The sequence below is a fragment of the Elaeis guineensis genome, chromosome 7 (assembly GCF_000442705.2).
Source record: "Elaeis guineensis isolate ETL-2024a chromosome 7, EG11, whole genome shotgun sequence".
In the NCBI taxonomy this organism is placed as follows: Eukaryota; Viridiplantae; Streptophyta; class Magnoliopsida; order Arecales; family Arecaceae; genus Elaeis; species Elaeis guineensis.
In genome coordinates, this window is record NC_025999.2 from 103,478,978 (window position 1) to 103,619,299 (window position 140,322).

The window sequence follows — 140,322 nt, forward strand, 5'->3', positions numbered from 1 at the left end:
ATCCCGATAAGACGACTGTCCTGATCTCGAGTGCATCTCCAGAAGGTCTCCGAAATCCAACAGTACGAAAGCAAATTCGGTGAAGAAGCACCACAAATCACTTGAACAAGGTTTCCGGCGTCAATCTTTTCCCAATAATTTCTTCGAAATCCTTATAAACTCCCCCCAAATTGACAGATCTGAGGCCAGTCACGCCTCGAAGCGATGCAAGTGGAGATTTCAAGAAAACAGAAACCCTAAATCTGGCTCAACGTCTCGGAGTGAAAGGGAACTAGGATTTTTTGTTTCGACTGCAGCGGTTTCGAGATCCAAAGGGGAAGGAGAAGAGATCGACCGAGGGGAAAACTGCTGCAAGATATGAGAGATGGATGGAGATTATTCGAAAAGGGAAGGACCTTCGGAGAACTTGCGATTAAAAACGAGGGATCCGAAGGGGACGAGATTTTGGCGTACCTCAGAGGTGAAGGAGAAAAGTACCTATATGGAGAATCGAAGACAGCCTGAGGCAGGGGCCAAAAGAGCTGTGGCAGGAATAGCCATGGAATAAATTTATGCTGACGCCCGACGCCTCCTGGCTAAAAGATTTTGCCACATCCCAGAGACGTGTATCGTATTGCAGACGGTTGTGATTTTCCTCGTCAAAGTTTTTTTTTTTTTTTAGTACAAATATTTTTTTAATATAAAAATAAAAAAAAAAATTTGAGTGCAGAAAATTTAATGTAAAGTATACCATTTTATCCGATTGATCTATGTGACCATCATTTTTCAATACATATTTAATGCCAGCAGATCGATTTTTTTATTTTATATTACTCTTATTAAAAATTATGATACTCCTTATAAATTATGACATCCCTTCACAAAAATTATCACATCATATTAAATTGAAATAGAATTTATAATTTTTATGAAAGAATATCATAATTTTTAAAAAAAATATCATAATATTATTTTTACGTATATTCATTATCTTTTTCCTCCATGTAGTATTATGAGGGATGTCATAATTTTTAAGAAGTATCATAATTTTCAAGAAGGATATTTTCATCATACAAAATTTTTAAACGAAAAAGTCGATCTACTGACATTAAATACACGTTGGAAAGCAGTGGCTATATGAATCAATCGGATAAGATGATACGCTGCACATCGAATTTTTCACACCGCCTGCAGTGCACAAAGAATTTCTCTAAAAATAATGCTACCAAGTGGATATTACTATGTAAATTCTTATTTTTAGTGATAGCTGCCATGCAGCTATCCATGAACCATGTAGAAATGTTAAAGAACCCTCACTCTCATTCCTCGTCTTTTTACCTAAATAATATTTATTTTTAAAAAAATTATGAAAATAATGCTCTTTTCAAAATATTTATCAAAGTACTGTTCCAAATAAAATCATCCTATGATAGAATGACTTTGTGTGCTGACTCACCACCTTTCAAGTCATGTGGATTATAGAGTCAGCAATCAGACATCCGTCCTATGATAGGACGACTTATAGAGTCGTTTTATGATAGAGTGACTTTAAGTATTATTCCTACTTTTCCATTACTTCTTACTTCATGTAAATAAATTTTTCAAATGATCCACTGACCATGATCTCATATATAAGAGTTTTTGTAAATATTTTCAAACAAAAGCCTAGTAAGCTCACAATGTTGATATGGTAAGTGCAATATATGCTGATAACCTCAATGAAGAATTCTTTACCATTTCCTTTAGAACTATTCGAGATCTTTACAGCCATTAGATGGCCATTACCAAGCTTCCCTTTATACATTGCAACATGCATTGACCTATTTTGTAACTAAAGGAAAAGGTTTTCTTCACATTGGAGTATCTATATTTTGTTGAGCTAAGTGCCCAAACTTTTCCATGAAAATTTTTAGCTTTGGATCTTTCCTTAACCCATTCTTCCCGCATAAGATTGTGTTAGAATTCGAGTTCTTGAAAGATAATAAGTAGAACAAAAGTCACGCTAATGACAAAAGTTATGAGACGATCCCAAACTTTAAGTATATAACCTGTATCAAGATCGATAATGATTTTTTTGTGCAACCAACAAAAATTGTAGCATGTGCATTTAGATTGAAAAATTTTGTAACATTAATCTCAAATTAATATAAACCAATGATTGATTATTACAAAGTTTTTTATCACAAAAAAAATATACAACTAATATAACTATCGAGATGCGTATATACTAAGATACTGAGGCCTCCTCCGTGTCTGCCTCTCATAGACGCGTGTCACCTCTGGCCATACAGATGATTGCTCAGGCACGATATTGATCAATGGAGAGGAAGGTGCCTGACGTCTGTCTCGAAAAGCACTTAATCTACCTCTACCTCTGGCCCTCCCATGTGCATGATCAATGTGCTGCTCATCGAGTCGGTGTGATGTGTCTCCCAGCTCACTAATCTTCTGTGATATAGACGTATCATCTATGAAGAGATCAAAGTCTGAGAAGTCAGGATATGAGATGTGCTGAGCATATGATGAGGTACTCAAATCATCCATCGACGGCACAGTATGAAGTCACCTATCTTCAAAGACGAGTCACATAGTGTCGATAAGGCCATCCATGACATCGGCAAGTGCTCGGTCCCTATATCCAATGGTGATCGAATGGAAATCACTCTTTGTCCGATGGTACAGTGATGTGATCCTTTGAAACTATCAGTATCAAAGAGAAAATATATATTATTCATAAGTATAATAATAATGATATAACAAAATAAGATAAAAAGCAAAATATACTTACCATAACATCCATCATGCTGCCCGATGGATGGAACCTCATCTCGGATTGGCAATGAGCGAGCCTCCTTCAATACCTTATTGAAACTTTTAGATAAATTCATATTCATTATTCGATACCTATGTCCACCCATGTCATGCGCTAGCGACCATTTACTCGGATCATCAAGTAGATGTCTTTTGAGGTATTGAAAGTAATTGGGCTATATTTTTTTCAATGTGTTGCATGCTTCGATCAAACTTCCAAGGCTGGTTTTGCTCTATAATTTGATGAAAATAAATCAAAAATACCGCATCATGGAATCGGCCATTTAGATTTACCTCAATATGTCTAAGGCACAATCTATGATACCCATATGGTGCTGTCCATCCAATAGATTCATCTGAAACAGTAGCTAATATTCTTTTATGCTGGTCAGAGACTATGCTGAATTCGATTCGATCACGTGCCACATAATAACACAAACACCATAAAGACTACGATCAACTACCATGGTTTTCGTCTTTACAAATGGCAAACGTCAGAGGATAGATACTTCCATTACTATCCCTCTCCACGACTATCATGAGTATACTCTTATATCGATCTTACATATGCGTTGCATCAATACTAGTTAGTGAGCGGCAAAACTGAAAGCCCTGAATGCATGGTCTAAATGCCTAAAAAACTCGATGGAATACCTTGGTATTTGGCTCTATTGTAGAAAATTTTGTAAAATCTACCACAGTTTCTTCGTTGGCATGACAAACTACAGCTAGTCAAGGACCTAATGTGTTGTAGGACCCGATCCAATCTCCAAATAGCTCACTGATAATAAGTTGTTTAGCTATCCATGTCTTCTTGTAAGATGCCTCGCACTGTTATGTATCACGTATATAAGCCTAACAGGCTAATATAGATATGGATGTCTCTGCCCTAACTGATCCTCTAATGATATCGGCAATCATGCGTGCATCAAGCTGTGAATGATCTCGTATCATATCTGTATTCAAGCATGTGTGTGGCCTTTTATATACCATAATCTCTCATCGCTATATCTTGGTCCGACAGTATGCCCGGAGATGCCAGTTGTAACTCTCTGATTGTTTACACAGATGCTTTATTTAATTCTATCTGATTCGATGACTTTGAAAGGATGGTGGGTCCGAATGGCGTATTATTTCACGGTATGTTGGACTTGTTCTTTCGATTCGAATACCATTTCTTTTCTTAACTCTTCATTTCCATAAAAGAATAGATATTCTGGCAATACTTCATGGGATGCGGTCTCATCGTCGTCAAATGCATCAACTAGCTCGAATTCAAAAACAAAGGGTGCCTCATATGATGGGACATCCTCTTCTGCATTAGACTCTCCACTATCACTACCATCAGACTCTACATCATCATCCTTATCTTCATCATCAGTACGATTAGGATCATAACTAACAGCGGCTTTATTTTCAAATAAAGTTGTATCGGCCATTGCGGTTCTCAATCCTCCAAGTCTGGTATGTATTGCATGTGGTTGATTAAGTAGTACAGGATCATAAGATTCATTCTCCACATGCTCCACGATAGCTACCACATAACTAGGACTGACCCCCGTATCATCAAATGCGTTGTTATATGGATATTGATATGCAAACTCTACCCTTACCATGTATCGAGGACCATCAGTTACGGATGTTGCTGGTCCACCAATGGTACATACAGGGATGTGTCCATACTCATACCTAGCTTCATCGACTATTGGAGCTGCATCAGGTAAAGATCCCCCCATCCCTGACTGTGCAAGTGGGGCAGATATAGCCTGAGATACACTCACATGCTGTTCACCATCACTCAAAACTCCTACCACTGCCGGCTCAATAAAAATCTCAACCGCTAGAAAAATCTCCTGTGATGGGAAGCTCAAGACGGTGTTTGTGTTCTGACCATCTTCAATAGGTATAGTCAAATATTGTCCAGTAAAATAAATCAAAAATCTACATACTAGAAAAACTCCACAATGATTGGGATTCCATCTGATGATAGCATAACAGACTCACACAAGTTCTTGGTATATTGTGTTACGATCCACCATGATCATTCGGATCCTTCCACCATCATAATATACACCGTTAGCATCAGGATTGATCTTCCGATCCCAATAGAAGATAATAGTAACAAGACTTGGATCCATTTTATTGGAAATAATTGTGGGAAGTAACTGCATAAATATATAAACATATGTTTATTAGGAGAAAGTACTTAATATTTAAAATAACTTATATAATAAATACATCTTATCATCAACTAATAGGTATAAAAGATTCTATCCCATTCAGAAATTATATTAATTCTATAGATTAATTATAATAATCAAGCGATGTGCAATAGGGATCGAAAGAAATTTCGACAGTATTTTTCTTAGTTCTCCCCATACGGCTGAAAATGTGTTAGGAGAACTAAAGAAAAATGCTGTCTAAAATTTTTCTCAAATCCTCAACATACCATTTGATTACTGTAATTATCTATAGAATTAATTACAACTCTCAAACTTTCCAAACTGGATAATTGATCAATATACATAATTCTCTCGTCTATATAAAAATATATAAATATATGGATGCCGTAGAATATATATATATATATTAATCAAAAAAGGGTCTATGATTCTATGCAATGCATAATTTTTAAAAATAAATGACTGAGTAGAAAATTATTTTGATAACTTATGTATAAATTAATATTATTTAGGTAAAATTACCTTCCTTCTAAACACTCCATCCGTTGTTGGAGAAATCAATTTATAATTTATATAAAAAAATAAAATTATAAAAATAAAAAAATAGAGGTACCTATGATGGCTTCTTTGGATAGGGGGGTGAGGCGGCGCACCGAGGACCACCGAGAAAATGAGGGGGGCCGGGAAAGGCTCCGGGTACCATCGGAAGGGAGGAGCACCGGGGACTGTCGAGAAAAAGAGAGAGGGGCTACGGTACGCTGGGGAGGAGGAGGGGGGGCAGACCGAGAAGAGGAGGAAGGGCCGTCAGGGATCGAGAGGGAGAGGGAGGGGGAGTTCTCGTATCGGGGACCGAGAGAGAACCTGGGGGGGTGCGCGATGAGGAGCAGCTAGGACTGAGAATCAGTTAGAGAGAGAGGGGAGGGTTTAGCTTTTTTTTTTTTTTTTTCTAAGTGACGGAGAGAAGGGAGGGAGGAATCTAGTCGAGAAGGTTAGTGAAGTATAGTCGGTAAAGCCACCTAAGTCGCGCTATGGTAGGGCGACTGTATCAGTCACCTTATGGTAGGGCGACTGTATCAGTCGCCCTATGGTAAGACAGATTTCTGGTTACTGTCTCCATAATCCACATAGCGTGAAAGATGGTGAATCAGCACACAAAGTCATCTTATCATAGGGTAACTTTATTTCGGACAGCATTTTGATAAATATTTTACAAAAAATATTATTTTTATATTTTTTAAAAAATAAATATTATTTAAGTAAAAATACCTCATTCCTCGTTACTCTTGCCAAAAAAAAAAAAAAAAAAAAAAGGGGATCTTACGTGGATTCATGGAGGCATGCAATTTTAGAAATTGTCTATGCTTTTCTACTCTCTATTTTCTTACGGTCTTGCATAGGCTTATCAACAGGATCACTTTTTCTCTCTACCAAAAAAAAAACAGGATCACTTTTTCTTTGCTCATACATCCTTTCTCACTTCCACTCCATCCCGGGAAATATGCCATAGACACAATGTTCAATGTACAAGAGAATTTAACACATGTTCTACATATAAGCCTTATAACTTATGACAATATCATGAGTTTTTAATTGTTCTTTGGCTTTCTTCCAGCATAAGCATAGTTCAAGATAAATTTCTGTCTTTCTTTTTTTGTTTTACTTTGGGTGGGGGAGTGGGGGATAGAAGATAAAGAGCTATCTGGAGAAGGAAGTATAACCCCTTGGCCAAGTCGTAAGAGTCCATATGAATGCTTCGTGATGAAATAATGTGCTCCACAAATTAGTTGGAGTTTATTCTCAAAAAATTGACGAGTGGGAGTTACAACATTTACCTGCAATCACATGTTATATTATATGATTTTCTTCAGAACCAAAATAAAATATCCTCGTAAGGGACACTAAGGTATTTTTATTACACTTTCAATAAGGCAATAGTTACATGAGTTACCTTATGATCCCTTAACCGAGGGGACGCTGATGGAGGTGTACTCGCCCGGACGCCGGCCGAACGTGACATAACCCGGAGGGCCAGCGATGACGAGCCGAGACCAGGTGGGTTTCCGCGTTGCTTCCTTCGATTGGGCTGGTACTGGAAGCCCATCGAGAAAACCTGACACGGGCGAGCCCAGTGAGGAGGCCATGCATGTTGATCTGCAGATCATTGTATGGACTTGACAGCAGCACGATCCACGTGTTTGATGCAACATCTTCTACAATTGTAACGGCTCCGGATGTTGGAATAAAGGGCCTGAGATGAAGGGGATCAGTGGAAGCTCCAGGTAAGAGATAGGTAAGAAAGGTGGAAACCTGCAGATCATTGTATGGACTTGACAGCAGCACGATCCACGTGTTTGATGCAACATCTTCTACAATTGTAACGGCTCCGGATGTTGGAATAAAGGGCCTGAGATGAAGGGGATCAGTGGAAGCTCCAGGTAAGAGATAGGTAAGAAAGGTGGAAACCGGAGCTTTGTCCATGATCTTTTAATCAGAAATTTCATATGTGAACGAAAGTAATGATTGTAAGAGCAGTCCGCATGGGTCATCTGAAGACATCACAAGCCTCGGACGCTCCTGGCGAGCGACATCAATACTTCTGGGAAAGCTCTCGGTCCAAACCACTTCTGAACACTTTATGCTTGCATGATTTGCCAAAAAAAAATCAGCAACATGATTAGCTAGCCTCTTGCAGACTACGATGACAGGAGAAATTCGATCGTGCGGCATATAGAATTCCAACCTAATGGCAGACTTAGGCCCAGGACTGAAGGACCATTGTAAGATAAGATATACTTGCATCCCGAAGAGCATTTGCGCTTAATTAAATTCTTTGTGCACCGATGATGGTGCAGAAATACGTACATCATTCACGGTGATTGGTTCACGTATAGAACTGAAGTGCGGCATGTGAAAAAAAAAAAAATTCATCGATCCAATGTCGGAATCAATCATCACAAGCGGTGCGTATGATTCTGCACCACCCACGATGCAAAAAGAATTTCACTAAGCGCAAATGCTCTCCGAGATGCAGTATATTTTATCTTACAATGATCCTTGGGTCATGGGCCTAAATCTGCCATTAGAGGTTGGAATTCTGTATGCCGCTCGATCGAATTTCTCCGGTCATCATAGTGTGCAAGAGGCTGGCTAACCATGTTGCTGATTTTTTTTTTGATAAATCATGCAAGCATAGAGTATTCAGAAGTAGTTTGGACCGAGAGCTTTCCCAGAAGTATTGATGTCGCTCGCCAGGAGCGTCCGAGGCTTGTGATGTCTTCAAATGACCCATGCAGACTGCTCTTACAATCATTATCTTTGTTCACATATGAAATTTCCGATTAAAAGATTCTGGACAAAGCTCCGGTTTCCACCTTTCTTACGTATCTCTTACCTCGAGCTTCCACTGATCCACTTCATCTCAGGCCCTTCATTCCAACATCCGGAGCCGTTACAAATGTAAAAGATGTTTCATCAAACACGTCGACCGTGCTGCTGTCAAGTCCATACAATGATGTTTCATCTCAGGCTTTTGTTTTTTTTTTCCGCCGGCCCTACGCGAGAACCAATCATCGCGGGCGGTGCACGCGGTGCACAAACAATTCCTCTTTGGGCTTATTGTCCTTATGCTGACATGGGTTCTCTTGCCTTACGTGCCCATTTCAGCCGACAATAATTTGGTGGACTGGGTCGATTATGAACCGTAGGCCAGAGCATGTCCTTGTGACGGGATACCCATTGGGCCATCTAAGGCTACAGCCCCGTTATTTAATAATTATTTACCAGTACTTGGCAGGCGAGATGGCTTGTTGGTTATGATCTTATTTGGCTCACTATTTTCCACCAAAATATGGAAAATATACTTCTTCTTCTTTTTTTTCTGTTGATGCATCGTCGGATATGTGTTTGTGGAATTAGAGGGTACAGACTATACATATAGTCAACACTCCCACGTAAGACGAAGATGAGTATCCCCCATGCCAGCCCTTTCTCAAGCTTATTTTTGACGTGCGTCTAATCCTTCTACAAGCAATGTGAGGCTGGTGATGATCATCTGAAACTATAGAGGAGCAGGCTGTGTTCAACTATATTGCATCTTAGCAGCTGCCCGCTGGGAAGGTGTAAAGATGGACGTCCAACTATTCAATCATATCCTCCATGGAAGCAAGGGAGAGAGAACAGGAAGATTGTAAGAATATGCTTCAAAGTCATGCTAGCCAGGTATAAAAGGCTATTATTGCTATTGAGGTGGTATTCCAGCGGAACGGATCTTTATTTTCAATGATGTAATCTGAATTCGAATCACGATGGATATCGGACTACGATTAAATGTCAGGACACGAATGACTATCGAATATAGTATATCCTAACGGTCCGAACACAACGTCTGAAAATGACATTTGATCCATTGGCTCTTGATGGTATTGAAGTGACGTATTCATCCATTGGATTCGTCTATATGATGGGAAGGAGGCCACCTATTCATCCAAAATCGATCTCAAATCGAATATTCTTCAGTGAGGATTGGGACTCTATAATCACGTACCGGAAAGATAGATGCGTCAGATCGTCCCTCTCTGACTCCCATTTTTGTCTTAGCCAAAAAAAAAAAAAAAAAAAAACTATTATTCATATGATTTAAAAGAAATTGAATAGGACAACTCGTACAAAACACAGGGCTTGACAGGCATCGACTACTTTTTTTTAAAGCTTGAGAGCATTATCTGATTACTAAAACATAAGAAGGACAATTGTTAGGTCAATGAATGGAATTTAGATCTTAGGTCCGGTTTAATCACCCACCCCATGTGCATCAATTAATGATTGATAATTGAACTGGGCGGGCATAGATGGTGGCTGAATAGGAGAGGATAGGACGTATTATGCAAGTGTGTCCATCTTCCATAAGTACAAGGCTACAAGAGGATGATCCATGAACCGATGGCGTCGGGTAATTGAACTGTGTTGGAGGTGATTCAAACTCTGGTAAGTGCCTACGCAAGTGGTTCCGTCCCCTCAGAAAATCCCGACTTGGTCCAATCTGGCACGTAATGTGGATTAATTGTAAAATGTCTTACTAAATGGATCTTTGTCGACGATGAGAACTAATTTGCATGCATTTTCTCCTTTGTTTCTCAGACGATATCTCGCTACCCACTCTAACTTCTAAAGGAAACATACAGTTCTCGTCGCAAGGTTTAACAAGGTTCAGCAGATGGCGAAAACATGTAAAGAAACAAAGCTGAACGTTCGGTGCGGGTGCTAAATCAAGAGCTTCGGTTCACCTTTGCCAGGTCCGCGGAATTGCAAAATTCTTTGTGCACCGTAGGCGGCGTAGAAAATCCAATATGAAGTACACCATCTCATCCGATTAATCTACATAGTCATCATTTTTCAACGAATATTTAATAGCTGCGGATCGATCTTTTCATTTAAAAATTTTGTACGACAAAAATTTCTTCATTTTTTGAAAAAAATTGTAACATTTTATGTTCATATTATGAAATCCTACATCCATAATATGTACAAAATGTCATAATTTTTTCTAAAGAACATGAATATTTTCGTCATTCAAAATTTTCATACGAAAAAACTGGCCTTCAGATATTAAATACGTATTGAAAAATAATTAGACAAAAATATCCCTCTTATGTTATGATATCTCAGATCATATTATGATATCTTTGAATATATTTACGTCACAAGATATAATAATTTTTTTCAAAAGATAAAAATATTTTTATCATATAAAATTTTTAAATCAAAAAATTAATTTATAAATATTAAATATATTTAAAAAATAATAATTATATAGATTAATTGGATGACATCGTGTATTCTATGTCAAATTTTCTAGCCGCCTGCGGTGCACAAAGAATTTCTCCCGCAGAATTATGACATCAAAGGTTAAGCATCTTGGGCCGGTGATGGTGGCGGCGTGGCGCCCAGGAAAATCCACTACGAAGCGTCGGTTTTTTTGGCCTGGCCCAGACTGGTCTGATTGTGGGCTCTGGAAGAACTCTGGCGATCTCTGAACCCGCCCGGACGAGTTGTGCTGCAGCCGAGCCAAAGTCATCAGCCGCGCGTGGTTGAATCTTAGCCTGACCAGAAATCTGCTAAATGTGAATCCTGTGACCTGGGCTTTAAATGGATTTGTTGGGCACAAATCAATGATAACACCACGAATCACAAAGCGTTTTGATTTTTAATTAGAAAAGGAGATGATCCAAATGCGGAACATCGTTAAAAAGGGCAGTACATGGTCAATGGCTTGATACGACCCTTTCTTTAACCTATACAACTAGGAGGCCCGGAAGATATTTAGAGACAGGCCTGAATCATCATGATGGTATCAGTTGGCTGGTGTCTCTTTTAATATAATTAGGATACGGCACCAACTTACCGACAAAAAATTAGGATACGGCACTAACGAACTCTTCTTTTGGGATCACCAAGTGGGCGCTCCAAATAATTGGCGTCTTCGAGGCAACCGCCGGCCGACGCGTCCATGAGCCAAACCCACTAAGGTTGATCGTCATTAGAGTTTGGGTAGGATAGTCCACGTTTTCTAAGATTTATTTATTTATTTTACCAAAAAGGAGATTAGGAGATAGCCACCGGATCTTATTAAGACAAGAGTAATTATATGCAAGGGTGGGGTAATTAGGTAATCTCCTGCTCTCCGGATATCACATTTCCGCTTGATGAGTTTTAATGAGCGGATTGCATGATCATTTTTCTCTGTTAAAGAAAAATTTATTGCACTATAGTTACTAATTTGGCTTCTTTTACTATTGCAATACGACAGTTTACTTAATCTGTTCATATCCTAAAAGTTACATTTAGGGTAGATACACTTCTTTTTTTAAATCAATTTAAATAATAAAATTCTATCTATAATTGATTTGTTACAATATATACACCACATTCATATATTCTCTAGATTGATCTCCTTTGATTTGATTATTCCACTTACATGTAGCTCTCTCTCTCTCTCTCTCTCTCTCTGTCTCTCTCTCTCTCTCTGTGATTGGAGGTGCCAAATAGACTTGCAATATTTAACTTTCACCCTTCTATTCTCGAGTGAAGGTCCAATGTTCAAACAGTGCTTATCTAATTTCCACTATACCATTTGTTTGAAAAAATAGTTGTCGAGTTTTCTCTATAATAAGAAAAAATTCTATTTATGCTACTCTCCAAAAGGTCTTCCATTCTTTTTGGCTGTGGGAACCCATTGGGTTTGCAAAGGTTGCAGCTCGGGTGATTTGGGGTTATTTGTCCGCTTTGATTCCAAATCAAAGCCTCCAATTCCCTGCTCTGGTTTTGGATACGGAGGCAACATGTACCTTTATCTTCTTTCTTTCTCTTACCCACATCGTCTTTACATTTTTTTTTTTAAATGAATAAATTGGGTGAAGTGCCTTGCTTCCTCGTTAATCCCTCAAAAAAAAAAAAAAGAGTTTTCCTGTAAGAAAGTGTTTTTTTTTTTGTTGAAAAAAAAAAACTAATAGCTTCACAAAACTAATGTTGCAAAAAATGTAAAATAAGTTACAAATAGATATTTGCAATACCAATAAATTATTTTTTTAATTTATTTTGAGAAGAGGATGAAGGCTATCTGCTATGCTTCAAAAGAATATTAAATGGTCACAAGTTAAAGATTTTAACAAAATAAAGCAAGCTGGAAAGAGAACTAAAAAATAAAAAAAAAAATTATTAAAAAACAAAATATTCTTTATTAAAGAGATCAAAAGCAGCTCAAAATTCAACCTCTTCAATAGTTTCCCATCATTTTTTGCTCCTTAGGTTGCGTTTGGTGCATTGTCAGATAGTGATAATTGGGATTACATGCAATCTAGATAAATTATCAGTAATATTGATTACTATGTTTGATACACGCAGATAATATTACAATAAAATTATCATAAATTTTGATTGGCATGTTCGATATGACAATCAAATTACTAATAATATAACATCAAAATTTTAAAATATTTTTAACTCAAATTTATTAAAAATCACACCCCATCCACAAAATTTTTAAATTTTCAGAATAAAAAAAATAAAAATATATTATATATTATATTATATATTATTTTTTTATTTTTTTTCTTCCTTCTCCTTCTCTTGCACACCACAACCCCTCCAAGCCCCGGCTGCTCCGTCCCTGATAACTCGGTAGTCACATCTCTGGCACTGCCCTCGGCTCTCTAACCGTCCATGCCACCCCTGCACCATCCCCTGGTCCTCTAACAAACTCGCACCTTGTGCTCTCCGCAGCCATCTCCATCACCGTCTTCATCCACCAGCGCCGCCACCCCCACCCACGCCGTCGATCCCTCGCACCCTACCCCACCCATGCCGCTGATCCCCTGCACCCTACCCCGGCTCTCCTTCATTCGCACTGCCTGCCGACCACTTGTGTTGCCCTCTGGCCAGTCGCACCACCCACCGGCCGCTTGTGTTGCCCCCGCTGTCCCTTTTTCTATGCAAAAATCATCGGATCTCAATAGATTGACAGTTTTTCTTTGATTGTCGGCGACTGTCATCAAGAAGACGATGACGGTCCATCAATCGACTGAATTCCGATCGCTGTCGGTCGGATGTGCAGAGGAGGGCGCCAGTTTTGGCCCTTTCTCTTTTCGTTGTCCATCGTGAGAAAGAAGATCATGAAATTTTTTTAAGGTATTTTTATTCAAAAAAAAAATTACAAGATTGCCAACATAATGATAATCTGAATAACTAATCTTTCTCTTGATAATTTAGATTATTTTATAAAAAATAATTTAAATTATTAATTTTAAAAAAATATATCAAATATAATAATCTGATAAAATTTTTTTAAATTATCAATAATTTAAAAAAATTATCAGCTAACAAACACAACCTTAGTCTGTTGGACGTTTTGTCTGACCAAGGGAAGAGAATGCCCAACATTCTACAAGACGCTAGTCGCTTGGTGCTATTTGTAATTAAAGACTTTGCTTTTCCCCTCCTTCCAGTAGCAAAAACCATTGCCGATGGCTCCCGTCTTATCACCATGCGAGATTTCATGCATTTGAACCGTAGCTTTTTAATTCTTTAACAGCGTGCCCGATGGCTATGAAGGTCATTCATTTCAATGACCTTTTTATCACTAACGAGAGACAGAGAGGGGGAGAGATAGCGCTTGTAATGCGCATTAAATCATGGTATGTCACCAACTCCAGATCCATGATTACCCCTGCCCCGCAATTGAACGGAGATAAGAAATAAGAAGTGATTATCATCGGCCCCCCTTGTGTACTTGGCCACTTCGGCAAATTGACAACCCTTATAAAAGTTATCTTATATAATTGGACTCCCCCGCCACTACGCAACTAGGCTGCCCTTCACGATGTAGTCTATGAGTATGAGGTTCAAAGCATGAGGACGCTCGCGTGTTCACGTCAAGTTCGGTCGGGGATCACTAGCTAGCCCACTGAAGTTGGAAATTGGCACCCATGGAATAGAAAAGTTATATCCTACATCCCATCTACCATATGATGGTACAATTTTGATTTTTATGGACTTCATAAATTCCGTATTCATCTCGTACTTCATTTCAATTTTTACTTTTAATACATTTAATTGATGTGATGCATATAATACAGGATATAATTTCTTCACTGATGGGATAGAATATTGAAAAAAAACATACTTGGCCATTACCTAAGAGTGTATGACGTGTCAAATGACATCTCACCATAAATTTTCTGTAGAATTTGATAGGTTGCATTATTCACCACCAACCGCTTTAAAGCTTTGGTCTTCTCAAAATCTTGACAGATAAGGTAAAGATTGCCTTAAGCTTTCGTGTTGACCGGTCCAATCACATGCGCAATTGTTATTACGTCACGATTCGCTATAAATTGTCACAATAAACGTCCATATGCCTCCCATGCAGATAAAAGGAAATGATTGTATTTGTACAATCCTTCATCCAAACCTGTGATAGTGTTGGGTGGATCCTAGTCGATGCCCATGATCTGAGCCGCAGTCTTGATTTTCAACTGCTTTTTGGAGAAGTCAATTGAAAAGAATATTTTAAAAGAATCCTTTCAAGCTCCAAGCAAGATCTTATCCGACCATTTGGAAAAAAAAGGCAAGAGATTTCGATATATCCTTAACAACCATCTGGTTGGAAATATCTCAGTGTAGTTCAAGTTTGAGGGAAGGGTCCCATCTCTCTCTTTTTGAGGGAAGGTACCGTGTCACGATTGCCCGACTACTTTTTCCGACGTCGAAAACTTCAACTAGCTAACCGTTGAGAAATTTCTCTGGCACATGACCAAATATTATTGCCGATACCATCGACAGCGTGGAAACAAGGCCCCCGTACCAGAAACAAGGGGAAAAAGGAAAAATCAAATAGAACTAATGACAAAAGGGGGTAGGCGTTGGTCGATGGTTGGTGAAGTTAGTGTGCCGAGCACTCCTACTGAAGAGAATTGAATTAGATGGTCTTTACGTAAAACACATCATTGAGGTTTGGACCAAGTGCTTCGTTCGTTCTTATCCGACAAGGATTCCACAAGGGCTTCGTGCAACGCACCTAACTATTGTGTCTTTTTTTTTTTTTTTTTCTAATAATAAGGCGGAGCACCCATATAATTCTGCTATGAATACAAACTGACCTTTTCATCTGGCCCTGCATCCAAAGACGTAAATCTTATTTTCTCTATATTTCTCCGTCAAGGGAACCGGAGAGACTCCACTCTTTCCTTAAACAGAAAAAGGTTTTCTACAAAAAAAAAAAATAATAATAATAATGCATCCAAAACGCACTGAATAAAGAATAATCCGGAGGAATTTTCCTTTTTTGGTTTTCGAAGCGTTGAAGATAAAATGGGCATTTAGGCCTCCGTAATTATTCCCACGTACCCACGAGTCGTACGAAGTAGAATAAGAACCGGCGTTAAATCATTTTGATTAAATGAGTGGCTGTTTCAGGTAGGACTTTTACCGTGTGCCAGAAAAATATATATATTACAAGGATTTTCGCACGAGTTTATACCATGCGTCCTGCGGTGGTTGAACTTTGAGTTTCTAGAAACGGAAACTCTGGGACGAAAAGGCCCATCAAGATTTGTTTTAAGCAATCCATGGGCGGGGGGACCCAATAAACCTGTGGACATTGGGAAAAAGATGAGGAGTTTTTTTTTTTTTTTGGTAACTTAAAAAGTGGAGGAGTTGCTACAACTGCAAGTATCTGAGTGCCACGCGATCGAGCATGCCATTTTCCTTAAAATACTACTAGCTTGCAATACTAGCAATTTTAAATTCTAATATCAACATTTTTTTTTGGTAAGAAAAATTCTAATATCAACATTTAATCTTTCTTTTACCTAAGCTTTAGAATTGAATCATATTTGGAGTTGGGCAATAAAAAGCTAGTCACAAGAAGAATAAATCACAATAATATTCTTCTATTTTTTTGTGATTTATATTTTCATCCTAAATATTATAATTTTTAATGAGATCTCAAAACTTATATTTGTATTACACTATGGCCTAGCAGTCCAACAGGGATCTAATATAGTTAACAACGGTGGTCAAATTGCTAATTTATTTTTTTATTTTAAAATCAAAAAAAAATAACACAAAATTATATAGATATTTCTTCAAAAAATCACGATTTTCATGCACATCCCAAAATTTTGAAAGTTAGACTTAGTTTTTCCCTTGATTGTCATATCTATAACTACTTTTACGATGAATCTTTCATGTTAATCATCCTATCCTATTTTCTTATTCTCCATTTTAGAGCCAACAAACCTCCTGGAATCATATTCGAGAGATTTATGACAGATCTTGCTCGAAAAAATAAATTTTTTTTTTAGAATAAGGTAGGATAAAAGATAGCAGCTATTTATCATTTATTAAAAATCAGGAGAATCAGGGATATGTATAGCGGTCTCAAAGATAGAATAATTATAGATAATAGAGGGGAAAAAATGAGTAAAAACAAAGTTAAAAGGGCTGATATAATGAGGCATTATTTCTCCTAGCTCATGAAAATTCTCCATCCAAGGAAGAAGCATCCAAAGATATTGAGAGCTTTCTTTTCTTATTAGACCACTGTAAGATCTTTCACACTAAAAAATTTTTATCTTTGATATAAATATCTAGTCTCTTCCCCTCCAAAATCTCATTACTTGTTGAATTTTCCACTAGCTTCCCTTCTCCTGATCTTCTTACCATTTCCAATCCTGATGCAAAGAAACACCTGGAGATTTGCCCCCCTAAGAATATATTGATAAGAACATATGGAGTAGTATTCCCTTGCATCCAAACTACTGCTCTCTCTATTCTTTCTTCTTATACTATCTTTAATACTGTCATTACCATCAACATTATTACCACTAGTATCACCATCTGTATTGTCCAAGTTCTTAAATTTTCTAACTTTCATTTGGAACACTCCCATCTCAGAAGCAATGTCCTCTACTTCTATCGGCTTCTAACCTTTGGACATAGTTGCAAAAATGGGAAGGAGCCGATGCAAACTTTGGTTGAAGCTTCAGGAGTTTTGGATCGAGCCCATACTTAAAATCATGGAAATCAGCAAATTCCCTTATTTTTTTTTTGCTTTTTCAGTGGTCCCTTCTCTCTTTGCGCTCTCCTTCTGTCTCTATGCAAATTGAAACTGAAATTCTTGAAGACCCTGTTTATTAGCAAAGGAAAAAGAAGGAGACATATGATCACCATATGATCTCTTTTTGTTCCTGCTAAAACATATTACAGCACTGTAACTTAGCCAATAAGGGCATATTTGGTATTTTTTTTAAAGTTATATCATGTGAGTGTCATGTGTTTATGGATCTTAATACAAATGGACGAATGAGTTATATTATAATAAAATTTAATTTTTAGTATCTAATTAAAAAAAATAAAAATTTTTGAAGATAAGTATAAATCATGAAAACTCGAAAGGATGTTACTATAATTTATAGTAATATAAATTATGTTTTATAAATATAAATATAAAACTGCAAGTTGAGAAGGATGGATGTATCTGCTTATATGCCCAAAAAGAGGAATCAATTGATAAAACCTTTTTTTTTCTCTCTAATTTTGTTCAAATCAACAGATTGATCAACCCACCAGCAGAATACGAAAAGGTGTGAAAGTGGGAGGAGCCTAAAAAACAATAATTAAGACAGCACAGTTGAAAATGACATAAAGAAAATACCCAAATAAAAACAACGGTGCACAAGTATGCAACAGCTAGTGTGGCCTTATGTTTGTCTTATCACAGTTACGAATGTCATCAAACTAATTTTTCAATTAAGTACATAGAGTAAAACAAAACTGTTATCTAATAATACGTGATCATGCAGCTGGAGTTTTGTACATCTGGACATGATTTAGTCCTTACATAAAAAATATAGAGTTTTTGCTGCCTTCTATATGTCTAATATCGTAATCTACGCTGCATTGCAGAATATTTTTTCTTTTAAAAAAATGAGCTTTGTGAAATGCGGCATACGAATTAATTCGAAAGGACGCTGACAGAGGCATTGGCGCAGCAGAACCAAGCGGCACTCGATAGGGTAGTCTCCCTTAGCATTTCATGGAGACCCTTATATTGCTACTTGTTGGTTAGCTATGCTCGACAATATAGCAGATCATGAGACAAGCCTGAACCAGAAAAAAAAAAAAAAAAAAATCAAATTTTACATAAGCGCGCTGGAGATCCGGTCTATGATCACCCCTACTCGACCGCACTGAACCCTTCCTAGTTTCTGTCGGAAAAAAAAAAAAACAAAAAAAAAACCCACTTCGTAGAGTTTTTTTTTTCCTTCGAAATTTACGTGAGAAACGTATACATCACGGACAGCTGGAGCGGGGGCCATCTAGCAACTGTTCACGGTTGAGACATGATGAAATGATATCGGACGCGGCCAGCGCCCAGCTGAGCCGAGACCCACCGCACCCAAGGAAAGAGGACGGAAACAAGCCATACCATATCTCTTTGGAAGTCCAGCCAACCAAGGGCGCGCAGGATTGGTTACCATGGGCTGCCACCATTAACAGTCGGTCCCATGTCGACAGAAAGTGGGCTCTCAAAGGTAAAAACTTCGACGAAGCATCCTGGAGCGGCCTAAAAAAAGAGGAAAAAAAAATAATAAATGAGAAAAAATAGATTGGCAACATATTTAGATTGAATTTGATAGCTGATAATTTATTTAAATTATTGATAATTTAATATAATAATTTAAATTATTATATTTGATATATTTTTTGGATGATCTTAATAATTCAGATTGTTTTGACAATCTAGATTGCTTCATGAAAGATAATTTGAATTGTCTTGGAGAGAGATGGCTATTCAAATTATCACTTCTTTAGTAATATTGTAATAAAAATTTTAAATAAAATTATTTTTTAAAAAAATTATACAAAATCTATTGTCCCTCTCTCCCCCTCCTCTTACCCTCCTCTGTATGTGCCCCCGACCTGCAGCTGTTCTATCTTTCTTTGCCTGCCTGCGGCTCCTCCGTTCTTATCTCCTATCAACCCCCATGGCTCCTTCACGCCCGTTCCAACCACATTCATGACTCCACATGCGCTCTCTCCCTCCCCACACCTCCAATATCTGCAATTTTTCATATCTTTTGACCCATCATTTATTCGTGCCACCACCACATTCACATTACTTTCGTTACTTCTCATCATAAGAAAAAAAAAGTATCAAAAAAAAATATTAGAGATATTTTAAAAATTTGATTTCATATTATCAATAACTTGATTGTTATACTAAATATGTTAATCAAAATTTTTAATAATTTTACTATTATATTGTCTGTGTATATCAAATACAGTAATCAATATCATCAATAATTTAATAACGATAATCTATCATAAAAATAATTTATATTATTTTTTTAGATTATCCAATGGTGCATCAAATATAAATTTAATATTATAAAATATTATAATTTCATTAATGTACGGTACATAATGGCTAAGGTGGTGTCTTTTCGTCCGAAGTGTAGCATCTAAGCGAACAGAATCGATGCTAACACGATAAGTTGACGAACAGTCGCCAGATGACGTAATTATATGCAGCAGGCTCCCAACTTATATGCCAGAAACGACTCATTATACATTTATGATTGCGCGCTCGCGCGCCCAGCCGCCCACCCAATTCATGAAGGACTTACTTATCATATTGTATCCATGGGATCCAATAAGGCGACTGTTGAAGATAAAAATATGTAACTCGTAACGGGTTGCCGTCGAGCAACATTCGCAATCGCACACCGACAAGAATATAAACAAATAAATAAATCAGTATAAAAAAAAACAAAAATATAAATAAAGGCACGCGGTGCGAAGTTTACGCAACTGATCATGTGCTAATCGCGAACAGGCGAACCCGATTTCAAACTGATGTGAAGGAAGAGAAGAGAACGCTAGCTTAAAGCAATCGACTCTATAAATTCTCCTTAACACATCCTGGTTCTCCTATACCAAAAACCCACTTAAGATTTGGGAGGGATACAGTCATCATATTGCCTTCCCAAAGACACCAATACCACCCGTTTTATCGCCATGACGATCTCTGTGAAGAGGATCTCCCAGAAGCTGGTTATCCCCTCTGAGCCCACTCCCACCGGCATTCTCCACCTCTCGTGGCTCGACCGATACCCGACGCAACGAGCCCTGATCGAGTCGCTGCACGTATTCAAGAATGGCCATGAGGTGGCAACGGTCATAAAGCGGGCGCTGGCCAAGGCGTTGGTCCCCTACTACCCTCTCGCCGGCCGGCTCGTGGTGGCGGACCAGGGGGAGCTCCAGGTGTCATGTACCGGAGATGGAGTCTGGTTCATCGAGGCATCGGCCAGCTGCAGTCTGGAGGACGTGGATTATTTGGAGCACCCTTTGATGATATCAAAGGATGAGTTGCTGCCTCATCCCGAGCCAAAATTAGACGCTTCTCACGAGGAGGAATTGCTTTTGCTGGTTCAGGTATTTTCTTCTTCTCCTCCCCCCTCACACCCATCTCTCTCATTCATCAAAATAGCTTTTTTTTTTTTTTTTTTTTTTTTTTTGAGGGAAGGGGAGATTAATGGAAGTGATTAGTCATCAAAATTTTATTAAAGTGAAATAATAACAAGTAGAAATGCGGGGAAGAACGTACCAAAAAAAAAAAAGAGAAAAAAATATAGTTCTTTTTTTCTCTGTGTGAGATTTGATCCTACCTATTCTAAAATTATTTTTAAGTATTTATGAATATAGATCTACTTCAACTTAAAATTTAATAATTATATTGATTCAATTTATGAATCTCATAAGATTTTTAATTTAATAATTAAAACAGATCCTGAGAGAGAGAAATAGGCTATCATGATTCAGGACCATTGGAATTCATCAAATTGAAACCATGCTCATCATCTTATTTGGGTGCTTTCCTTCTATTATTTAGAAATGTGACCTCATATTTTCTAGTTGTTACTAGGTAGGCAACTCCCAATTTGCTTCAAGAATGAACATGCCATGTCTTAAAGTCATCATCGTGACCCATTAAATAATATTTCTAGTCAGGGATGCTTCACTTTGCACTTACGAGTCGAAAATTGGTTTAGTGAATTAAACGGAAGATAACAACTAATGAGTATTTTAGTCAGGTTGGTACAGAAAAGGTATATAGAAAAAGGTAACCACCCAAATATATTATTGAGTTGCACATGGGAGAGTTCTATCTCGAAAATAATTTTTTTTAGATGAAATAAATCCAAATTGGTCTACCAGCTCAGCGATGGACCGGATCCCACCAATAATTTCTCGATCGTCTTGAAAGGCACAAGCAGGCAGGCAATTCACCTTTGACGCGGCCATCTAGGAATGATTTATTTGAGGTAAATTTGGATAATATCCACATACAACCCGGCAATTAGGACCTATGTGCCTAGATTCATCGTTTACATGTCTCAATCGCTCAATTGCGGAGCATGGGAGGATTGGAATAATTTGGAGTACTCCGAGGGAGGGTCCAGCGATTAGCACCTATCTTATTCAACCATCCTTCGTGTATTAGCTTGTCTATATTATTGATCAATGCGCAGGGTGATTGAATTGGACCCTCTAATCTATATAGCAAACAAGAGAAGGATCTCCACTCATGCTGGAATGATGCGGGAATTATGCATACCCCTGTTCCCATCTTTTTCATAGTATATGTTCTTACATTGATCTACCATTTTCAAATGCTCACCTTGGGACTCATATGGGTTGTGCCGCGATGTCCAGCCCATTGTAGTCGTCCCCCCCTACGTTTTATACTCTCTTTCAGCCCTTCAGGACTTTGATGCGCTTAATGCTTTACTATAAAGCTGCTTGTTCTGTTGCTCGAAGTCTGCTGCAATATCCATAAAATATATCAACGTTTTAACCATTGAAAATAACCGAAGAAATGTTACTAATTCTAGCTCAACTTTCCGATGAACCCAGGTCACCGAGTTCGCTTGCGGTGGATTTGTGGTGGGCCTCAGATTCAGTCATGCCATTGCTGACGGCCCAGGAGCAGCACAATTCGTGGCAGCGGTTGCAGACTTTGCCAGAGGTCTCACACAGCCAACGGTCGAGCCCGTCTGGAACAGAGATGTCATTCCAAATCCACCAAAATTCAGATCGGCTCCTCCACCAACCCCGTCCGACATCCACCTACAATATTTCATGATGGATATCTCGTCGGAGTACATCAATCATCTAAAGAACCAATTCATCGAGCAAACGGGTCAGATATGCTCCACTTTCGAAGTCCTCATCGCCAAGGCTTGGCAAAGCCGGGCACGGGCGATTAGGTTCGAGCCCGAGGCTAACGTTCATCTTTATTTCGCCATGAGTGCTCGCCCGTTACTGCACCAACTGTTGCCTTCCAAAGGAGGTTACTATGGAAACTGCTACTACATCATGAAGGTCACCGCAACGAGTGGGAAAATCATGGAGTCTCCCATTGTGGAGATTGTGAGGTTGATTAAAGATGCTAAGAAGAGGCTGCCTGTCGAATATTCCAAGTGGGCTAAAGGAGAGCTCAAGGAGGACCCGTATAAGCTGACAACGGCCTATGATTCATTATTGGTGTCGGATTGGACCCATCTGGGGTTTTCCCAGGTCGACTATGGGTGGGGAACACCGGTGCATGTCGTTCCGTTGACGAATTCTGACAGCATAGCTACGTGCATCCTAGTCAAGCCATCTGCGCCCAAGCGAGGTGCTCGTTTGATGACGCAGTGTGTCACGAAGGAACACCTGATGGCATTCCATGATGGAATGATGAACCTGGTCTAGATTTTTTTTTTTTTTTGCCTTCTCGTTTTTTTTTTTTTTCACCTGTTGAAAGCAACGGGCAGAAGGTTTGCTCGTCTTTCCAATGAATAATTCGAAATGTTTGATTTAAATTTATTTACTGCGGAGTAGTACCCTACTTTAGTATTTCTGGTGGCCTGTTGGTTGTTCGCCTGGTTGTTCTGTTAAAGTTTTTCTATCGTATATCACTCTCTTTTTGCTGTGACCAACCTGAAAGGAAAATGCCTATGAATTATGAAAAAAGAGTTGAGAAGGAAAAAAAAAAAAAATGCCTATTGTAGATGTCCATGTATCGATGTCATTGCGTTAAATGTAAATGAATTTCCTTCAAAAAGAGTGGTCTTTAACAGCTGAAATGTGATTTACGGCAGGATGTGGTATAAAAACACCACTCTTCTTGGGCCGCATTAACATATAGAGCCTCCTTTTGATCCCAGGATTATTAGGGCCTAAAGCATTGTTCCAATAGTATGCCAGTCTCCTAAGATCTCGGTTTACCTCACAAGCCATGACAGATAACATATGCTCAACTCTATATAGGATCCCTAATACATTAAAAACTTTTAGAAACTTCTAATTTTATAATGTAATGATGCTTGAGCTAACAGTATGTTGGTCCCAATATAAATGCACTTCAACAACTAAAATTCTTTTGATGCTCCTTAGTCTGTACAGGTTATAAAGATCAAAAAAAAAAAAAAATGCTGCATGTACCTACTTAGTTCATGATTCATGATGCCTCTGCCCCTTTCTTTCTCGCGAATAAAAGAGCGCTTCTCAACCAGTCTCCCTATTAAGTGCTCCAGGCTTCCACCTCTTGCTCCTGGATAGTTTGACAATCCCATCGTCTTCAAATGGTAACAAGTGATCAAAATGCTGTGAATTTCTTTCCATCAGTATCCTGAACAACATCCTCGAGATTTTCATAAAACCCAAAGGAAAATTAATCCAGTCAAACAAACACAGCCTTAGTGGAATTTGATGACGGAATGACGTATATAGCTTCCAATTTTCTTTTGCAAGCAAAAACACGAATGTTAGGAGCAGGATTCTTCCTTCTGAATAAAAAAAATCAAGCGTTTTTTTCTTCTTTTTTCTTTTCTGGGCAGGTCAGAAGGGTTGGCCCCTCAAGAGCCAACCTATAGAAAAAAACAAATCGAGCATTTAATTTTACAAAGCAAGTTATTTTGGTGGCATGAATTGTTTGTTAGGTCACTACGCGTAGTCCAGATTCTCTTGCATTCCTCTTTTTGGTTGGTCTATCAAACGCAAGGTGGGAAATCATTTTTTGTGTAATTCTTATCCCTCTATTTTAGTGACTGTGGGAGCTGTTCAGGTAACGTGAAGTTTAGTTTAGAACCTTCCTTGGGTGCTGAAACTGACATCCAACTTGCTGGGTGTTGCTTAATGTTTTGTTTGCTAACAAAATCGGCAACTATTCTCTCTCTCACCAGAAAATGATCATGGTCTTATTTCTTGGGTCCCTAGACTTAAGATATTAGAAACCTACCTGGTGGGTTAATTCGTTTTTAGTTCTATTTCTAACTGCATTGCTGTTTCCGTACTTAAGAGGAAAATAGAAAAATCTAGGGTCCACGGTTATGGGTAATTTTATAGTTCTATTTCTATCTGCATTGCTGTTTCCGCACTTCAACAAAGGCAAATAGAGACATCTAGGGTCCATGGTTATGGTTACTCTTATAGTTTTCTAATCCAATTGTCATGGTCAATGGTGGCTGAACGGTGTATGTTGAACTAAACATGTGTCCAAAAAGGTTCATATGATCAACTATATATTTATTCTTAGATGAGAAGTTGGTGTGTTCAAGAACGTACCATTATAGCCTGGAGCCCCGGAGACAGGCTACTGGCCTGATAGGCCATTGGACCAATCCAATATCGTGGAGAGTTTGGTTTGCCTTTGTTGGGCTCCATATAAATAAAAAATAAAAAAAAATGGAGGCACGCCTGTTGCTAGTCTTAATGCATCTTGGTTGGCATGACATACCGAAGGAAAGGGGAAGATGATAGCAGCGGGTGCTGCACTATCAGGGTATTAAGCTGCAACACGAGAATAATAGTTGGCACTTGGCACCTTGATGGTTGGATCCGATCAAGGATGGGCTGCTTACGTGAGGGGACAACAATGATTGGGGTAAGAGCAGGCATGGTGATGTCTTGATCAGAATTAGCAGTTGAACGAAGGTGAAGAGAGATTTGGCAAGCAGAGAAAAGGATGTGAGTGAAGATGGATGGGTATAAAAACAGAAGGTTAAAGTTTTTCTGTAGTACAATTTTGTTTTGTGGTACAGCATCTGGTACAAAGATTTTCGAGTACAACATCTTTTATATATATATATATATATATATATATATATATATATATATATATATATATATATATATATCAGAGTTCAGGTTATACACAGAAATAACGTGGTACACCTGGGTAAACCATCTAAATTCTCCGTAACAAGGCAAAGGTTTTTAGGGGCAGCGTAAATAAAATTGTGTTAGAATTTAACGTCTCAAGATTCGATCCATATTGAGTCCACAGTGAGATTCACACAAAAAATAAAATTCAATAAAATCAAGATCATCTCAAACAAAACTCGGACGGAGAAGATACGTACTTTTGAAATCGGCACGTAATTCGAGACGACGGAGGATCGCAGGCGACCGACAGGCAGGCCGCGGAGCGGCAGTGGCATAGCCGCAGGAGGTGGGACGTTGCCCCGCGTGTGGGCCTGATTCGGGGCATGCGCCCAGGAGTGGGTGTGCGGCACGACCCAGGCGCGTGCATGCGGCACGGCCGGGGCTCAAGCGCCCGGTGCAGGTGCGGCCCAAGCCTAAGCGCCGCGCCTAGGGCCTGTATCCCGGTCCATCGTAGATCGGATGGTCCATGGCCCAGTGCGTGGACCGCATGGGTATTTTTTAGCCGTTTCTCACGGTCCACGAAACTATTTCATGGACCGAAGTACGATCCAACGGCGTGAGTTGATCCCGATCTTGATCCAACGGTTCGAAATGATTTTTTTTTGCCTTGATTAAGAGTCCTAACAGTTTCTAAGAGGGTTTTAAGGCCTTTAAAGGCCTGATGCTCAACAGTGGGCTGTGTGTGGCTCGGTTCTTCATGAGGTTGCACGGAAATTAAAGATCAGAAACCCAAAAAAAGAAGAGAGAGAGCCGTACGTTGGGAGAGAAAGAGCAGGACTCCTAGACAGCGGATAGCAGCAATTTCAGGGGTTCAGAGGGATCTTTCAAGAGAGAGAGCTTTTGTGAGGGAGAAATTAAATGTACGAGGATTGAGGGTAAGATCTTCTCTTGTAAAATTTCTTTTTCATAGTGAAGTTTGCATATCCCATGGAGGCGAGTCTTTTTGTGACTGATCCACGTATTTTGATTGTTTTTGTTTTGTTTCTTTTTTCTTCCTACTGCATCACGCAGTACCGAAAGGTTTTGGGAGGAGGTGTTCTGGCCAGACATCCATCCAACAAGTGGTATCAGAACAAGACGGTACAAGGACGCAGATTGTAGTGGTGGTGAGCAAGACTGAAGATGGAGAAGACAGGAATAATCAAGATGGAGATCAACAAATTTGATGAAAAGAGCAATTTCTCCTTATGGCAGGCAAAGGTGAAGGATGTGCTTATCCAACAGGAGTTGATCGATACTTTCTTGTGCGAAGAGAAGCCAATCACCATGGAGGTACAAAATTGGAGATGGTTACAGATGCAGGCGGTGAGTACCATCCGCATGTACCTGACGGATGAGGTGGTGATCCATATACTAAGCGAGACTTCTCCGATGGTGCTGTGGTCAAAGCTCGAGGAGTAATACATGGTGAAGTCTCTCACCAACACTTTTTTCCTCTGAAGGCAGTTTTACTAGCCGCGGATGGCTGAGGAACAGAGCGTGCAGGAGCATTTAAGCCACTTCTAGAAGATCCTCACCGATCTCCTCAGCGTTGGTGAAAATATTGAGGAGAAGATCAGGACGCTGGTTTTGCTAGCGCCGCTTCTACCTTCGTACGAGTCCTTGGTAACTACTCTTCTAGTGGGGAAGAGCACCATCAAGATGGACGAGATCACCATGGCGATACTCCAGAATGAGGTTCTTAGAAGGAAGAATCCAGCTTCGAGCTCAGGTGGCGGTAGCTCAACTTTGATGATTTTTGGAGAAGCAGGAGGCGGTAGACGGAGTGGCAAGAGATCGCGACGAGGGCGATCTAAGTCCAGGAGGGACTTGAGCAACGTCAGGTGTTACCGAGGTGAGGAGTTGGGGCATCTAACCAGAGATTACCCTCAACTCAAAAATTGGACGGTGACTGCTGTAGCGACGGCTAGCAACGATTCAGATTGAGATGTCCTGAAGATATCTGACGAGGTATTTACTTTTTTCCAGCAGTGGATATTAGATTCTTCATGCATCTATCATGCATGTTGCAGAGAGAAACAGTTTAACTCCCTGGAGAACAGTGAGGGCACATATATCTGCCGGATGGATCGAGCTGTGCGATCAGAGATATTAGGACGGTCAGCTGGAGGATACATGACAGTGCAGTGAGGAGATTGGGGAAGATCTGATACATATCCGATTTCAGACGAAATCTTATCTCACTTAGCAGACTGGATTCGAGAGGCTACAGGACGGTAGCTGGTGAAGAAATCCTGAAGGTGCTACGCGGCGATAGGACTGTATTGGAGGGGAAGAAGGAGAGCAGAGGACATTATTACCTAGCGGGGAGCCCAGTGCAAGGTGGAGCTTCGGGAGTCAGGTAGAGCCCAGAGCGAGGTGGAACTCCAAGTGGAGGCGGATCGGACACGAGATAGAAGACTCGGAAGGACGAGATGCGACGTCACAAGGTTAGATTCCTATTGCCGCAGGATGATACCCCGAGCAGATTTCAGGTCAGGAGGAGCACAGCATACGATGGAGATGGGATCGAACGGCCTGGCTCGACTCCCATGTTTGTCCATCGATGATCAGCAGACGATTACCCCAAGACATGGGGGCGAGGAGATCCAGAAGCTCTCGAAGTTAGGAGGAGGCTGAATATCGAGTCGAGATGAAGATTGTTAGGATTTGACATCTCAAAATTCGATCCACATTGAGCCCACAACAAGGTTCGCGATGAAAAATGAAATCCAATGAGATCAAGATCATCCCAAACGGAGCTCGAACGGAGAAGATACATACTTTTGAAGTCGACACGCAATCCGAGATGACTGAAGACCGTCAGTGGCCGGTGGCGGGCCAGTGGAGCGGCGGCGGTGCGGTCGCAGGAGGCGGGATGCCACCCAGTGCATGGTAGTGTGCGAGCCCGGAGCAGGGTGCACGGCCCGGCCCAGGCGTGCGTGCGGGGCGCGGCCCGGGCCCAAGCGCCGCGCCTGGGGCCTATACCCTGGTCCATCGTGGATCGGGTGGTCCACGGCCTAGCGTGTGGATCGCGTGGGCATTTTTCAACTATTTCTCACGGTCCACGATACTATTCCATAGACCGGAGCGCGATCCAACGGTGTGGGTTGATCCTGATCTTGATCCAACGGTCCGAAATAGTTTTTTGCCTTGATTAAGAGCCCTAATCAGTTTCTAATAGGGTTTTAAGGCCTTTAAAGGCCTGATGCTCAATAGTAGGCTGTGTGTGGCTCGGTTTTTCGTGAGGTCACATGTAAATCGAAAATCAGAAATTCGAAAGAGAAGAGAGAGAGCCGTATGCTGGGAGAGAAGGAGTAGGACTCCTGAACAGTGGATAGCGGTCGCTTTAGGAGTTCAGGAGGGTCTTCCAAGAGAGAGAGCTTTTGTAAGAGAGAACTTCCTGTGAGAGAGAAATTGGGTGTACGAGGGTTGAGAATGAGATCTCCTCTTGTAAATTTTTTTTTTCATAGTGAAATTTGCATGCCCCATGGAGACGAGTCCTATTGTGGTTAATCCACATATTTTGATTATTTTTATTTTGTTTCTTCTTTCTTCCTGCTGTATCGTGCAGTATCGAAAAGATCTTGAGAGATGGTGTCCTGATCAGGCATCCATCTAACAAATTGTAACTCAAGTTTAGAGCTTGATCCAAACCTGAAGCTTATCTTTGCATTTGCCTCAGGCCAAACTTACTAATCCTGGCTCGAATCCAGCTTAGCCCGGTGGATCACTGCACAAATACAGACCCTTTTAGTGGCATTTGGCACAAAATATTGATGGAAATGTTTTCTTCTTTTTTACCATAAAAACAAATATTGCCAACCTGTGGAGCATGATTATAAATTAGTCTAACAGACTGCAAATTGTTAATTTAGAGGATGCTTGATGCACGATCGGAATCAAAATCAAAATGATCAAATTCCTCGAAATACTTGATTCGTGATCGGAATCGGAATCAGAATTGGAATGAAAATTTGAATCCATAGAGAAAAGTAGGGATTGAGTTTTATATAGATTGAGCCATTTTCATTCCACTTTGAAATCGAAATCAAAATGGGACTCGTTCCAATCAAATAATTGGAATGAAAGTCATCTATTTTGATTCCGATTCGAGATCTCTGCTTTTTCCAACCAAGCACCCCTTTAATATTTAGATCATGGCCATGCACACTCGGTGTTCTGTTATTCCAAGGAAACGGCTCCTTCTGGAAGCCAAGACATCCATTAACATAAAAGATGATCGATCGGTTGATTCTTTTTCTTTTTCTAAGGACAGAGAAGCACGAGCACGGCACTAATTAGTTTAAACCGAGTCCAAGAAGCTGATCTCAGATTTTTATTGACTTCCTAACGGGCTGCCATAAAGTCAACAAGCCAGGCCCAGAGCTGCCGGCCTCATTGGCTGCTATTGATCAGAAGAAAACAAAATCAAATTGGCGTCTGCGGTCGACCATGGCCGATTGGTCCCTCTCGGACAAAAGATGATCGAGGTGAGAAAAAGGCGAGCCCAAGGCCGAGGGAGCGAAGTGGGGCAACTGCTGAGTTGTGCTAGTACTGGTATCAGCTCTTTCCTTTGTATGCATTTCTTAAAAAAAAAAAAAATGTAGGATATATTCATTGCTTCTCGGACACAATACGGGTCATCACGTCACTGCTTGTGATCCCTGGCGACCTCATCCACCATTGTGTGGTGTTTCGTAATCCATGTGGAATGCGCGGGTTAACAACTGATCAGTAATCAACCAAGCAAATTTACTAGTGATACCACTACCATTACTATGGCTAATGGTTCTGGTGATGATGGTTAAAAACCCAGTACCGGACTTATGAGTACGGTGAGGGTCTGGATCTGGAACTTCTAGTTTCTTCCATACAGACATTGAATTTGCTCCTATTTGCTATGAATTAATCTACTAATTAGGTCCGCAAACTCCATAGGTTTGAGCTAATTAAATGAATATTCAATCCAACCTAATACCAGACCTGAGGGAGAGTTTGGGTTTTGAATCCAACACCGATCACTTGATCAGTGACGACACAAGTTAGGAGCGGATCAATTTACAACAAGCCAAGTCAAGCTAACATGAGGTAATGCTGAATCTGATTTCAAGCTGGCGCATTTGAAAATCCCTCGATGAGTTCACATACAAAGTGCATCCAAGCGTTCAAACAAACTAGCATTAATGTAACTCAGCAACTGAAAAGAAAATACTCGTGGGACAAGCAGAAACCAATGTGGCACTAACACCTCGCAGGCTGCAGATCGAGAGGAGCAATGGGGGAGTTCCACACGGATGACTAATTTTTTTAAGTGAGACTTCTGCATTACCGAATCATCATTTCTCTTCTGCATCTTCAGTCATGATAAAACAATTAAAAATTAAAAAAAAGAAACTAGTTATGGCATTAAGGTTTGGTTTTGTTAAGAGTTTAACTCCAGTCATGATTTCTGATCTTGGTGAATGCCTTCTTCTTCCCGCATAGCAAAGTAGAAGATAAAGATCTCAGATAATTAACTGGGTGACCTGCAACTCTTCCGCCGACCTGCACACGCAATTAAATCGCCCCAACAGTACCAATCATGGACCATTGAGCCTTGTAATCAGCGGAATCGACAACGACCCTAAGGGTGCAAGACATGACAATGGCAAAACAAGAGCACATAGAAATAATTGGAATATTACTATACTCTTCTTACTTAGTTCAGAAGATTAAAAGTCTCTTCTCAAATCAAATTTCTGTCTCTCCTAGCTAAAACGTCTCACAACCTCCAACCCAAAAATAGTGTGCTTTCTCTTTTTTCCCACCCTTCTGTCCCTGTACAAAGCAGAGCCCAAGCCCAAAAAGATGGGAAAAAAAAAAAGCCTTGCATTTCGGGCCCGAGCCCTTCCTGATTTTTTGATAGAACCCTTGCCGCAGCGTCTCCGCATCCTGGTGATCGAAGCCACGGAGAGCAGACCTGATGGATATCGATCATTTAGCAAGGCCTTGCGCACCCCGCCAACAAGGATCGGCGCATAGGCTCGCCGGGAAACATCACCACCGTCGATCAGTCGGACAACTCGTGGGCGTGCCAGCAAAGGAGCATCGACACGCAGCGGCCCAAAATATAGAAGCGAGTCTTCTGCTGCTTCAACATTGCGAGGCACCTCCGACGGAGCCCGGACTTTTGCGAAGACCGCCGGCGTGATTGGGAGCTTGGAGAATAGGAGTGGTGGTAGGAAGCAGCAGTCATGGCCATGGAACCAAGAATTAATTCTAGCTAAGGCCAAAGGGTCGAGGAGAGAATTCGTGCACAAATGGATGGATCGGGGAATGAGAGGGAAGTCCACGTTGTTAATTAAATAGGCCACTGAGGTGGGCGGAGGTGGTGCTCCACTTGGTGATGTCACGTCAAATTAATGAGCAGCCTTGTTCCTGTGAAATGACTGGAACGCCATTACAATTTTGGAGTCGGTTGCTTGATGGGAGTTGTCTCGTAAACTATTGTTTTATGTTATGGTCCAACCTAATAATGGGGTCTTTTTATATCTAACACATACTCAGCACGCAATGTGGTACATATGACTAGGACAAACTCCTTGGCATATTAGGTGCTGGTTGAGCATGATTTGGATCCAACATGCCCAACTACATTTTCAAATTAAAGACCGATTTTCAGCTGGAAATGCAAATATACACTCCTGCAATCGGGGATTAATGATTTTCTATAATATATTGATGATGGATTTTAATTTTGCATCAAACAAAAAAGATGATGGATTTTATTTCAACTTCATAGGATGGGGATAAGCATACGAATTAATGATCTTGTTGTAAATGGACAACATCCATAAATTTGCAGAATTATTATCTACTATAATAGACCTCTTATGATATTATGTATTGTTACATCTTTTATAGTTATGAAAGTGGCTATAGTTTGATCTCTCTTTCATCAAAAAAAAAAAAAGAAAAAGAAAATGATTGTAGTAAAATACTAGTATATCTGTCATCAAAATTATCTCAAAATATATCTTTTTGCTTTCGAAGTCTTATGATGAGCATTATCAAATATATGAATTTTATCTGATGTTTACTCATTATTGTTATTGGTCTGGGCTTTTGGAAGAAGTAAAATAACTAATTTTTTTTATAAATTTAAATATATAATATTAATATCTAAAAAAATCATCATTTTATTATTTTCATGAAGACCTTTGATCGACTCCAAGATAATTTTTTATTTTTAAAAATTCTATCTCAATTTCTTTTGTATCTTCTTAATTATGTACTTTTATCCTATTTCTTATCGAGTTATACCATTCGTCATCTCTTTCCCTTTTTGTCTTCTCTATTCATGTATGATTTAATCATATATATATATATATATATTACCATTTCTTTATAATTTCAAAATCCCTCTCTCTTTCTCTCCTCAGTGTTCGCTAGCTCTCCAATAAATAATTTTATGGTAATGAATTTCTTATAAAAGATGATGATATAATTGAAATAGCAAAAATTAATACGCCTATACAGTGAAGTAATTAACAAGTGAAAAAAAAAAAGAAAAAAAAAAACCTCAGAATTCCTGCATCTCCAAATCTGCAGCCCTTTCTACCGTATATATGGAGAATCATCGCTGGCTAAAAAAAAAAAAAAAAGATAAACCTACAAGGACAATCTCACATATCTAATTACATTAAGAAAAAAATGAAAAAAAAATTCATCAGGGATAGTTTTGTAACTTCATTCAAAGTGACCATTTCGGTCAAATGTGGGGTTATTTGGTCCCCAAATGCCAATGGAAAAGGACGAAAGAGCGTCCCGTGTGCGCGTAGAGCAACCCGGAGACACCCCACGTGTCGTCCTTATCCCCTCCCACATCGTGTCCCCTCGCCCTCGCTGCTGCCGACCTACGAGATGCGTGCCTCGCTCCTACCTCCACGCTTTCCCGACAGCGACATCCACTTGGGGTCCCACCTCCTCGAAACCTGATTCACAACAATCCGCCTCTCCTCATCTAAGCTTGGCATTTAATTTCTCATGTACCAAATATATATTTGATTGAAAACCAATGCAGCATTTTTATTTCAACAAAGAGATAGAGCTAATTGCCCATCGGGTTACAGTTCAAGTGGAAAGAAACTTTATTTTCATACGATAGACCTAGATTTAAAATATATATATATCAATTAAATAAAAAATTTTTATTTCGATCGATCATATAAAAATACTATCCGATCTATTTGATGATTTGGTTGGCATCAAAATAACATGCTCATATAAAAATACTATCCGATCTTTATAATTTTTCATATAAAAAAAAATTTGAAAAAAAATAATTATTTTGAATAATTGATCATAAAATAAAAATCATTTAAATCGGATATTCCTCGATGCAAAGAAATCCTTGTGATTACATCCAAAGGTAATTGCTTTGCAGATCCCTCTTTTTTTTTTTTTTTATCTAAAAAAGAAAAAAAAAAAAAAAAAAAAAAGGAGAAAAACAAGATAAAGCTAGTTGATCACAGCCCGCTGAAATATATATAAGGGAAGACAGAGTATTCTGCCTGCTGACTCAGTGCACACAAAACAAGAGGGTTGATGCGGAAGAGTGGGCCGGATTTTATGATTGCTAACCACATGATGCCAGATGATTAGGAGAGCGCTAATCATTGTGGAATTATTTGTTAGTCGTATTTGGACGGATCCGGGTGCAGGTGGGGTTAAAAAATAGTCAAGAAACAAAAGGGAGCTGCCTTCGATGACTTTATATGAGCCTGCGAGTCCAGAACCAACACATCCTATCCAGGGAAGATATAGTCAGTCCGGGATAGATTACGGTTGGACTACAAAATATATTTCAGTAATTTATAGTCTAGTTGTAGAGTTTCATTTTGATTAAGCCATTATAGGTCAATGACCCGTGGATTAGGCATGGAATCTTATTGATGATATGGTGGTGTTTTTTAGCCTTTTGGGGTGATTCAAGTTGCTGTCGTTTCTAAATAAAAGATACTGGGTCGGAGCCGGGTCGTGGCCTTCTTCGATAATATCCCGACATAAATCTGCATTATGGTAATCCGGTTCCCCCCCCCCACCCTTTTTTTTTTCTTGGTAGTTTTCCTTATTGCTTATCTGGTTAGTCGAAGTGGTGACAATTTAACACTACAATCTCCACATGAACTCTTTGTCGGATCATGGCATTTTGTTTAAATAAAGATACAACAATCTTCGTTAAATGCCTCCCATTGGCCCAAAGCCACCGCAGATGAGCGCGAATAGGTCACTTCCCAGATGGAGTGCACGCTGTCCGACTCCCAAATAAATAGATACATTTTTTTCAAAAGAGGAGAAAGCCCATGGGTTTAAATTAGCTGGAGTCTTAGATACACGATACAATCAAATGTCTCCGCTATCCATATTTCTCCTCAATAAAAAATTAAATAGAAGATGCAAATGAGTGGAGCAGCTCGTCAGGCATTTGATTATTTTGATTCAAACTCGAGTAATCCGAATAATTTTTTGAATGTAACTTAAACAACAAAATATTACCTACTTAGCTATATATATTTTTAATAATATTATATTTTATATATAATATATTTTATTAATTTTATGTTTTAAAATATAATATTATATAATATTTTGTTTTAACCATATATCTTAATTATCACCAAAACTCGAATTTAGACTAGAACTCGAATCCGAATATGATTCAGTCGATATTCAAGTATCAAGTTAAGTTGATCTAAAATATTATTTTTTTCTAATGAAATCGAGTTCAAACTTAAATTCTAATGCTCCATTCATCTTGAGTCAAATTTTAATATGAATATTTAAATCAAATCAAGCCCAAACCTCTAGCCACGTGCCCGACTTGGCTGCACGCCTAAATCAGGCACCGCATGCCAATGAAGACTGCAGTCGTGGCGAAGCCACTGGGAAGGCTACTGCGTCTTAAAGCAGGTGGTCGCCGTATAGATTCCCCTTATCCTTATGCTTTATTTGCCTTCATGAAGCCAAATTGGTGCAGTGTCCCTTACCATCTCACGGGACACAAGAACAACGCGGCACCATCCGAATCGGCATCAAATCACATGGCATCCTGCAAATGTTGTTTAGGGTTCCATCTCCACTTCCACATGTGTGACTGGGACCTGTGGGGGAGAAAAAAAAAATCCATAACACGCACCATTATCTGTCCCCTCTTCCTGTCTTCTAACAACCGAGTCACGTGGACAAGGAACAGCAATGGTCCCCTCTCAATTCATGAAAGCTGGCAAATGAAGTTTTACCTGCCTTCCACCTCTTACGCTGGATTTGACTTGCCCTTTAACATGACATATACGCCGCCCACGATCTAATTCCAGAATAGTTGAAAACACATACTTCTACTCTTCGAAATCATTCCGCATCCTTGGTGGCCAAAGTCCCTAGTGCATCAATGGTCGAGGACGTGCACTCAGGCTATCCACGAAGGATATCCACTCTCTCAGCAACAGATCTGTTATGAAAGATAAAGCAGATTCATCCCACAAAGCTACATTTTTGTTATTTATCATACAGTGAAACATGTTGCCAGCAGCAAGTATAGTGCTATCACAGCCAATATCTCAGGCTCTAATGCTGAAGAGAAGCTTCATGCGATGTTCGCTCTGAGTTCAAATCTCAAAGACATCGCTCTGCAAGATTCAATAGTTGGATGTGGATTTCTGTGTGGATGCAAGGTGTCTGATGCTGATAGATGCAAATGCATAAGAATTGATGCCTTTTCATTCCAAATGAAGAAAATCAACAATATGGTAACAACCTGGCGTATAAGCAAAGGGTACGCTATCTTTTACTGTCAGTAATTTAGATATTATAGATCATCCTTGCAAGGGTGCCAACTGACTTAGTTGGAAAATTCTCTCGTAAGGATACAACAGACATGAGTTCGATCCCACCCTCACCTAGATTTTTGGCCAGGCTCTCATCCGTCTGCATTCTCAAAGAAAGATATTACAGGTCATCTTCACCAAATGTCAACTTTTCATCTGAGATCATATCTGAATTTGAACTAATCATATATGCTCCTAGATTTTAACAGATGCAGCCATGTCTCTCTTCTCACCCAATCTACATTCAGTTCTGTCTTCTCTCCTCTCCCTCATCTTCCCCCTTCTCCACCTCGTGTAATCAAGTTGAGCTTGATCAAGCTGGGCTTCATATTGTTTTTGAGCCTGAATTTTAGCATCAGGTTCGATTTGCTTACTGTCTTGAGCGAGAGCCTAATTTAACTTAATTTTGTCACTTGAACATTCAATCAGCTTGATAACTTTGAGTTGAGCTGAAATCAATTTGAGCTTGCATCAAGTTTGAATAATATTTGATTCAACCACAGTTCAAATTTGAATTTAGAAAGTGATTAAGATAATTAAATATATATTCAAAATAATTAAATATAAGATGAAATATATTACCATTTTGTAAAACAGCATATTTTAACTAAGCCATCAAAGAAGCTTTTATACAGTAAATGCACATATATATATATATATATATATATATATATATATTACATCATATAAGCTGTCTGGATCAAAGAGTGTTAATATCCAGATCTGCTTGAAATTAACTTCAAGCTTGTGAACCAAGTTCAAGATTGGTTCCATTAATCTCAAATTGTCTGATTCAAGGGAAGCTCAAGCTTCTCAGATCAATTGATAACCCGTCTCCTTGGTCCTTCCCCTTCACCACTCCTCATCTCTGTTGGCCAACCCAACCCTCCAAAACTCAACTCAATGCATGGAATGCCTAACCATATTTGCTACCACCCATTGTTGTCTATCACTCCGGTGTCTCCACCTCAACTTTCCTCCTCCTCCTCTTATTCCCACCTCACCTCCTCTGGAGGGGATAAAGATTGCTCTAACCCAACTACCAACGAGTTTGGTCAAAGAAACCTTGACCTCCTAGCAGCCAAGTTTAGGGCCTCAATGATGAAGGTTGGCCAAACTGAACCGTAACCAACTCAATGCCACTCCCATATTTCAGTATGGTGTAGCCTCACAAATGTCGCTGATAAAGCCATCTCTTGTGCATATACATCTTGCATTTTAGTTGGCACATAAGCAGAAGTGCTAGCAGATGTGTGGTCCATTTGATTCTTTCCCTGAGTGTTAATTTTTGCAAAAGTAGTTTGGATATCAGAGCAATGACGTGGTCATTCACTAATAATATTTTTAAGCCTAGACACTAAAAGACACCTTTAGAAACCAATCTTTGCTTTCTAGCAAGGTTACAAAGATTAAGAACTGCTATGATATACAAATGCCATAAATTTTTGTGCTCAGGTATGCTGTGGGCATCTATACAAGCAACAGAAGAGATTAAGAACAGAGTTGCCACTATATGTATAGGCAACAGTATACAGTATATACACATTGTCAACTGTATATCATGAAAAATATTCTTGTGAAGTTCAATCATAAAATTCATTGAGGCGTCTCATAGAATACTCTCCATAAGTCAGAGTTTCATTTGGTGAGGCCGACTGCAAAGAAGCTTTGCAATGAGTGAAATCAAGGACACAAGTTTAAATGGAGTGAGGAAGAAATATCCAATGGCAAAAAGAATGCGGCTTATGAAACCCATTTCTTTATGAAAGAACAAGAACAACGGTAAACACTTAAAGCAGTTTATCAAAACCGGGAACATGTTAGCGGTCACAGTTCACGTGCTTAAGAAAGTAATCTGGCAAATCCAGAGGGTCCAAATAAAGAAAAATGAGCTTTTCATTACCATATAATATTTGCATCAGAAACATACGACAATATGATATAACATGCTAATTAGCAAGGTATTAAGGTTTTGATCACGCACCTTCAGATGATGAGGTATTTCTTCAGGAAAATTAAGAATCTCATCCCTATAAAATAAATATTGCAAAATGGCAAGCACTTAGTAATCGACCAATTCAATTAAAACGGATCCTAAAATGTACCGGCATAATTTTTTACAAAGTTCAACCTTTGTGTATCGAGAAAAAATCTTTACATCTACATTCAACTAATGTAATAGATGCCATCAACCTCAGCATGGGAAACCTGCGAAAGCTCAGCCTGAACTGAGTGGTTGCTAGCGTAGGTTCAAAACTTAATTTGATAAATAAAAAGGCCACTTTAGGAATAAGAAGCACAAAATTGTAAGATCAGGTACAGGCCAAACTAGGAGAGCAGATCAGAACATGTAGACCACTTAAAAAATTGACAAATTCTATAACTCAGAACTTCCATGAATATACGCATTGCATACAGTTCCAAGCTCACTGTAGAAGGTGCAAGTCTATGCATATTTTATCACATACACAGGGGACTTCTGAAAAGCCATTTGGCAAGTAGGGAAAACATACATTGAGAGAAATTCTGAAAGGCTTTTTGGTATGGGGGGCTCGTATATGTATTTCATATTTCATGAGTTTTCCCATCGGTCAGACATTAGTCTTGAAATCAAGAAAACATTAGCAAGCAATGTCTGGGACACATACATTACATCACAAGACAAATTGCTCTACAGTTTATGAAAAGAACTCACTTTTGGAGAACGCACATACATCACAGACAAATTGCTCGACAGACAGATCACTATACAGTATGCCACAAGAATCCATTATTGGAAAACACACACACATATCACAGACTCAATTGCACATGCACATAACAGACAAACCGCTCTGCAGTCTCATCAAATGAACCCATTAGTGGAAGTTTGGAACACATGTATCATGCATAAATGGCACTACAGTCTATCAAAAGAACCTGCTATTGGGACACACACACATCTTGATAAATCACTATACAGTCTATCAAAAGAACATGCTACTGGAACACACACACACACATGCACACATGCATGCACTAGCATTCAGAACGAATCGGCCCAGGCAAATCTATTTTAGTTGCTCAGTTTCAGGCCAATAGTTTCACCACCGGTCACTCTATAACCCATGACATCATAAACAGAAAAACAAATAAATATCACTAAATATAAAAAATCTAGAAAAAATAAAATAGGGAAAATCAGAAAATTAATATAATAATTCAATCGTCTTATCTTAAAAAATTGTAATATAATATAAGAAAATGTGTGAAACTCATCGATATTTTTATTTATGTGAAAAAAATAAGGCTCTGAAAATATCTAAAAGAATAAACAAATATATTTTTCCACTTTCTACAAAAGGGAAAAGGAATTGATTTTTTTATTGAAAAATGGGATTATTGAAATATCACAACTTATTTAAAATTCATTCATCTAATAACAGAGACAACATAAGTACAATAAATCATGATAATAAAACAAACATCAAGTCCTGGTAGCTGAGAGATTAGTAATTGTGTAAAGGTTCACTGGTTCGAAAATCAACTTGATTATTCCAGATTTTATGGTCATCTGTTGGCCTATGACCCAGACCCCGATATGTGGAATTAGACCATTTTTTTTCTTTTTTAAGGAATTCCCAGTTCCCCTGAGTTGTATCAGGTCAGGTGGGTCGATCAGGTCAACCCGTCTGGGTCACAGAACACTGCAGACTACTTCTAAAAGGCCATTTGATAATTGGGACTCATATACTGCTCTGATTTTCATATTTCATGAGGCTTTCCATGGGTCAGGCATTAGTAGTGCCCTCAAATAAAACAATTAGAAAGTAATGTCTATGACATCACAGACAAATTTCTCTATAATCTATCAGAAGAACATACCAAATTGGAACATACCAGTCAGGTTGCAAAAACAGGACAAAAGTTGAGCGTCCAACCCCATAAGCCTTTTCTCCTGTAGGTGCCTATCCAACAACCAAAAAATTCTAAGATAAAAGCAACAGGGATTTTAAGAAGGAAATAACAAGTACATTTTTCTGATCGGTAAGTATAAAACAATGCAGTAAGAACAAATAATTGAAAGTTTGCCAATGTCATTTAATAAATAACTCAGTTTGTTTATCTCTGAGTTCAATTTTGTCAAATGTTGTAAGTAGAGAGATAATTTTAACAATACAAGGAGAAATATAAACTAATATTCTCAAAAGAGTTCACAAATTTTCTGTGTAGAATAAGGTACAAGCAAGTTGGAAATAAATTGCCAACTCAACAATTTAAGCTGCTAATATGATATAAAACCCATTATTTGTATATTCCTGAAAGAGTTCAGAGATTCTTCTGTATAAAATATAGGCAAGTTGGAAAGGAATTATCAACTCAACAATTTAAGCTGGCAATATGATATAAAACCCATTATTTGTTAGGCATCCAGAGGTTGCATAGAACTTGTACACAGTTGTTAGAAGACAGATGTAGAAAAAGTTTTTTTTTTCCAAAAAAAGTGTGTTGATGAATTGTCTTTCCCGGTCGATGCTGTAGTAAGTTAACTTCCTGCTAGCTATCAAAGATGTTAATTCAGGTACCAATAATTTTTAGACTTGCTGAAGACATTATTGTTTCTCAGTAATATATGCAAAAATATGACTAATCAAATTAAGCACTAAACTTATACTGATATTGGCAGTTGAAAATTTACTTCTATGAAATTAACACATGACACTAGTGGGTGGCTAGAAAATGAAAGCATGTATGAGATTTTAATATGCCAACTTATTTACTCTGAGGCACACAAAGACTCATAATGCAATCAATGGCAATGGATTAGGCTAAAAAGTATGATAACTGATGGGCCTTAGAAGTGTGCAGAAAGATATCTGTTTTTTTCCCTCTTCTGCTAGTTCACAGCCTTACTTGCATTTTACCTGTTATACTTAAAGTTAATCGATGAAAGGGAAGAAACTTGCAGTGGAAAATGATTTCAATGATTAGAGTACCTGAACAGAATGCGGAGTTGCACAGAGACGACCTCTTGATAGTACATCTCCAGTTTCAGCAATTTGATATGCTATTTCATCTTCTCCAAAGACAACCTGATGCATCAAAGGAAAGCAGTGTTACCACGAAGCTAGAAATCATGGATAGCCAACACTTTTGGACTGAATGTAATCTGATTATCCAAGGCACTCCAGAAAGTGTCCTGTGTACATCTACCAAAAGTGTCAGCACGTGGGATATTATGGGAGTCTCCAGTCAATAAAGGACATTTTAGCGCAAGTTATAACATTTTAGCTTTCATCATGTAAGACTAAGTCTTCACAACTCTAGTCAAGTATCAAACCTTTTCGATGTTCTCTTTACAGTGTCATAGCACAATTACAATTTTTATTTTAACAAGGAGTACAATTAGATAACCAACTTATCCTAGCACATTGAAATGTACAGAAGTGGCCTTTGTCAGTCCAAAGGATGGACCACACCAGAAGTCAATATGAACTGAAGAAAAGATAGCATTTCAAGATTGGCTACAGAAAGATTTCAGAAGGATTATGAATACACTCCAACATATCTGGTCTAAAAATGGAAATGAAATACAGCATTTCAAGATTTACTACAGAAATATTTTAAAAGGATTATGAATACACTCCTTTTGTGAAACACAAACTTTGCAGCTGGGGTACCTCCAGAAAAATTGTGCACATTTATAAGCTCCTGCAACTATCAATAAAAGGAGGGCAGGAGAGGTTACTTTGACCTCCACAGGTACAAGTAAAGTGTTGACAATTCAGAAATATATATGATGATTTCATCATTTACATCATATAGCTTAAAGGCCCAGTCTAAAGCAGCAAGATTGCAGCTAGGAAGTGAGAAAAGCAAACAAGTAGAGTGTATCTTAAAACATATGCAGGAACATACATCAGTCCATAGTTTGGTTGTTCACGTAGTTCATGTTGCAATTCATGATGTACAAGTCTCACCTATTCAATGAATTAGATTGACTTGGGAAGTATGAGGCAATGAACTTTTATGTATTTATATTATTTGATATCAATTTTTATCTTAAGTTATAAAAAGTTTGTTGATAACATGGTTCGGGTCTAAAACATATATAAATTAAAAGACATGAAGATTTAGGAGAATTAGAAGAATAAAAGACATGAAGATTTAGCATGTTTAAGAAATTAATATAGCAAACGTTCATACAGGATTCCTAGTTCTGTAATTAATCATCTTTTCCTATTAAGCCCAACTACACAGTGAACCATGTCAGTTTCTATCAACATGCAGTTCACTTGTGATCAAGCAAATTAGAACAACTAAGCATCAAATGCTGCCAAGTTATGATTGGCTGAAAATGAGAATTACCTGAAACAATTGCAGCTACATATTATCATAGGTTAATAAAGTTGTGGCAATGTTAAATGGCTAATAACAAATACTAGAGAAGGCAGGAAAACCAATATACATTTTTCCAAGTGATCAAGAAAATTAGAATAACTAAGCATCAGATGCTGCCAGATTATGGTTGGTTGAAAATAAGAATTATCTGAAACAATTGCAGAAACAGATTATCATAAGGTAATAAACTTGTGGCAAATTTTAAATGGCTAAAAAAACTATGAGTGGATAGGAAAATCAATATGCATTTCCCTAAGTTCCAAAGGCATTCAGCACTCCAAAATTTACATATGCAAGAGGAAGGATAATATTATTGTCACAACTTACAAGACACCTCTCTCCTTCACTATCTCTTAGGACTCATTTGGTTGACGGGAAATGGAAGAGGGAAGAGGTAGTTCCTAGGAAGTGGAGAGAGGGCCTCTTGTTTGGTTGGAGTTTTAAGAGAGAGAGTGGAAAAAGCTCTTCCCACGGAAAGTCACTTTCCATATTTTATAAAAAATGGAAACCCATGAGAGAGGTGAGTATTGGCACTTCTCATGAGATGGAAAGTGGTGTTACTTTTTTCTTTCCCAAAATATCCTTTTAAGATCAACGGTCAAGATTTTTCAAAATATCAATGGATAATTAGGATGAAATATTGAACAGTAATATAATATTATATTAGTATTATCCTAATATTTATATGAATATAATATTAATATCAATATTATAATATTTATTTTATTTTAATATTATTTTAATATTTACACTAATATAATATTTTTATTAATATTAATATAATATTTTTATTAATATTAATATAATATTTATATTAATATATTGATATTGATATTAATATAATATTATATTTATATCTATATTAATAAATTTATTATATTAAATATTAATATATATTAGTATTATATTAATATAATAAATAATTATGGTCTTATGTTATATTATAATATATTTATATTATATTTATATTTATATAAATATAATATTTATATTTATATAAAGTTTAGGAGTAAAAATGTATGGTTTTATATCTACTAGGGGTATAATAGGTATTTTACATAATTTTTTCAAAAAAATGGATGCTCAACCAAACATGCCAAAATCCTATTCCCAGAAAGTAACTTCTTGGGAAGTTACTTCCTATGAAGAAAATTCTTTCCGCATATCAAACGAGTCCTTATAGTCTGAAAGAGTGGGGCAGAAAAGAAAATTCATCGAACTACAACGTAATACCCAGGAACAGGGATAAAAGAAAAAAAAACTTTATTATCATTCACAACTCTATTCAACACATAAAGCAAACCGCACATAGTTATTGTGACAAGGCGTGATGGTTTAGCAGTCAAGGTTGTAACACAGGGCACATTTATTCTACATGGTTAATGGTGCTGTTGAAAATTAAATAAGAAAGGTATACCACATTGAACATCAATTCATAAAGAATAAACGAAGATATTGATCCTATTTTTTTGGTCCATAATGTAAGCATATTATAACAGGGATATTGCGAAGAGTTAATCAGTCCATTCTCCAACGACATCCTCTTTAGAAGAACAAGTAAATAAACATGAGACCTAGTTTGCAATTGCACATCCATTATTTTTGGAGAAAGAAAGAAAGAAAAAGCAAAACCTTACTTTGACAATTTGATCATTCCGCGTTCTAACATAAAGGCCAGAAGCACCATCTGGGCAAGTAACCTTTTCATTATTTCTCATATACATGCCACTAGTAAGACCTGCAATAAAATTCTAATAAGAGAAATTAGAGTTTCAAAGGCTCAATAATAATTGATATACCGGAAATGCTAATATATATCATGAAAGATGAGCTTGAATAACAAAGAAAAGCACAAACAGAGCATATTAAATTTTATGAGTTTGTGATATACCTTTTGACTTTTGCTAGACTAACAGGAAATACCATTATGTTAACCTAATTACATGTATATTTTGAATGGATAATATAGTACACTGAAATCAAATGTATCTCTAAATTCCAAATAAGGCACTAAACATAAAACCACAAAGTTATCAACAAGTGAGCACCAACAAAAAATTGACAATGATAAAGAGCAGTTTTCACCCTCTTTTTCGGAGATCTGGACCAAAAAGCAGTGCTAATTTGGCATGCTTGTACCGGGCATGTGTATTATGGAGAGTTACAGTGTGAGTAAAGAGGCATGCTGATCAGACACATAAAAAATAAGGAGATTTTGAGATGAGAATCTGCCAACCAGCAAACATTTCTTACTTTAATATGGCTTAAGGAAACTTATGATCCTATGGACAACCAAAGTGAGCCTCCTAAGAAGTCTTGCTCCATCAGCCAAACTAATAACATCCCAAGAGCCTGCCTCTTTCATATGAGGAGTATACCTGCTGTCTGTAAGCTCCCATTAAGTGCATTACTTTCTGATCAATTAAATCCCTCTGAAGCCTGATCAGGCCAAATACTTCAAGTAGATTAAACCATCTTGATCCCTCATGGCCCTGCCCATGTTGAAAATTACTGGCTATAGAACTTCAGTCAAGATTGAGGTTGACACTTCTAGAACTTTTTTTTCCCGGAGGCGAGGCAATTAAAAATCCCGCATACAAGTTCAAGAATGTCAATCTATTCACTTTCTAGAAAGGTTTAGAGATTTGCCTCTTGAAAGGAAGCAAAGTACTACAATATCATATTCCTCTAAATCAAATACTAATGAGCAGACCCCCTAGCATCTTTCTATTTTCTATTTTCACCTTCAAAATTCCAAATATCAATGCAGATAGAGCTATATTCACAACTCTCCCAACTTCTCAAGCAAGCCCAAACCACCCTATAAAATTAACCTTGAACCTAAAGACAGTCACTAATGCTTACAAAATCAAAAAAACATGTTCATAGGCACCTGCTCTAAAGAAGAAGTTGATTAGCTTTTCTTTATCAAACAGTAGGGGGTGCCCAACACCTGGGTTCAAATTCTGATTCTCTCCACTCAAGAGAGGGATGCCAACCAGCTGAGATAGGACCGATTGGCTAAGAATTTGAGTAGCTTACTCATCATCCTTCAAACACAAAACTCAGTGGGTCAAACCTTCAAGTTTCAATATTAAGTAAAAGTAGAACTAAGTTCCATGGTGCTCAACTTTATGGACCATGGTGTCAATGAAGCCAATGATACTATAATTTGTGGAAGCTAAGTCTATTCACTTTTACATCCAAAAAAAAACTTGACCAGATTATAGCCATACCAAGATGAAAAACAAGCTGAATTATGTCCCATCATAATTAAAAAAATGAAGAAAATGAAAAACCCGTACACAGACGTATCTCCAATCGAATATTAATGTTCTTTTTTTCCTTAACAAAATCTTTACCAAGCTATGATTCCAAATAGTTGTTGCTACCAATGAAGTAATCAATGGATGTTATTAGAATGTCAATTTACATGATTTTACAAGTTTTCTAAATTTTCAAAATGCCTTTCCAAAAGCTACATATCAAGATAGTGCTTCCATGTTTTCCTCTACATTTGCTTACAAACTTATTGTGATACATAACTGCATCATTTTTAAGAAAAGTTCTGGACATAACAAAAGTACAAACAAATAAGAAAGGTATATGATTCTCTAGAGTGATTATGTTTAAGGAATTGTATGACCTGTGAGACAACAAAAATCAGTGTGCCAGTCAGACCATGATGGCATGGAGCATGCATCTTCCTTGAATTCACTGCACAACAGAGAAATATTCCAGAAATAATGAACCAAAGATAAACTAATCCTATATATGCATCCCTTAGTTTAGTTATGATCAATATATCAAAATATACATATATATACCGTGGAATGTAGTATTGGTGTCTGGAAACAACTTCAGGATTGGTTATTCTGTGTGAACATACTGATAATTGTAGCAATTTCGACATAATCATGCAAATTTATTGTATCTATGAAAAGACAATCACCTCTGTTGAACTGGAAGGTAATATAGCAAACGACCTTTGGGGCATCTTGAACGCTGTATTATGTGCTCAAGGTCTTCATTGCCATACATTTTTGCATCCTCTGATACTAGCCATTGTACATGAAAAGGTTAGATAACATCTAGATAATAATTTATTTTCTTCAGGAGAACTGATCAGCAATAGGTATGTAAAATCTTTAGCAAATGGGATTCATGCAAGCATATAAGGAAGAAGTGAGATATCAGTTTATATGGAATATGTTAACAATATGTTAACAGATTGCTGCCTGAGGTTTTATGGGCATTTTTTAGAGAAAGCTTGACACATGGGTCCTATGATCACAAGAGATGGACACTATGTTATCATCACAATATTTAAGAATGAACTCGTGCATGTGCCCTCATACATAAAGAAGAAAGGGAATAAGCCGCACACAAATGTGTCCACCTGCAAGCAAGGATTAAAATTCTGGTACTGTGCCCTATACCAGTTTTGTCTCAACCCTTGGGATGGTCTTTTTTACTTGTTTCTTTTTCTTTAATTTTGAAACTTTTTTTGTGTTCAATGAAACTTTAGTAAATAGTGATATATTTTCAAGTCTGATGGGGCATATGGTACTGTTACCAATATCCTAGTTTGAAAAAATAAAAATAAAAAAAATTTCCGAGAAAGATAAGTGAAATATCATTTATCACTTATCAATCATATTTATGTACAACAGAATCAGGAGTTTAAGTGAATATAGTGAGGGCAGGTCAGGTCTGCCATCCATCCCTCCTATCTCCTCTCCCTCCCTCTCCCTTTCTCTCTCTCTCTCTCTCTCTCCCCCTCTCTCTATGTGCCTTTTCCCGCACAGTCCTATCACTTAACCCACAAGAAAAGAGAACATAACGCCCCACTGCTCTCTTTTTCCTTTCAATAAACAACCGACCCCAATTAGGTCACACCTGGTGCCATTGGTCCTGACCCGTTTTGGCTGAATGGGCAGGACATCTAAGCCCATGAAGGGACCCGTTAGAGGAAATTTCAAACAGACCGAATTAGTGAAAAAATCCAGAGCCCAAAATGACTGCATCCGATAGGCCCATCAACTAAGGTCATCGCCGACACAAGGTCGGCCACTGCTTTCTCCACCGATTTGAAGTCGGTCGTTGTCCTCTCCGACAACCCAAGACCGACCATTCGTGCATTACGGAGCTGACCTCGACGATGGCTCAAGGTGACCGGCCCCTAGTCATTGCCGACCATTCCTCGCCTTTGCAACGTTCATATTGGCAATTTCATTCAAAACACAGCATCCACCAGGCAATAGCTGTCGATGGGCCAATAAGGCAACCACAATCACGACATCCCGAAAATATCGAGCGACAATCTCGCATCCAACGAGTCACGTCCAGATCGTGCCGGATCATGCCAACTAATTTGCCAACTAAAGCTCCAATTCTCCACTATAAAGGAAATCAAAAGAGGACCCCCAAGAGGTATGCAATCACTCTGCCTCTCACACTCTTCCTTCTGTTGAACCAGATTTTGACTTGAGTGTAGGAGGGTCCTCACCGGAGCTACCTCTGGTTAGGGACTTTTTTGCAGATTGCGTGCCTAGGAGGCCCACCTTGTCATCAGCTCCAGTGTCCAACGTCAGGCGATTTCTCGCACCAACAGATTAACGCTAGAGGAAGAATTTTTGATCCATTTTGGGAGCGCAGATCGAGAACAGACATTATGCCACCAAAGCGAGTCTCATCCCGTCTCACCAATGCCACCGCCTTCCATCAGGTGGAGAGCCAGGCCAACAATCCGATGCAACCATCGACGATGGAGACTCCTTCACTAGTCCAGCCAGCATTGGTCACAGCGGACCAGTTCAACCTACTTTTCCAGCAGGTCCAGACTTTGACGGCCATCATTCAGGCGGTCCAAACATTTCTTGCACCTCCACCGATGATGCCGCAGTCTGATCAGGCTGCTCCTGCAATTCCCTCCAGCGGTGCCACCAGTATTTTCCTCGACGACACCATCGACACCTCCTACGGTGACGCCCCCATCAAATTCGGCTCCACTACCGCCACTACAATTAGAGCGGCCGCAAGCACCTCCACAGAGTCTGAAGAGGAGGCAAACTCACCGTAGCCACCTCAGAATCTGAGAACCAACAAGGCGGTGATCTCCTAGCCCGTGATCGGGGTATGACTCAACCCCTGGTCGCCACTCTCCCCAGCACTCCGAAGCCTACACCATCCGAGATCCTGCCATCAAGAGATGGTTCCAGGCGCTCGATAAGCGGATCGATACAATGAACAACTCCTCCCCGGCGCAGCCCTATGAGGGATTCAGCAACAAGCCATCCTTTGCCCTGAGGATAATGCAGGAGCCACTCTCTCGGCACTTTAAGGTGACCCAGTTCAAGACCTATGATGGGACTGCCGACCCCGTCGATCATTTAAAAACTTTTAAGGCGGCGATGCTCCTTCACAGAGCGACTGATGGCATCCTTTATCGAGTGTTTCCTAATACTCTCAAAGGGACAGCTCGACAATGGTATTCAAGTTTGAAACCAGCCTTGATTCACTCTTTTGAAGAGTTGTGCTGGTCTTTCGTCGATCATTTTGTCAGCAGCCAACGACAACAAAAGCAGTTGACTACCAAGCAGAAGGAGGAGAAGTCGATCCGCGCTTTCGGTAGCCGCTTTAATGTGGCGACACTGAAGGTTCGTAACCTAGATCAATCGATCGCGATGTCCGCAATGATGGGAAGACTTTTGAAAAATGACCTCAAAAAATCGTTGGTGAAGATTTTTCCTCGGGACTATCCCGATATACTTGTCCGTGCAGAGAAATATGCTCGTATGGAGGAGGTTTTCACTGAAGAGGTCCCTGCTAGTTCTAATGTGGTGGGGCAAAATAAAGAGCGCTCCCCGAGTTGGGAGGGGAGAACCCACCAGCACTCCCGATCTCCAATCCAAAAATAGAAAAATGGAGATGCTCCTCAGAACTGTCAACCCTGGAGTCTTCAAAGAAGGGATTGGCAGGCTTCACCACTAAGGAGATACACTAGCTACACTCTGTTGAACGCACCTAAGGCTCAAGTGTTAATGCAAATAAGGGATCAACTCCCAGAAGCAAGAAAACTTCGGACACCCCTACATCTGAAGAATCATAATAAGTACTGTCTGTACTATCATGATTACGACCACGACACAGAAGACTGCATCGATCTTCAGGATGAAATTGAAGACTTCATCAGGCATGGTCATCTTGATCGCTTCATCCTGCGGAGGTGGGCGTGATAAGAGCGACGAGAGCGATGAGGAAAACACCGAAGGTCTCATCCAGACGAGCAACCGTGGCCGGCAGCGCCACAGAAAGACCAACCCCCGGCTGATGTGATCAATGCCATCACTGGGGGGCATGGATCTAAAGGAATCGACAGAGATGGAGAGGCATCGAAGAGGCAGCAGACTAGAGAACTAATAACTTTCACCGAAGAGGATGCCTGAGAAATTCAGTTTCCGCATAATGATGCGGTCGTTGTAACATTAAATATTACAAATTATGATGTACGCCGCATCTTGATAGATAATGGAAGCTCTGTCGATGTATTATTTTATAATGCTTTTTCCAAGATAAGGATACCTACTGACCGGCTGGGAAGAATGGACTCCCCACTCGTCGGATTCATCGGAGATTCTGTTCCTGTCGAGGGAGTCATCACTTTGCCTATGAAGGCCGACCGACCCCCTGCTCAAACTAATGTGCAAGTAGACTTCCTAGTCGTCCAAGCACCTTCAGCCTACAACGCTATTCTCGATCGGTCAGGTCTAAATGCGCTTCGAGCTGTCATATCAACATACCACCTGAAGATGAAGTTTCCGACAGTTGATGGGGTTGGGGATGTCCATGGAGACCAGGACCTGGCACAATACTGTTATAACATCACTCTTCAAGGAGGTCGTCCTGTCGAATTGTACCCGATCAAGGGACTAGATACCCGTGATAAGTTGACGGAGGAGGGAGGAGAGCCCATCGAGGACCTAATCTCAATTCCATTGGTAGATGGAAACCCAGAGCACACGATCCAGATCGAATCGAACCTGGATCAAGTAATGAAAAACCAGCTAACCTCCATTTTGCAGGCGAACTTGGACGTCTTCGCTTGGACACTAGTGGACATGCCAGAAATCAATCCTTCCATGATCATACATCGGTTGAACATGAACCCAAAGCACCATCCCTACAAGCAAAAGAAGAGGAGCTTCACCCCAAAGCGATAGAAGGTAATAGCCGAGGAGGTGGATAAGCTGCTCCAAGCGAGTTTCATTAAACAGAACCTACCTGGAGTGGATAGCCAATGTGGTCATGGTAAAAAAAATGAATAGCAAATGACGAATCTGCATCGACTTCACCTATTTTAACAAGGCCTGCCCAAAAGACAGCTATCCACTATCGAGGATTGATCGGATGGTCAACGCCACGTCAGGCCATGAACTCTTATCCTTAATGGATGCCTTCTCTGGCTATAACTAAATCCGGATGACGCCTAAAGATGAGGACAAGACCTTCTTTATTACTGATCGAGGTCTTTTTTATTACAGGATAATATCCTTCGATCTAAAAATGCATGTGCAACTTATCAGCACCTCGTGAACAAAGTCTTCAAGGACCAGATCGGGCAAAATATGGAGGTATACGTAGACGATATGCTCGTCAAAGGTAAGTCCAGGAGAACCCATATTGACGACCTCGAAGAAGCCTTTGCCACTCTACGAAAGTATAAGATGAAACTGAACCCAGCCAAATATGCTTTCAGAGTAACCTCCAAGAAATTTCTGGACTTTATGGTCTCCAGCCAAAAAATTGAAGTCAATCCGAAGAAAATAAAAGCCATACAGGAGATGACTCCTCCAAGAACAATCAAAAAAATGCAGCGTCTTACTGAAAAAATTGCTGCTCTGAACCGATTTGTCTCAAGGTCGGTAGAACGATGCTTGCCCTTCTTCCAAGTCTTGAAGCAACCGAAAAATTTTCAATGGATTGAAGAGTGCCAGAAAGCATTCATCGACCTCAAAGACTACCTAAGTTCCGCTCCACTCATTGGTAAGCCCGATCCTGATGAAGAATTATATCTGTATCTTGCAGTTTCGCCTATTGCTATGAGCGCAGTGCTGGTCCAAGAGCGAAACAAGATACAGAAGCCGATCTACTATATTAGCTGAATACTGAGAGGCATGGAGATCAGATATTTGAAATTCAAAAAGCTGGCCTACGCACTCCTCATCATAGCAAGGAAGCTCCGATCTTATTTTCAAGCTCACACTGTCATCGTCCTGACCGATCAGTCTACAAAAAACAACCTTTATCGACCAGACACATCCGGATGAATCGTAAAATGGACGGTCAAGCTTTCAGAATTTGACATTCAGTGCCGGCCTCGACCATTCATCAAGGCATAGATCTTAGCCAACTTTGTGATCGAATGCACTATCCCAGATGAGCCGGTTGAGCAGAAAAAGCCGAAACCATAGGTCCCAACTGACGAAGATCCGTTGGAGAATGATGACAACTCCTAGGTGATACATATGGACGGATCGTCCAACTCTTCAGGATCAGGAGTGGATTTAATTCTACTGACCCAGAAGGGGCAGTGGCTGAGTACATCCTACACTTTGAGTTTCCAGCTATGAACAATGAAGCTGAATATGAGGCCTTGGTTGCTGGACTCCGAATAGCCAGGGAGTTGAGGATATGAGACTTGAAGGCCTGCAATGATTCCAGTTGGTCGTCGAACACATTCAAGGTAGTTATAAAGTCCGAGAGAAAAACATGATAAAATATCTTCAAAAGATCAAAGACCTGGCATCTACTTTCAGCAAGTTCGAAATTCAACAGATACCCTGGTCGAAGAACTCAAGGGCGGATTTACTGTCCAAATTGGCGACATCGACACCATCCGAGTTACCAAAGAAAACATTCTTTGAAGTAATGAGCCGGCCAAGCATTGAAGAACCGACGACCGTACTGCAGATTGATGAAGAACCCTCCTGGATTGATCCGTTAGTCAACTATCTCAAAGATGGGATCCTACCTGTGGACCAAAAAGAAGCACAGAAGATCAGATATCATTCAGCCATATACCTCCTTAACGAGGAAAAGTTGTATAAAAAATCTCATTCACTGCCTCTCCTAAAGTGCTTGCGGCCATCAGAAGCCAACTACGCTCTCCGAGAAGTACATGAGGGGATTTGCGAAAATCATATCGGCAAAAGAGCATTAGCCTACAAAATCCTCAAACAAGGCTACTACTGGCCGATCATGCAGAAGGACTCTGAGGACTGTGCGGCGGTGTGACAAGTGCCAAAAGAATTCCAACATACAACGACTATCTGTCGTGTCGATCACTCCTATCTGTGCCCCTTGGTCCTTTGCACAGTGGAGGATGGATATCCTTAGTCCTTTCCCACAGGTGTCGGGCCAGTGCAAGTTTCTACTCGTCGTCGTAGACTACTTCACCAAATAGATAGAGGCTAAACCTCTTACCCGCATCATAGAAGCTAGAACGGTAGATTTTGTTTGAAAGTCGATTATCTGTCGGTTCGATCTACCTCGAATGCTAATAACTGACAATGGGTGTCAGTTCACAGGGGCCAAATTCGAAGGATTTTGCGAAGAACATGGGATAGCACATCACCTTACCTCTGTTTCTCATCCTCAAGCAATGGAGAAGCCGAGATAACGAACCATACTATCTTATGAGGGCTAAAGATCAAGTTGGATAAAGTCAAAGGATCGTGGGCCAACGAGCTCTATCATGTATTATAGACATACCGGACGACCTCAAGAGTCCCAACAGGAGAAACCCCTTTCAGCCTAACCTTCGGAATGAAAGCAGTGATGCCAATTGAAATTGGGATCCCATCGGCAAAAACAACAAATTTTGACGGGCAGACCAACTCACAAAAGCTGTGTGCTAATCTGGATCTGCTCGAGGAAGCCAGAAAAAAGGTGCATATCCGAATGGCAGCTTATCAACAAAAGATTGTCCGGTATTACAATACCAAGATCCGAAACAAGATATTCAGAGTCAGCCACCTAGCGCTACGCAAGGCAGAGGTATCCTAACCAGTCTTGAATTAAAAGTATCGGTAGAGTTAGAACTTTCCTCGAATGTACTATCATCAGTTCTGGTGCTCTGATACCCCCTAGGTAAAGATAGGTTAAATATTCCTAAAGATAGATGATACCCAATCAGACTATTAAAGAGGTACATCGTCAGATTATTAATTCGATCCAATTAGTGGTTAAGTATTAGCCATAAAAATTTTTAGAGTTCTTTTACCCACTCCTCACTTTACTTTTTAAATCCTTTAACTAGATGTGTGCTGGATTTATTGTCTTCTTGCAATTTAGTCCCCCTTATTATCTACTACTATTTTTTTTAAAAAAAATATATTATAATCAATTTCTTGCATCCCCATTTTTTGATAAAAACCGTAATGCTTACTTAGATAAAGAGGTCCGATTACTCAGCGAGACAATAATAAATTTTTTTTTTAATATCAATTAAAAAAAAAATTTTGCATACCTCGACCTTTCCACCCAAACCCCATGAAGCAGATCTTCATTAAAATCGATAAGAAGAGGGTTCTGAAATTATTCTTAAAATTTGATCTAGTCTAAACCCTACCATTCATTGGATTTCTTTAATAATTGCCCCTCAGCATCTCTAAAATTATTTAGACCGTTAATCATTGATTAGGGTGCCTAATTAACTTTTTAATCAAAACAAAGTTTGGGTACATAAAGCTAATTACCTCTAATTATACTTGAGGACTCAATTAAAATTTAAGTTAGTTATCCCTCCCAACTTAATTTCCATTATCCTCAATGGAAGAAAAGAATAACAAAGTAGAATAAAATAGAGAAAGAAATTGCAAGGAAAGATACCACCTAGATTTGATGTGCTCATTCATTGTCAGGTGAGAGGTTATTCCTTTGTGGACGTGATTTGCTTGTGACTCCATCTAGGCCTTAGATGGGATGCTCCCCCTAATTTGGCTGATTGTCCTCCATGAGTTTTTCTAATAAAATGAAAAGAAATTAGATAATTGAAAGAAATGCATAAACTGGGTTGCCTCCCAGAAGTGCTAAGTTTAAAGTCTTCAGCCAGATTGTACTGAGTATCATGACGGTACTGGATCCATTAGATCAATAGATTCAATTAATTCCCCGTCGCTAATGCCATCTATATAAGATTTCAATCACTGGCCATTCACCTTAAAGGTGTTTCCTTGTTTAGGATCTCTAAGTCCTACAGCTCCATGGGAAAATACCTGAGTCACAACAAATAATCCATCCCAGCATGAACGAAGTTTATCAAGGAAAAGACGCAATCTAGAATTGAAAAGCCACACTTTCTGATTGGGCTCGAACATTTTTCATGCAATGAATTTGTCGTGGTATGCTTTAGTTCGAGCCTTATAAATTCTAGCACTCTCATACATTTCATTGCGTAGCTCTTCAAGTTCATTTAGCTAAAGTCTCCTATTGGAACCCGTATTTTTTATGTTAAAGTTAAATTGCCGTATGGCCCAAAATGCACGATGTTCCAATTCAACTGGCAGATGACAAGTTTTGCCGAATACAAGCCGATAAAGAGACATTCCTATGGGTGTTTTAAAAGCAGTATGGTGAGCCTATAGTGCATCATCCAAGCATGTTGACCAATCTTTTCTATCAGGCCTTACCATTTTTTTAATAATATGTTTGATCTCCCTATTGGAGACTTCAACTTGGCCACTTATCTGGAGGTGATAAGGTGTGGCAACTTTATGAGTTATTCTGTATTTTTTCATTAGTGTCTCGAAGTGCCTATTCATGAATTGTGTACTCCCGTCGCTAATTATCGCTCTTGAGCACCCAAACCGACTAAAGATGTTATGCTAAATAAACTTGATCACGACTTTGTGATCATTGGTTCGGATTGCCATGGCCTGTACCCATTTTGACACGTAGTCCATTGCGACCAAAATATACTCGAATCCAAACGAGGAAGGAAAGGGTCTAATGAAGTCGATTCCCCAGACATCAAAAATTTCTATGACTAGAATAAGGGACAAAAGCATCATATTTTTTTTGAAATATTTTCTGTTTGTTGGCATCGCAAACAATTACAGCCGAATTCTTCTGCATTTTTGAATAGCTTTGGCCAATAAAACCCACTCTGCAACACTTTTGCTGTAGTTTTTTTCACTAAAATGTCCCCCATATGCTAGCGAGTGGTAGAAGGCAAGAATACTTTGGACTTCACGCTCGGGGATACAACATCGGATCACTTGATCTGGGTAATATTTGAACAACTCTGGTTCTTCCCAGAAATAGTACTTAAGAGAAAAATATATTTTTCTCTTGTTAGGTCCAATAAGATGGGATCTATCCCATTGTCAAGTAATTGACAATATGAGCAAACCAAAGAAGACCAATGGAAGAAATTGAAAAGAGTTGTTCGTCCAGGAACCTATCTCTGATCGTTTCTTTGTTGTATTCTATCAGGATCCTAGAAATGTGATCTGCTACCAAATTTTCAAAACCCTTTTTGTCTAAAATTTTTAAATCGAATTCTTGTAATAGAAGGATCCATCTAATCAGCCGGGTTTTGTATCCTTTTTGAATAACAGATGTTTCAGTGCTGCATGATCGGAGTATACTAAAACCTTAGAGCCTAAAAGGTATGATCTAAATTTATCTAGGGCAAACACAACTGTGAGCAACTCTTTTTCAGTTGTGGTGTAATTCAATCGAGCATCTGAAAAAGTTTTGCTTGCATAATAGATTACATGCGGTTCTCAATTAAACCTTTGCCCTAAGACTACCCCTACATCATAATCAAAAGCATCACATATAATTACGAATGGTAGGGTCCAATCCGAGGGTTTTATGATTGGTGCAGTGGTTAAGGCAGTTCTGAGTGTATTGTAAGTGGCTAGGCAATCTTCATTAAAATCGAAAGAATTTTTCTAGGCAAGTAGGTTGCACAAGGGTCGTGGGATTTTGCTAAAATCCTTAATGAAGCGCCTATAGAAACCTGCGTGGCCTAGAAAGGATCGCACTTATTTAACCAAGGTTGTGGGAGGCAATTTCAAGATTACTTCAACCTTTGCTTTATCTACTTCGATCCCCCGCTCGAATACAATATGTCCGAACATGATTCCCTCACGAACCATAAAATGGCTCTTCGTCCAACTTAAAACCAGATTTGTCTTCACACATCGTTGAAGAACCTTAGTTAGGTTCTGAAGATAGTCATCAAAGATAGGGCCAAATACCGAAAAATCATCCATCAAGACCTCTAAGAATTTATCGACCATATCAGAAAAAATGGCCAAAATGCACTGTTAAAAGATAGCTGGTGCATTACAGAGACCGAACGGCATATGTCTGAATGCGAATGTTCCATATGGACACGTGAAGGTGGTCTTTTCTTGATCCGTAGGAAATACCGGAACCTGGTTATATCCTGAATATCATCCAAAAAATAGAAAAAATTTTGTCCTACTAGCTGTTCTAAGATTTGGTCAATAAAAGGCAAAAAAAATGATCTTTTCTGATAATGACATTCAGCTTTCGATAGTCCACATATACTCGCCAACCAATTATTGTACAAGTGAGAATTAACTCACCCTCTTCGTTCTCTACTATGGTAATACCTGACTTCTTAGGTACTATCTGGGTTGGACTAACCCAATGGCTATCCGAAATCGGATAGATAATACCAGCATCTAGCCATTTTACAACTTCCTTTTTTACTACTCGCATATTCGGATTCAATCTTTGTTGCATGTCCCTTTGTGGTTTGGCCTCAGTCTCGTAATGAATGTGATGCATGCAAACAGAAGGATCTATGCCCTTTAAATCGGTAATCGTCCACTCTATGGCCTCTTTGTGCTCTTTGAGCACCCCTGCAAGTTGGTCTTCCTGGTCAGCAGTTAGGCCAGATGCAATGATCACTGGGAGGGTATCATTGGGTTCGAGAAATGAATATTTCAGCATGGCAGGAAGAGACTTTAGCTTTAGGATAGGTAGTGCTTCTAAAGATGGTACTAGAGGGCTCGATTGAGTCGGTAATTACTCATACTTTACAATCCAAGGGAGAGTGGTGCTAAAATTGGATGGTTCTAGCAAAGCATGTACTTTTTCAGTGTATCCATCAATATCAAAATTAGCCACTTTGAAATGTGTTAGGCATGCCTATAAAAGATCTGAGTTGAGTAAGGTAGGGATGTTATCTTCTACAACTTCCTCTAGCATGTTGATCTCTTTATGGTTGTATGTAGGTGGTCTTTGAGATGCGTTGAAAATATTCAACCTCAGCTTCTTGTTCCCAAAAGATACATCCATAACCCCGGTCCTACAATTTATACAAGTATTAGCGGTTGCTAAGAAGGATCTACCTAGGATGATTGGTATTTGGCTGGGGTTGCTACCAGATTCCATATCCAGCATAAGAAATTCAATAGAAAAGTAGAATTCATCTACTTTCACCAACACGTCTTCCAGCATTCCATGGGATACCTTAATGGATCGGTCTGCTAGTTGTAAGGTCACCGTCGTGGGTTTTAACTCTCCAAATCCAAATAGATCATATACAAAGCTCGGGAGAAGGTTGACACTTACATCCAAATCCAATAATGCCTTCTTAATCGTGAGGTCCCCTATTACACACAAGATGATTGAGGTTCCAGGATCCTTGAGTTTGGATGGGATAATTTACTGAAAAACTGAGCTGGCCTGCTCAGTCAGGTGGACTTTCCTTGGTATCTGTACCTTGGATTTTCATTTCTGTGTGCACATGTCCTTTAGGAATTTGGCATAGATCGGGACTTGCTTAATGGCATCAAGAAAGGGTAAGTTTATCTGGATTTGTTTAAACAGTTTTAACATTTTATTCATTTTTATACCCTTCTTATCTAGAGACAGAGGGGATTCTAAAGCATTGGAAAATAAAGCCTTAGGTGCAGGTGCTGAGTCAGTAGGTTCTTTCCTCTTTATAGATTTCTTCTTTTTTGGCTCGGCCAGTTTTGATGGTTCTGGTTCTCGAGTTATCTCAGACTGGTTTATGGTTTTCTCGCTTCTAAGGGTTATGACAGATTTGGTATGTTCGAAAAAAATCTCTAGGCTAGTGGAGCTCTCAGCCATGTACTATCTTTTTGGGTTACTGATGGACTGATTGGGTAATTTGTCTTCCTCCTACTGAAAGCTGTTGCTAGCTAACCTATCTGAGTCTCTAACTTTGTTATTGATTACGTATGGGAGTGAAGGAGTTGGGTATTCATTTCTAATCTTTAAGTACTTGCAGCACCTTTTCTTCGAAAGCCGAGCTATGGATACTCCGGGTGGATTGAGGAGGATTCTGGTATTGTGGCTGGGGTGGATGCCTATAAGTCGCATCCGGATAACCTGATTTTTGTTGCATCGGGGGAACCACTGGTTGTGGTTTCCACAAGAAATTCGGATGGTTCCTCCATCCTGGATTGTACGTACTAGAATAGGGGTTGTTCGTGCTAGAATAGAGGTTGTTCCCTGGTCTATGAGTAGTTTGGGCTTGATGGACTTGCTCTTGCACATATTCAGAAAACTATGGTGCAGCTGGACACTCACTCACAAAGTGAGTGGGGCTCGAACATAATGCACATATATCTTACATCTGACTAGATGAAGAAGAGGAATGTCCTACACTTAATAATCGATCTAACTTTTGGGACAATTCATCTACCTTATGACGGATATCTATGTTGTTTCCTACTTCATAGATTCCATCCTTCTTTAGGTTGAACATGGGTTTATCTCTAGTAGAGGCAGAAATATGATGTAATGAATTTTTACTTAAAATTTCAAATAGTTGCCATGCCTCATTCTTACTTTTGAGCATGAATGTCCTACCGCATGATGCATCAACCATTTGTCAATGTCTTTCAGATAGCCCATTGTAAAAATATTGGACTAACTGCCACTTAGGTACAGCATGGTGGGGACATTTTCTAATAAAGTCCTTTAACCTTTCCTATGTTTCATGGAACATTTCTCCATCTAATTGGGACAAACTAGTTATAGCTTTTCTTATTTGATTAGTTTTTTCTATGAAAAAATATTTCTAGAGAAACTCCCCTTGGAGCTGGTCTCAAGTTGATATAGTCATAGAATCCAAAGTATGTAGCCAGTATTTGGCTTTGTCCTTAAGTGAGAAAAGAAATAATTTCAACCTAAGGGCATCATCGGAGAAGTTATGAATCTTGACAGTTGAACATATCTCAAGAAATTTGTCAAGATATTTATAACAGTCCTCGTTACTAAGTCCATAAAATGAGAGTAATATTTGGATTATATTGGACTTAATTTCATATTGGGTGGCCTCCACATGGAGCACTTGAATACAAAGAGAGTAGGTAATCTGGAATGAGTAAAGTACTCCAACTGTCTAGGTGGATTATTCTCTTGATTTCGATTTATGTTTCTACGTCTGTTGGCTCTAAAGGTTCTTTCTATTTCTGAATCAAAAAGTTAAATTTCTGATCGTAACGATCTTCGACCAAACAGACACCCTACAATTATACCTTAAAGCAAACATGAAAAATTTTAGTTTTTATATAATCTTTTTTTTGAAAGTGAGAGAAGAGAGAAAGAAGTCTAAAGAGAAGAGCCTAAGAGTCCTTAATCTAAGAAGAGAGAAGAGTTATAATTTTTTTTTAATTTTGTCAAATACTTACTCAAGCAAACTTCTATCCTAGGTTATCCTAGATTTAGACAGCTCCTAACTGTCAAGACCGCTTTAGAGCCTCCAAGTCAGAAACCAACTAGCTAACTAGCCAGGTAAGGATAAGATCGGTAGGAGGTTCTCCATGCTTTCGCAACGGACCTAATTAAATAACTACCTTTCTTCAAGACGTAATCTCTGAACCTTTTTCCTAGACACCAGTCAACTAGCCAATCCTGATCCGATCCAACTCTTCCGGATGCCTTATCCTGGTGAGCTCGAACACCTTAGTAGTCAACGTCTAATTAATTTTAAATTAGACTTGGGTATGCAAGATGAAGATTGTGGTTTGTGGACTAAGAAAGGGTGATGAAATCTCTACCTTATTTGATTAATGGGTTAATGCCCTTAAGGTTAATTATGGAGATGAGATGCAACAAACCAAGATGTCCAAGCTTTGTGATTAGCACATAGTCAAGACTAAATTAAATTAATTTGTTTCTCTTTTTAAATTTTATGATTAGGCCTCTAATTTCCTAAATAGCTTATGAAAGCATTAAAAACTAAAAATATACTAAGAATAAAAGGTAGTAAGCAAATACAGCAAATAATTTTTTTTTTGATTTTTTTATTTTGAACTCAAAAGCAACTATGGCACGATCTCCGGCAACGGCGTCAAAATTTGATCGCTTATCGTGAGACAGTCAAAAATAAATCACTAACTTACTATTATATAGATAGTGTAAGTTAGGTTCGTATCCACAAGGATCGTGGGCTGAGTTATGTTCGAGTACTAGAATTAAAGAAGAAATAAAATTGATCGATCTACTAAAATAACGTTAACAAAAGCAAAGTGAATCGAATGCTAATAGAAAATTATGTCAAAAATCAGAGAAATATCTCAGGATTTCGCCTCGTTACCTAGCAAACAGTTAATACCCTCCTACTATGCAAAAAATCTATATGCCATCTATTAAGATATAACCTGTCTGATGAGAGCATGGCCTGTGTCCGTTTGATCGCGACCCGTTCTTCTAGAGTATAGGATAGTCAAGATGAGATGCATACAAGATAAGAAAGAATCGTATTTAAAAATAATTTATCCCAAGAATACGAACCATATCTATAGATCACGGCTCGTCCCAAGAGTTTAGACTATTCTAAATATGATTTCAAACAAGAGAAATATAAACAAATTGAAAGCAGATCTTTTATTTCGTAAAAAGGAGAGGTACAAAAAATAAATCAAAACACCACTGCTTATTACAAGCACTTCAAAATTTTTCGAGACATGAAAGCTTAGCCGACCATGGAACTCTTGCTCGCTGACATCTTGGGGCTGAGGAGACTCCTGGGTAGCAATTGGAAGCTAGTTGACAGCAGCAGAGGGAAGGCTGATGATGCCAGGGAAAAAGAGGTTTTGGTATGGAGGCGTGGAAGGAGAATTGATGGGAGAAGAGATGGATAATGGTGGTGGCAGAATGGTGGGATGAAATATTCGGTGCGAGGATGAGAGGAAGAGGGGGCGGCTTGGAGAGAGTTTAGGTGGCTGGTTCTATGATTTCTAAGTGGAGAAGGATGGCATTGGCGTAGTGAATGGTGGTGATCGAGTCGAAGGATAAAATGATCGATACTCCCATCGTATGCTGTTGCCCCTTTTTAAAAGCAACAAAAAGCGCCTGTACCGCATCAAAATCTGTTGGCTTCCGCGTCTCTTCTATTTCATTTCAAACTTTAACAGCCTGTCTGGATCGCACTGCCTTTCGTGTTCGCACCGTAGCTCTTTCCGCATCCCAAGCCATGTCCTCGTTCAAAGAACTCCGCATCCGCCCTTCTGCATTTGAACCGAACCCACCTCACTCTCAGTCCCGCACCAGCACCCGTGTACCATGGGTCCATTGAGTCCCATCCTCACACCGCACCCAAGTCCTGTGTGAAGAAGCCCAGCTGGGTCCCCTCCATGTGCCTTGGTCTCAGCCGCATCACGTCACTTCGCTTCCCACATACAAGCCCAACCAGGACTCTTCCACCGCTCGTCCAAGAGCCCTCCATGCATCCATATGTACTTCATTCCATGCTCCCAGTGCCTCACAGCGCACTCGCTGATGAGTCCAACCATGTTTTGTTTTCTCTTCCATTGCTTTTAAATATACACAGGCCCATGGCTTTTAATTCTCCTCTCAATCCACATGTTCTTTCCAAAGAAATTTAGTCTTTTGGTCTAATACCGCGTCTAATACCGCATATGTCCCTTATTTTCTTCTTTATTTTGGATCGTCCTTTTTAACACCGTTCCACGTCTGTGTTACCCCCATATCCGCATCAAATAATCAAATTAAATCCAATCTGTCAATTACTTGCAAAATAAGCTAGAGAGCATCAAATTCTTAATAAATTAAATAAAATTAAATGCTTTTAGTGACTTAATTTAAATGTTTATCAGTCATTGCCGACTCAAGGTCGGCCACTGCTTTCTCCACCAATCTGAAGTCGGTCGTTGTCCTCTCCGACAATCCAAGACCAATCATTTATGTATTATGAAGCAGACCTCGATGATAGCTCAAGATGATCGACCCCTGGTCGTCACCGACCATTCCTCACCTCTACAATGCTCATATTGGCAATTTCATTCAAAATGCAGCATCTGTCAGGCAACAGCTATCACTACAATCACGACATCCCAAAAATATCAAGCGACAATCTCACACCCAACGAATCATGATCTGATCGTGCGGGATCATGCCAACCAATTTGCCAACTGAAGCTCCAACTCTCCGCTATAAAGGAAATCAAAAGAGGACCCCCAACAGGTATGCAATCACTCTGCCTCTCATGCTCTTCTTTCTGTTGAACGAGATTTTGACTTAAACATCAGAGGATCCTCGCCGGAGCCACCTCCAATTAGAAACTTTTTTGTAGGTTGCGCACCCAGAAGGCCCACCGTGTCATCAGCTCCAGTGTCCCGATGCCGGGCAATTTCTCGCACCAACAGGACCAATGTCCTACTCCCATCCCATGTATTCCTTGTGGCACAATATGGTATTCGCAATGCTAGCCCATCCACTGGTATCTAAACCATTCTCTGCAAGCATGAATCCACACCCATGACCATATGCATGCATTATACTATATAGCTCAAGCATCAGACAGGAATTCCAGAAACTGCAAGTTGTCATTCTCAATTCTGTCCATGTAATTGCAGTACAACTTCAGTTTACCAAATCACCTGCAAGAGAGTGAGAGAGACAGAGGGTGGGAGAACATAAAAGAAGATTAAAAGTGGGAGAACAAAGTAAATAATCCAAAAATAGGAGGAAGCAATAGTCACGGGATAGGTGGATAAGGGGGACAGGCCCCATAAACAGAGAAGGAAACAGAAATTTCACCCTGCTCAGTTGGATAACTTCTCTAGAGCTTCTCATAGAGAGCAGTGGAGCAGCAGGAGAGGGGGAATCAGGACATACTACTCCCAAATGTTCCTTAGCATATTCCTTCCATTGCTAACAGCCAAAGGGTTTTATGACCCATTATATGCTTAATCACTTACATAACACCATCGAATTCTATTAATACCTCATGCACTGCAAGTTGATACTTGCTACATACTTTGAATGGTAGTGTTAAAAGGGAAGACTTTTTTAGCGACCACGCATGTCTAAGTTTAAGGTGAGCATGTCAGCGAAACTGATAATTCCTTAAAAGTGAAGTTCATGATCAACCTACAAGAAGCATATGCTATCATTAATTAAAGAGTTGCAGGCTGCAAACATGAAAAATATACCATATCGACTGCAGTGATATGCCAATAGAAGCCCAACATCCAGCATCAATTTGCTGAGAGACTTGAATGCTACAAATTGTCAACAGTCAAACTGTCATAAACAATATCACAATAACCTATTTATGCAGAAATTGAAAATAAATGATTGGAGAAATAACTTGAACAAATAGAGTAGTTTAACAATAATTTGACATGGTCTCAGCTCACATCATCGTGATTTTGTAGCAACAATAAAAAGATAACATCACAACTGTCTAAGGCCAGAATCAACAAATCAGAGTCTACCTTACTAAGACCTTTACTTTTATCAGACCAAATTAAATAACAATTACTGCAGAACAAATTCAATTCATCTGTCCTCTCTTCTTGTTGATATTATCAAATATAACAACATCAAATATGAGGTGGACTCTTTTGGAAAAAAATTCAAGGGCATCACCTATTGGAATAAGTTGCAGTATTCTACTTGATGCAAGTACCAGGTATCATTCCCGTAAGGAAGTATATGAAAGCATGGCATTGAGATTGGTAACAAGAATAGGGTTAGCAATATTGGATCAAGATGGATGAATCATAGGTTGCCAGTATATCAAGGAATCAAAACATATGCACTGCACAAAATAAGACCACACCATCAAAGGTTAGGCCAATCTTTGGTAGTTTCTTGAAGAGCTTGTCAATAAGAACTATAAAAGAATTTGGTTCTTGTAGAATTAGGCTTATTTTCTTATCCTTTTGAGCTACGATAACCAGGAAAATTAACAGGCAGAGTAGAATGATTAACGCCACAACCTTCAAAACACAATAAACTAATACTCAAGCCGCTATCCATCTCACAAGTTTACCTCAGTCAGCTTCACCATACAAATCTTAGATGCACTGCTTTTCTTCTCTCTTTGATACCTTTGGTTGAAAATTACAGAGAAGCAACATATGCAGAGGTTGCTCAAGTTCTCTGGTGCCCAGAACATCAGTTCTTCTGAACTCTAAAGTACCACGAAAATTCATTGATGCAAAATTTTTGCAGGAAAAAGGATCTCACAGAGATATAAAGAAAAGTGAGAGCTCTAGGACATCAGTATAATGACCTGAAATTATCTTTAACATGAAAACTGGAATCCATCAATGAAAAAATTCATACACATATTGGATTTTACTAAAATATTTAAAACAAATTCTGGATTTCCAAATCTGATTCTTTATCTAATTGCAATGCAGTTGTCAAAATCATGTTTCTCTGATGCACCATGAGTGGTTCTAGACCAGAGCATTAATCTAAGTTATAAACATGCTGAACAAGGATGACAACAGCATACTCATGAAGCAAGTACACTTCCAGAATGATAGATATCTTCCTGATCAGCTTTGCAATAACCATTTAACTTATCATTATACAGCTTGCTTCTTGCGAGGAATCTGAAGAATTCATAAGCCTACAAACATACAACATAAATGTTTACATACCTAGTTCAAGTTCAGGCAAAGCATTGGTTGGCCATATATTTGGTCGACAGTATAATGGGTACCTACATAACACAATCAATTATTGAGATTATGATATTGAGAACCACATAAATATAGGAATTATTAATTAGCAACAACTCATGACATGACAATGTAAAATATCATTAACATTATTTGGGAGAACATATTAACCATACATGACAATTACAAAAAACAATAAGTTTATCTTGGCCACTTATTCAAGGTGTTTGATTCATTTGAAAGTTGTGATGTATGCTATGTTCTCAAGTTCCTTCTTTTCTATCTCTTTGCAGATTCAGGCTTTAAAAGTAAGACCATAAACTAACAAGTGGAGTTACTGTTGTCAGAAAGTAAATTATCATCAACATGATAATCACTTCTTGTTTTGTGAAGCATGACTTGATGAATCACGTGTCATTCCATGGTCTATGGCAGTGTGTAAGTTCTGTTAGCAGTGACAGAATTTTGGCTTTTAGCTTTGATGGTTGATGCCATTGCTGAATAATGATTTTGAGGGAAATTTACCCCAGGCCCAGGTTATATTTGCTAAATCATATATATAGAAGCCATTGATATTTTGTCATGTTATTAGCTTATTTTATTTTCCTTAATATTTGTCATGTGGTGGGAGTTAGTTTTACATGTAGGGGAACATATGTCATTTTTGTGGCTTGCATATACGTGAGTCATGCATGTTTACTTCAAGCCACTTTCCTCCATTCTCCACAATATGTCCAAATTTGGATTTTGAATTACTCAACGAGTACCACTCCAACCAAATATCTCATTCCTAGATCACTATTACCCACCACCGACCTACCTCATCAATGACACCACTTCATGAAGCTTCCACCATTATCCATGACAAGGCATCATCTTCTACCTTATTCCAGACTCTTCATAACGCCACAATGAATCACAATTCAAGACCAATGCGTGCAAGTTTCTACTGGTAGAAGAAGCCCCTTGTCATCATGTTTTTGAAAATCATAGCATCAAGCTTGTTTTTGAAACTTGTACACTGGTGAATTATTTAATGAAATATCAAAGATTTCCTCTTTGTTCCCACATTTGACTGTCCTTCTTCTACATTTAATAGGAGATCTATAGCAGATTCTTGGGCTTCTTCAACATTTAATAGGAGATATAAGTCAGATTCTTGGGCTTGTGGATTCCATCCTTCACAGCGAAATGAGTCTTTTCACTCTTTTGAAGCAAAACCTAGGAACTCAGCATTGACAGAAGGTTGAGCACCTGCTTCTCTCTCTCATCTATCTAATCATCTTCTCAAAGTTTCTGAGAAAAATTCACTGGTATCTTCACTTTTAAGCAACTTTTGAGCTTTCATTCATTATAACATCTTCAGCAGAATAACTAGTTTTCCATCACCCATATGTTAAGAGAGAATTCAGAGCTAAGAGATCCATGGGAGTCCAAAACCTACTATATTGTATGAGGATACAATAAGTTTGTGTGAAGGAACCACAGGCAATGGACTAAGCTGAAGATCCATTTAATAACATGATACCTTTTCAAGAGTGAAGAATCAGTTGTAGGTATGTCCACAACAGGATTAGCATAGAAAGAGCATTTGAAGGTATCTGCATAAAAAAATCAAAAACAGATTGGACATGGCCAGCTTAAGATCTGCTTGACTTCATAAAAATAAGAACTGGTCTGTATTTGTCGACATGATTATGCCACAATGCACTATTTACAATGAAGAGTGATATATAAGACCTCCAACATGTCCATCACCATTTTCAGGATACAGTATCATGTCAACTTCTACCTCATATAGATGCATGTTTTATCTGGAACAGAAAATTAACAACGTACGTGTTTCATGTGCTTGCATAAATTATAAATATATGTGGATGCATTTTCTCATATTATAGGCAAGAAGATTATGCTGCATAACATTGATGCTGTGAAGGTATAAATAATGCAGAAATCTTCAGTTCCAACAAGTCATGAGGCAGTCTCAAATCATGCATACTCCTTGACAAATGTAATTAGAGAAGCCTACTGATCTAAGAGGACTTGAAGATTGATAGGGCTTACCATACTTGCCTGTTTTCAGCTTCTCTTTTCCAAAACTCCATCCTAGATTGTATCTAAAGAATCACAAACAGAATATCATTAGAAATGACTAAACAACCGGTACCATGGCATCAATAACAGAAGCCAAGTCATCATGCATTGCACAAACATTAAAAGTTTTGGTAGAAATAAAAGAGGCATGCAAGTAATGCACCTTGACATGATGGCAAAGCTTTGTGAGTACATACACATCGACATATCTATATAGATACGTATAACTAGTAAAACAGATTGGGCACTAGGCAGAACAAAAGAAGGATAAGTATGAAAACACCAAAAAACAAGGGAATTTTTTATGCATGGGGAATCATGGATTAAAGTAACTTCATTGTTATTAAATTTCCCTTTTTGGTACTTGAAAGAGGACATATTAAATTGTTAAAAATAAACTACTGCTGGTAGTAAGCTGGAACCAAAACCATCTTTTTGGTTCACAGCTTCCTCAAGGAAGGTAAATTCTGTAACTTGACATGATCGCAGCTTGTTGCAGAGCCCAATAACCATCTGATATAAGCAAAGTTGTGAAATATCATCATTCATTGTGTCTTCTTAGTGTCAGTGTCATCCAAGATGATAGGTTAGAAAACATCTAATAAGGTAGAGGCTAGGATCGTGAGGACCAATGATGGATTTTGAAACGTACAAATGCATTGGTGGATTCAAGAAATGTTATATCATAGTTCTCTAGAGGAAGATTACTTTGTAAATTATCATTCAACAACAGTAATGATAAATACATTGCTAAAAAGACTTGCCATTTTAATAGGAATTATAACTCTAGAATATCAGAATCTCATCAAAGTTCATACATTCCATCTGTGTGGGAATAATACTTATACACAAGTTTTAAGGGACATAGATACACACCTTATGACATTCAATATTAAAAATGCATATCAATTTTTTGTTCATATCTTTTCTTGACAATCTTCAGCAGGAGCATAATTAAGAATTCATATTAAGAGACTGACATTTCTAACAAACATTTTTCAAGGAAGCCAGATTGTTCAGTCCGGACACACTACAGTTCCAACTTCCAAGGTAATCCTCTTATGATTTGACATTCATTTCATCTTATAATTCCATTTAAGTCAAATGACAGCACATTAATCAAATACCTGCTATCTGGGTCTTCAAGACCTTTCTTTGCATCTTCAGGTAGGCTTGCTAATCTGGTATTAGAGAATATCTTGTCAGTAACATCAGCAGCTTAGACCTCTACTTTCTAGCGTCCAATATATAAACCACCCAAATGAAAGAAACCAAGGAGAATTTAGTAAAACATTTTAAATATCCCTACCTGCCTGAAAGACATAGAAGATTTTGACGTAACAGAGCATACCCGGGAACCTGTAACACACGAAAGGAGATAGAAATTATAGAATAGCCTGACATCCCAATGAGATGGAAAAACAAGATGCAAGGAGTACAGGAAGTAGTCCAATTCTTGAACGAGTTTTCTTGTGATACTAAGCAAAATCTAAAATATAACAACATATATTTGAAAGAACAATTTATTCTGTCCTTATATGACTGAAGTTGAAGTAGAATCTTTAACTGTATAATAATGACTAAGCTTTAACTTGCTAACTTTTGGGAGATTGGAAAAGAACATCAAAGGAGGTCTGAAATGATGATGATAAAGAGGAGAATTGACGTAATGGAAAGGATTATGTTGTCAGAGTATCAATTCACAATAAAGAATTAGGTTTGAAGCAAATTTATCAAAAATTGCTGGAATTGTCTTTAATTTGCAATACTAATACTGAAAAGTTATCAAATCTTAGGTTCTTTTTAGCACAATAGAGTCTTCCAATGCCAACAACTCACAAAGCCAACATCATAATTCTGGCTTGGCCCTCTAATCTATAATAATACATATCAAAATGACAGTTTCCAACTCAAGGAATGTTCCTCTCTGATTCTGTCTGTCATTCTTCTGCCAAGAATGCCCTCTCATATTAAAAAATACATTAATTAATCTCCCTCATGTTTAGCACATGTACAGCTTTAGCTCTTTCCCTTTTCAAATCTAATTTAATTTTTTGAAAAGATTTTTCTAAACATATAGTACTCTCTCATGAATTCTACCTAGATATTTTTATTAATAAAAAATAATTTAAAAAGATCGGAGTCTATCTTATCCTCCTAACAAAAATATCCCAATTTTCCAAACGTTCACATCTTGCTCTCTCTTGCCCGTCCTATCCAGTCTTGCTATCTCTCCCCACCCCCTCCCCCTCATGTCCTCTCTCTCTCTCTCCCCCCCCTCCTCCTTTTTAATGTCTCCCTTCCTCTCATCCCTCCCCCCCACCCCCTCTTCTCACCCTCCCACTCCCTCATGTTTTCACTCACCTCACCCCCCCTGTCTCTCTCCTAGCCCGATACCCAACTTGCTTACCTCCCCTCTCAAGTGCTACACCATCAACCTCTGACTATTTAAATATATATTTTATATTTAATTACATAAATTATTTTATAATCATATTTATTATTTTTGTTTTCTCTTATTTGTACTTCATTGTTGTAATTAATTTATATTTTTTATATTTGTAATAATTTTTCATGTTTTAGTTTTGTTAATCATGTTTGTACTTTTATGATTACTTTTGTAATTTTATATTTAACTGTATCTTTTATATTATTTTTTATTTTTTACTATATCATATCTACTTTGGTATATTATTTGCTAATTGATCTAGTTTTATTGTTATGCTTGGATATAATTTTGTAACTATTTTGATTCTCATATCAATTAATTAATATCACTAATTTATTTTATTCTGTTATATTTAGCTTATTTTCTAATTTTGATTATCCAGGTTGTTTCACAATTGTTGTTAAATCTTTGGTTTCGATATATTTGTACTTATTATCTAATTTTTATTTGGGTGTTTACTTTTTATTTTGCATAGTTTCACTAGATTTATATATGATTTTATTATGTTTAGTTTTTTCACTTCTATTATTATTTATTTTAAAGTGATCCATATGTTATAATTTTTTAGTTTTATTTTAATTAATTTATTAAATCAAGTTATGTTTTTTATATTAATTTTTATTTTTTTGTTTGTATGTTTGTTGTTTGCGCATTTAAGTCAATGAAGAATAAACTTTAGAATATAAAATATAAAACCTAATTTAATCGAATAGTACCTTCCTTTGATTAACATTGTTTTTGCTCAACGTGCCAGATCGCTAATAAAATGAAATTTATCAGTAAATTGAAGAAACGTAATTTAGAACCCTAAATCTAAAGAAGCAAAGAGGAGGTGTTATCATTTCTTCTCAATAACAAGCATATATCCCTTAAACGAACAGATTCTTTCAAGAAACCAAGGTACTGAACCCATCAAAATTTAGATGGAATAGTGATCAGACAGATAATCCTTTAATTGATGGGTTGGCGTTCAAAAGCAAAAAATAGAGAGGGAAGAAAGAAAAGAATAGAAGAAAAAACCCACATGCATCCAATCACCAAAAAAAAAAAGGAGAAACTAAGAATCGTTAAATATCCCGCATTAACCACGGAAACTGGATCTTTTTCAAGGAATTTGCTTTAAGGAAGCGCAAACCATACATCAGAGATTGCGATGATGGCAAGCCCACTCGGGCCGAATCCTTCTTCGATCTTGGCAGACAAATCCTGCTCCTTATCCTGATTCCATCGAAACCCATCATGGAACGAACACCAAAGGCATCATAACGAGAGATAGAGAGAAACTCATCAAGGTTATCTTCTTGACCGAACGTTGACTACCTTGAGCTCCGAATACGATATTTTGATCGCTCGAACCATTGGGAAGGAGGTTGGCAAATCGTTAGACATCTCTCCGGCTCCGCGAACAACGCCGCTCCGACGAGAACGGCCTCACCTCGCAACGTCGTCGGCAGGCGAGGAGACGCTATCTCCAGTGGTCTTGCACCCCTTCAAGCGCCACGGAAACGGGCAAGTTGACGTGGTCGCTTACAAAAATGCACCCGTATGTTTCAATAATCTATATCTAAATCGAAGTTTTTCCGTGACGCACTTCAGGTGGAGCCGGCAAATTGCTGTCGACTCTGTATAAAAGTATAGCGTAGCATGTATATACATACAACTCAATGACAAAGATAGTTTTATCTTTTTTTAGAAAAAATTATAGCAGGAGGAAGGACCTTGGTACAAATGTTAAAACAGAGGTGATTCTCTAGATATTATACTAGTAGTAGTCATGATGAGAAAGTGGAATAATATCTTTTTATTTGGTAAACATTTATATTAATTGGAAAAAAAATATGTTTATGAGAATCAGAAATTAAAATTTTAATCAACTGAAAAAGAAGAGCAGCCGAAGTTGTCCAAAGAGAAGATTTTAATTATAATAGTAAAGGTTTCTAATTTGTGAGTTTGAACAATCAAAGGTCCGATAAAGAATTTATAGCAGCCGTTAAAATGGTGGCAGAGAACCTTTGGAGCATTGTGAGGAGGGAGAAATACAGTTTCTATGAAAGTTGGAGCAGCTATACCCTTCTACGACGGTGTTCACCAACTTGACGAGCCATAATTCATTGTAATGGTGCTGTAGAGGATCAATTTGGATGAGTGGTTAGCTCCGGACAATATCACATGACACATGGTTTGGTGGTACGCTATTATCAACAGGTATTAGTTTATTGGACATGGATGGAGTGAGGGATAAGCTGAAAGTGATTTATTTAATTGCTGGTTCAGGTGACTGGGATGTGACATCAGCTTTTCGCACCGTGGGAGGCTAGCAAGATTTTGCCATTCAAAGGGTCGCCCAAGTTAAAGGGCCATGCATTATTGGGGTACTGGCGTTTCTCTTAAAACCAATTGTCCATAAATCACTTCTTATAGAGAAGGTTAATATTGAAAATGATTACAGCTGCGTCTGGCATCTGGATGCTCATCCACGCATTTTGTTGTTTATATGGAGATGGAATCGAGGGAAGTTATCACGTAATGCTATGCTGAGTGGGAGGGGTTTGCCCAACCTCATCGTTGCCGACGTACAGGTGCTTAATTTCGAGGATTTGCAGTTTAAGAAAGAAGTGGTTTCGTTGGGCCTACACTATATTTGTTTTTAGCGGGATGTCAGGCCGGGTCTATTTAAAATTTGATATTTTTTATTATCCAAGTCCAATCAATGATCAGCGCCAAGTTAAAGTACTGCGTGGAGGCAACGGTGCGACTACCGGTGTATAGTGTGTGCGGGGGGTGGGGGTGGGGGTGGGGCGGGGGTAAGAATTTTGGGTACGTTGGACTCAACCTTTTGCCCAATCAAGCTTGGCTGGGTCGGGTTTAGACTTCAGGTCAAGCATACCTTTGAAATTGGACAGGGTCCATGCCCAAGCCTGGGAAAAATTTTCAATCCTAACCCGGCTGGAAACCTGAAAAATTCTTTGGAGATGGGATAAGACTATAGGAAAGCTAGACCCAACATTATCCTAAAATGAGCCGGACCAAAGCGCGACTTTGACTAATTAGCAGGTGGAGGATGTTGGAACTACATCAAGATCAGTCTGGTTGATTCAACCGTTGAATATTTAAGGCCTGGGCTCATTTATTTTTGAACTTTTTGTTCTCCAGGCACGATTAGCTCGCAAAATTGGGCTAGTGGCGCAACTTGGGTTGGGCTGAATTTATCTGAAACTTTGGGAGATAGATCGTTAATTCATTGAAGCTAAGATTGGGCCTTTCCAGTTTGCACCTAAGGCTTTGTTTTCTCGAGAAACTATATATTAAAACGGGGTAACAAAAAAAAGGAAGGGAGTATATAAAAGAAAAATTATATATTTTTGTTAAAACTAAATAGAATAATAATTATAATTAATTAATTGATCTAATATTAAAAATAATTAATAAATAATTTTTTTAATAATTAATATAAATTTTTTATTAAATTGTAATAAATAATGTTAAGCATTCAGAATGTTACTTGTCCAATACTCAGAATGTCATTTATCAAAAGACCACCAATCTGATCCTTCTTATTACATCATAATAAATCATGTTAAACACTTAAAATGCCACTTGTCAAATACTCAGAATGCCACTTGTCAAAATGTCATCAACCTTATCATTCCTTTTGTATATTATATTAGATTCTTTGTGCACCGCGGGCGGTGTAAAAAATCCGATGTGGAGCAAATTGCTTTACATGATTGGTCCATGTAGTCATCACTTTCCAATGCACATATAATGTCTACAGTTCCATTTTTTCATTTAAAAATTTTATATGACGAAAATATCTTTATCTTTTGGAAAAAATTATGACATCCTGTGATATATTATGACTTTTTATATGCATAATGTCATAATATGGTCCAGAGAATTATGACATCCTGTATATATTATGACATACTGCATCAAATTATGATTTTTTGTATCCAGAATGTCATAATATGGCTTAGGATATCATAATATAAAAGTGGTATTTTTGTCCAACTACTTTACAATGCTTATTTAATGACTTCAGCTTTACTTTTTCATTTGAAAATTTTGAATGAAGAAAATACTTCTATTCTTTAGAAAAAATTATAATAGCCTATGTTATATTATGATATCTTGTAGATAAAAATTATGACTTTCTAGACATAGAATATAATAATATGAACACAGGATGTCATAATTTTTTCAAAGAATAGGAGATTTTTGCCGTTCAAAATTTTAAATGAAAAAGTAAAGCTATAGGTATTAAATATGCATTGGAAAGTGGTGACTATATTGATCAATCAGATAAAATAGTGCACTTCATATCGGATTTTCTATGCTGTCCATGGTTAGGGGTGAGCAAAAATCGAACCTGAACCAATCAAATCGATAAAACCGAACCAAACCGCGGGTTTGGTTTGGTTAGTTTTTGACATATAAAAGATGGAGGTTTGTCGGTAAATAAAATTGTTTTCAAATCAAATTGGATCGGTTTTAATAAAACGACATCATTTTGATTAGGATGTTGTTTATGTTGGAGTATTGATATATTAAAAAATTATTTTAGATTTATGGTGTTGTTTATCAATTTGATTTTGTATTGATTAGTCTTAAACCCTAAGTAACTTACTGGATTGTTTATTTTTGTTGCAATGTGTTGAAGATCTTTATTTTAGTCCTTAATGATGATATTTGTTTAAAAATTTTATTTTGTTGAGTGATAATATCTTATATCAATTTAAATTATTTTATTTAATAAATTCTCTTGATGATACTCTTATGTGAAAAAAATAAATCTTCATAAATTATAAAAAAAAAATGATAAACCAAACTAAATCAGACCATTTAAATCATTTTGATTTGATTTGATTTCAATCTTTTACTATTCTGATTTGATTTTTAGAAATGCCAAACCATCCAAAGCTGATTCAATTTAGATTTGAGCATGAAATGGGTTCAAATCAGACCACGCTCACCCCATCCGCGGTGCACAGAGAATTTCCCTGTTGTCTCTGTCGTGGAAGTCCGGTTACACCATGGACCGGGCCATTGAACCTTGGCCCGGCCCATTCACTCAGGATCTCCTCACGTGATTCTAGAAAACCCGACCCGAAGCATCGTCCGATACCCGTTTGCAAGTATTTATTTTGGCGAGTCTGCTGGTTGGGTGATGGTATTAGCTCTCAAAAAGGATGGCTTGAAGCCGATCGGAACACCTCTCTCCAACGTTCAAATCGCTGCCTGCTAGGGTTTCTTGAAACCTTTTTTCAATTCTTTTTGTCCAAATCAAGCGGCATATTTGTGTAATCTCTCGCCATTTCCCCATTTTCTTTTCTTTTTATTTCGTAATAAATTTCCCCTTTTTCATGTATCATTAAAATCGCAAGGATCCCTTCTTCTCATCCCGAGCTAGAATCAAATTGCAGTTCCTACAAGCCAGGGTACGTCACCTGTACCTATCATCGAACAAGCTTTGTTTTACGGGTGTTTTCTCTTTTCTTTTTTTAGGGCATTGGATTCAATTCTTGATGGCTTTTTTCTCTTTGTGCTCATAGTTCCAAACTCTTCCTCATCCGCGAAACCAATGGCTAAATAACGCCTATATAATTATGATATTTTTATTGAATCTTGATAGTACAAAAAAACCGTAGATTCTGAGGATGGGAGAGCGGACATTGGGAAGTAAATATTAGTAATAGAATGATTCTCGTAGTGAATGTCATTCAAAGGTTTAAAATAAATCGAGGCATCTGTTGTACAATTGTTTTATCAAGAACCTGTTGAACGTAGACTCTAGGAACTCTCATGCCTGCTTAGCTTTGATCCTATTTGTGTAAGCTGATTGATGAGAAACAAGTGCACAAGACACATGTCACTATAAAGGAAAAAGTTTTAGCTAGTAATCACCCATCCATGTGATGATTGGGTGGGCATGCTATGTCTTGCAAAGGAGCTATCATATCATAGCAATGTCAACTGGTTTTGGATGGCGGAATACAACCGTCGAAAAGATTTGACTGTTTCTTCATCGATTGGACCTTGAAAAATCTCCTATAGCCTCCTGCACAGCGGTTGCAACCCTCTTCCATTTGGGAGGAGATTTTGTGCGGGAGGTGATTCCCAAGTGTTTGGCAGGGGTAATTCTGACTGGGTACTCCCACCATTATTACAATAAAATTAGCAATAAGATCTTCTCTCCCTATGTTTATTTAGGTGCACTATCTTTCCTTTACTGAATTCCAGTAGAAATGGAGTTCCGGTTTTACTTTTCTTGGGAACATACTTCTAGTGAGAATTTGAAGTCCCAATCTGTTATATGAAACCCATCCCTCCCTTGCACACCCCCACCCCCCAACCTTCCTTTTTTTTGCTTAAAGCATGATGATGTTGAAGGATGTTCCATAATTGGATCTTGGTATTCATTGATAGCCTGAAACTTAATGGAGATTCACTCTTTCATACCAACTGTTGCAGTCTGTTTGGCTTCAGATTTACATATATGAACCAATATTGATTGCTTTTTGCTCAAGCTGCTTGCTTATACTTATATCATGAATGTAGTGATTCATATTTTTTCTTCACTACTTTCGTATTGTACATGCAGAGAGATCTTGAAAAAGTGCCGATATATCTGCCCTAGCATTTGCAACATCATGAAAGGAAGATAAGAAAGATCATTTTGCAGGGAGGACCATCATCTTCTTCCTACTTAAGGTACTAATCATTGTTTAGTCATTTGAACTGTTGTTCTGTAAGACTTTTAAACAATTTCTGATGAATTCTCGGATCCTCCTAATGACAAGGCAAAGAGATATCTTCCTTCTTCGATGAGTTCTAAAGATAAGGGGAACAAATCCTGCAGAAAGAAGCAGGTTGCTGCCTCTAAAGAGGTGAAAAAACAATCTAAGGAAGGTGGCAGTACCTCCTCAAATGAAACTGCTCAAAACAATTTGAACTTCTCAAAGCTTCTGGTAATAAGCAAGGGCCTTGGAAATCTTGAAAGTTAATATTTCTTTTATCCAAAATGATAAAATTTTTATCTTGGAAGACTAACATCTCGATTTGGACAGGATGGGGTGGTTTTGGTTCTGTCAGGGTTCGTTAACCCTGAGCGGAGCACATTGCGTTCACAGGCATTAGAGATGGGAGCAGAATATCGAGCTGATTGGACTTCAGATTGCACCCTTCTTGTTTGTGCATTTCCTAATACTCCTAAATTTAGACAAGTCGGAGCTGATTGTGGCACTATAGTCTCAAAGGTTATAATTGTTCTCCTTTATCCCTTTGTGTATTCCATCTTTCCATTTACTTCTGCTATCTAGTAGATTTGTTTTGCCAAATTGTTGGAAAGCAAAGACTTCATGAACAACCCATTTGGTCTAGAAGTGACTCCCTATATTAGTATGGAGTCAATCTTGTGTTAAAAGGTGCCCCATATGCCTTCTATTTTCTTTTCCTGCCTTCTGCTTTTTTCTAGTCCTTTCAGCAGGTTGTATATATTAATTGGCTGCTATCTGTGTTTAATATCCTAGCTTATTATTTTTTCAGTTGAAACATCCCTATTTGTGCTTTCATCGTTCAATTTACGATCATGGAAGCTATCTTGCTTATACATATTTCTCCTTCTTTGTTTCTTTTTTTAAATAAAAATTTCTTTTGGATTTCAAGACTTCCATGGAAGTACAATGTAGTCAGCCAATTCCTGAAAGGATAACACCTCTCAAAAATGCTATACATAAGATGCTTTAGTGTTATTCTGGGATTCATAACACCACACCTTTTGTACCTGGTAATACCATACTAGTTATGCAATTTATTATCAGGCTTGGTTAGATTGGAGAAAAAAAAGCTATAACAAAGATTAAAACTGGAATCATGAAGAATTGTATATGCTTTTATTTGTAAAAGCATTTTAAAGAAGACACATGCGCTTGAATAAGTGGCATCCAAAATCAACTAGAATAGCATGCTTTAGTTCTCAAGAGGAAAGCAAGTTGGGAATCATTGCCGGTGGGCTTTTTGCCACTTCTATAGCAATAAACGCTCTATGAGACCATCTTTTGATTTTTCTCTTTTGGTTATGGTTCTGGCTGAGAGTCAAATGCGATCATCTATATTAATCCTTGTCATCTTCGCTCTTCATTTGTACTATTTTTAGGTATCAGGAAATTTGAAGGATTTCTCTTTGGTTGCATGATCTCAAAAATGCAACCAATAATGTAGGTTTTTGATGCAATAGTTAGGACCATTTTTGGTGGTTAGATTAGTTACTTAGCTTCTTTTGGATTATTAGTTTATTGACATCATTAATAATCATTTCTAGCATGCCTATTTGCACCATGAACTCTTGATGATAATGCAATATACCACTGGTAGGTGCGCTCTTTGCACAGGACAGGTCATATAGCAATTATAAGCACTATATAAATTGAAAATCTTTTTTAGCTGGTTAGCTATTCCTGACACCCAAAAAATGTGACAAAGTCCTGATGATATCAGTTTTGATCATCCTAGGAATGGATATCTGATTGTTATCAGCAGAAGCAGCTTGTCGACATTGAGTGTTATCTTATGCATGCTGGAAGACCATGGAGAAAATGCAGCAGGCAAATTGAGAATAGCCAAGGTGACGAATTATTATTACTAGACTCTGTAACTTGAAAGTTTGCATTGGACGGAAGCTTCTCTAATCTTACAGCATTGCCAATGTTCTTCAATTATTTTAGTGGCTTCCCAAATCAGAGTTTCATTGCAGCATGAATGTTGTAAATTTTGATCTTTAAGATAAACTTTCCCATAGAACAGGAACATCTAAATTTTTTAGCTGTCAAAAGAAAATGCTTCCTTTTTTCAAACTTTTATCCCTTTTCCTGGATTTTAAACTAGAACTCTAGGACTCAAATGAAACTTGATGATTGCAATCGAAACCTCCAAATAAATCAAGTTTTCAACCCTTCTGACTATTTGTGGAATCACCTTGTTGGAAGACTATCTTATCAGCAAATGTCTTTGCATAATGACCTTACTGTCTTATGATTCTTATCCTCTCTTATTTCAAACCTGGCACTAGGCATGAAAAAACCTATTATTGCATTCTTGCCATGGGTTAAGTAAACGATGTTACGTACTTGGATCTGATGGTTGTATGGGTGAATTTTAAGCACTATCCCTGCTCAAATACCATTATAATCTGACCCTGGAAATTTTGCTTTCTTTTATAGACTAAAAATCAGTAGTTTGACTGTGACTAAAATATATGAAGAAACAGTGTATCTATAACATCACATTTTGGCCTTGAACAGTAACATTCTCAAGATTTGATCTGGAGCTGTGATGTTAGGATGCCATGACCCAGCTGGAAATAAGTCATGCTTTTATTAAGATCCAACAAAACCTAAGGTCATGCGACAATGCAATTCTCATTTTTTTCTTTGGTCCAAATCATGGTGGAGAATTTCTTTTTTCTATTTTGACTTAATTTTTTTCCTGTATGTTATTGTGTTGTGTTCTTAGCATCCTGCATGAACACCTAGTAGTGGATCTTAATCTAATGTTGCAAAGAAAACCATTTAAATTGCAATAGATTTTTTTTTAATGGTTTGTATAAGTTCTCATGACTCATCAGATCATATCTTTACAAGAAGATAGGAAGAAGAACATGGCTTATAAAGTACTTTCCTATGTTTTTCGTGTACTTATGGCACAGAAGTCTGGGTTTGGCAAACCGATGAAAAAGTATATTTTATAAGTTATTCTCCTTCACCTGATTGCAGAGAAGAAAAATGCCCTACCTGATGAACCTCTAAAGCAAGTTGAAACAAGATCACATGCAAGGCTGACTGGATTTGCTGTATCTGAGGTTAGTATGGATGTACTAATACAGTTGACTCTTGTATATATGATATGCCAGCTCTCCCTTGTGGTGTCATCATTAAACTTAAAATGGAAATGTTTGAAACTGAATTTGAAATTTTGTAATTTCTCAAGCTCTGCATTTATTTTTTCTTAAAATTGCACATGTTGTATAATCTGTCTGTTATACTTAATAGCATCAGCTTTCATATTGTATTTGAAAGAAAAGTATATTTGAAAGAGTTGCTAAAAGATAATCAAAGTTTGTAGCGTTATCCCATCTACTTCATTCCAACTTTACAGATCATATCTGTCACTGATTCCTATCAAACAGTCATGTATGTGGAAAATGAATGTGCAACTAATCCATGCAAGAACCTATCACCAGGATCCTCTTGGCAGATCTCTAATTTCAAGTTATTAGAAATGAAAGTGTCTTTGAATCATGGGTTCCTTTATGCACTTTGACTAGGCTTTCTCAGATGTGCTTCATTTATAATGCCTTACATATTATTGCGCAGAATCACTCCAACATCCTCCTTTTTTTGCTTTTCTCTTGGTATGCTCATGTGTGCCTCTACTTTTAGCTCACTATAATGAATCAGCTTTTATCATTGCTTTTTAAATTTTTTACTTCGTTACTCATAGTGATATCTACAGATTGGATAATGCCCAGAGGTGCATGTCCATTCTACCCATCCTTTGTCCATCCTTTTGAATAGATTGACCAATACGTGAAAGATGATTAATTCAGGAAATTTTTCTCCCTTCATTCATACCACACTGTCATCTTTAGACATTTCTCTACGGTTGTATGCTGCATACGCTATTGTAATTTGACAAATTTGTAAGAATGAATCTCCTCACAGGATTCCTTTTCACATCAGTAAAAAAATATATTTTATTTAAACTATCAATCTCTTAATGTGCAATTGACAGGTGATTACCGTATCTTTAAGTATTTGTCAATTTAATCATAGTATTTTAATTGTATTTTTTTTCCTTTTTAGAGGGGTTGGGGTGGGTTAATGAGGTTTGATGTGGAAAGTTAGCTTTAGCTTTCCGGTTTTTCTTTAAGAGGCTGTTAATAAGAAAACATCTGGAAAGATCTAGGAAGCATAGATACTTCAAATCACATCCTGTGTTCATAATGGATATGTATCGGATATCAATGTTTGTCGGATATCCATCGGATATATGTCCAATACTTGTGTAAAGTGTCCTATTTTTCAAAATTAGAAAAATATTCTAGATACTTCCTGAATGTTGGATATATATCCTAGAAGTCAATACGGTAGACACATTGTATATTTCTAGAACATAAATTTATATTTAAAATATTGATTTGATCAATAAAAGGGCAAGTTTTTATTTTTCATTCAAGTGTAATGTATCCTTGAATCGTCCAAAGAATTAATGCTTAAGATATATATTCTCAAAGAGTTGAAAATTAGAGGCATGTATAATTAATTCTTAAATTGCTTCTGATCGTAGTATCATCATGGGGATGGTGATCGATCCGGATAGATCGGCGCATAGATCGCTTCCTTCGAGTAGATGAGTATTTAGTCTAAAGTGTAGAGATATTGAGCGATAAGTGCGGATAGTTATTAGAGAACAACTAGTACTGAGCGTAATCATACGAGAGATCAAATGGATTTCTACTCAATCATCAAGGATCATCTCGATGTTGTAGTTGTGTGAATAGTCCTTTGACCTGCGATGACATGATTGCTCATAGTGAGGCTGCTGGAGTTTGACTGCACACAAACATGGCCTCTTAACCACTTGAGTCTTTGTAGTGTATGTTGGTGATAGTTGGTCCATTGTAGGAGCAAGATGCACATCTAGAAGGAATCTATCGACCTTGAGAGAAAGTAACCCTATGGAATTCAAGATGCCAAGTCTTTAAGTTTGTGACCATAGTGGTGTGATTTATGGAAAAGAATTTTCATGAGAATCACTATTGAATTTGAGTTGATTGAATCTATTATATGACTGATGTTGAGGTTTGACGATTTATTTATGATTTGCCATTTAGTTGGGACTCGCGATAAAGGGACTGAATCACATTGGAACTACACTTAGAGGTTCTTTTTCGGTTCTGCTGGATTGTTGTTACATACTGCTAGGTATCACTGGTAGATTGTGGAGCTCGCTAGGTGGATTGTGAGAGCTCACTAGGATTGTTCTGGATCGACAATTCTTGTTGAGTTAGAATAGAATCGTACTGACTCATTGAAAAGAGTTTCAATGATACTATGATAGAGATCATGGTATATATATCTCACTACCAGACAGAATTGAATCTATGGGATCACACAACAAAGGAATTTGATCTAGATTAAACAATTAGGGCTTATGAAGTCTTAATTGGGTTATAAATTAGAAAAATCCTATTGGGTTTAAGAGGATCTTGCTAGCACATGGTTAAACCCAATTTCTCTTTAGATTTGGATTGCTTATTTGATAAGAATTAATTTAAGTTAATTACTTGCAATTAACCTAATTGAATTAGATTCAATGGGCTTCAAATGTTGGCTGCTCAAATAGATTTGGATCAAGCCAAGAAAGGGCCTAATCCCCTAACTAATTAACCAACTAACTAATTCCTTGATGGGCGCCACTTGATATGATTGTATGGGGGCGCTACATGGTGGAAGGCATGTAAGAAAGAAACCAAGAGAGGGGGCGGATGCCTTCCTCTCTTTTGCATGAGAAACCATAGAAGGACGCCAAGTGTTGGCACCCCCTTATTCCTTATTATGGCGTGGACTTTTGGGTTAGTTAAAATCTGAATCCTAATGCGATTAGGAATAATCCTTTGAACCAAATCTGATTTTGGTTAGGATTAAAAGAACACATCTATTTAAAGGACCCAACCCTTGGTTTCTTAACAGATTTTTCAGATCACATATCAGCGACTCCCTAGTTCCACGTCCCCTTCTCTCTCACGCGCTTCTAGTTCTTCACGTCCTAACGTCCCAAAGTGAGTTCGATGTTTTACCATCTAACATCCAAAGTTAGTTGGGCGTCCCCTCTTCTGAAATCTGATTTGTAGTTCTTGATTGCTCCAAGATCAAGAAAGAAAAATCAAGAAAAAGAAGAAGGAAAAGGAAAGATCAAGAATCAAAGGTTGATCAACAGGCTTGATTCAGATATGCAGGGAAAGATCCAACTTAGGAAAAAAGAATCTTCACCAAAGAGGATCAATCCAGACTGATCCTGAGTGGATATTTGTAGAGGTCAGACGTTTGTGTGGCTAAGGTAGAACCTATCTTCTTCCAAGATTCAGATTTGAAGAAAGAAAAAGAAAAATAGGTATGTGATACGATCACATATTTTATTTTTAGTATAAAATCAATATGTATTAATTTCTGCATATGAACTAGATCCTATGTGCTTTATTTTATGCATGCATGTTATAGATTAAAAAGAGTTTTAATTTTTTATTCTGCTACATTATTTCGAAAAAGAGTTTTTGAAATTCACATGCATGTGTATTCTACGAAATTTTAATAGTGGTATCAGAGTCACGGGTTTCATATACATGAGATTAATACATATATTTTGAAAAATATTTCAAAATCTGATTTTTCCTTCTACATGAGATGTATGGATGTTTGATTTAAATCTGAAAATTATTTTGCATCTAATATCTAGTTCGGATATATGATATATGAAGGCATGCGTAGATCTGAAAATTATTTTAGATCGGTTTTCAATTCGTATATGTGATATATGGATGCATGCATAAATCTGAAAATAAGATTAGACCTGATTTATGATTCATATATAAGATGTATGATTGCATATTAAGATATGAAAATTAGTTTAAATCTGATTTATGAATCATATATGAGATGTATGATATTATATCAAGATCTGAATTTACTTTAGATCTCAATTTTAAATTCATATATAAGATATATGTTTGTATGTTGTAATCTGAAAATTAGTTTCAAGATTGAAAATTTACTTTTAATTTAGATCTGAAATTTAGTTTTAAGATATGAAATTTATGTTTGTGCATGAGGATTTGGTTATGAATAGATCAAATTAGGTCATGTAATTGGATTACACCTAGAGTTTTGATTTGCACATAATGGGTCTAAATCGATTTAGCGATTGATCAAATTGAGTCAAGTGCTGATTAAGGTTAGGTCAATAGAGCTTTAGATCATACAATTATTGTTGATCGAATCGATTAAATCTCATATATAGAATCGATTAATCTAAGGACCTAATTTGGCTCGATGGTTTGAGCATGATTCACTTAAATAAACTTATGTGGATCAATTGATCTATTGATGTTTAAGATAAATAACTGAGAGGTGGTTACTTAATTAGAACTTTTGATTCTTCAACGGGGAGCCTCCCACCGATCTCCACTTGTCTGGCCAATTTGGAAGATTGAGTCTTCAATGTGGCTGCTTGGCGATTTGATTAAGCCTTCATTTGATGACTGATTAGATGAGATCTAAACCTAATCTCTCCATAAATATTAAGTCTAGAGGTCTTCCATCGTTATAGATGTGCAGGTGTGCTATTGATGTTGATTGTTCTCGGCTGGTCACAGTGGTTCAATTGCATCGAGAACACGCAACCACTCTATTAACAAAGAGTTACTCTAGGATAAAGATGGAGTTGGGCCCAATAACTGTTAGGTGAGGGGCTCAGTGACGGCTTTGCATCTAGTTGTGAACGGTGGGTCGGACTTAACTAAGGAGTGTGGTCAATAATTGTTAGGTGAGCCCACATAACTTAGAGATTAAATCGCTGCAACATGCTTAGAGAAGCATCTAGACAAGGAGTTGTCCACGCATCAATGTACGTGTTATCAATAACTGTTAGGTGAGGTGCACGGCATCGATGGAACCGCAGCATCCACTAGAAATTCAGTTGTCGCGTTAGAATTTTCGCTTCTCCATCAGGGGAGTGTAGCAATTTGAAAAAATAGTGGGAGTTTATTTGTTTCTTAAAGTCCCTAGAGTAAATATAAAATTTAAGTATAAATGTCTAATTTGAATCTCTACTCTCGCAGTTAAATCATGTCAGCTTCGAACTCTCTAGCTCGCATCTTTGAGTCCAATTGTTTGATCATAACAAATTTCAAAGACTGACTCAAAAATCTCAAAATTGTCTTGATATTTGAAAAATTAGGACATATACTTGATCAGGACCCTCTAGTTTTACCAAACTGTCCTAGTGTTGAGCAAAGAGCAGCATTTGATAAATGGACGGATGATGACAATTGGGTTAAGTGCTATATACTGATTTTCATGTCAAACGAGTTGCAGAGTCAGCATGAGCATATGTCTACTACCAGGATCATGATCACTCGTTTGCAAGAGTTATATGGTGAGCAGAGCCGCATTGTGCGTTTTGAGGTCTCTAAGAGACTCTTCAACATGAAGATGCATGAAGGAGAGTCGGTCTATGAACATTGTATGACAGTAATCAAGGATCTTGAGGAGCTTGAGAAGCTCGGGCTGAATATGCAAAAAGAATTGCAAGTGGATTTGATCCTGCAATCCCTTACGAGTTCATATAATTAATTTATTATAAATTTTCATATGAACAAATTGGATTGCATTATATCCGAACTAATCAATATGTTGGTCATTATTGAGAAAATCTTGAAAAGTTCAAGGGGTACTATTTTCGTTATGGAGCGGATTTCTTCATTCAAGAGAAAGTTTGGTTGGAAGAAAAAGAATAAATTCGCGAAGTAGCAGAAAAAGAGAATAAGCTAAAGAATGACGCTCCGAAGAAGGATGTAGCGAAAAAAAAGTATTTCCACTGTGACGCTGATGGCCATTGGAGGAGGAACTGTCCACTCTATCTGAAAAACTTGATGACCAAGAAGAATGACACACTTTTGGAAGGTACGTCAAGTTTGCTCGTAATTGAATTTAACCTTATGGTTTCTTCTATTTCTAGTTGGATATTAGATTTTGATTCTAGTGCTCATATATGTACTTCAATGTAGGGTTTAATAGAAAGTAGGAGGTTGAGGCAAGATGATATGATCCTTCAGATCGGTAATGGAGCAAAGGTTGCTGCAGAAGCCGTAGGCACCTATTCTCTTCGATTACCGTCAGGATTTAGATTAGATTTAAAAGATTGTTATTTTGTACCTGTAGCTAGTCGGAATTTGTTTTCCATATCTATGTTAGCACATGATGAATTTGATTTTCATTTTAATAAAAATTTTTGTTCTATTTATTTATGAAATAAATTGATTGTATGTGGTCTTTTAATTGACAGTCTTTATTACATGCATGTTAATGCGAATGTGAATCTAAATGAGTAAGTAGTGAGTGCTGTAGGTTAAAAGAGATCCAGACATGAGACTAACTAGAAGTATATGTGGCATCTTAGACTTGAACATATTAGAGAGGATAGGATAAATAAACTGAAAAAAATGAGATCCTTGACTCTTTTAATTATGAGTCGTACCCAACTTGTGAATCTTATCTTCGAGAAAAAATATCAAAGTTATCCTTTGTAGGACATGAGGAAAAGGCCACTGATATACTTGCCCTGTTACATACCGACATGTGTGGGCCATTTGATGGCAGGCTAAAGGTGGTTATAACTACATTATCTTTACTGATAATTTGTCACGGTACAGATGTGTTTTTGATGAGACACAAATCTGAAGTCTTTGAAAAATTCAAAGAATTCAGAAACGAAGTAGAGAAATAAATAGGTAAACCCATTAAGATTCTTCGATTTGATTGAGGAGGTGAATATCTTAGTCGAAAATTTCTTGTATATCTTAGAGACAATGGTATAATTTCTCAATGGACTTCTTCTGGTACACTTCAACTCAACGGGGTATCCAAAAGGAAGAATAGGATCCTATTAGATATGGTTAGGTTTATGATGAGCTTCACTGATTTATCCTTATATCTTTGGAGACATGCCTTATTAATTACAATTTATTTATTAAATAGGGTTTCTTCTAATTCTGTTCCTACCATACCATATGAGATATGGCACGGTAAAAAATCGAGTCGAGGTTATCTAAAGATTTGGAGATATCCAGTCTATGTGACAAGATAGATGACTGATAAATTAGAGGATAGATCTATTATAGCTCATTTTATAGAGTATCCGAAAGAATCGATGGGATACTACTTTTACTTTCCACATGATTACAATGTGATCGTGAGTCGTCATGTCATATTTTTAGAAAAATAATTTATCTAGGACAGTGGTAGTGGGAGGTTAATTGAGCTTGAAAAGAAGGTCTCTGAAGAGCAACGAGCTATAGATCCTGAGGAATCCATAATTAATGAGCCAGTAGTAGATGTTCCTCCATCACCTCGTAGATCTAGCAGGATCTTTCGTTCTCTTGAAAGGTGTATGGGTATGCTTATAAAGGATATAGAGGAAATGTTCCTTATGGGAGATAAGGATCATAGAGATGATCTGAATATCTTTGATGAGGCGATGTCTAACATCGATTCTGAAAAATGGTTAAATGCAATGAAGTCAGAAATTAACTTGATGCATTCGAACCAAGTATAGACCTTAGTAGATCTATTTGAGGGTATAGTACCCATTGGGTGTAAATGAATATACAAAAAAAAAAGGTGCAGATGGTAAGGTAGAGATCTATAAAGTCAGACCCATGGTAAAAGGTTATAGTCAGTGCGAAGGCATTGACTATCAGAAAATCTTTTCATCTGTAGCTATGCTTAAATCCATCCGTACTCTGCTTGCTATTGCAGCTTATTATGATTATAAAATCTGACAGATAAATGTGAGAATTACTTTTCTGAACGGATATCTTGAGGAAGATATCTATATGGAACAGTCTTTGAATTTTGCTTCCGATGATGGGGATCATCGAGTCTGCAAGCTGCAAAGATCCATATATGGATTAAAGCAAACTTCTCGGAGTTAGAACTTTTATTTTGATGAAGCAATCAAATCGTTTAATTTTATCAACAATGAAGAAGAATCCTGTGTATAGAAAAGGATCAGTAGGAGCACAATAACATTCTTCGTACTGTATGTGGATGATATCCTCCTTATTAGAAATAATATTCCTATGTTGATCTCGGTCAAAAGATGGTTGTCCAAAAAATTTTTCATGAAAGACCTAAGAGAAGCATCCTATATTCTAGAAACAAAGGTCTATAGGGATAGATCTAAAAAGATACTAGGCCTATCACAAAAGTTGTATATAGAGAAAATGCTGAAGAGGTTCAGCATGAAAAACTCTAAAAAGGGATTTCTCTCTCTCAGGCATGGTATTCATTTTTCCAAGACGATGTGTCCGACAACATCTAAGGAGATTCGATGCATGAGTAGGATTCCTTATGCCTTGACAATAGGGAGCCTCATATATGTCATGCTGTGTACTCGATCTGATATTGCCTTTACTGTGAGTGTCACAAGCAGGTATCAGTCGAATCCAGATGAAGAGCACTAGATAGCTGTGAAAACATCCTTAAGTACTTGAGAAGAACTAAGAATTTGTTCTTCATCTTTGAAGGAGGATTTGAATTGCGAGTTGAGAGTTATATTGATTCAGCATTCATATTTAATCCTGATGATAGAAAGTCTACATTAAGATATATGTTCGTATGCAATGATGGCGTAGTTAGCTGAAAAAGTTTCAAGCAACCTATCATAGTAGATTCGACCATGGAAGCTGAGTATGTTACTGCTTCGGATGCTGCAAAGAAAGGCTTCTGGTTCAAGAAGTTCGTCGCGGAGCTTGGTGCAATGACGTCAAATGTCATACCACTGTACTGCGACAACAATAGAACCATAGCACTCGCTAAAGAGTCGAGGTCTCATAAAAAATCAAAGCACATCAAGCAGCGGTTCCACATCATACGCGACTATTTCGAGAAGAAATACGTCGAGGTGCAAAAAGTAGACTCCGTGGACAACGTGGCAGACCAACTGATAAAGCAATTGAGCTAGTCAAAGATTGAAGTCCACCTTGAGAAAATGTGACTTACATTAGTGGTCGATTGGCTTTAGTCCAAGTGGAAGATTGTTAGATATATGTCCTAGAAGTCAATATGGTAGACATATTGTATATTTCTAGAGCATAAATTTATACTTAAAATATTAATTTAATCAATAAAATAGCAAGTTTTTATTTTTCATTCAAGTGTGATGTATTCTTGAATCGTCTAAAGAGTTAATGCTTAAGATACATATTCTCAAAGTGTTGAGAATTAGAGGCATGTATAATTAATTTTAAATTACTTTCGATCGTAGTATCATCATGGAGACGATGATCGATCCGGATAGACCGACGTACAGATCGCTTTTTTCAGGATAGATGAATCTCTAGTCTACACTGTAAAGACATTGAGCGATAAGTGCGGATAGTTGTTAAAGAATAACTAGTACTGAGCGTAGTCATACAAGAGATTACATAGATTTCTACTTAATCGTCAGTGATTATGTTGATGCTGTAGTTGTGTGAATAGTCTTTTGATCTGCGGCGATACGATTGCTCACAGTAAGACTGCTGACGTTTGACTGCACACAAACATAGCCTCTTAACCATTTGAGTCTTTGTAATATATATTGGCGATAATTGGTCTACTGTAGGAGCAGGGTGCACATCTAGAAGAAATCTATCGATCTTGAGAGAGAATAATCCTATGGGATTCAGGATGCTAAGTCCTTAAGTTTGTGGCCACAGCGATGCGATTTATGGAAAAGAGTTTTCATGAGAATCATTATTGGACTTAAACTGATTGAATCTATCATATGACGGATGTTGAGATTTGATGATTTATCCATGACCTACCATCTAATCGGGACTCACGATAGAGGGATTGAATCATACAAAAACTATATCTAGAGATTCTTTTTCGGTTCTGCTAGGCTGTCACTACATACTGCTAGGTGTCATGGTAGATTGTGAGAGCTCACTAAGATTGTTCTGGATCGACAATCTTTGTTGAGTTAGAGTGGAATCATTTCGATCCATTGAAAAGAGTTTTAATGATACTATGATAGAGATCATAGTATATATATCTCATTACCAGACAGAATTAAACTTATGGGATCACACAACAAAAGGATTGGACCTAGATTAAACAATTAGGGCTTATGAAGTCTTAATTGGGTTGGAAATTAGAGAAATCCTATTGGATTTAAGAGAATCTTACTAGCACATAGTTAAATCCAATTCCTCTTTAGACTTGGATTGCTTATTTGATAAGAAGCAATTCAAGTTAATTATCTGTAATTAATCTAATTGAATTAGATTCAATGGGCTCCAAATGTTGGCTGCTCAAATAGGTTTGGATCAAGCCAAGAAAGGGCCTAATCCTCTAACTAATTAACCAACTAACTAATTCCTTGATGGGCGCTACTTGATATGATCATATGGGGGCGCTATATGGTGGAAGGTGTGTAAGAAAAAAACCAAGAGAGGGGGCGGACGCCCTCCTCTCTTTTGCATGAATTTTTCCATGTGAGAAACCATAGGAGGACGCCAAGTGTTGGCACCCCCTTATTCCGTATTATGGCGTGGACTATTGGGTTAGTTAAAACATGAATCCTAATGCGATTAGGAATAATCCTTTGAACCAAATCTGATTTTGGTTAGGATTAAAAGAACCCATCTATTTAAAGGACCCAACCCTTGGTTTCTTAACAGATTTTTCAGATCACATATCAGCGACTCCTTAGTCCCACGCCCCCTTCTCTCTCTCGCGCTTCTAGTTCTTCACGTCCTAACGTCCCAAGTGAGTTGGGCGTTCCACCATCCAATGTCCAAAGTTGGGCGTCCCTTCTGAAATCTAATTTGTAGTTCTTGATTGCTCCTAGATCAAAAAAGAAAAATTAAGAAAAAGAAGAAGAAAAAAGGAAGATCAAGGAAAGGATCAAAAGTTGATCAACGGCTTGATTCAGATACGCAAGGGAAGATCTAACTTAAGAAAGAAGGATCTTCACCAAAGAAGATCAATCCAAACTGATCCTGAGTTGATATCCGTAGAGGCCAGACATTTATATAGCTAAGGTAGAACCTATCTTCTTCTAAGATCCAGGTTTGAAGAAAGAAAAAGCGAAACAGATATGCGATATGATCACATATTTTATTTTCAGCATAAAATCAGCATGTATTAATTTCTGCATACAAACTAGATCCTATGTGCTTTGTTTTATGCATGCATGTTCTAGATTAAAAGGAGTTTTAATTTTCTATTCCACTGCATTGTTTTGAAAAAGAGTTTTTGAAATCCACATGCATGCGCATCCTACGAAATTCCAACACCGAATACACTTGAGATTCTTCTTTGATACCTCCAAATATGAAGGGGAGGGTGCTTGCTTTCTTTTTTAATGCTAACCATTTAATGATGAATGTTTAATTTTGTAATCTATGATGTTAATATTAAAATATGAAGTGTGGTTTTCGGCCTATATATTTGATTGATGACTAAATTGTGAGCTTGTGAAAGTTTACTAGCGTCTAAAATATAGATTATGTTATTTTAATGGCCTACTATACATACATACATACATATATAATTAAACTATGGTAACCGTTGTAATCTATCAGTGATGTTTCTGGTATCTATCATTGGTGTATCTGGTGTCTGTCATTGATTTGTCTGGACGTACATATATACCTACAGGCATAATCTATCGTTGGCGTATGTGGTTTCTATAATTGATGTATCTGGATATGAAGAGGAAACTTTTTGGACATACAAATCTGCATAATTTGGATACAGTTTTTTATTATATTTATTTCTTGGTGTCTTGATATGCATCATAATTTGGAATATAATTTTGATTAGCAGAGGAACTGGAGAAATGCCTCCCAAGGTTAACACACCCTGGATCACTGTGCAATTGCCAAAAAAAAAAAAAAAATCTTATTTTCTTTTTAAATATGTTTCTCAGTTTTTGCTATTTCATCTGCATTTTTGAAACTACCATTTGATAGTTTCAAGGATCTGCTGTTTTTTTTAACACTGATGCTGGTGTAGGAAGGAGTTCCTAATATTTTTAAAGATCATTTCTCTCGTGCCAAAATCAAAAAGTGGGCTATTGATGATTTGAATAAAACAATTTCATGGCTGGAGAGTCAAGAAGAAAAGGTAAATTTCCTACTAGTCTTTAGTATCACAGTGCTATGCATTTCGTTGTATCAAAAGCATGTTTACAAATAGCTGATAAGTCAACAAAATGGGCATAAGGTCATTTACAATCATAAACATCTTGTTTAACTTTTGTGATAGCCAGAGCTAAATGAAGTAAAGACTATAGCTGCAGAAGGGATTGTCACTTGTTTGCAAGATGCCATAGAATCTCTTAGGAACAACCAGGTATTTTCCCCGTTGCTATGCTCTTGATTTTGGAATTCGAGATAGTATTTCCGAAAAGCAGACCAATCTTTTTTTCCTGATGTGCGATGTACATTAGTTAATATGCACTTGACTTTTCTATCTGGATCTTTAGCTTGCTGACACAGAATTGTTTCCTAGAGATGAAGTCATGATACATTAGCACTGATGAGTAGTGATTAACCCTAGAGAGTGAAGCAAAACTTGAATAGCTTGTGTATGGAATTGTAAAGCTGTCAAGTTATCCATATTGTTGACAGCTTGACTTCAAATTTCCTTTCTGAATCATGCGGTTTAGCAGCCAAGAGTGCTGATCATGTTTGTTTTTGTGCCACTCATACTTTGCATTTTCCTAGCATGTAAGAGTTGGATGCTGGACGAATTTGTTGGGTGGCAGAAAGAATGGCATGTGCAAAGGCAGGTTGTATCACATTATATTTGGAATTGTAAAATTGCAATCCTTAGCTGGTCCATTTTCTTTGTTCTTGGGTATATGGTACATTTTATTCTCAGCATACAGAACTTCTTCCCGGCTGCCAATTTAACATTTGTTTATTATAACAAAAGATGAGCAAATGAAATTCGTGCCTCTAGGGACCAGCTGCCATGATGGGCATGCCAGTCTACTGTGTCGTCCTTCTCTGTCAACTATTCCATGATATTTCTCTGTTCTTTTTGTCATATGTTTAGTATTTAAATATATCGTCTTACATTGACAATTTTTTCTGTTGTTTCTTGCATCTGACACTTTTCAATTTTAATAAAACTTGTTTAGGATGTTCAGCATGTGGTTGAGCAGTGGAAGTTTGTCCCTCGTGTTGTCAAAGAGCTGGCTGAATTTGAGGGGAGGAGGAGAAGGGGATCACTTTCAAAGGAAGAGCTCTCTGAATTGGTCATCACATGTAAGAAAATCTACGAAGATGAGTTTGACCATTTAGATGATTCCCTTGTAAAAATTAAGAAGCGCAAAACTGATGCTGATGAGGAAGACAGTAAGGATATGCAAATCAAATGCTATGATGCAGGGTCTGACAGTGATCAAACTATTGAAATGACAGAAGAAGAAATAGATCTTGCCTGCAAAAATCTTTCTGAGAATTATGAATGGTAAGAGAAGTTGTGGAAAACAGTTATTTTCTGCAAGGATCGAGCTAGCCGTAACTCTTTGTTTGTATTTTTCTGTATGCTGTTTTACTTTATTGAACTGAGTCGCCATTTTCTGTCGCAAAGAAGGGGGAAGTCTTGTCCTTGTTGCCATTATGAGTTCTTTGCAATCAGGCTGTTGCAGCCCAATAGATTTTGACAACACTGTAGGTGATGGCTTGCTTTTTTCAGAAAAAAAAAGAAGTCTTTCTATTCCCTCCAGGGCAATTGCCTGATTTGTTTTCAACATATTATATGGCCGTCAATTTCTAGGCTGTCAGGCCACAATTGGGACAGGTTGTCACGTGCTTGGTGTTATGCTTAATCATTTGCCTTTCTACTTATCATTGTTCGTGTCTGAAATACAGATTGGGTTGGATTTAGTGCGAAAGCTGACATAGATTGAATCTGATATCAGAAAGGGAGTTCTATTTTCTGCAGCATATGAAAGCTTTTGAGTTGTACCAAGGTGACGCAAATGGAATCTAGCATCCGGGGGGGAGTGCTATTCTCTGCTGCATATGGAAGGTTTTTAGTTGAACCAATCAGATTATGAAGCTGACTAGTTGTTGGGAATGTTCTAATTTCCACTTTAAAGGCTTTGCGGGAAACAATGACCATTACATCATTATGACGGTTATAGCAGTTTAGAAAAATCTTTTGTTAACTACTGTGTGATGAATATTTGTAATGAGCAATGAAACAACATCAAGTTACATGCCCCGTTCTACTTCTTATCTGATCGGCTGATGTTTTTATGTAGTACTGTTGTAAATATACAGAGGTATTAGTAGAAAAATCTATAACTCTGAGCGATGCTTTGGTCAAACAGTACTATTTGTCTTGGTGTTGTCGCCTCTTTGTTTTTGTTGCAGTGGCTGATAACTGTCGATATAGCAGCTATTAAGATATATTCAAGACGGAAGGCAATAAAATGTTGTACTGGGCTTATAATTTCTTTATCTGTTATCGGCAATGACAACCCAATGGGAACTGGTAGTCTGGTACGTCTATGGGATGCTATGAGAATAAAATATCAGGCGAAGATTAAGGAACACGAATCGAGGGTTAATGTTCATGAAGTTTGCGAGAATGTTCCACTTTCGCATCTGCCATACATTCAAACGCATTCATCTGTGTGGAGAGGACCGTCTGGCATCACAGTTTCCAAAGCCACCAAAAATTGAGACAGCGAGGGGGGGAGAACCCTAAAATTCTTAGCGGAACTCTTTCCCTCCCATGGAGGAGCTGCCGGCCGGCCGCCCGCGTTGGCGGCCGCGCCTCCGCCGGCGGCTCCAAGAAGGCTACCAGAGGGGTGGCCAACACGGCGAAATGGGCCTACGACGACGTGTTCAGCGGGCCGTCACGGTACGCGGTGCCGTTCGCCACCCGATTGGACGACGACTCAGATCTTCGGCGGCCTCGCCGGCACCTGCTCCATCCCTGTGCTCGACCTCCCGCTTGCCATGGGTGGCCTTGACGATGCCCCGGTCGATGCCCGGAGGTCCAGCTCTAATTATGCTGAGATTTTCAGGGGCTTGGGGAGTTTGCGGTTCGCTGTGAAGAACTGTTCGCGGAGCCCAAGAAGGAGGAGATTTCTTCTTCGAATGAGAGGTCTTCTCTTTCTTATTGATTTCTTAAGGTTGTTCTTCTTCGAATATTTATAGAGTTCATGGCTAAGTTTTCTGCTATTTCTTGAGAAGAGTAAGTCTTCTACTATAGAAATAAAAATTTGCATGCTTTTGCTTTTAACCGACTTTAGAATGCATAATTAACTTAGGCTTTGGGAGGGATCGTGCCCAATGGTATCGTGGAGAAAAGTTTGTTCCTTTGCTTCTAAATGGTATTTTGATCATTTAAGCAACTTGGGGATTTATATGGAGCTAACTGTTGGTTCCATGGAGGTCAGTAGAGCATGAGCTTTCCTTCGCCAATGTTGTATCTGGCAACTTTTGTATTGCTTGGCAGCGTTGGAAAACGATAAATAAAGCAGGTTACCATGAAGATTCTGTTTTGTCCCCTTCCTCTCAATCTCTTTTTATGAGATGTTCTCCATGTCATTTCATTTGAGAGCATCTAATTGGATGATTTGTGCAGTCGAGATGACTAACTTTGTGCAGTGAAGAATAATTGAATTTATTGGAGATTGAGGTTTTCGGCTAAGCAAAGTGGCAAATTATATAACAAAGGAATTGTGAAAGAGAAAAATCAACAGTTGGTATCGTTTGTTAATTATCTGTTAACTGTGATGCTCCTTTTTGTCCTCTTTAGATGAAAGCACAAGGTTGTTCACTTGAATCATTACTCTTATGTGTCACATATGGATATGAATGTTGTAGACGATTCTAAAGGGCTAAAAGAGAGGAAGGGACAAGTAAAATTAGTTTATATGTATATCCAAAATTTTCTTCTTTGGCACATGAACCTCCAGCTACTTTCTTTGTTCCGTCATTTTTCTCTTTAGCTTTTTCTTCTTTATTACAGGAGAAAAAAGAAGGAAAAAGGAAAAACTTAATCAATCTAGATGGGAAAAGTTCTTGCCTTTTAATTTTTTCATCTTTTTTTTTGTTTTGTTATTTTTTTCTATGTTTTCTCCTAATTTTTTTCCTATTTTTTCCGATCACAGGACTCTCGATTGGGTGGGCGGCTTCGGATGAATTTTTTTCTGCAAATATTTTTTTCTTCAAAACCTTCCCGAACCCTCCCTGCTCTCCTCACCATCACCTCCCACCAATTTTCATTATCGCTTTTCTATCCATCATCACTGACATCAGTCTTTCCCCTCCAATCTTCCTCACGATACCAACCTCCTTCTTGCTCTTCTCGCTGCCACCTCCCACCAATCTCCATTGTTGCCTTCCTCTCCATCATCATCGGCGTCGTCTTTCCCCTCTGATCTCTCTTAGGTGCTTCCTTTCCATGGATCTCAAATTAAAAAAAAATGAAAAGAAAAAAAAGAAGAAAAAAAAAATAGATCAATCTATGCGTGAAAACATCCCGCCTTTTAATTTTTTCACCTTTCTTTTGTTTTTATTAATTTTTCCTTTGTTTTCTCTTAATTTTCTCTTGCTTTTTCTGATCACAGGAGCCTTGATTGGGTGGGCGGTTTTGGATGGATTTTTTGTTCTATAAATTTTTTTCTTTGAACTCTTCTCGAGCTAGCCCCTGCTCTCTTTGCTACCACCTCCCATCGGTCTTCATTGTCATCTTCCTCTCTATAGTCACCACTTCTGCCGATTTCCATCGATGCCTTCCTCTCCATTGTCATCGATATTGGCCTTGCCTCTTTAATATCCCTCAGATGCTTTCCTTCGCACAGATGTATGCCGATCTCCTTTCTGCTCTCTTTTCTGCCACCTCTCACCGGTCTCCGCCATCGCCTTCTTCCATTGTCACCGGCATCGACCTTCCCTTCTAATCTTTTTTGGTTGCTTTTCTTTCCACGGATCTCTGAAAAAGAGAGAAATTGATCAACCTATGTTGAAAAAGGTCTAGCCTTTTAATTTTTTCAATTTTTTTTTATTTTTGTTGATTATTTCTGTCATGCCCCAAATTCAGGACATAACACGGCCATATTACCCAGGGATGGAGCCCACGATAACACGAAGCCAATCCATCATAATCATCTAAAATCCATCAAATAAAAGATTCAATTTCTTTATTCATCAGATAATTAAACCAATATTGGTTTAGAGCATCTAAATCCAAAATCAAATACAAATTCATATCTTAAAATCCATAATTATTTACTATAAGTTCGTGGTTATCATATATCTAAATCTCATCTACAAAATTTTCAAGCTTGCATCGCAGATCTCTAAATCTGAATTCCTTTTGCCGGTCCTAATCTTATTCCTCTGTTCAAACAAAAAGAAAACAAAAAGAATATGAGCTACACTAGTCCAGTAAGTAAAACTTGCGCTTTTTTATCAGATCAAGCATAAGTTTTTCATGATAATATAATATTTAAAAAATAACAGATAATACAAAATAAAGTAGTTCATAGATCATATAATAAAATAAATCATAAACTAATCATGTATGCATAAATCATAAAAATTTCATAAACATGAATCATAAATCATTCTTGTCATGTATTCGTATCATGTTTCAAAATATTGCTCTCACATATTCGTGTTAAGGTCACTATTATACCCGTGATAGGGCCATGTTCCTTAATCGACAGAGTTCTTAATTCATGTGCCAACTTTATACCCGCTGGCAGGGTCATATTTCGTGTGGATGCTAGCTCCGGATGTCGACCTTTCCGAAGAGATTCATTCATAGCCATCTGAGAGTCTTTTTGAAATCATTATATCTTTTTTTTTAAACATACATATACATAGATGAAAAATAATAAAATTTCATACTTCATAATCATGCAACTTTTTATAAAATATATTCATGCAATCAATGCTCATAATAAAACATGTTTTTTCATATCATATATACTGATCTCTATTTTACAAAAAATATGACTTCATCAATAAAAGATCGTATGCATGAAAATCATAAAGATTTAAAAATAAATAAGAAGCGTAAGATCTACTTACCTCGTTCATCTTAGATCTTCAGACTTCGTTAGAAGGATCAGTTAATTCTATTTAAAATATCAAATCATCATCAATTTTTATTTCATAAATATAATAAGATTAAATTATAAGGAAAGAGGACTATTGTCCGGATGTGTCGGACCATTCAGATACCAGGGCAATTCAGGGACTCTGATCTGAGGGTCAGATTTAAGTGATTTGATCAAGAAATTGTGAAGCATAGATTATATCAAGATCAATCAATAGAGTTCATTAATCATGAATTTGAAAGATACTTGATATAATCAAATGAGGTTGACATACAGCACGGATATCAAAGCAACTTCGGATCATCTTGTTAGAATCAATATAAGCTCCTAAAAGATGAAGGCATGACTCGATACAAGATTTATAAACCTTCTTAGAGAGAGAAAGTCAATCATGAGAGAAAAAGTAGAGAGAAAAAATGGAGAGAAAATTTTTGTATCCTTCAAAAATGGCAATCATGATTGAGATCATCAAAGATTATATCAGGATGATTTAATATGGATTAACCATGATCGATGTTATCAATTTCGAATAAAGATCGGATCGAAATCTAATTTACTGTACGAATTTCGAAGTAATCTCAGATCATCACATTTTCATCTCAAGTTTATCCTAGGGTCTATAAAGCAATCAAAGAGAGAGAGAATGACCTTAGAGAGATAAAATTCATAAAAAGAGATAAAAGGTCTAGAGAGAGAAAATAGAGAGAGAAACTGAAGAGAGAAGGTAAAGAGAGGAGAGAGGAAAGAGAGAGAATTTTTTTTTTAATTTTTTTTTCTTTTTTTTTTGGATGGGCTTAATGGGCTTTAGGCTCAACAGGCCAGGTTATCATAATTTCTATATTATTTCTGATTTTTTTTTCTTAACTTTTTCTATTCGTAAGAGTCTAAATTAGGTGGGAGGTTTGGAGCGACTGAATAGAAAAATTTAAATCCATCTCAATTAGATGGGAGGCTTGGAGTGGATGAGGTAACTCTCTTTTTTTCTTAAGAAAATTTATTAAAATTTATTATTTTTGTAGATTATTTTTTACTGTTATTTGATAATTTAAAAAAATTATTATTGCCTTGATGTTCATTTGATTTCAAGATTGGACAACTTGCAAATAATTAAATGATGATTATTGTCTTGACGTTAATTTGATTTCAAGATTAGACAATTTGAATGTAATTAAATGATGATATAAAAATTATTAGTATAAATTTAATTTAAAAATTATAGATTTTTTTACTATCTCAGTGGATTTTTCTATAATGAAAATAATATTTATGATATAGATATATTTTTTTGTTAGAAAAAAAATGAGTTATAGCTGTTTATTTTTTGTAGGTAATTTTGTGGTTTCGGATTCATCTATTGGACAGATATCTTTAACAAGATATTCATTATATTTTATTCTATATTAATTTATTGATAAACAAAAAAATTATAAGATTTTTAACTTTTATTTTGTTAAAATTTATTTTATTATATTATTTATTATTAGCGTAAGTTAATCGAGTGATTTTTTTTTATATTTTTATATGATTTTGTTGCTTTAGTTATGTTTACTCATATCACTTAATTACGAAGTATTTGATCATTTAGATGATATTTTTTATTATATTTAATTTTTTAAATCAATTTAAATAGATTTTTAGATTAAGATAAAAATATTATTCTAAAGGGACATGATGTGTATGGTGTTATACAGGTTTAAGAAAAAAATATTAAATTTTAAAATTTTTGATAAGATATTTTTAGTAATTCTAGCTTCATTGTTCTAACTATGGATGCCTATCCTATAAGTATTTTAAAATATATTTAAGATTTATTTTTGATTAGTTGTTTAATTTTTTTTTATAAATATTAATTTTTTTAATTATAATTATATAAATGAATATTGTTGAAATTTTGTTAAGAAAAAAATTTGGAAGAAATTATCAAAAAATTAAGATTGCTTAAATCAATATACGAATTTGAGGTTCAGTACAACATAATAAAGTTATTAATCGTACTCAGTAAGTAGGACTGTGAATCTCATTATCATTTTTTTAATTATTAAATTTTTATTATGTTTCAAAAATATATTACTATTTTTATGGTTTTTGGTTTGTAGGAGAAATGAATTTTAAATCTATGTGAAAAAAAATCTGGCCTTTTAATTTTTCCACTTTTCTTTTGTTTTATTGATTTTTTTTTATATTTTTTCTTTATCTTTTTCATTTGCAGGACTCTCAATTGAATGGGAGGCTCGGAGCAGCTGAATAGGGAAGCTTAGATCTATCTCAATCGAATGGGAGATTTGAAGTGACCGAGATAACTCAATCTCTCCCTCTTAATAAAATTTATTGAAATATATTATTTTTTATAGATTATTTTTTTTTATTATTTAGTAGTTTAAAAAAAATTATTATTGTCTTAATGTTAATTTAAAATAAAATTTTAAAATCAAAGATGAAGTTCTAAATAGGGATGATATTTGGTTTCTTATACATGATGATGTAGCTGTTTGTGGTGCTACTATTAAGTATCAACTATTTTGCATGGAATGATTGTATGTTTTTAGAGAGTAGAAATAGGATCAAGATAATTTTTTAAATAAAAATTATATATTTCAAAAAAATATTAATTTATTATTATTATTTTATCGTTATTTAAGTAGAGTCTGCTGTATAGCTTGGGTTACTTGCTAGTCTACATGATGGGCATCCAATTTTTGTCTTTTAACAAAATGCTCGGCGTTCCATCCCGTCTTAGTGACTGTCCCAATCAGACGTTCTATTACTATAGATATAATTTTTTTTTAAATTTACAACCAAGGTACAATTGGGTCCTGTTGAATCGCATGGTCCATAACATGCCACGTTAGCCCTTCCATGTCATCAATTCTCAATTGCGTGCTATCTACTGTTCCGTGTTGCATGCATCCGATGCAATTGGACCACATCAAATCTCATGGTCAATAACAGGCCACGTTGGCCCTTCTATGTCATCAATTTCCGATTGTGTGTTATCCACCATGCATATGCTCTGAGATTTGCCCTAGTTTATGTGGATTTGGGTTTGACACTGGGCATGATCGAAAGGAAGGCATCGAGGAGAACCTTCTGTATTAGAGCTTGAAGGCCCCAAGCCCTTTTTCCTCCCCCCTTCGGTTGTCTCTCCTTCCTCGTCGAAAAATCCAAAGCTTGCTTCCTCTCTCCTCTATCCTCCATTCCTCTTCTCCAGTTGTTATGCCTTCTGATGTACCTGGCTCTTGAAAAATCGAAATCAAATGGAAAAGGCCATGCTCCCTCCGATGACGATGCCGATGCCAACACCGACACTGACACACCAATGGAAAAAGAGGTTAGTGTTTCTTTTTTTTTTCGTTCTTCTCCTCTCCCAGCAACAAATGACTCATTGATATTTGGCAATGAAAAAAATAATTAGGGCATGATCGAGATGGTCGTACCGATGCCTGGTCCAATCGGGATGAAGATGGGATGGACAGGACGAAGGTCAAAAAAATATTTTGGAGTCCCGTATCCATCCCTGATGCCGAAATCTTAAAGAAATGAAATGGGATGGAATGGTAGGGATAGTCTCCGTCTCGCTGGAACTTAAATCCTTGGTCTTGATGTAATGCAAGCTTCTGCACGAAATTGCTGGTTATCATTAGATTTGGTTAAAACCAGAGTGATCCCAAAGAGTAGGGCTATTCGTTCGGTTGTAACTGACCCGATCCGAATCGATCCAATCCAAAAATTGAATAGCAGAAAATAAAAATCAAAAATCATTCCGAATAAGAGATAAATCGAACCGAAACCGAACCATGAATTTCCGTTCGATTCAATTTGATTATTTAATTTTTTTATAATTTTTTTATTTTTAATTATTTATTTTTGATACAATATATTTAAATAATTATTGTAGATTCATTGTTAGTTTATTACATTATATTTAATTAAATTCAGGATATGTTGAATTTATTGATTGATAATTTCTCATATTAAAAATTAAAAATTGATAAATAATGATATATTATTAATTGATAAATAATAAATCGATAATAAGTAAAATATAATATATTAAAAATCATATCATCTATAATACAAACAAGCAATCAAGCATTACAGTAAATTATAATAATAGATTAAATCTAAATATCCAATCATCCATTTATATAATCAATAAATTTTTAACCTAATAAATAATTTAAATTTAAATTATAATTTTAAATTATAATTTAATTTTTAAAATTTTTAATTTTTTATTAAATCAAAAATTAAAATTTTTAAAAATAAAAATTAAAATATAATCGATTCGATTTCCGAATCGATTTTTTGATCCGATGCGGATTGATTTTCGGTCTAAAATCAAACAGCGCTGTCAAGGAGCGGAGAAAATCTTAAACAAAATCGGCTTGACATTAAGGACTTTGGCTTATTAGTAACGGCTGGGTACAACTCCATTTAATGATACTTGGTATGTCTCGGTCTGCAATAAATCAGAAAGCAAAATATTCAAAAACTGAGCTGGTAGATTACATGTAAAATCGCATGGTATAGTTTCAACGGAAGACACCATTCATCCTGCTGCGCTGTTAGTAGCTCGAAGTCCGTTGCTCATGCTTTAAGCGATCCTTACGAGGAGTCATGGCAGACCACGGCTTGCTCCTGTATTTTAATACCGTGGCCTCACTCCTGTGACCGCCTTCCGTCTGTGAGTCCGCTCCTCTACACTGATGCGGAGAATGGGGGCCCATAACCCTCCACTCTCTCTCTCTCTCTTGCTTTCAGGTAAAGCCTAGCTCTTTTTATTTGATCTAAGCTATTCTGAACACCATATGTAATTTATTTTGTTGGGAAACTTTTTTTTAGATGATTTCGGCGTTTTTTTTAATTCTTTTTCAATCGTATGCTGTAGCTATCTTTAATGTGATATTGGTTTGTCTTTCTCGATCATTCTCGATTCGTTTTCATTTGATGACTTATGCTATCTTTTATAGGGGTTCTAGTGTTTCTTGATTGATTTCCCTTATTGGAGGCTTTTTCTTGGTTCATTTTCATTCATCAGCTGATATTATACTTTATGCAATTTTGGCATTTCTTGACTTCTCTTGGTTGGTTTTTAGTTGTCTGACACTAGTTTAGAGTTCCTCTCTCAGAACACACTACTAATTTGAGTCTGCTGGTTCTTGCTCATCCGAACTTAGCCCTTTTTCCATTCGTCTGCATTGCTTGGAATACTGTATGCAATGCTTTAGTTGATGGCTGGTGATGTCTATTATGCAACTATGGTTTTTCTCTATTCATTTTAGTTCTTTTAGCAGATACCATCATTAATGTGATCTCTGTGTTTTCTTAGTTTTCTTGATCTGTTTTCATTCATTTCCTGATGCTTGTTGCAACTTTGATGTTTCTTAATTCATTTTCTTTTTCTTTTAGGCTCTGATGATTAGACCGAAAACCCTATGATTTTTATAAGTTGGGTTAGATCTATATTTTTTTCCACTCAAAATATAGGATTATAGGCTGGGCTAGACCTATATTCGTAACTATCTATAAATTTCATAAGATTTTCAGTCCAACCATTCAAATAGATTCTAATTTTATTTTAATCCAGTGTTTCTTAATTTCTGGTTAGATTTTTTTTTGTTTGACAGAATATTAAGTTCTTGTTTTCCGCAAGCAGTTTAAAGATCTGCATGGTATTGACTACTGAGTCTATAGATGTTTTCACATTCTGTTCATCTTCTTCCAATTGATGGATCCTCTGTCATATTTCCCTATACCATCAAGTCTGGTTGGTGCAGAAAAGCATGATGCTCAAGGTGATCAATGTGCCACTCCAAAATCAAGAATCTAAGCACCAGTGCAACACAAGAGTAGCAAAGGCGGAAAGAAAAATTAGAAAGAGAAACTATATCTATTTATCATTGTCTTTGACTGCTACCACATCAATTGGCCTGACCATGACGACGTCATGGATAAGATTTTCTTTTAGAGAGAGTAATAATTTGCTGACATTTTTGGTTGCATTCGCACCAGAACAGTATGAATATACCGGCTTATAAAAAAGAGATGAGAGAGAGAGAGAATTGAACATGATTAGCATTTGGAGGTAACAAATTTGGCCATGCAATATCCACAGGAAAACTTTTCATTAGTATAACAAGAAGACATCTAATTTTCTCATTATGTTGTTGGATAGCCAATTTACAAGATCATCATTTTCACTGTTAGGTTTGACACTTGTTTGTCTTTAATAAGGTTGGCCTTAGACCTTCCCTATACTATTTTTTGTTGCATAATTCCACGGGTAGGAAAAGATACTTGCAATGTGACCAAGGATTGACCTGCATGGCCCAAAATCTAGCGCAATTGTTGCAAAGTTTTATTTAAGAAAATTGCTTGATCACATAATTAGCTGGGAGTCCGGGACCACTAGGGTTCGGGATCTAGCTGTGCAAGGTCAGGATAAGCACATAAAAATAAAGAAGGGTTATCCAAATAGAGTTGCAAAAGTGTTCAACTAAGGTCATCTAAAGGTACAGACAACTTATCTCTTCGACAAACTTGGCAAGATCAACAAGGTCTCTCTTATATATCCTGTATAGGAATTTAGGTTTCAGTACTAATAATACACAAAATAAAATACCATGCTCTTTCTTTCCTTCTTGAAATTTTATAATGAGTGTAGAAGTAAGAAAAATAAATAAGGCAAAAGAAAAACAAATAAGACAACCACAAAGTAATCTAATCTATAATAACTAGGTTAAGGAAGCAAAATAAATAAGACAATTACAATGGAACCTTAATATATCATTTGATTACAGTTTCAGACTTCAGTGATACAGTTTCAGTTTTCTTCAACCATAACTTTTTTCATCCAATCGTGCTTGATGTAATTCAACTTGCCTTCAACTACTCGATGATGAATATATTTGTGATAGTTTCCTCTCGAAAAGTCTTCTATACTATTTTTGTTGAATTTTTGAAACCATCAATTTCTACGACTCATCATATCACTATATTAGTTTGACCTCTTTGGGCTCCCATAACTCATGTGCCACCACATAGTAATGTTTGATAATCAATTTAGGCTCTCAAGGATTTCCCCATGATGGTTTGTTGCACCGCCTTTGGCCTTGGAACAATAGTTGAGATGGTGACTTTCTGGTAGCATCAGTTGGTCTTCCTTGGAACCTCCACAAAACATGTTCTAACTCATGGTTTTTTTACAAAAACTCATCGATATTTTCTTAGTTTTTATCATATTACACCTTAGCATTACCAACACATATAATTCTCACGAAAATGATGGGCACAAATAATTTATCTAAATGTTTTGATTAATTATTAGAGTCTATATATTAAGTTCATACTTTAAAGATGTCTCACAAAAAGAAGCTAGAAGCTAGAATTCTAGCTTCTCCTAAAAGCTCTTCTTTAGCCTTTCTTATAAAAGCACTTTTCAAATATTGTTATCAAACATCTATTTTTTATAAGAAGCACTTTCTAAGTACCTTTTTTTAAGCAACAACAAACATGCACATCTCCTAATTTTATTCACCTATACTAAATCATGTCCATTTATTTCCTTGGGGCAGCACTTTTTATTGGAATATTAATGATTTTGAACGAGGATTTTGCATGTTTTGGATAATTAGATTTTCTTCTCTTAGAAAAAGAAAAAGAAAAAGAAAAAGAAAGGGAAAAAGAAACAAGAACAAGGGGAGCAGGGGGGGAGTAGTCCCAAATATTAATGCATGATCACAAAGTGTAATACTTGATCCTTGCTGAGTAGCAAGAAATTGGTTTATTTTACCATAAAACCCATACATACCATATGTGCTACATGCTTGCATGTTGATCCATCAATCCACTAATATTATCGCTTGCAACACTAACCAAGGAGAGAGAGGAACTTGTCTTATTTGATGGACAAGTAGAGAGCTTATTCGAAGGAAATAAAAATGATCAAAGTTGACCTCTCTCTCAATCATCTTGATCACTCCATGAGATGGGCATCTTGATATAGTTGGAATCTATAGCAGAAGTCTTATTCAACATCCAATCGTGAAAGGGATGGAAAAGAATAGAGGAGGAACACGTGAACCCTTGAGAGCCAGGGCACTCCATGAATTCCCCATCCTTGTTGACACAAATGTAAACCTGGTAGAGTTGGAATTTATCGTATGGCCCCTTGCTGCATCGGATTTCAGGTGTCACTCCAATTCCCTCGGCGATAGCGCTTTGGATATCAGTAAGATAATACAGGTTAAAATCCGGGTAAATACCTGAAAAATAAAATCATCCATCGACAACTTATGATGAGAGACTTGTTCTCTTTTAGTATTCAAAGAAACGTGGTGCATTTCTTATTTTCAAGACCAATGTTGTCATGGTAATTGTTTAAAAAACTTCTTTATTTTTTTTTTAATCAGTGTAACTTTGAGATAGCAAAGATTAAAAACTAAATCTTAAAATTATTGATTCAAAAGGTGAAAGAATAGTTCACACATTAGTCTCCTTTCATATCAAATATATATATATATATATATATATATATATATTGATTCAAGTAAATTGAGTTATCACAATAACCTTTCTTGCTCAAGAGGGAGAGCAAGTCAACTTTGGCTCGAAGTTCCAATGCAAATTGGAAGTAATCAGTCTCGTTCATGCCTGAGCATACACCATACAACTTCCATGTTTTCTTCCAAGTAGATTGACCATTGGTGCTTGGGCATTTGATATTGCTCCAATATGAATCTAGCTCTTCCCTCATGTTCAAGAGCTAATGCAAAAATGGCATCTCCATTAGATACCAAACACACAAGCAGAAACCAAAGTACTGGATTTTGTATTTATAAAAGAAATGAGAGAGCGGGCATGTACCCTCTGTGCACTCAAACCTTTCTTATTCTGAATGAGTCTATCAGCAGAACTTCATAAGAGTGTACATATTCTATATATTGTACCAATTGTATAAAATGCGAATGGATATAAAAAAGAGAAAGAAAAAAGTAAGCATATATATATATATATATATATATATATATATATATATATATATATATATATATATATGTATCGTGATGATACCGCTAAATGGTTAGAGCATGATTAGCTAATAGGTACCTTGTGAGAGTAATGATGTATACTATCGTGATAATAATGAGAATTTTAAAGAAACGTTCTAGTGATTTACTTAATTAGCTCACAGTTTTATAACATGTCCATGTTTCCCCCACTTTTTTCTCGGTGTGTTTGCGTGCGTGGGCACGTTTATTGCACTGGCGTTATTTGATTTGGGTAGTCTATGACAATGAATTAAAGACCGATCATTCTTGAGTGTGGTTTGCACCGGCATTATTTAGGCTAGGTAATTAACCTTCAATTTATATTTTTCACCCGAAAAGGACACAAGTCTGTCCGCCAACTCTTGTGGAATTAAAAGCTCGATCCCACATGGCTCTTCTATATATGAAGAAGAGAGCAATATACCCTTGAAGAGATCAAGTCTTTGAATCATGCATCTAAGTTCTTCAGAGGATAAATAAAGTGAAAATAATTTACTTGGTTGATGTAAAAGGGTGAATTTTTTATGCACTTGGTGACTGCTTTCATAGTCGTGGCATTATAAGTCTGCAGTCCCCAGAGGAAGAAATCTTCCGCAGGCAGTCCGGTGGTTGGAACGCAGCACTTGGACTGTGCACAGTATGCTCCCGGCCACTGCACTCAACCAATAGCACTTCATTAGTTCAATGGATAATAATGATGAGTAAGAAAAGAGAAAAAGAAAAGATTCTAGAAAAATAAAGGAATAAAACAGTGCCCAGACTAGCATGCACTCTGCCGTTCCATCATGGTTTTAAAGGGAAGCTTTAGAAAGAAGGAAGGAAAGAAAGATTTGTATATCACGTCCTCTCTCCCAGCTTTGATTTGGAGTTATAGATTTAGGTGCATGTTTATATTGAATGGAGAGAGAGAGAGAGAGAGGAGAGGAGATACCATGAAGACAAGGTAGAAGAAATCAAAGGATTTGATGGCTAACAATGGCGAGGCAAATAGCAGTCCGAGGAGGAAAACTACTGCAAGGCGAGAAGCCATGCTTCGCTCAATCCGATCCCAACAAACCAACTCGATGCATTGCAGGACTCGGGGCTTGGCCGGGGCGATTATTTATAGATCCGCCCAACCGATCAGTAGAACGTATCTCCAGCGTTTCCGACTCGATTGGATATATGAGACCCAACGCAGGCTCCCAAGGGTAGTACTCACCGTCGAGTGGCCCCTGTTGTCGCACGATTTAAATCATCATCTTCCAATAAAATTTCTATTCGGGCAGGGACATGCATGATAACGTTCCAAAGCACCACAATATACTTCCACGTGTTCTACAATCGTAATACATGCATCATCTTTCCCCATCCCTCTTTTGAAATCAGAGTGCAGTAAAGATATCAAAGCATGGAGAGATATTATGTTTTTACCCAAAAAAAAAAAAAAAAGAGGAGAGATATTATGTATCAGATTGGTGCTAAACCTGGCCACGTAACGAGAGATAAATGCACACCTTGTCATTTCTAGGCCTTCTATTCAACACGTGACGGGAATTAATGGACCACTGCAATCATGGAGCGCGGATGCCATTCGTTAATATTGATCAGCAAGGAGGTGGAGGTTCTAATTTTGATGAGAGTCTATCCCTTTGCATGGGTTCCGATCGACTTGATAATGGAGTGGGGTAGGTTCTTATTAATTTTCAGGGACCCGCCACGAGTTGAGACACCGGCCAAGTGGGTGTGTAATGAGTGTCCAGCTTGACTTCAATTGTCCTTTCTGGATGATGCAGTTTAGCAGCAAAGAGTGCTGATCGTATGTGTTTGTTTGTTTTGTGCCACTCATACTATTGCATATATATTTTGTTGCGGCCAATTCCCTCGTCATCTGGTCGTCGGGAGCGAGCATATGTAAAAAAAATCCATACTGATCGAAGGTGATTTCGGTAGAGACCCTCCAACGATCAAGTCAGAGAGGAAACTAGGCAACAGTAGAAAAGAATCAAGAAGCTCAGCGAGAGAGAGAGTTCAAAGATTTCGAAAAAGAACCTCCTCCAGCATTGTTGCCTTCTCTATTTTATAGTGGGGCACGGCATGGCGCCGTCATTAATGGCGCAGACAATGAAAGAGTTGTCAAATCGTCGGAGACTGTCAGAATCACCGTGGGACGGTCAAGTCGTCGTGGGACTGTCAAATCACTAGGGTTAACCCATGCCTTAGATGGGACAATGTCCCAGGGCGGCTACTCCGCACGCCTTTGTCAGGGTGGCGGCCCACAGCAGTCGTACGGCATTCGGAGGAGCCGACCGACTGTACGTCGGTGTCTGGTTGAGGAATGTCGGATGGGATCCCAGAGACCCTCCGACGGATAGTCGGGGGCATTGCGGGAGTCGGATATCGAGCTCCACAGTTCGGCCAGTCGGGAGCGGAGAGGGTCTGCCCGACCGACGTATACTCGGTCGGTCGGTGTCGGCAGTCGTCGGTCGGCAAAGTCGGGCGCTGGTCAGGCGGGACCGACGGTGAGTCGGCGTGAGGGGGACCGGTCGGTATATCCCAAAACCTGTTACGGCCAATCCCCTCGTCGCCTGGTCGCCGGGAACGAGCACCTGCAAAAGAAGTCCGCACTGACCGGAGGTGGCTCCGGCGGGGACCCTCCGACGGCCAAGTCAGAGAGGAGACTAGGCAACAATAGAAAAGAATCAAGGAGCTCAGCGAGAGAGAGAGCTAGAGAGGAAGGGTTCAGGGATTTCGAAAAAGAACCTCCTCCAGCACTGTTGCCTTCCCCATTTTATAGTGGGGCGCGGCATGGCGCCGTCATTAATGGCGCAGACAATGGGAGAGTTGTCAAATCGTCGGAGACTGTCAGAGTCGTCGTGGGACGGTCAAGTCGCCGTGGGACTGTCAAATCACTAGGGTTGACCCATGCCTTAGGTGGGACAATGTCCCAGGGCGGCTACTCCACACGCCTTTGTCAAGGTGGCAGCCCACAGTAATTGCACGGCATTCGGGGGAGCCGACCGACTGTACGTCGGTGTCTGGTTGAGAAATGTCGGATGGGATCCCAGGGATCCTCCGACGGATAGTCGGGGGCGTTGCGGGAGTCGGATATCGGGCTCCACAGTTCGGTCAGTCGGGAGCGGAGAGGGTCTGTCCGACCGACGTATACTTAGTCGGTCGGTGTCGGCAGTCATCGGTCGGTAGAATCGGACGCTGGTCAAGCGAAATCGATGGTGAGTCGGTGTGTGGGGGATCGATCGGTATATCCCAATAAATTTCTAGCTAGTATGCAAGAGTACTGGATGCTGGACGAATTTGCTGGGTGGTGGAAACGCGCAAAGGCAGGTTGTATCGCAGTATATTTGGAATTGTAAAATTGCAATCCTTAGCTGGTCTGTATTCTTTGTTCTTCGGTACATGGTACATTTTATTCTCAGCATACAGAACTTCTTCCTGGCTGCCAGTTTAACATACATATGTTTATTATAACAAAAGATAATCCAATGAGATTCGTGCCCCTAGGGACCAGCTGCCATGATGGGCATGCCGGTCTACTGCGTCGTCCTTCTCTGTCAACTATATATTCCAAGATATTTCTCTGTTCTTTTTGTCGTATGTTTATCATTTAAATATTAATTTCATCTTACATTACCAATTTTTTCTGTTGTTTCTGGCGTCTGACAGTTTTTAATTTTAATAAAACTTGTTTGGGATGTTCAGCATGTGGTTGAGCAGCGGAAGTTTGTCCCTCGTGTTGTCAAAGAGCTGGCTAAATTTGAGGGGAGGAGGAGAAGGGGATCGATTTCAAAGGAAGAGCTCTCTGAATTGGTCATCACATGTAAGAAAATCTACGAAGATGAGTTTGACCATTTAGATGATTCCCTTGTAAAAATTAAGAAGCGCAAAGCTGATGCTGATGAGGAAGACATTAAGGATATGCAAATCAAATGCTATGATGCAGGGTCTGACAGTGATCAAACTATTGAAATGACAGAAGAAGAAATAGATCTTGCCTGCAAAAATCTTTCTGAGAATTATGAATGGTAAGAGAAGTTGGGGAAAAAGGTTATTTTCTGCAAGGATCGAGCTAGCTGTAACTCTTTGTTTGTATTTTTCTGAATGCTGTTTTACTTTATTGAACTGAGTCGCCATTTTCTGTCACAAAGAAGGGGGAAGTCTTGTCCTTGTTGCCAGTATGGGTTCTTTGCAATCGGGTTGTTGCAGCCCAACAGATTTTGACAACATTGTGGGTGATGGCTTGGTTTTTTTCAAAAAAAAAAAAAGAAAAAAAGGGAAGTCATTCTATTCCCTCCAGGGCAATTGCCTGATTTCTTTTCAACATATTATGTGGCCGTGACGGCCACAATTACGGACAGGTTGTCATATGCTTGGTATTATGCTTTGTCATTTGCTTTTCTACTTATCATTGTTCGAGTCTGAAATGCAGATTGGGTTGGATTTAATGTTAAAGCTGATGCAGATTGAATCTGATATCAGAAGGGGGAGTTCTATTAATTTTCTGCAGCATACGAAAGTTTTTGAGTTGTACCAAGGCGACGCAAAATTGAATCTAGTCAGTAGGGGAGTGCCATTCTCTGCTGCATATGGAAGTTTTTTAGTTGAACCAAGCAGGTTAGGAAGCTGACTAGTTGTTAGGAATGTTCTAATTTCCACTTTGAAGGCTTTGCTGGAAACAATGACCATTACATCATTATGACGGTTGTAGCAGTTTAGAAAAGTGTTTTGTTAACTACTGTGTGATGAATATTTGTAATGAGCAATGAAACAACATCAAGTTACATTCTCCGCTCTGCCCAAAAAAAAAAAAAGTTACATTCTCCGTTCAACTACTCATATGATTGGCTGATGTTTTTATACAATACTTTTGTAAATATACAGAATTATTAGTATAAAAATCTACAAAACTGAGCGGTGCAAACAGTACCATTTGTCTTGGTGTTGTCACCGCTTGCCTTTGGTTGCATGCAGTGGCTGATAACTGTTGATATAGCAGCTATTAAGATATCTTCAAAACGGAAGGCAATAAAATGTTGTACTGGACTTAAAATGTTCTCCATCTGTTATACAACCCAATGGGAACTGGTAGTCTGGTACATCTGTGGGATGCCATGAGAATAAAATATCAAGTGAAGATTTGGTAACACAAAAGGAGGGTTGATGTTCATAAAGTTTGCGAGAATGTTCAACTTTTGCATCTGCCATACATTCTGCTCGTTGAAACGCATTCATCTGTGTCGAAAGGACCATCTGGCATCACAGTTTCCAAAGCCACCAAAAATCTACATGGTCTTGATGCAATGCAACCCTCTGCACGGAAGGCGACAGAGAAATTCTTTGTGCATGCACCGTGGACGGTATACAATATTCGATGTAGAACGTATTTTTTTTTTTATGTGATTGATCTACGTAAATATTATTTTTTAATATATATTTAATATTCATAATTTTATTTTTTAATTTAAAAATTTTAAATTATAAAAATATTTTTATTCTTTGAAAAAATTTATGACATGCTATGACATATTATGACTTCCACATGCAGGATGTCATAATATGACCGTATCCTGTATCAAATTATGATTTCCTGTATGTAGATGTCATAATATGGTCTCAGATATCATAATATTATTTAGGATGTCATAATATAGAAGGGATATTTTTGTCTAACCACTTTTCAACGCGCATTTAATACCTATGGTTCCGTTTTTTCGTTTGAAAATTTTTAATGACAAAATATTTCTACTCTTTGAAAAAAATTATAACATCCTGTGACATATTATGACATCCTCCATCAAAATTATGACTTCCTGCATGCAGGATATTATAATATGAACATAACATATCATAATTTTTTTCAAAGAATAAGGATATTTTTGTTATTCAAAATTTTCAAATGACAAATTGAAACTGCAAGCATTAAATGTGCGTTGGAAAGTAGTGACTACGTGGACTAGTCACATAAAGCGATGCATTTCATGTCGGATTTGTACATCACTTGCGATGTATAAAAAATTTTTCTACTATAGCCACCGCTTTCCAACATGCATTTAATACCTACAGTTGTCTTTTGGTTTAAAAATTTTGCATTACGAAAATATTTCTAATTTTTAAAAAAAATTATGATATCATGTGGCATATTATGACTTCCTACACACAGGATGTCATAATATGGCTCAAAAAATTATGACATCTTGCGACATATTATGACATCATGCATCAAATTATGACTTTCTGCATGCAAAATATCATAATATAGCCAAGATGTCATAATATGGTTCGGGATATCGTAATATAGAAGGGGTATTTTTATCCAACCACTTTTCAATGTGTATTAATACCTGTAGTTTCATTTTTTTATTTAAAAATTTTGAATGATGAAAATATCCTTACTCTTATATCAAAAAAAAAATGCTCTTGTTCTTTGAAAAAAATTATGACATTTGTGGCATGTTATGATATCCTGCGTTAAAATTATGACTTTCTACACGTAGGATGTCATAATATGGACATAAGATATCATAATTTTTTTTCAAAAAATAAAAATATTTTTATCATTCAAAATTTTTAAATGAAAAAATGAAATTGTAAATATTAAATATGTATGAAGAAACGGTGGCTATATGAACCAATCACACAAAATAAGGCACTCCACATCAAATTTTCTACACCTCCTGCAGTGCACAAAGAATTTTTCCTCTGACGGAGAAATTGCATCCAGGTTTACACACATTCTAGGGAGCTTTTTGGCTTCGATATTCAATGCACATTTTAACCCTAGAATCCCCTTATAGAAGACATGGTGGAGCACAGTGCTTTCTTTCATACCTTAATTGTACGTTGATCGTGGTCTAGTGCTGGACAAACACTCATCAACTTTCTTAGTTCTTACCGTATTACACCTTAGCATTACCAACACATTTAATTCTCTTGACAATGATTAGTACAAATAATTTATCTTAATATTTTGATTAATTATTAGAGTTTATTAAGTTCATACTTTAAAGATGTCTCACAAAAAGAAGCTAGAAGCTAGAATTCTAGCTTCTCCTAAAAGCACTTCTCTAGCCCTTGTTATAAAAACACTTTTTGAATATTGTTATCAAACATCTATTTTTTCTGAGTGCTTTATGAGCACCTTTTTTTAAAGCAAAAACAAACATGCACATCTCCTAAGTTTATTCCCCTAATTACTAAATCATATCCATTTATTTCCTTGAGGCAGCACTTTTTATTGAAATATTGGTGATTTTGAATGAGGATTTTATATGTTTCGGACAATTATATTTTTCTTCTCTTAGAAAAAGAAAAAGAAACAAGAAACAAGAACAAGGAGAGGAGGGGGGAGTAGTCCCAAATAATGATCACAAAGTGTAATACTTGATCCTTGCTGAGTAGCAAGAAATTGGTTTATTTTACCATAAAACTCATGCATACCATATGCGCTACATGCTTGCATACTAATCCATCAATCCACTAATATTATCACTTCCAACACTAACCAAGGAGAGAGAGGAAGTTGTCTTATATGATGAACAAGTAGAGAATTTATTCGAAGGAAATACATAGTTGACCTCTCTCTCAGTCATCTAGATCACTCCAAGTGATAGGCATCTCAATATGGTTGGAATCTATAGCAGAAGTCTTATTCAACATCCAATAGTGAAAGGGATGGAAAACAATAGAGGGGGAACAATTGAACCCTTGAGAACCAGGGCACTCCATGAATTCCCCATCCTTGTTGACACAAATGTAAAACTTCGAAGAGTTGGAATTTGCCAAATGGCCCCTGGCTGCATCGGATGTCAGGTGTCACTCCAATCCCCTCGGCAATGGCGCTTTTGATACCAGTAAGATAATACATGTTATAATCCGGATAAATACCTGAAAAATAAAATCATCCATCACTAGCTTATGATGAGAGACTTCTTCTATTTTAGTACTATCAAAGAAACATGGTGCATTTTTTGTTTCCAAGACCGAGATATTGTTTTAAAAAACGAGTCCTTTATTTTTTTTAATCGGTGCAACCTTGAGATAGCAAAGACTGAAAACTAAAAAGTACTGATTCAAGTAAATTGAGTTATCTCAATAACCTTTCTTGCTCAAGATGGAGAGCAAGTCAACTTTGGCTCGAAGTTCCAATGCAAATTGGAAGTACTAAGTCTCGTTCATGTCCGAGCATACACCAAACGCCCTCCATGTGCTCTTCCAACTAGATTGACCACTGGTGCTTGGGCATTTGATATTGCTCCAATATAAATCTAGCTGTTCCCTCGTATTCGAGAGGTAATGCAAAAATAGCATCTCCATTAGATACCAAAGACACAAGCAGAAACCAAACTACTGGATTTTGTATTTATAAAAGAAACGAGAGAGTGGGGATGTGACCTCTGTGCACTCAAAATTTTCTTATTCTGAAGTGTTGGATAGATGTCTGATCAAGACATTATTTTTCAAGATCTTTTCAGTACCACGCGATGCAGCAGGAATAAAGAAAAAATAAAATAAAATAATCAAAATATGTAGATCAGTCACAAAATGACTCACCTCCACGGGGCGTGCAAACTTCACTATAAAAAAAAAATTTATAAGAGAAAATTTCACTCTCAACTCTCGTACATCCAATTTCTCTTTTACTGAAAGTTTTCCTCACAAAAGCACTCTCTCTTGGAAGACCTCCTGAATCCCTGAAGTGTCTGATGTCCGCTGTCCAGGAGCCTCCTGCTCCTTCTCTCTCAGCGCTTCAGCCTCTCTTTCTTCTCTCGGATTCTGTACGGCTCCGTACGGCGCATCCTCCGACAAAACCAGACCCACTTCTCTTCTCTCTGTGCCTCACAGGCCTTTTTAAAGGGCTTAAACCCAATTAGATTAGGTTTAAGACTCCTTAATCAACTCATATAAGGATTTGAACCGTTGGATCGAGAACCAGATCAACCCACACCCTCCGATCGTGCTTCGGTCCACGGAATAGTGCTGTAGACCGCGAGAAATGCGTGGAAAATATTCATGCGGTCCACAGGCCCAGCCGTGGACCGCCCGGTCCACGATGGACCGAGGTACAAGCCCAGGCGCCTGGGCCTGGGCCGGCTCGCGGGCCTGGGCCGCACCCGCACGCGGGCCCGCGCACGGGCTGGGTCGTGCACTCAACTAGGACGCCCGCCCGCCTGGGCCGCGCGCCTGCGGCCGCGCCGCCGGCGGTCCTCCGCCGTCTCAAATCTCATGCCGACTTCAAAAGCTCGTATCTCCTCCATCCGAGCTCCGTTTGGGGTGATCTTGATTTCATTGGACTTCATTTTTTACCGCGAACCTCGCTGTAGGCTCAATGTGGACTGAATCTCGAGGCGTCAAATTCTAACATGAAGGAGTCTATCAGTAGAACTCCATAAGCGTGTACATATTCTATATATTGTACCAATTGTATAAAATGCGAATGGATATAAAAAGAGAGAGAAGAAAGGAAGCATATACGTATCGTGATGATACCGCTAAATGATTAGAACAGGATTAGCTAATAGGTATTTTGTGAGAGTAATGATATATATTATCGTGATAATAATGAGAATTTTAAAGAAACGTTCTAGTGATTTACTTTAGCTCATAGTTTTACAACATTTCTTTTTCCTTTGCGTGCGTGGGGACGTTTATTGCACTGGCGTTATTTGGTTTGGGTAGTCTATATGACAATGAGTTGAAGACTGATCATTCTTGAGTGTGGTTTGCACCGGCATTATTTAGGCTAGGTAATTAATCTTCAATTCATATTTTTCACCCGAAACGGACACAAGTCTGTCCGCCAACTCTCGTGGAATTAAAAGGTCGATCCCACATGGCTCTTCTATGAAAAAGAGAGCAATATACCCTTGAAGAGAGCAAGTCTTTGAATCATGCATCTAATTAAGTTCTTCAGAAGATAAATAAAGTGAAAATAGTGGTTTTACTTCGTTGACGTCAAAGGGTGCTGTTGCGGCCAATCCCCTCGTCGCCTGATCGCCGAAAACGAGCGCCTACAAAAAAAAATCCACGCTGACCGAAGGCAGCTCCGGCGGGGACCCTCCGACGGTCAAGTCAGAGAGAAGACCGGGCAACAGTAAAATGGAGACAAAGAGCTCTACGGTGAGAGAGGGAGAGAGAGAGAGAGAGAGAGAGAGAGCAAGCCTGAGCATTTTTCTTCCAGAGGCCCCTTAGCATTGTTGCCTTCCCCGATTTATAGTTGGAGGCGGTATGGCCTCGCCGTCGATGACGTAGACAACTGGAGAGTTGTCAAATCACCGGAAGTTGTCACGTCGTTGACAAAGTTGACAGGTCCTAGGAATTAATTCTCGTCCTTAGCAGGACAGCGCCCCAGACTTCCTGGCAGGGTAATGCCCCCTGGCGCTCGTGCGGCGTTTACTTGATGGGACTGCAGCCCACGCCGCTCATCCGGCGTCTAGGAAGGCCTATAGAGGTGGGACGACAGGCATCCAAACTGATAGTGAGTCGTCGGCATCCCATCCGATGGGAAGTCGGTGACGGGGGGTCGGTCCTCAGGCGATCAGAGGCGACGTGGGGCCGCTAGGCCGATCCGCTCCAGTCGGAGCGCAATCGATAGTCGCTGTCGGTGTCGCTCGCGGTCGGTCGGGAAGGGTCGGTCGGTCGAATGGAGTCGGTCGGCCGAACGGAGTCGGTCGGATGGAGTCGGTCGGCCGAACGGAGTCGGTCGAATGGAGTCGGTTGGCATATCCTAACAGTTGCCCCCCCACTCCTGAGCCTGATGTCGCATTGGCCCGCGTCTCCACGCGGGTAGGACGTTGGGCGAAAGGAGTGGATTTTTTGCTGCGTCCTGGACCGAGTTTGTCGACCTCATGGTCCGAGCAAGTCGACGTCAGGTGTCCCGTTGTCCGATGACGGGATGTCAAACAATCCATGTCAGGCGATCGGGTGTCAGACGATCGAGTGCCGGACGATCCGATGTCAGGCGATCGTGCGTCAGACGATCGAGTGCCGGATGATCCGGTGTCAGGCGATCGGGCGTCAGACGATCGAGTGCCAGACGATTCGGTGTCAGGAGATCGGGTGTCCGACGCTTTTTGGGGAACGCAAACCGCCGTCCGGTGCCGGTTCTGGGAGCGTGGGTCGCTGTCAGGCATCCCATCGGGGACGCGAATCGCCGCGGGCAATTCAATTCCGAATCGCGGCCCTTCCGCCACGTGTCAGGGGTTGTTGGGCCGGCGTCCTTCGCATTTAATGAAGGCGATGTGGCCCCTCCGGGATGGGTGCGCCGAACCGTCGGATCGAAAGGGGGCTCGGATGCCGCCACGTGTCGCCCATCCGAGAAGTCTCGGTCGGCGCGACGTCATCTCGGCCGTCGAACAGCTCTATATATATGGGGCCACTTGTACTCGAAGCTCCATTTCTGACGGTTTTGCTGCGGAGACTCTGCCCAAGCGGTCTCTCTGTCGTCGACGGCAGCTGCGCCCACCCCCACTCCCGCAAGGGTTCGTTCGGAGCTCGTCCCCTCTTCTGTTTTGCTCTAGTTTTTTTTAAAACCCTTTCTTTTCCTTCTCCTCCATCTTCGATCTTGTCTTCCTCTTAGTTCTGGTGTTATGGCCAGAACCTCACCTCAGGAGGCTCGGTCGGAAAACCCGACCGATGACCTTCAATCGACTCCGGAAGTTGAGGTTTCCTCGCTTTCGGGGATGAATGTGGATCGGCTTCGGGATCAGTATCATATCCCAGAGCAGTTTCAACTTTCCGCCCCAGGGGCCGGTTGTCGGGTTAACAACCCGCCCGCGGGCCAGGTGGCACTGTACATCGAGGACCTTCGGGCTGGTCTTCGGCTTCCGATTCCGAAGTTCGTCCGAAATCTGCTAGATTATTACGGACTCTGTCCAGCGCAACTGGCGCCGAACTCGGTTCGGCTGATAATCAGCTTCGCCCTCTTATGTCAGCTCCTACCGACCAACCCTCGGATTTCTCTCTTCCGGGCATTTTTTGTCCTCCGACCCCACCCTAAGGCCCGAGGGTGGTGGCTCTTCAACCTCCGGAAGGGTCTTTCCTTCATCACTGGCCTTCCATCATCCATTCACGGGTGGAAGAACCAGTTTTTCTTTGTTTCCTCTTCCTCTCCCTGGGGCTTCCCTTCTCACTGGGGCGTGCCTCGAACCGAGGCAAACGAGAACAGCCGAGTGGAGGCGGACGATCGGGAGGACTTCCACCGACTCAAGGATATGTCGGTGTTGGGAATAGTGTCCCAAAGCCAATCGTCAGCCTGTTGATGGTTGTGCTCCTTTTGTATTAGTACATGAATTATAAATAAATAAAAGTTATTTTGATAATTTTTCATCACAAATGTTTCATCTTCTAATGAACTCCTGTGTTGTGGTGAAGTCCTTAGGACTATTTAGACTCGACAAAGGAGGATTTGTTGCTTAGTCCTTAAACATGTAAGCGACCAAATGATACGTTGTTACCAAGGACGACAACGTTTATCGAGCATAGGTCATTGTATGCCATATGGGTTGGTTGTCCTCATAACCAATGAGTGTGGAGACACTGGTATGGCATACAGGTGAGATATAATGGTACATCTGCACTGAACGTGACCAACTCCGGAGCAATTTCTGCTGTCAAGATTTGCTCCGATGGGATATGGGTATAAATATCCCTCCGACCTGAGACCGCCACGGTGACTTGCAAACAACTCACTGCACTTAGGCACTGGACTACCTGAATTTCTAATTCAGTGACGGAAGGCTGCTGGGTGTAGTCAAGTACTTGACTTGTCGGTGCGTGTGTCAAGATGGGATTGACCACTCCAGTTTAGGAGCTGTGTACAGTCGTGTTTCAATTTAGCAAAACCTTGACCAGGGTAGTCCTAGTGAGGAGTCACAGGACTAATTGAGTTGAGCACGATTCGGATGATCTCATCAGGGTTGACAGTTTAACCCTGAGTCGTCCTAAACACAGGGGTCAAAAGGGATGAATTATACGGTAACCATGTTCACATAGGTTCTGAATGTTGCGATTGTGATTATTCGACCTATCCGATCGTCGGGTACCATTGCTAGATGGTCACTTCGATTAGTACAGGAATTGGTTCCTGTGCTACCGGCTTAGGTTCGAACCTGCGGGGTCACACACATTAGAGGTTCCTTTCTGATCTGATGGCCGATTATGAGTCTTATCTGTCTGGGACTCTGTGATTGAGAATTAGGATTCTCTGATCATGAGTTCCACATATTTTGGGTACCGGGGTCAAAATTTTGAATTTCAAATTTTGAATTTGAAATTTGAATTCTTTGATCAGGGTTTCATATCGATGGTCTCTGATGCCTGATTGTCCATCGAATTTGGACTCAATATTTATGAGAGGTTTAATTAGTAATTTGATCGCTAATTAACTCAATTTGATTGAGTAATTATTTTTGGATCAAGTCCAATTGAATTGGATTCAGTTTGGATTGACCCGATTAGGTTAAATGTTGACCTAATCGCTAAGGTGGTTTAGTCCCTGATTTGATCAGGGATTAGGCTTAGTTAATTTCTGATTTAATTAGAATTTTATTGATCCTAATTAAGCCTAATTATGTTGGGTTTAATCTATTCTAATTGTGCTTAACCTATTTAGATTAGGTTGGCTCAATTTGAATCAAACCACTTTATTTTAAATTCCCTGTGACACCCAACTTCCTTGCACCCATTTGAATTCACGAGAAGAAACTTCTCGTAAAATTTTTCACACGCAAAACCCTTCTCCACGCCCTCATTTGTGCGCCATATGGATGGATAAAATAATTAGTTAGCCATTCAAATTCAAAGCATGTTTGAATTTGAATGGATAACTTTTCACTTGCCCCTTCATCCTTATCCATTTTGTGTGCCACATTAGTTACACGAGAAAAGGTTTCTCGTGAAACATTTTCCATGCACAAAGAGTCACGCCCCTTCTCTTCTCACGCCCAAAAGGATAGGGATAAGTTGATTTTCGTTTGAATTCAAATTTGATTTGAATTCAAATGTGTAACCTCTTGTCTTTATCCTCTCACGCGGATAAGACATGTTCGACGTTGTTTTAAAAATGGAAGAAAGGTGGGGCGTGCGCAAAAAAATTAAGAGAAAGAAAGTGGGGCATGAGGAATGCTTGTGTGTGAGGTGAAGGTCCAAAACCTTCCGAGAGAAAAAGAAAGAAAAGAGAGAAAATTGGGCGCAGGGTTTTTGGTGTGTACCCTAGGGTTTCTACCTAGGGATCGGGAAGTGAGATTGGTGTGCCACGAGTGTCGTGAGTCCACCAAATTTTAAGGAGAGATCCATCAGCCTCTCAAGCAACTGTGCAGACAATCTGGAGCATCCGAGAAGTCAGCACACATCGATCGAAGGAGTTCGATCAACATCTGCCATCAAAAGGGTGAAATCATGAACTAGCATTCGTGAGGAGCTGATCAGATGGGAGCTTCGTATGGATGATCCGCAGAGGCTAGACATTTGTGTGGCTGTGACATGATGATCAGAGCTCCCCGACGGTGATCAGATTGTGGTGATCGACTACCCGCAAAAGGTGATGTGTTCTGAACACAGTACTGAAAAAGGTTTACTGATTCAAATTTGAATTTCAAATTTAAATGCATGCTGTTGTATCATATTTAGATCCTAGTGTAGGATTAATTAGTATTAATTAATGAGATTAATTAATAATTTCACTGTAAAATAATAATTTTGAAAAAATTTTAAAATTACCATTTTACCCCTGCACAAAATTTTCGCTACAAATGGTATCAGAGCCAGGTTCTAGAATATGATATACATATGCATGCATAGATTAAGATGTAATCTATAAGTTTAAATTTAAAATTCAAAATTCAAAATTCAAAATTCAAAAATTTTGAAATTTGAAATTTGAAATTTTGTTAGAAGTTTCAAATTTGAAATTCAAAATTTGAAATTTGAAATTTGGTTGAAATCTTAAATTTGAAATTTAAAATTTAAAATTCGAAATTTGAAATTTAAAATTCAAAATTCAAAATTTAAAATTCAAAGATTGGAAATTTGAAATTTGAAATTTGGTTGAAATCTCAAATTTGAAATTTAAAATTTGAAATTTAAAATTTGAAATTCAAAATTTAAATTTTAAAATTAGTATATTTAGATATACTTGATCCAAATAGCAAGTAATCTAATTGGGTTGGTTGCCATGGCCGTCCGGTCATAGGAGAAAAGTAGAGTTTAAAGGCCCTCTCTTCCCATTCGATGGGGTCTCCTATGGCGGTAGGGGTGTCGATGCAATTATATCCCATGCCGATGAAGTAGTGAAAGGACTTAATTATAAAATTTATCATGAATGTGTTAGATTAGATCTAAAAAAAAATTTATGATTTATTTTGAGTTATTTTCTGTTATGAAATGAGCAATGAGATTGCTGTTTATGAAATGTGCTGAAATGAGTCAACACATTTGGTGAACAGAAAATAAAATCTTTCAAAATTTAAAAATTTATTTTCAAAATGCCAAACCCTGACCCATCAGCCCAAGTACTTAATTAAAAGAATTAAGTGTTGTCTAGTAGGTCTAGAATTGTGAATTAAGACCTAAGATAATTGCATAAACTTGTGGGTCAGTGGGTTAGATGAATTAGGTCCATAATTGGGTTAGACCTAAGGTTAGCTTAAAAAATAGACTAAATGGAGTAATTGGTCAAATCTAATCAAAAGTTGAATTAGATTAGGTCAAGGATACTTTAGACTCAACTTCAATAGTTGTAGTTGAATGGGTCCATGTCTTTAACTAGACCAAGATGGACTTAATTCATGGCTATGCGGTGGAGCCCTATTTACTAAGTTGATCAAAATTAAAACTAATGAACCAGTTGGTGTCTAAGGTAAGTTCGGCAGTTTTGACCAGTGATTCTTAAGCGGGAGCTACTCGCATTGATTCGATCATTGACGAGTTAATGGCAAATCCCCACCACTGATCTCACTTACCTGGTCAATCTGGTAAGTTAGATTTTGATTAGATCACTTGGTGATTAGAGCTCACCCATGTCATTAGATAAATCAATGTGACTGATTTAGGTGCTCCTAATGCCAGCTTTAATTAAATCTTTTTTAATCTGACTTGGTGAAGTCAGTGGGAGGATTGAAATTGGCTGGATGATATCTTCTCTACTATTCTTTAATAAAATCCTCAAAATTATTAGGACCCTAAAATGATTAAGTTATAATGATAACTAAGTCATAGCCTCCCATTAAGTGAATGATAATGAGTCCATTAGTTCAATGATCATTGGAGGCCCAAAGGCCTGGTGTTCATTGGCTAATGGAATTATTATTTATAATATGATAATTTGATTGAGTCTTTCTGATGGTGGTTAGGTTGGCCGGCCAAAGTCGGGCCTGATCATTTATTGGTCCGATTCACTAAATTAAGTCATGTTAATGGTTGGACCTAATCAGATCTTTTCAGTGAAGGCCAAAGCCTACTGATTAGGTTCTGGGGCAAAATCAATTACTAGAAGTTGTTTAAAGAAATAACTGGTTAAGAATCTACCCATAGATGCACATGGGTTGACCAACCAAAGTTAGGCTCGTGTGTAGTCTGTGTGGATTCTAGTACCCATTAAGGAATTAAAGTAATTCCTCGAATTGGAGGATGAGGCTACCAGTTCGTAAAAATATTGGAAAAAACTTTAGACTAAAGTCCAAGTCTTTAGTATTAATTTATGTACTAATAGAGGTCTCATTTTCCTTTATGCAGCTATGGCCACTACCCTGTCGCTCCGGTCATTATTAGATAATGACAAGCTCATGGGACCCAATTTCGATAGCTGGTATCGAAAATTGAAAATTATCCTTGAGCATGAGCGGATCCTTTATGTAGTAACGGATCCAGCACCTGAGAAGCCAGCTCCGAACGTTAGTAAGGCGATCCGAGACACTTACTTGAAGTGGCTCAATGACCGCACCACCGTTCGATGTATTATGCTGGCAGCAATGAATGATGAGTTCAGCTGAAGGTTTGAGAACGCCCAGCCACAGGAGATGCTTCAAATGTTGAACGACTCTTTTGGTACGCCTGACGACGTTGAAAGGCACAAAACTAGTTGTGCCATTTTCAATGCTCGGATGAGGGATGGGGCCTCAGTCACTGATCATGTACTGTACATGATCGAGATGATTGAGCGCCTAAGCAAATTGGGCATTCCTCTGCACGAGCAGCTCGGTAAGGATGCGATCCTTAATTCCTTGCCCAAGTCCTTCCTCCCATTTCTTACTCATTTTCGAATGACAAAGCCTGCAGTAAACTACCACGGATTGTTGGGGTTACTGCAGAACTTTGAGAAGGATCACCAACTCCATAAGGAGTCGGTGAATGTAGTGGGAGGGTCTTCTTCTCGTCGTCAACCCTTTGGGAAAGGGAAGAAGAACAAGAAGAAGAAAAATAAGAAGGTGCAATCTCATGCTGGGACAGTAGCACAGGGTCAGATCAAGAAGCGCAAGCACGACCAGAGCCAGGCGGAGTGCTTCTTTTGCAAGAAGCAGGGGCATTGGAAGAGGAACTGTCCTCAATACATTGCCTCCCTGGACCCGAACAGGCCAAAAAAGAAGCAAGGTAATTATATGATAACTCCTTGCAACTTTTCGATTTGTGATACTACTGCCTGGGTATTGGATACCGGAAGCCCTTATCATATTTGTAATTCGATGCAGGGTCTGCAGGTCAGTAGGAGATTTGATGAAGGTGAGAGGTTCCTGAACGTTGGAGATGGAAGCAAAGTTTCAGTTCTAGCTTTAGGAATCATGAGTCTTGTAATCAATTCTCGTAATGTAATTCTGAGTGAATGTCACTATTGTCCAAGTTTTTTATTAAATATTATTTCTGTAGGCCTTTTGGCCATGTACGGTTATAATTTTTTAATAAAAAAAAATATTTGCAATATCATTTTGAATGGTGTTACAATATTTGTTGGACAATTAAATAATAGAATTTACTTACCATCACAGCCTGTTAATGTGGTTCAAAACTTCGGTAAACGCTCTAGAATAGATAATGTGTCAGAAGTCTACCTTTGACGCTGTAGGCTAGGTCATATCAATAAGAACAGGATAAACAGGTTGGCTCAAGAAAGAATTCTTGAAGTTAGTAATTGTGAATCACTTTCAACCTGTGAGTCCTATCTTCTTGGGAAGATGACCAAGTCACCTTTTACTGAAAAAGGTGAGCGAGCCATTGAACTCTTAGGTCTGGTACATTCTGATGTATGTGGACCCATGAGCTCAAGTGCAAGAGGTAGATTTTTCTACTTCATAACCTTCACAGACGACCTATCTAGGTATGGGTATGTCTATTTAATGAAGTATAAGTCGGAATCATTTGAAATGTTCAAACTATTCCGAAATGAAGTAGAAAAACAAACAGGGAAGTGTATTAAAACTCTTCGATCTGATCGAGGAGGTGAATACCTTTCCAATGAGTTTCTGACGTAACTAAGGGAGAATGGGATTCTCTCTTAGTGAAATCCTCCTGGAACATCACAGCATAATGGTGTGTCTGAAAGGAGGAATCAGACCCTGTTAGATATGGGTCGATCCATGATGGGGTTTGCTGGTCTGCCGATCTTCCTCTGGGGTATGCGCTCGAATCGGCTTGTTACCTTCTAAATAGAGTTCTCGAATCGGCTTGTTACCTTCTAAATAGAGTTTCGAGTAAGTCTGTAGCCAAAATGCCATATGAGATATGGATAGGACGTAAGCCAGTACTCTCGCACCTTAGGGTTTGGGGGTGTCCGGCTTATGTTAAACGTTTAATTACAGACAAGCTTGGACCTAGGTCTGACAAGTGTAATTTTATAGGGTACCCAAAAGAGACCAAAGGGTATTATTTCTACCTTGCTGATGAGCAAAAGGTGTTTGTCAGCCTTAAGGCAATCTTTTTAGAAAAAGAGTTCTTTAGTGAAGGAACTGTTGCCTCTAAAGTCGAACTTGACGAAGTTCGACAGGTGAAAAAACCGACACATGTTACTGAACCTGAACCGGATTTGATTAGATCAGATCCGGAGCCCATTGATTATGCACCCTTAAGGCGGTCTGGTAGAGTACCACATCAACCGGACAGATACTATGGTTTCTTGGTCCGGGATGGTGATCCTGTCGAACTTGATGAAAACGATGAAGATCCGACCACCTACATGGATGCAATGCAGAGATCTGACTCTGAGAAATGGCTAGAGGCCATGAAATCCGAAATGGAGTCCATGAAGGTCAACGATGTGTGGACATTGGTTGACCCACCCGAAGGAGTAAAACCCATAGGGTGTAAATGGATCTTCAAAAGGAAGAGGGGCGCAGACGAAAAGGTGGAGACCTATAAAGCCCGTCTAGTTGCCAAGGGATATCGTCAACGTTATGGTATAGACTATGACGAGACATTTTCTCCTGTGGCAATGCTCAAATCCATTCGGATTATGCTTGCGATAGCTGCCCATCTGGACTATAAAATCTGGCAGATGGATGTGAAGACAGCTTTCCTAAACGGAGAGCTGGACGAAGAGGTGTATATGATACAACCTGAAGGGTTCACATCCACAGATGAGTCTAAGGTGTGCAAGCTACAGAGGTCCATTTATGGACTTAAGCAGGCATCTCGGAGTTGGAACATACATTTTGATAGGACGATCAAAACGTATGGCTTCGTTAAGAACGGAGAAGAGCCCTACATTTATAAGTGGGCTAATGGTCCAGTAGTAGTATTTCTTGTATTGTATGTGGATGACATTCTCTTAATCGAGAATGATGTCCCTGCATTACAGGGAATAAAGATTTGGCTATCGTCACAGTTCTCCATGAAGGATCTGGGAGAAGCTTCCTACATCCTAGGGATGAGGATCTATAGGGATAGATCCAAAAAGTTGCTTGGCTTATCCCAGTCCACGTACATTGATACTATGCTGAAAAGGTTCAGCATGGAAAATTCTAAGAAAGGCTATCTACCGATAGGCCATAGAATTTCTCTCTCGAAGAGGGATTGTCCGACAACACCTCAAGAGAGAGAGCGTATGGGTAGGATTCCATATGCTTCGGCAGTGGGATCTATCATGTATGCCATGACATGTACACGACCAGATGTGGCATACTCACTAGGGGTAGTGAGTAGATACCAATCTGATCCAGGAGAGAATCACTGGAAGGTTGTTAAAACCATCCTGAAGTATTTAAGAAATACTAAGGACCAGTGGCTTATATATGGTGAATCGGACTTGAGACTTATAAGATTTACAGACTCTAGTTTCCAGTCTGATCGCGATGATAGCAAGAGTGTGTCAGGATTTATTTTTATCCTTTATGGTGGGGCTGTCTGCTGGAAGAGTTCCAAGCAGCACACTGTGGCTGATTCAGTATGCGAGGCGGAGTATATTGCTGCATCAGATGCTGCCAAAGAAGCGGTGTGGCTGAGAAAATTCATCACCGAGCTCGAAGTAGCACCCTCCCTTGTTGGTCCAGTTCTGCTCTACTGCGACAGCTCTGGAGCCATTGCTCAGGCGAAGAAACCAAAGGCACACCAGCGGACGAAGCATATTCTGCGCCGCTACCATCTCATCCGGGAGATCGTGGATCGAGGTGACGTCGACCTTCAGAAGATCGACGGAAAGGAGAACCTGACCGACCAATTCACTAAAGCCATTGCGGTGAAGGAGTTCAACGACTACAAGTCGAAGATGGGTATTAGATACTGCACCGATAGGCTTTAGGCCAAGTGGGAGATTGTTAGGAATAGTATCCCAAAGCCAATCGTCAGTCTGTTGACGGTTGTGCTCCTTTTGTATTAGTACATGAATTATAAATAAATAAAAATTATTTTGATAATTTTTCATCACAAATATTTCATCTTCTAATGAACTCCTGTGTTGTGGTGAAGTCCTTAGGACTATTTAGACTCGACAAAGGAAGATTTGTCGCTTAGTCCTTAAACATGTTCGCGACCAAATGATACGTTGTTACCAAGAACGACAACGTTTATCGAGCATAGGTCGTTGTGTGCCATATGGGTTGGTTGTCCTCATAACCAATGAGTGTGGAGACACTGGTATGGCACATAGGTGAGATGTAATGGTACATCTGCACTGAACGTGACCAACTCCGAAGTAATTTCTGCTGTCAAGATTTGCTCCGATGGGATATAGGTATAAATGTCCCTCCGACCTGAGACCGCCACGGTGACTTGCAAATAACTCACTACACTTAGGCACTAGACTACCTGAATTTTTAATTCAGTGACGGAAGGCTGCTGGGTGTAGTCAAGTACTTGACTTGTCGGTGCGTGTGTCAAGATGGGATTGACCACTCCAGTTTAGGAGCTGTGTACAGTCGTATTTCAATTTAGCAAAATCTTGGCCAGGGTAGTCCTAGTGAGGAGTCACAGGACTAATTGAGTTGAGCACGATTCGGATGATCTCATCAGGGTTGACAGTTTAACCCTGAGTCGTCCTAAACACAGGGGTCAAAAGGGATGAATTATACGGTAACCATATTCACGTAGGTTCTGAATGTTGCGATTGCGATTATTCGACCTATCCGATCGTCGGGTACCATTGCTAGATGGTCACTTCGATTAGTACAGGAATTGGTTCCTGTGCTACCGGCTTAGGTTCGAACCTGCGGGGTCACACACATTAGAGGTTCCTTTCTGATCTGATGGCCGATTATGAGTCTGTTGCTCCTAGATTGATTTTGATGATTACAAAGCAGATTGAAGGGATACAATATTTTAAAATGAAAAAGTCCTTATGCTCTTCAAGGGTAAAATCGTAATTTCACTAAAATCCTGATTTGATAGTACCATTTGGTAGAACAAATGATTTGAAATCTATTGATGAAAATTTCATTATGTTTGGACTTATATTTTTGAAGTTATGAAGGTTTGAAGTGCATGAGTCGACTCATGAGTCAACTCATAGCACTGTGAGCTGATTGGCACGCAAAAATTCTCCTTGGCACGCTAGTTTTCTGGCTTGGCACGACCTGTGAGTCGACTCATGAGTCGACCCACAAGGCATGAGTCGACTCATGAGTCGACCCCTGCTAATTTGAGCCAAGAAATTCCAGAAAAGCATTCTCTGGTTTTTGCAACAGAGGTCGACTCATGAGTCGACCCCTGAAGCATGAGTCGACTCATGAGTCGACCCCTGCGACGGGAAATGTCAGCAACGGCTATTTTTTTGTCTATTTTAATTGCCATTTATGCTTCCTAAAAATCCTCTAACGGCTCTTTATCTGCCTAAATTATTTTCTCTTGCTTCTAATGCCACAAAATGCTTAATTTGATGAAAGAAATTGCAGATTAAATAGCGGATCAAACGTGAAATCAAATAAAGAGAAAAAAGAAGAAATAGAGAAGAACAGAAGAGAGGATCCGAAATTTGCAAGAAAAAGCCTGAGATCAACGAAATATCCATAGAGAAAAAGAGAGAGGATCCACAATATACCAGAGAGATTGTGAAAGAGAAAAGGAAGATCTTTCAAGGAGAGAATTCTTCACGCCTATCGTTTCAACCTTGATCTAGAGATCGTTCAAAGCTTTCAAGAGATCTTCAATCAACAATCAACCTCTTCTCAAGCGTTCAACCGTTCATTCATCTTGAGAAAATCTGAAAAAGGGGTTCTTCATTTGAGTAAAGCTTTTATTGTTATATTTGCTCATTTAAGGAGCTGTTATTGTATTCATCTGTGCTCTAAATATTCTTACTCTTTGTGAGTTTTTGCTTTTGTTTTTGGAGGATTTCCAAAACAAGGAAAGGTTGATCCGAACCTGAAATCGGAGTGTTTTGGGTTTGCTTGTACCCGGAAAATAAGTGTTCTAGCTTGGGATAGCTAGGGTCGGAGTTTCCGACGTCTTGTATTCTAGCTTGAGATAGCTAGTGTCGGAGTTTCCGACGTTTTGTATTCGGGTTGAATACAAAGGATAGTGGATTGAAATTCCCAAGTGGGATCTTGGGGAGTGGATGTAGGTGCAAGGTTAGCACCGAACCACTATAAATCCTTGTGTTTGTGGTGTGCTTTATCGCTTTATCTTATTTCTTTATTATATCCTTGCAATACTGCTTTAGGTAATTAATATTGATTTAAAGCCATTGTTTTGTTCTTCATAAGTTATTTGTTGGGCTTAAAATTTTTAGAAACCCAATTCACCCCCCCTCTTGGGTTGCATAGCTGGACAACAAGTGGTATCAGAGCCAGTGCTCTAGCCCTTCTTTGATCTAACAATCAAAGAGCCAAAGATCTATGGCAACCCATGTTGGAACTTCTCTAGCTGAGGGGCAATCAACAAACCGACCTCCACCTTTCAATGGGTCTAATTACACCTATTGGAAAGCTCGGATAAAGATTTTCATACAAGCACTCGACTATGATATGTGGAGTATCATAGTGAATGGTCCTCACACACCCACCAAGATTATAGATGGTGAGGAGTCAACCAAATCCGAGAAAGAATGGGATGAGGTTGACAAGAAATTGGCACAATTAAATGCCAAAGCTATGAATGTTCTTTATTGTGCACTAGATGCTAGTGAATTTAATCGCATTTCTACTTGTGCATCTGCTAAAGAAATATGGAATAGGTTAGAAGTCACCCATGAGGGAACAAATCAAGTAAAAGAGTCTAAAATAAACATGCTTGTACATAAATATGAATTGTTCAAAATAGAGCATGATGAGTCCATAACTGCTATGTTTACTCGTTTTACTGATATAATCAATGGTTTAAAGAGTCTTGGCAAATATTATACTAACAGTGAACTTGTAAGGAAGATTCTCAGGTCACTGCCAAGAACTTGGGAAGCCAAGGTGACTGCCATCCAAGAAGCAAAGGACTTGAACACTCTACCTCTAGAAGAGCTTCTTGGATCCTTGATGACTCATGAACTTAGCATGATGCAACATCAAGAGGATGAAATCAAAAAGAAAAGAACCATTGCCCTCAAATCCATAACTTCACCTGATTATGAAACAGATGACTCTGAAGATGAAGATCAGGATGAGGAGATGGCTCTCATCACCCGAAAATTCAAGAAGTTTCTAAGAAAAAGGAAACAGGGGATGAGAAAGAAATTTACAAAAGGGGATCAAAGCATAGAAAAGGAGAAAGATCAAACCCCTATATGCTACGAGTGCAAGAAGCCAGGACATTTCAGATCCGAATGTCCTCAATTGAAGAAAGGTCCAAAGAAATTCAAAAAGAAGGCAATGATGGCGACCTGGAGTGCGAGTGATGACTCAAGCTCCGACGAAGAAATCTCAACCGAACAAGCCAATCTGTGCCTGATGGCACATGAAAATGAGGTAACTTCTGAATCCACTAGTGAATTTACTTTTGAAGAATTGCATGAAGCATTCTATGATTCAATTGATGAATTAAAGAAACTAGGGAAGAAAAACAAAGAGCTGAAATTGAAAAATCAGTCCTTAGTGAAACAAGCTGAAATTCTTTCAATTGAAAAATTCACATTGATTCAAGAAAATCAAAACTTTAAGGATGAAATTAACAGGCTGAAATCTATAGTAGATAAGTTCACCTTAAGTTCAAACAAGCTAAATATGATCCTTGATAATCAGAAAGCTATATATGATAAGGCTGGACTTGGTTATAAACCCCTGAAGAAACAAAAATTTTTGAAGGATATTTATTCAAATTATTCAAGCAAAAAGCCTACAAATATTACTTGTTTTAAATGTGGAAGAATAGGACATAAATCATACACATGTCTTATTAACAAATATGCAAACACAAAGAAAATATGGGTTCCAAAAGGAACCATTCTGACTAACCTGAAAGGACCCAAGAAAGCTTGGGTACCTAAGACAGAAACTTGATCTGTGCTTGCAGGTGTGTCTAGCATCCCAAGAAGGAAACAGAAAATGGTATCTTGACAGCGGATGCTCGAGACACATGACTGGTGATGAATCACAATTCATCACACTTGATGCTAAGGATGGAGGGATGGTCACCTTTGGAGATAATGGCAAAGGAAAGATCATCGGGATAGGTAACATTGGTATCACTCCCTCCAAATACATTGAGAATGTTTTACTTGTTAAAGGTTTAAAGCATAACTTACTTAGCATTAGTCAATTCTGTGATAAAGGGTATAAAGTAAGTTTTGAATCATCTGTATGCATTGTGACGAGTCCTATTAACGATGGCATTAAATTTATAGGACATAGGCATGGCAATGTTTATATGGTAGACTTGAATGATTTAACTAAATTAGACATGCAATGCCTAGTTTCCTTAAATGCTAAAATAAATGAGACTAGTTGGTTGTGGCATCGTAGACTTGCACATATTAGCATGCATTCTCTTTCAAAATTAATCAAAAAGGATTTAGTTCTCGGTTTGCCAAAATTGAATTTTGAAAAGGATAGAATTTGTGATGCATGCCAATTAGGTAAACAAACTAGAGTATCATTTAAATCCAAAAATACTATTTCAACTTCTAGACCTTTAGAGCTCTTACATATGGATTTATTTGGACCAACTAAAACCACTAGTCTAGAAGGAAAACGATATGGATTTGTAATAATTGATGATTACTCTCGTTTTACTTGGGTTTTCTTTTTAGCTCACAAAAATGAAACTTTTCAAATTTTCACGAAATTTCATCGAAAAGTCACTAATGAAAAAGGGTTTTCAATTCAAAATATTAGAAGTGATCATGGAACAGAATTTGAAAATCATGACTTTGAAAATTTTTGTGATGAAAATGGAATTGGCCACAACTTCTCTGCTCCTAGGACACCCCAACAGAATGGGGTAGTTGAAAGGAAAAATAGAACCTTAGAAGAAATGGCCCGTACCATGCTCTGTGAAAGCAACCTTCCAAAATATTTTTGGGCGGAAGCTATTAACACAGCATGTTACATTTTAAATCGTACTTTAATAAGACAATTTTTAAAGAAAACCCCCTATGAACTTTGGAAAGGAAGAAAACCAAATATTGCCTATTTTCATGTTTTTGGTTGCCGATGTTTTGTATTAAATAATGGCAAAGAAAAACTTGGTAAATTTGATGCAAAATCAGATGAAGCAATCCTTCTAGGTTACTCCTCCACTAGTAAAGCATTTAGAGTGTTCAACAAAAGAACCTTAGTAGTTGAGGAGTCCATACATGTTGTCTTTGATGAATCTAACGATCCTCCTTCAAGGAAGAATGAGGGTGTTGATGATGCAGATCCACTAATAGAAGGTATGAAGGAGATCACTCTGAAAGATTCAGCAACTCCAGAAGACAAGGATCAAGAAGATGAACAAAATGAGAAAGGTGAAGAAATTCAAGAACAACCTCAAGGTACAAATGACTTATCCAAGGAATGGAGGTATGTTCACAACCACCCTAAGGAATTAATTATCGGTGATCCTATGCATGGGGTAAAAACACGTTCTTCACTTAGAGATGTACTTAATCATTGTGCTTTTGTATCTCAACTTGAACCTAAAACTTTTGAAGAAGCTGAAAATGATCATAATTGGATTAATGCTATGCAAGAAGAACTCAATCAATTTGAAAGAAATAATGTTTGGACCTTAGTGAAAAGACCTAAAGATTATTCAATAATTGGCACAAAATGGGTCTTTAGAAACAAGTTAGATGAGCATGGAAATGTAATTAGAAATAAAGCAAGACTGGTTGCTAAGGGATATAATCAAGAAGAAGGAATTGATTTTGATGAAACCTTTGCACCTGTTGCTAGATTAGAAGCCATTAGACTTCTACTTGCTTATGCTTGCTTTATGAAATTCAAACTATTTCAAATGGATGTTAAAAGTGTATTTTTAAATGGATATATTTCTGAAGAAGTATATGTAGAACAACCCCCTGGATTTGAAAATCATGCTTTTCCCAATCATGTCTTTAGATTAAATAAAGCTTTATATGGTCTAAAACAAGCACCTAGAGCATGGTATGAAAGGCTAAGCATATTTCTACTAAATAATGGTTTCTCAAGAGGCAATGCAGACACAACCCTATTTATTAGAAGAAACCAAAATGATATGCTAATTATACAAATTTATGTTGATGACATAATTTTTGGGTCTACTAATGAATCCCTTTGTCAAGACTTTGCTAAGCTTATGCAGGGAGAGTTCGAGATGAGCATGATGGGAGAACTCACCTTCTTCCTCGGACTCCAAATCAAACAATCAAAAGAGGGAATCTCCATCACCCAAAGCAAGTACACCAAGGAACTACTCAAAAGATTTGGAATGGAGAACTGCAAACCAATTGGCACACCAATGAGTCCCTCAAGTAAGCTTGACAAGGATGATGAAGGTAAAAGCGTAGACTTAAAATACTACAGAGGTATGATTGGCTCATTATTATATCTAACTGCAAGTAGGCCTGATATCATGTTTAGTGTTTGCTTATGTGCAAGATATCAATCTAATCCTAAGGAATCTCATTTGAATGCTGTTAAAAGAATCCTTAGATACTTAAATGGTACACAAACTATAGGGTTATGGTACTCTAAGGACTCACAAATTAATTTGTTAGGATATTCTGATGCTGATTTTGCTGGATGTAAATTAGATAGAAAAAGCACAAGTGGAACTTGCCAATTTCTTGGAGTTAACCTAATCTCATGGTTTAGCAAGAAACAAAATTCGGTGGCACTGTCTACGGCTGAGGCCGAATACATTGCAGCCGGAAGTTGTTGTGCTCAAATCTTGTGGATTAAGCAACAACTCGAAGATTTTGGAATCAAACTTAATGAAACTCCAATAAAATGTGACAATACAAGTGCCATAAATCTATCTAAAAATCTAATACAACACTCAAGATCTAAACATATTGAAATAAGACATCATTTCATAAGAGAGCATGTTCAAAACAAAAATATAATTCTTGAATATATTAGCACTGAAAATCAATTAGCTGATATCTTTACAAAGGCCCTTAGTGAGGATAGATTCTGTGAAATTAGGAGAAATCTAGGAATTCTAGATCCATTTGCCTAAACTTCTCTTAATTATTATCAAATATTCTTAGAGCTCAATTTTCAACAACTATCCTGGTTCCAAAAGCTCAGTTTTATCACTCTAAAAACTTATCATTGAGCAAAATTCTTTCTCCCAAAATTTCAAATTTTTCTGGAATTTATTTGCATTTTTTCTGAATTTCTGAACTTCATGAGTCGACCCCCATGAGTCGACTCAATGGCAAACTTGTAAATCCCACCAACTTCCATCGGATTCATTGTTTTTAAAACGGGAAACCTTGTTTATGAGACGACTCATCTTCTCGTCGTCTTCCTTCCGAAAGCCGTCCTCTTAAACTCTTTTTGCTCCAAATCCAAGGATCAATTCTGAGGCAATTCTCCCTCCTTCTCTCCACCAAAAATCGCCTCCTTGAAAAGTACTTTTCTGTGCTTTCTCGCAGTGATAGGCGCGGGTGGAACGTGCCCTAGAACTTCACCGTTCATTCAAAATCCACTTCTTTTCTCCACCAAAATTCTTCTTTACTCTTTTGTGATCCCTCCTCCACTGAATTCAAGTCTTCTTGTCTGCTACCTTATTGGATATGGCTCCAAAGATGAAACTTCCCAAAAGGAGGAAATCAATCCGAGAGCCTGAGGAAATTGTCCGAAAGAAAAGGCATGCTCAGTCTTCCACTGTTCCCAATCCAGTTTCAGTACCTGCTCAAGGTCCCTCTCAATCCTCCATAAGCCCCAGTGTAAATCTTCTTTCTGATAGAAAAGTAGAAACCGGGAAAAATATAGATTTTCGGTTCTTTGAGAAAGAAGGCTTTACTTTTGCTACCAAGATAAAAAATCAAGGATGGGAACTTTATTGCTCTCTTAAGGAAGTCACCTTTGTTGATCTAGTCAGAGAGTTCTACCAGAACCTAAATTATGGAAACGGGTCTGTGACTTCAACTGTAAAGGGGATTGACATCTGTTTGGATTCTAGGATATTGGGAGAGATACTTCAGTTGCCTAGTGAAGGATACTCATATATGGAACTCCCAATTAAAGAAGAAGGGATCAGAATTATCTTAGGAGAAGATTTTTCAGGAAGTTTAAACAGATTGGAAGCAAAGCTACTGTCCATTGAGATGAGGGTCCTGCATCAGATTGTGACAAAACTATTCTTTCCTAGGAGTGGTAGACATGACTTACTATCTGGCAGAGATGTATGTGTCATGTTTCATACATCACTCAGACCCCCCTAAACCTCCCTGCACTTATGATAGAGGCCATGAGAGAAACTTTGAACAGATCCAAGGCACACTTGCCTTATGGTATGGCACTTACTAGAGTATTTAGGAGGTTTGGAGTTAGCTGTGAGGGGGAGACACCTACCAAGCTCTCACATGTGGACACTTTCAACCAACACAGCCTGCACCGAATGGGAATTACAAAGACTGTTGGTGGTTGGATCAAGGGCTCAGAAGAAAGAGCTGAGGAGAGAGCTGAGGAAAGAGCTGAAGACAGAACTGAAGGCAGAGTAGAAGAAGAAGGTCCATCTTCTCCTGTACATGATTTCAGGGCAGCTTCACCAGATACCCAGTTCATTCCTGATACTGAGGCTGGCCCTTCTGAGTTTACTAGGATGCCCACACCAGTGTATCAGCCAGAGAGCAGAGCACCTCCATCAGAGTTCAGACTGGCTGACAATCAGATCGAGCATATATCTCAGCGTGTGGCTTCTTTGTTGTCTAGCCAGTGGAGTAGTACTTCTTTTGCACCTGGAGCTACTTCTTCTGATCAGACCATTACTCCCCACATCTCCACTATATTTCAGATGATTTCAGATCAGTCCGTCAGGATACAGCAGCTTGAGGATACAGTCTGGAGACTTACTGGCAGAGTTTTTGACTTGCAGGGGCAAGTTCTTGCATTGGCCCATCCCCAGCCACAGGAGTCTACTATTGAGGTCACAGACCTCACTGCAGAGGCTGGCAGGCTCAGAGGAGCATTAGAAGGTGGATATGAGCCACTGAGGAAAGAGATCAGAGGATCGAGTGAGCATGCTACCACCCAGTTCACTGCTCTACTTCAATCTGTTTCCAGAGCACTGAACGTACTTGATTCTATCAGACTCACCCTTTCTGTTCAGTCCCTAGCATCTCAGCATTCTCAGCCACCCAGTTCATCTCGTTCTCCTACTCGTGGCAGAGGCAGACGGGGTAGAGGACGAACTTCTGATCCATCATCTCCTCACCCTATATCTGATGACTCTGATCATTGACTTATCTAGATCTTAGGAGTTAGTATCTTATTCTAGGATCTATACCTTGGGGCCATGTATTGACATTTAGCTGGTTGAATTTTATGTATTGAAACAATTATGATATTAATGAAATCATCTTTTACCTATATCTTTGTAATGATTATATTTTGGTTATATTTCAATCTCTGATACATCTATTGAAATATTATCTTCTCCTTGTTGTTGTTTGCTATTGATAATTGCTATATTAAGGGGGAGCAAACATCTGTGAAAAACTCTAAAGAGGAAGAAATTAAAGAATATTTCAGAAAAAGAAAAGAAAGAGTTAACTATGTTTGATGATGTCAAAAAGGGGGAGAAATTAAAATTAAACAAAAATTAAAATTAGACAAAAAGCAAAACCCTAAATTATGAGAAAAAGGGGGTAAATTATGAGAAAAAGGGGGAGAAATTAAATTAAAACAAATATTGAAGAAATTAAACAAATATTGAAGAAATTAGACAAAAACAAGGATTGAAAGATTAAACAAAACTTTGAGAAATTATGGTATCAAAATTTGGTATCAGACAGAACTTTAACAAAAAAGTTATCCATCAAAAGCAAAATCATGAGTACAACGCAAATAAGTTTTTTTTATATAAGCTCTGATATTCAAACTTGCTTTTGAAATTTTACTCACCTTGATACATCAATAAGAAATTTGTTTTACTCTGATACATCCTACAATTTCTTTCAACTTGATCTGATACATGATAACATTTGATCCGATACAGTGTGAAGGTTTCTCTAATATATTATAACATTTGCTCTGATACTATATGAAATTTTCTCTGATACATTAAAAATTTTTTTGCTCTGATACATTATAAAATCTTTTCTGATATCATTGTAAAAATTATTTTTGCTCTGATACATAGAAAAAGTTATTTATCTTCTCTTGCTCTGATATATCTTGAACTCAAAATGATCTAATACCCTTTTCAAATCTTTAAGAAAATGGACAAACTATTTTTGTATTTATATTACATGCCAAAAGAATCATACTCTTTTCAAGCATATACACCTATAATGGATTCTTTTGAAATTAATGCATTAACATAAATATTTTTGTTCATATATTTTATCATCATCAAAAAGGGGGAGATTGTTGCTCCTAGATTGATTTTGATGATTACAAAGCAGATTGAAGGGATACAATATTTTAAATGAAAAAAGTCCTTATGCTCTTCAAGGGCAAAATCATAATTTTACTAAAATCCTGATTTGATAGTACCATTTGGTAGAACAAATGATTTGAAATCTATTGGTGAAAATTTCATTGTGTTTGGACTTATATTTTTGAAGTTATGAAGGTTTGAAGTGCATGAGTCGACTCATGAGTCAACTCATAGCACTGTGAGCTGATTGGCACGCAAAAATTCTCCTTGGCACGCTAGTTTTCTGGCTTGACACGACCTGTGAGTCGACTCATGAGTCGACCCACAAGGCATGAGTCGACTCATGAGTCGACCCCTGCTAATTTGAGCCTAAGAAATTCCAGAAAAGCATTCTCTGGTTTTTGCAACAGAGGTCGACTCATGAGTCGACCCCTGAAGCATGAGTCGACTCATGAGTCGACCCCTGCGACGGGAAATGTCAGCAACGGCTATTTTTTTGCCCGTTTTAATTGCCATTTATGCTTCCTAAAAATCCTCTAACGGCTCTTTATCTGCCTAAATTGTTTTCTCTTGCTTCTAATGCACAAAATGCTTAATTTGATGAAAGAAATTGCAGATTAAATAGCGGATCAAACGTGAAATCAAATAAAAAGAAAAAGAAGAAAAAGAGAAGAACAGAAGAGAGGATCCGAAATTTGCAAGAAAAAGCCTGAGATCAATGAAATATCCATAGAGAAAAGAGAGAGGATCCACAATATACCAGAGAGATTGTGAAAGAGAAAAGGAAGATCTTTCAAGGAGAGAATTCTTCACGCCTATCGTTTCAACCTTGATCTAGAGATCGTTCAAAGCTTTCAAGAGATCTTCAATCAACAATCAACCTTTTCTCAAGCGTTCCACCGTTCATTCATCTTGAGAAAATCTGAAAAAGGGGTTCTTCATTTGAGTAAAGCTTTTATTGTTATATTTGCTCATTTAAGGAGCTGTTATTGTATTCACCTGTGCTCTAAATATTCTTACTCTTTGTGAGTTTTTGCTCTTGTTTTTGGAAGATTTCCAAAACAAGGAAAGGTTGATCCGAACCTGAAATCGGAGTGTTTTGGGTTTGCTTGTACCCAGGAAACAAGTGTTTCTAGCTTGGGATAGCTAGGGTCGGAGTTTCCGACGTCTTGTATTCTAGCTTGGGATAGCTAGTGTCGGAGTTTCTGACGTTTTGTATTCGGGTTGAATACAAAGGATAGTGGATTGAAATTCCCAAGTGGGATCTTGGGGAGTGGATGTAGGTGCAAGGTTAGCACCGAACCACTATAAATCCTTGTGTTTGTGGTGTGCTTTATCGCTTTATCTTATTTCTTTATTATATCCTTGCAATACTACTTTAGGTAATTAATATTGATTTTAAAGCCATTGTTTTGTTCTTCATAAGTTATTTGTTGGGCTTAAAATTTTTAGAAACCCAATTCACCCCCCTCTTGGGTTTGGGCTTAAAATTTTTAGAAACCCAATTCACCCCCCCTCTTGGGT

General features: G+C 38.1%; 5 protein-coding genes, 3 long non-coding RNA genes and 1 other non-coding gene across 24 annotated transcripts in view; 4 read left to right on the forward strand and 5 right to left on the reverse strand.

Moving 5' to 3' along the window:
* LOC105047890 (syntaxin-32) overlaps positions 1-531 on the reverse strand; it is a 4,877-nt gene extending 4,346 nt beyond the window's left edge. Inside the window, exon 1 of the mRNA XM_010927011.4 lies at positions 1-531. This exon is cut by the window's left edge and continues 202 nt beyond it. Within this exon, the coding sequence (XP_010925313.1) occupies positions 1-36 (36 nt within the window). The 5' untranslated portion in view covers positions 37-531.
* A 19,918-nt stretch (positions 532-20,449) lies between these two features.
* Positions 20,450-23,432, forward strand: LOC105047889 (acyl transferase 7). Its single transcript, XM_010927009.3, has 2 exons — positions 20,450-20,966; positions 22,449-23,432. The coding sequence occupies exons 1-2, from the start codon at positions 20,550-20,552 to the stop codon at positions 23,286-23,288; spliced, it is 1,257 nt and encodes a 418-aa protein (XP_010925311.1). The 5' UTR covers positions 20,450-20,549; the 3' UTR covers positions 23,289-23,432.
* Positions 23,433-30,736: 7,304 nt separating this feature from the next.
* Positions 30,737-32,609, reverse strand: LOC105047888 (uncharacterized). The gene is made up of 2 exons (XR_832523.4): positions 31,423-32,609; positions 30,737-31,268 (listed from the first exon to the last, which is right to left on the reverse strand). It is a non-coding gene; the product is annotated as an uncharacterized lncRNA (long non-coding RNA).
* An 848-nt stretch (positions 32,610-33,457) lies between these two features.
* LOC105047886 (uncharacterized) lies at positions 33,458-72,067 on the reverse strand. 12 transcript variants are annotated; one of them, XR_003801261.2, is made up of 18 exons: positions 71,795-72,064; positions 71,615-71,692; positions 69,335-69,384; positions 69,153-69,206; positions 67,996-68,048; positions 67,460-67,532; positions 65,911-65,972; positions 64,447-64,515; positions 46,923-47,028; positions 46,798-46,845; positions 46,617-46,687; positions 44,608-44,708; positions 41,566-41,661; positions 40,454-40,536; positions 38,574-38,619; positions 36,005-36,213; positions 35,568-35,866; positions 33,458-33,697 (listed from the first exon to the last, which is right to left on the reverse strand). XR_003801261.2 is itself a non-coding variant. In XM_073260597.1 (16 exons), exons 1-16 carry the CDS (start codon positions 71,861-71,863, stop codon positions 37,015-37,017), a joined length of 1,083 nt encoding a protein of 360 aa, XP_073116698.1. In that variant the 5' UTR covers positions 71,864-72,064; the 3' UTR covers positions 36,271-37,014. The 12 variants fall into 12 exon arrangements, 9 of the variants coding, with proteins under 9 accessions (XP_073116698.1, XP_073116699.1, XP_029121251.1 ...); XR_012142577.1 differs by lacking the exon at positions 33,458-33,697 and having other exon boundaries at positions 35,441-35,866; XR_002165007.3 differs by lacking the exon at positions 33,458-33,697 and having other exon boundaries at positions 35,441-35,866; positions 40,469-40,536; positions 71,795-72,062.
* Positions 59,933-60,038, forward strand: LOC114914400 (small nucleolar RNA R71). Its single transcript, XR_003801449.1, has one exon. It is a non-coding gene; the product is annotated as a small nucleolar RNA R71 (small nucleolar RNA).
* Positions 72,068-75,634: 3,567 nt separating the features above from the next.
* Positions 75,635-94,642, forward strand: LOC105047883 (DNA-repair protein XRCC1). Of its 5 annotated transcripts, none has more exons than XM_010927000.3 (10): positions 75,635-75,774; positions 75,898-75,912; positions 77,076-77,185; positions 77,275-77,442; positions 77,542-77,730; positions 78,986-79,097; positions 80,245-80,330; positions 92,314-92,424; positions 92,566-92,652; positions 93,446-94,642. In XM_010927000.3, the coding sequence occupies exons 4-10, from the start codon at positions 77,299-77,301 to the stop codon at positions 93,779-93,781; spliced, it is 1,065 nt and encodes a 354-aa protein (XP_010925302.1). In that variant the 5' UTR covers positions 75,635-75,774; positions 75,898-75,912; positions 77,076-77,185; positions 77,275-77,298; the 3' UTR covers positions 93,782-94,642. The 5 variants fall into 5 exon arrangements, with proteins under 5 accessions (XP_010925302.1, XP_010925304.1, XP_010925301.1 ...); XM_010927001.3 differs by having other exon boundaries at positions 75,640-75,912; positions 93,446-93,777; positions 94,182-94,642; XM_073260600.1 differs by having other exon boundaries at positions 75,649-75,774; positions 75,859-75,912.
* Positions 94,643-102,642: 8,000 nt separating this feature from the next.
* LOC140859108 (uncharacterized) lies at positions 102,643-104,488 on the forward strand. Its single transcript, XR_012142578.1, has 2 exons — positions 102,643-103,156; positions 104,023-104,488. It is a non-coding gene; the product is annotated as an uncharacterized lncRNA (long non-coding RNA).
* A 1,654-nt stretch (positions 104,489-106,142) lies between these two features.
* LOC105047884 (extracellular ribonuclease LE) lies at positions 106,143-108,559 on the reverse strand. Its single transcript, XM_073260601.1, has 4 exons — positions 108,377-108,559; positions 107,942-108,097; positions 106,967-107,159; positions 106,143-106,659 (listed from the first exon to the last, which is right to left on the reverse strand). Exons 1-4 carry the CDS (start codon positions 108,473-108,475, stop codon positions 106,358-106,360), a joined length of 750 nt encoding a protein of 249 aa, XP_073116702.1. The 5' UTR covers positions 108,476-108,559; the 3' UTR covers positions 106,143-106,357.
* Positions 108,560-114,819: 6,260 nt separating this feature from the next.
* On the reverse strand, positions 114,820-115,798 carry LOC105047885 (uncharacterized). Its single transcript, XR_012142579.1, has 2 exons — positions 115,539-115,798; positions 114,820-115,326 (listed from the first exon to the last, which is right to left on the reverse strand). It is a non-coding gene; the product is annotated as an uncharacterized lncRNA (long non-coding RNA).
* Between the last annotated feature and the right edge of the window lie 24,524 nt (positions 115,799-140,322).

Coding starts and splice junctions, on each gene's coding strand:
- LOC105047889 (XM_010927009.3), top strand. CDS start 20,550: ATGACGATCTCTGTGAAGAGGATCTCCCAGAAGCTGGTTATCCCCTCT. Junction 20,967..22,448: donor AATTGCTTTTGCTGGTTCAG/GTATTTTCTTCT, acceptor CGATGAACCCAG/GTCACCGAGTTCGCTTGCGG.
- LOC105047886 (XM_073260599.1), bottom strand. CDS start 71,863: ATGTCTAACGATTTGCCAACCTCCTTCCCAATGGTTCGAGCGATCAAA. Junction 68,049..69,152: donor CTTGAAGACCCAGATAGCAG/GTATTTGATTAA, acceptor GTGATTCTTTAG/ATACAATCTAGGATGGAGTT. Junction 67,533..67,995: donor GCTGAAAACAGGCAAGTATG/GTAAGCCCTATC, acceptor TTTTTTATGCAG/ATACCTTCAAATGCTCTTTC.
- LOC105047883 (XM_010927000.3), top strand. CDS start 77,299: ATGAGTTCTAAAGATAAGGGGAACAAATCCTGCAGAAAGAAGCAGGTT. Junction 80,331..92,313: donor CTGGATTTGCTGTATCTGAG/GTTAGTATGGAT, acceptor ATGCTGGTGTAG/GAAGGAGTTCCTAATATTTT. Junction 92,425..92,565: donor TGGAGAGTCAAGAAGAAAAG/GTAAATTTCCTA, acceptor CTTTTGTGATAG/CCAGAGCTAAATGAAGTAAA.
- LOC105047884 (XM_073260601.1), bottom strand. CDS start 108,475: ATGGCTTCTCGCCTTGCAGTAGTTTTCCTCCTCGGACTGCTATTTGCC. Junction 108,098..108,376: donor TCTTCTACCTTGTCTTCATG/GTATCTCCTCTC, acceptor GGTTGAGTGCAG/TGGCCGGGAGCATACTGTGC. Junction 107,160..107,941: donor CACCCTTTTACATCAACCAA/GTAAATTATTTT, acceptor TTTTTGCATTAG/CTCTTGAACATGAGGGAAGA.